We start from the raw sequence: 144,179 nt of genomic DNA, 5'->3' as shown, positions 1-144,179 counted from the left end.
GAAAGAGAACCCAGCTACTCATTAGGTGCTCTAGGGACCGGAGGCCGACCCTAAAACCTAGCATTACAGTTATAAGAGTCATGTCACTGTTTTCTGTTTCTTGATTTACTTAGTGTTATGCTGGATGTTTTTAGACCGACTTCTCGTTCTAAAGACACCAGCGACTGAGCGGGGTCCTTTTCTAGACCGGAAACAGAACACTTACGAAGGAACAGGGCATAAAAACTCGGCAGAACACCTTAACACATCTATTGTCTTAGTTCAATTCCCTTACAATATACATACAAAGATACACTGAATATGGATGGGGTAAAGTGACAGGTTAAGTAATATTAGCATAACGTATCACATGGGCACAGTGTTTACACCTGAGTTAATACACAGAATATCACACAGCCGTAGTGACACTGTTCATACAATCGGTCTCTTTGGACTGTACGTGGTAGGTTGGTCTCTTGGCCACACACTAGTATATTACTCTGGTTCTGGGGTGCTTAGACATACTGTACACACAGCACTCTGGATAAACTGGAGTCGAGACCTTTATGGGTAGTGTTTCTGTCTCACTGTTTCTCTATCACCTACAGTCACTGTCACTGTCAAGTCTTTTTTAGCACGACACTGGGGTCTGGAGGCGTCGTCACTGGGCTGCTGAGGTCTGGGCTTAACGGAGCTGGCGCCCTGGAGTGGGAGGGAGCCCTCCTGGGGGGCCCTCCTGCAGAAGACACGGGACAGCTCTCGGGGGCGTCACGGCCTGGGCGCATGTCTGGTCTGGGGTGCAGGGAGGCCCTTTTCTGCTCGGGCCTTGACCTGGTGAGGGGCCCTCGGGACTGGGACCAAACAGCATCAGGAGTCGGGCCTGCCGCTTCTTGCTCCTGGCAGAGAGCTGACGGTGAGTGAGGCCAGAGTGGTCCCGTCCTGGGGTCCGGGGACTGGCCCTGGAAGGAAGAGGACTACGGTCGCCGCTGGGTGGGGGTGCCATCAGGGGTTGACTGCGGCACCTCGCCCGCGGGGCGTTCGTCAGGATCCGGCGTCGTCCAGGGGCAGACTGAAGGGCGTGAACCCCACCCTCAGTGACAGGACCTCGCCACCACTTCTGGAACGGCAGCACCTCTGGGGAACCACACCTGGAGGGAGAGACAGAAGGGCATCCCGCGCAGCCAAGGGGTGGAGAGTGGGCTGCACAAGGGACCTTCTCTGGGAGAACCTTCGGGACTGTGGACGAAGGGCGTACAGTGGCCGTCCCTTCCCCGACGCGTACAGTGGCCGTCGTCGCGGTTCCACAGCCCCTTGGCGTAACAGCGGAAGGACGTACAGTGGCCGTTCCTTCCCCAACGCGTACAGTGGCCGTCGTCGCAGGGCTGCTCCCGAAAGAGGAAGAGGCAGATGAGGGACAAATAGTGGCCGTTCCCTCCCCGGTACGTACAGTGGCCGTTACCGCGGGTCTGCCTGCCCAACGAGAAGTAGCTGAGGAATATACAGTGGCTGTTCTCTCCCCGGTATGTACAGCGGCCGTTACCACGGGGCTACTCCCGTAGGAGGCGGAGGAGGTGGATGAGAGACGTACAGTGGCCGTTCCCTCCACGACGCGTACAGTGACCGTTGTCACGGCTCCACTCCTCCTGCCTTTGCCTGTCGGTGTGCGTACGGTGACCGTCACACCGAGGCGGGCTTCAGATGTGGCTGCAGCAGAAGGACATACAGTGACTGTTCCTTCCCTGATGCATACAGTGGCCGTCGTCGCGGAGCTGCAGGGGGAGACAGCTGAGGGACGTACAGTGGCTGTTACCGCGGCGCTGCCTGGGACTGTATCTGGAGCAGTCCCACCCCGATCCTGACGAGGGCTGGTCTGGCTGAGAAGTAGTGTCGCATTCCTGAGACGTCGTGGTTGGGCAGGTTGAGGGGAAGAGGGACACAAGGTTGGGACGCCCCGGCACCCGTCTTGCTCTGAGCCAGTGTCGCACTCAGCTGGCCTGCCATGGTGTCCTCCTGGGGTGCGGGTAGGTCTGTGGCTCCATAACGGGGTGGGGGGTCCAGCAGCGGGGGTGCACATATTACATAGGGTGGCAGAACACTGGCAGAGTTATAGGAGTGACACCGAGTGTCTGCCTCTCGCCTTACACAGAACAGATATGCACTGTTTCAGGTAATTTTCCTAATTTCACTGAATCACACTTACCACTTATACTGCACAGTCCTGGCCTTTCATTGTCAGACTGTAGGAGCCATATATCACTGTCACTATTAGGGAATGTCACTGATCGGGCAAAGGGGAAGGGGGTGGCCTGCGGGACTCACGGTCGTCGGCCTGGGGTAGGTGGAGCCCCTTCAGGAGTCCCTTCATCCCGTTGCCACGGGACCGCTCTTGGGGGTGTCGTCTCTCATTGAGGGTTTGGGCTGGGCGTGGTAAAGGGCCCCTCACTGTCGGGACTGGGGTCTGGTCCCTGGGGCTTGGGCAAAACAGATCCTGGAAACGTTCCCTCAGGTGCCTGGTGGAGGAAGGGCACTGCCTTCGTCGGGGAGGGGTGAGGTCTCCCCCTGGGGTCCTGGGGGTGCACTCAGAGGCCCATTGACCGCAGTCTCCTTCTCGTGGCATCACCATCAGGTTGGGGCTGCGGCGTCGCTTCCGGCTGGAGTCCGTCAGGTGGAGGTCCTCCTCAGGGGCCGACTGGATGAAGCAGAGCCCTGGAGATAACACCGGGCCTCTCCACCAGTCTTCGGGGCAGAAGTCCTCCTGGAGGTTGCCTCGGTCTGGGTGAACAGAAGGGCGGCCTGTGCTCCTGCAGGTAGGCAGGGCTGACCTCAGGTCACCCTCGCGTCGTGGAGTCACAGAGGGTGAGGGGCTTTGGTGTCCCTCCCCAGCGCGGCTATGGGCCGTCACTGGGTTCCCTTGGGCAACAGACGGAAGGCGGCTATGGGCCATCCTTTCACTGTCAGTGCAGCTTTGGACCGTCACCAGGGCCCGACTCTCTGACGGGATTTTTTTTTTTTTCTAATGCGAGGATGAAGGAACCAAAGGCCCCAAGCCCACGATTGTTGTTCCAAGAGAAAAACAAAATACAAGAGAGAGCCAGATTCAAGATTCGATTATTTCGAGATGCCTGGACACACTGCGTTTGAAAGACTGGAGATCATAGGAAGCAGGAAATATAGACAGAGGGAGACAGTTCCAGAGTTGACCTGTTGCATAAATGAAGGACTGGGAGTAACGGTTAACTCTTGCATTAGAGAGCTGGACAGAAAAGGGATGAGAGTTTGCTGCTAGACGGGTCCTATGCGCCCATCGTAGAGGTGGAGAAATGCATGCAGATAGTTCAGAGGAGCAGTGACCTTTGAAGTAGCGATAGAAAAGAGATAAAAATGCAACAGTGTGACGAAGAGACAGAGGTTGAAGAGAGTCAGTAACAGGAGGAGAGTTAATGAGACGAAAAGCCTTTGACTCCACCCTATTGAGAAGAGCTGTATGTGGGGAGCCTCCCCACACGTGAGAGTTGTACTCTACACAGGGGCGGATAAAACCCTTGTATAGAGTCAACAATTGTGCAGAGGTAAAGAAGGAACGGAGTCGGCTTCGCACACCTAATCTCTTGGAAGCAGATTTTACGAGATGTAATATGATTGAATGACTGGTTAGTAAGATTGTTGAATGTGTGCTTTGAGAAAGGTATGGTGCCAATTGACTGGGCAAGTGCTTGTGTGGTCCCGTTGTATAAAGGCAAGGGTGATAAGTATGAATGTACTAGCTTTAGGGGTATAAGTCTGTTGAGTGTTGTAGGTAAGGTGTATGGTAGAGTGTTAATTATGAGAGTTTGAGAGGGTAAAGAGGGAGTGATTGGTGATGAGCATTGTGGCTGTAGGAGAGGGAGGGGATGCGTTGATCAGGTGTTTGCTGTGAGACAAGTGTGTGAAAAGTATTTAGCAAAAGGCAAGGATATGTTTTGGGCATTTATGGATTTAGAGAAAGAGTATGATAGAATTGATAGGGAGGCTTTGTGGATTGTTTTAAGATTGTATGGACTGGATGGTAGGTTACTAAAAGGGGTGAAAAGTTTTTATGTAAATAGTAGAGCGTGTGTAAGAGTGGGAAATGCTGTGAGTGATTGGTTTCCCGTGAGAGTGGGGCTGTGACAGGGATGTGTGATGTCGCCTTGGTTGTTTAATATTTACATGGATGGTGTTGTAAGGGAGGTGAATGCAAGAGTTTTAGGTGGAGGTCTGAGTCTGGTGAATGTTGATGGTGGAGAGTGGAATCTGAAGCAGCTGCTGTTTGCAGATGATACTGCACTGGTGACTGATTCAGAGGAAAGATTGAGACAGTTGGTAGAGGAGTTTGGAAGGGTGTGTGAAAGAAGGAAATTGAAAGTAAATGAGAATAAGAGTAAAGTGATGAAGTGTACGAGGTTGATAGATGGTAGGGGGATGAATATAGTTTTGAATGGTGAGTTGCCTGAGGAGGTAGATTGTTTTAAATATCTAGGGTCACATGTTGCTGTGGATGGAAGAATAGATGCAGAAGTGAAGTTTAGAATAAATGAAGTAGGAAAGGTGCTGGGAGGAATGAAAAAAGTGTTTAAATGTCGTTCGCTTAGAATGGATGTAAAGAGAAGGCTGTATGAGGGTGTTGTGATACCGACTGCATTATATGGGTCTGAAACATGGAATATGGGTGTAGCAGAGAGGAAAAGTTTGAATGTAATGGAGATGAGGTGTCTGAGGAGTATGTGTGGAGTGACGCGTATGGATCAGGTTCGAAATGATGAAGTGCGAAGGAGAACTGGAGTTGTTTGGGAGATGGCTGGTAGAGTTGAGCAGAGGGTGTTGCGATGGTTTCGGCACATGGAGAGAATGGATAATGAGCGATTGGTGAAAAAGATAACTAGATCTGATGTGAGAGGTGTAAGGCTGAGAGGAAGACCACGAATAGGATGGATGGACAGTGTGAAGAGAGCGTTGGATGCGAGAGGGATGTCTGTTGAGCAAGGAAGAGTGGCTGTGCGTGACAGAAATAAATGGAGAGAAATTGTGAATGAATAAGTGATGACGCAGCCCTGAGGGGATATTCTCCCGCATTTGGTCTGATCAGCTAGTCAGGTCAGGTGCGGGTAAGGGGATGGGTCTGTTATGATGTGGCAGGGGTAAACCAGTTCTGCTGTCGGGCCCTGCTGCGGATGTCACTGATTGCATTGCGCAGTTGACCCTTGTGCGGTGTGGTGTGGTGAGGATCTGTCCGTTCTCCCCTTTGGGGTTAAAATGCGAATGAATGTGTTTGAATGGATGAGTAAATGGGGAGTGTGTCGTCCTGTCTCGGCTACCTCCCTTTCCTTGGGGGAAGCAGCCTAGGTATATAGATAGATAGATAGAATATGATCTCTCCAAGATAAGTCTTGAGTAAATGAAACCCCAAGCATATTCAAGGAGGATGCAGGATAAAGCTGAATATTATTAAACATTAGTGGGTATACTTGTGGAAGATTTTATTGGGTTGATAGGTGTAAAATCTGAGTCTTTGATGCATTAAAAACAACCAGATCATTTTTACCCCAGTCAGAGATACAAGCCAAGTCAGACATTAGGTGTGCCATAGTCTCATCCCTTGTTTGTTGAAGTAGGTGCTGAGATGGGCGTTGTGGGAACCGAATAGAAAGGTGAAGGGTGGAGTAATCAGCGTATGAGTGGATAGGGTTAGATGTACAGCTTAGAAGGTCATTGATGAATAAAACGAATAGAGTTGGTGATGGACAGAGCCCTGAGGAACACCACTGTTGACAGATCTAGGAGAAGAACGATGGCTGTCTACAACAGCGGCTATAGAACGACCAGAAAGGAAGCTAGAGATGAAGCCACAGACAGAAGGATAGAAACCGTAAGAGGGCAGTTTGGAAATTAAAGATTTATCCCAGACTCGATCGAAAGCCTTAGAGATGTCAAGTGCAAGGGCAGAGCTTTCGCCAAAGTCCCGAAAGGAGGATGACCAGGAGTCTGAAAGGTATAGGTGAGAAGACCGCCAGTGGAGCGTCCCTGACGGAACCCATACTGACGATCAGAAAGAAGGTTGTGACAGGAAAGATGCTTTAAAATTTTTGTATTAAGAAATTACTCGAAAACTTTTGAGGTACAGGATGTTAAAGCAATTGGACGATAGTCAGAGGGTTGGGAATGGTCACCCTTCTTTGGGACTGGCTGAATGAGAGCAAACTTCCAAGTAGAAGGAAAGGTACAAGTTGATAGACATAGGCGAAAGAGCTTGCCCAGGCAGGGTGTACGCACAGAAGCACAGTTCTTGAGAACAACCAGAGGAACTCCATCAGGCCCATATGCCTTATTAGTATTGAGGCCAGCAATGGCAGGAAATACATCAGCTGAAGAAATTTTAATGTCAGCCATGAGGAAGTCAGAGGGAGGAAGTGATGGAGGAACAGCACCGGAATCGTCAAAGGTGGAACTGGAGGAGAAAGTCTGTGCGAAGAGATCTGCTTTATCAGTAGAAGAAATAGCTAGAGAGCCATCAGAGTAGAAAAGAGGGAAGGATGATGAGGTAAAGTTGTTATAAAGGTTTTTGGCAAGGTGCCAGAAGGAGCGTGAAGAATTCGAGTTGAAGAGTTGAGAGCATTTAGTACGGATGACATTAATTTTAGCAGAGCGAAGAACAGACTTAGCACGATTCCGGGCAGAAATGTATAAAAGATGTGATTCAGGGTTGGGTTGGCTCCTTTTATATGCCCTCTCCTTGTTGCGCCGTACCGGACAGGACAGGTTAAGGTGATAAGGTTGTGATCGGAGGAGCCCAATGGAGAGAAAAGATTAACAGTGTAAGCAGAAGGATTAGTAGTAAGGAAGAGGTCAAGTATGTTGAAGCTCTCTCCAAGGCGGTCAGGGATATAGCTAGGGTGCTGTACAAGCTGCTCCAGGTCATTAAGGATAGAAAAGGTGTAGGCTAGCTCACCAGGTGGATCAGTGAAAAGAGAGGAGAGCCAAAGGTGGTGGTGAATATTGAAATCTCCTAGAATGGAGATTTCAGAGAAAGGAGAAATGGATAGAATGTGTTCCATCGTAGAAGTAAGATAGTCAAAGAATTTTTGATAGTCAGTAGAATTAGGAGATAAGTAAACAGAACAGATATATTAGTCAGAGCATAACAGGAAAGCCGAAGCCAGAGTGTAGAGAATTCAGAAGAATCAAGTTTAGGAACACGAGAACAAGATAGGTCTTTGCATACATATATGCAACATCCACCTTGTCTTTGAAATGAGTATAAAGTAGGAGGATACAGAAAAGGGTTTGTTGTCAGTTGCCTCAGACAGCTGAGTCTCATTTAGAAAAAGAAGGTGAGGTTTAGAGAAGGAGATGGTGCTCAACAGAGTGAAAGTTAGAGGAAAGGCTGCAAATGTTGCAGAGGTGAGGAAGAGAGTCAGACAGTGCTTCCAGGCAGCTCGAGCCATCACCTGGAGTGGGGTGGAAGGTGGGGACATTTATGGTCCCCCCCCTGGGGACTCCGAGGCCACGTGTAGGGGCCCGACTCCCTGACGGGAATGCAGACAATGCACAGCTATGGGTCGTCGTTTGCCTGTCGGCGCAGCAGTGGGCCATCGCCGAAGTCCCATATGGAGGGCAACGTGTAGACGAGGAGTGGGTGTGGGTCATCTCCTGTCTACGGGCATGGCTATGGGCCGTCACCTGTGTCGTGCCTTCCGAGGCAACTGCAGAAGGAAAGGGGCATACCTGTCTCTCCCCGGCGAGGCTATGGGACATCACTGGTTCTGCAAGGGGCGTAGGCAGCACCTGACAGAGCGGCTATGGGCCATCTCCTTAATGGCAGACCGGCTACAGGCCATAGCCTTTTTTTGTGTACGGCTCTTGACCATCACTGGGGCCTGGCTATAGGCCATGGCCCTTTGGTTGGAGTGGCTATGGGCCGTCTCCTTATTAGTAGAGTGGCTATGGGCTGTCTCTTGGTTTGCACGGCTTTGGGCCGTCGCTGGGGTGCTGCCTGGAGCTGTTGGGACAGCTCCACCCCAATCCTGGTGAGAGCTAGCTCGCCCAAGAGGTAGTGCGCTCAGACTGGGGTGGTCTCGTCGAGCGCCTTCCATGGAATAGGGGCATGCACCCCGGGTTAACTTATGTCTGTATAGACTGGACATGCCACATGCTCTGTCTACCCCTCTGTAGTCTCCTCCTGGGGGTGGCAACCTGGGTTGCCACGGCTGGTATTTCGCCACCATCATCGAAGGAAGAGTCACGTCCCCGTGGCTGGAGGTAGTAGATCTTCGTGATGCTGGTGATATGGGCAGGCATCAGGTGTTGCAGGAGGGTGTTCCATTTCTTTGTGGGCGGATTCTTGTCGAGGTGTGGGTTGTAGGTGAGGAAGAAGATGGAGGGTTTGGGAGCTGTGTGGAGGAGCTGGAAGAGTCCGACAACACCTGGGGCTGCAGGGACAGGACACCGGGCCTTGGGGACGTCATGCCCGCTCTGGTCTCTGGTGGGGTCCCTGGAAGGGAGCAGAAACAGCCCTCTCGTGTAGAGGGGTGGGGAGAGGGGCACCTTACTCTGCCACCGGAGTGGTGGACAGGGCAAGAGGTACCTTCCTCTACAGGAGCCTGGGGACGGGCGGAGGGAGAGCGGCCAAGGGCTGACTCTCCTACTTGGCGGGGCAGGGAGGCCCCGCCGGAGCTTCGGTCTGGACTAGATAGGGGAGGTCCAGGGGACTTTCCCTCCGTCAGGCAGCCCGGTCGGGCACTGCCTGGGCTCCTACGGGGTACAGGATGGCAAGAGGAGTCGGGGGAGGCTCCTCTGGGCACTACAGACCCTGGCGGCGAGGAGAAGGTGCCCGATGGATATGTCCGGCTATTGCCACAGCTCCGACGGAGGCTGTACTCCAACTGTGGTCCTGGCGGCAGGGAGAAGGTGCCCGATGAATACGCCCAGCTATTGCCACAGCTCCGACAGAGGCTGCACTCCAGCCGTAGGGTCTGGGATTCCTATCCCAGAGACAGCACCGGGGGACGGTGATGCATTTTCCCACATGGTACCTCTAGCAGAGAGTACCCCAGGGCCTGCATTCCTCCTTGGGGCTGCCGGCGAAGATTGTCTGGTGGACGTGCCAACATGCCTGCTCCCGAAGGTGGTTGGCGAACCAACGGTCCTTCCACCCACAGTATACCCGACAGGTGATACTGTGCTGCAGCTCCTTTGGGGGAATAGCAACCCTTGAGGCTCCTCCTGAGTCCTCTGTTAAAAAGGAGGCTGATCCAGGGGACTCGGTGTCCAAGGGTTTGCTTGGGATCTTGCCACTGTACAGTAAGTCCCACCCCGATTATAGCGAGTGTTCCCTCCGTTGAAGTGTGGTGTACTTTTACTGTACACTGCCTGGCGGCCTGGCTGCGGGGAAGAGGGGCGTAGGGTCTTGGGGGCGATACGCTGTTGATGCCCGGAAGGCTCAGCAGGTGAAAAGAGCCTCCCCGTCATCTCCTTGTTGGGTGGGGGTCATCTCACTGTACCCTCCTCCTAGCGAGGTGGTGTCTGGCTCGCCCTGCTGAGCCAGTATTTCAAGAAGAAAAACACCAATGTTACCAGGAAGACCAAGGAAACGAAGACAACGCAAAATATGATACCACCATGTAGTATTGTAAGCCTTTTCTAGATAAAAAAAATATAGCGATGACAGACTGGCGAAGGGAAAAGGCAGGACGGATAAAACGTTCCAGATGAAGGAGAGGATCTAAAGTGCTGCGAGCTTTGCGATATCCAAACTGTAGGGAGGAAAGAAGACAATGGGATTCAAGGTGCCACATAAGGCAATGACTGATCATATGTTCAAGCAGTTTACACAAACAACTGGTCAGGGCAATGGGACGGTAGTCTTGTGGAAGATGGCCTGTTTTACCAAGCTTAAGAAATGGTAGGATGACCACCAAACGCCAATCAGGAGGAAAGAAACCCTCAGACCAAATCCTGTTGTTAGGGCCAAAAGAAAAGACATGGCAGAGATGTTTCAGCATACTATAATGAATACCATCGAGACCCTCACTGAAATCTTTACACAACTGAAGTGTGGACGAAAACTCATGGAAAATGAAAGGAGCATTAATAGCTCCCTTGTCAGACAAAGTAAAGGAAATTGGGACAGATTCAGAAAGAGATTTAAGACTGAAAATCTGGAGGAATGTGGGACCCTGTGCTTACAAGACTAAAATAACTACCTAAAGCTTCAGCAACCACAGAAGCATCAGCTACAAAACAAGCATCTAAAGAAAGAACAGGATATGCTTACCAGAGATTCCACGGATATGAAACCAAAGTGCTGCAGCGGGAGTGTCAACGAAATGCTAGAAACAAAAGATATCCAACTATGATGTTTGGCTCAACGGATAGTGCGGCCGAAGGCAGCAGAGGCATGTTGAAATAGTAAGAGACTACGGGTACAGTCTGGTGTAGATCGTTGACGATGAAAGCTTTTCCAGGCAGCACGTTTAACTTGGACGGCACGCTTGCATTCAGGAGTCCATCACGGCATAATTTTGGCTGTAGGAGGTCTGGTATTTCTAGGGATAGCAGTGAGGGGAGCTCATAAAACCAAGACCATGAGGAAAGAAAGCAACTCTTTGGGAGAAGACAAGGAGGAAGAAGGTAAAGAGGGGACCGTAAGAGGAAAACTAAGCTCCAGTCAGCAGCACGAAACTGCCAACAGGGAGAACGAGGATCCAGACAGAAAGAAGTAAGAGAAAGCTTAATGGGAAAGTGATCACTGAAAATAGAGTTATCAAGAACAAACCAATGGAATTCAAGGGAAACAGAAAAACACAGAGACAGATCAATGCAAGAAAATGAATGGGTACGAAGCTCAAAGTGAGTAGGAGAGCCACTATTGAGCAGAAAGAGATCGGAAGTAGAAAGAAGCTGTTCAAAAAGGCGGCCTCTGAGGGTGACCACGGAGTCCCCCCAAAGCGTATGATGGCAATTGAAGTCTCCAAGGAGGAGAATCGAAGAAGAAAAGGAATGAAGTAAGGAGGAAAAGGCCGAAAAATCGAAGGGGAAAATAAGGAGAGAAATGGAGAGATCAGACAGTGACCCAAAATGGGAGAGCAGACACTGACCCAGCTACGAAGAAAGATGGGCGGAAGCATGAAGGATAGAGGAAAATACATTAAGGGGTTCAAAAGGAACAGTGTTGCAGATGAGAAGGGCAACAGAGGAAGGAAGAGGAGAACAGAGAAAAGTAAAACCTGGTATAGGAACAGGGGGAGCATGAAGAAAAGTTTCCTGGAGAGATATGATCAGAGGGTCATGAACGGATATGAGGTATCGTAAGGAAGGACGATGGGGCACAAAACTGCATGTGTTCCATTGTAGAAGGGCCATGAGAAGAAATAAGAATTACGGCCGGGAAGAAGGTGGTGGGTGCACATGACGGTCAGGGTAAAAATATCCAGGAGGCATAGGGAGACAGAGGACCAAAGGAATAGGAGAAGAGTATGAAGAAACATAAGTCACAGCGGGGGAGGTACCCGTGGGGAAGGAGGAACGGGACAAGGGGGGAGGGAGGAAGGTGGTGGATGTAGTGTACGTCCACAGAAACAAGGGAGGACACGGAGGAAGTACGGCGAATGTAGGCAACAATATCAAGAATTGTCTCTGTGTCTGAGTGAGAAGAGATAGGATGGGTGATGACTGTCGAGATGACTTTCGATTACTGAGAGGTGGACAAAGGAGGGGACGTGGTAGGGGGTGGGGAAGTTGAGCATGAGAGACGTTTGGAAGGTTGGACAGGAGTAGCTGAGGGGGAAGAGACCAGGGATGTGAGACGAGGAGGCAGTGCAGACAACTGGACGTTTGCCAACAGGATGAGAAGGGGACGAAGGAGAGGACTGAGAGCTTGCACCGGTAGAAGGAGGCGGGAATGAGGGGGTGAGGGATGTGGGACAAAGGAGGGAAGGAGAAGAATCAGGCAGAGAAACAAGAGCAGAGAAAGAATTAGAGACAGGGACAGAGGCTGAGACACAAGTGTTCTGGTGTCAACATCTTTTTCCATAAGAAGTTGTAGTATCACACATTTTACATAATAATTTTTAAAGCTGTTTAGTCATAATTAACAGTGTGTAATGAAGTGTGAATGATGAACAACCAAATATCATTTCGCTGTTAGCTGTGGTATAGAGAAGAAGGTGGATGGCAGACCACAAGTGCCACCCTGTTTCAATTATAAAATGAAGGTTAGGAGAAGTGAAAAGATATCTGAATAGTGCGTAAGTGTAAAGTCCTGGGGAACCATTTATTATGTTGGTATATGTGAATGTACTTAATACCATTTTATAGAGGTGTATAATGTGCTAGTAGAGTTGTCATTTATCTCTACTTTTTGCATAAGCCCAGAGTATATGTAAATGCTCGGCACCTCACTTTTAGCTGACCTCAGCACCGCGCCCTAGTCGGCTCGGTGAGTGTACAGCGTCAGAAGCCGTTTTACAGTTTTAAAGGGAGGTGGTATCGCTCTTACATATCTCTCGGGTCGCAGTTATATTATTCTGTACCCAATAAAGAGAGATTTAATCTGCTCATTTCTGTCACCTTACGCTACCACTTAATAACAGACCAGCTCCACCTTCTCGTGGCAGAGGACCTTTGGTGGGAAGTGTCGGGCAGTGACGGCGAGTAGCTGACGTGTACTACAGAGAGTGTCGTCGATCCAACACGGTGGTCTAGTTATACTAAACACAGAACACTTAATATGTAGTCAACTGCTACTCCATAACGGCTACATTAAATTGGTGGCCAGCAGTGCGACGATACATTTTATTGGTGCTAGCGGTGGCACGATATTTAGTGCTAGCCGTGTACCGATACATTAAATTGGTGTTCAGTGCTGGGATACGATACGTGCTAAAGGGATTTATGCTGTGAACCAGTAACCCTTGCAATCGCTCGTTCCTGAAGGTGAAACAGAAAATCTTACTCTACTGTTGTAAGGGGACTAATTACCAGTGAGTTAAGTGGAGCAGATAACCTGGAGTGGTGCATATTAATTCCTCCCATTATTCTGCCAGTGCGAGATTCCTATCTTAAGCACAAACTGGCAGTTATCTCGCCCTGTGGTGTGCGAGATATCTCCATCTTCAAACGCAAACTGGCAAGAATCTCGCTCTCGTGTGCGAGAGGCGAGATAAGGAGAGTTCAAGCCAGTGCGGTGAGGAGTGGGTCAACTAGCGACTTCTAGCAACTCCAGAGGCGCGGACGGCCGAAGCGAGCCGAGAGGGGGAGCCGAGAGCGGCCGAGAGGTGCCACGATTGTGTGTGGTGCGACTGTGGCATCTGCCTGGCGTGGTGCAGGGCGAACCAGTCGCTTGCTAACTCCCACAGCGAGCGGGCTGCCGTGTATGGTTGGAGGAGTCTGGTGGAGTGTGGAACGTGGAATGTGGAACATCATCCTGGACTTTCATATCTAGGTAGTGTCCATGCATTAGTAATCCACACACACACACATACACTTGAATCAACACACGTTAGTTAGTTAATGTGTGGAAATAAAGGTTTCCCAGAATTCCCTTGAAATAAATATACTTTCTGTGTATTTTATATGTGTCCCGTTCTGTCACTTACCATAACTATCCTTTTTTTTATGTCAGTTTATCTTCCTGTAACTGAGAGGGGAATATTACTGACAAGGTTGGATGGATACAGTGAAAAAAGTGGGGACGTAGAATTAGGGAAATAGAGATTAACCCCACTAGACTCAGAATTTTATGAGTGGGTTGATACATCAAATAAAAGTCAGCCATATTAAATGAGTGAAGGACATATTGAGGATCAAGGTGATGAGGATATTTCTGAAGGACAGGATGAGGATTTGAACGTTTTGCATTTGCGTTCTGGTCATACTTATTCAACGGTCCCAGAACAGTCAGTTAGATCCAAAATGGCCACTAGTCTTGCTAGAGGGTAATCCTAGTGAGGAGACTGTGGAAGCTGAGGCTGTAACAGTACCTTTGGTCACTCAAGATATGCAAAATCCAGTCATTAGTGATAGTACTACAACCACTCACATACCTGTTTATACTTCAGATGTTTTTAGTACACCACAAGGTTTTGGACAGAATTTATTTTCTGTTCCTTCTTCAAAGGCATGGGGTATAAACACAGATGGTATTGGCATGCGAACCCAGAATCCTAATCAATGGGGCATGAATACTAATATTGGCATGCAAACCCAGAATCCTAATCAATGGGGCATGAATACTAATATTGGCATGCAAACCCAAAATCCTAATCAATGGGGCATGAATACTAATATTGACATGCAAACCCAGAATCCTAATCAATGGGGCATGAATACTAATATTGGCATGCAAACCCAGGGCCCTTATCCAAATACCTGGGGCATGACTAACAATATGGGCGTGCAAAGTCAGACTAACCCTCCTCCTTTGTGGCAGATACCTGTACCTAATCTGGCTACTGATATAGTACAGCAGCATCCTAACTGTACTGAAAGTCAGGCTTTGGCGAAGGCAGGCATATGCTATGCAGAAGCTAGCAAAGCCTTGCAAACTTCAGGCTGGAGAGACACAGCTACTAGTTCTCCACAGCAAAGGACCAAGGCTGTTAAGCCAGAGGTGAAAGATGGTGTGTCATACATGGGCACTGTCCTCATGAAACGGACTGTTGCCCCTTTGTCATTGAAAAGAGGAAGAAACTAGGGAACCCAGCTAGTTCGGGGGAAGCTCGGGGCCGCGCGCAAACGTAATTAAAATAGTACAATCCACCGATGCGTGTGTGGCAGCTATTACTAAGGTGGACTTATTATCTATTCCTTGGATCATAGGGAAAGGCCAACTGTCCCTGATCGTAGATACAGGGTCATGTACAAACATTATTTCTAGTAAAGCGCTGGAAAGACTTAAAAGTTAAATGCCTCTAACAAACTGGATATTATCACCACCTGATGTAATGCTGACAGGTGTGACAGGGAGTAGAATGAAGATTGTAAGCCAGGTGCCGTTGACATTGAGGGCAGATAAACGATCTCCTGTGTTACGTGCTACGTTTTATGTGGTTGAGGATTTTCCTCTGCCAGCTGATGGGCTGTTAGGCTTTGAAACCATGGAGGAGTATGATATAGTAATACACCCTCAAAGACATTCCATTTCCTTTAATGGGAAAGAGTTTGTAGGCCTTAATCCCTCAGCAACACGAACTGGAACTGGCATCCAATCAGGAGCCGTCCAACCAGTTGTGACCCCGAGAAGTGAAGCGTCAAGGGAGTCCCCGGATGCACACGAAGCGGAGGGTATGGACTGGAAGAAAGTCAGGGCTATAGTGAGTGGTAATCACCATTTACCCAGTCGAACTGTCTGTAAAATTCCTGTCCGAGTACCTGACGTGTCGGTGGGAACTGATGTAGCATGCTTAACTGAGACTGTGAAACATAAGGCATTGTCGCTTGAATCGACTCTGACTGTTGGCCAAGACCAGAAGACGCCCCTCTTCATCGCAAATATGAGTGGTGGCGCAGTTAAGCTCAGAGATGGTTGTTATATAGGCGACTTGATGTGCTATGGTGCCCCCATAAAGGAAGTCGACGACGTGCCGGTGATCTCTCCTGTAGTTACATCTCAATCAACGACTCAGTCGGAACCCGTACGTCTGGCTAAGGAAAAACAGCTGGAGCAATATGTGAAGGTCACGGATAATGTAGACCATAAAACACGACTCCTAGCCCTTCTTAGAGAATTTTCCGACATAGTAGCACTTCCAGGAGAAGCGCTGGGTAGGACGGATAGGGTGAAGCATCATATTGGTTTGTGCCCTGGTACAAATCCAGTTTATGTGCCCGCATACCGTCTACCGCACAGCCAAAGGGAAGCAGTGGATGAGGAAGTTGAAAGGATGCTTCGTGATGACGTTATCCAGCCTTCCTCCTCGCCTTGGAATGCACCACTCTTTCTAGTGCCTAAGAAGGACGGTGGTGTGAGACCTGTTGTGGATTTTCGGCAAGTGAACAAGGTAACAGTACCGGATCGTTACCCGATTCCGCATCTGCGAGACTTACTTCAATCATTAGGTAAGGGAAATACTGTGTTTACTTGTCTGGATCTAGCGTCAGGGTATTGGCAGGTGGAGCTGACCGAAGAGTCGCGTCCCATTACTGCTTTTAGCACTCACCGTGGGCACTTTGAATTTCTCCGGATGCCTTTTGGACTGAGTAATGCTCCTTTAACATTTCAGCGGATGATAAACCAATTGTTTGGCGAGATGTTAGGGCAAGACGTCTTAACGTATCTAGATGACCTAATCATCGTGAGTAACAATGTTAACAGTCATTTTAACAAGTTAAAACGAGTGATGGAAACCTTGAGATCCGCAGGTCTGAAAATTAAGCTGTCTAAGTGTGATTTCTGAAATCCAGTATTAGATTTTTAGGACACCTAGTTGATGGTAATGGCATCAAGACTGCCGGACAAGGTAAGGCCAATGTTAAATTTTCCTACACCACAGAACAAGGATCAGATAAGATCGTTCCTAGGCCTCACTGGCTTTTATAGGAGTTTGGTCCACAGGTATGCCATCATAGCATCACCTTTAACGACGCTACTTAAGAAGGACGCTGCATGGAAATGGGGACCCTCGGAAGAGAAAAGCTTCAACGAGCTCAAACAAACCATGTCAGAAACACCGATATTAGCGTTTCCTAATTATACTCAACCTTTCTATCTGTGCACGGACGCCTCAGGTCTGGGTCTGGGAGCGGTGTTACAGCAGAAGGATGAACAAGGAAAGACACATACCATAGCGTATGCTAGTAGGGCACTAAGACCCCCAGAGAAGAACTATTCGACGACACATTTGGAGACGTTAGCAGTCGTGTGGGCGTTAGGACATTTCCGGGATATTATCTTTGGCTACCGGATAATTGTTTTAACTGACCATGCACCCATACGCAACTTGTTTAAAGGAAAAAACTTACACGGTAAGGTTGCGCGTTGGTTTGGCAAGGTAATGGAGTTTGATCCAGAGGTCAGATATTTACCAGGCCGTCAAAATGTTGTAGCCGACGCGTTGAGTAGAAACATTGCTGCTACCATAGCCGAGGATGTTGCTCTTGCTGAGTATTCCTCAGACACGGTAAAAGCGGAACAACGTAATGATGCAATGTGGTCTCAAGTCATCTGCCTTGGAGTCTGGCGACGAGACTTGTCTACCTGAACTCCCAGTACCAATGACTCACTTCCATCTTCAACAGGGTCTTTTGTATAAGCAACCCCCAGGGAAGGACACTGCATATCAGTTGGTTGTTCCTGCTACCTTACAGCAAGCCGTGCTACAGTTAGTTCATGACGTACCTCAAACGGGTCATCCCGGTCGCGATAGATGCATACGTGAGGCGAGAAAGAAATACTATTGGCCGACCATGAGGAAGGACATAGAAGCCCACGTCAGTCAATGTGTCAAATGCGCGGAAATACGAGGAACGACGGGACTTCCGACTCCCATCTTAGAGTATCCTCTACCGGAAAAACCCTGGGATACAGTCTCCATTGATCTCTTAGCGTTGCCGAAAAGTCGTCAAGGTTCAAGTTATGTACTGGTGGCAGTGGACCATTTCTCACGATTCACTGTTTTAGCACCTTTACAGACGAAAACTTCAGAGGAGGTGGCGCACGCTTTTGTGACTTCAGTGATTTGTTCATACTCTACACCCAAGGTATTGCTCAGCGAAAATGGCAGTGAATTTCGTAACCAGGTGTTACAAGAAATCTGTCGTATGTATGGAGTAAAGCAAGTTTTTGTAACGCCTTACAGTCCTAAGAGCAATGGCCTGGTGGAGAGAACAAACAGGAAGATACTGGAGGTCTTGAGACCAGTAATAACCTCAAATCAGGAGGATAACTGGGAAGACTGGTTACCACATGTAGCGGCGACCATCAACTCCTCAGAAAATGCATCAACTGGGAAGTCTCATCCTTTATGGAGAAGAGAAAGTGTTACCCTACGATTTGTTGGCTGGACCTCCTACTCCAGTATACAATGAAGAAGACTACGCAAAGGTACAGTTGTTGAAATTCCAACATATACACAGTGAAGTACGGAAAAGATTAAAAGCCTCAAGAGCGGAGATGATGGCGAAACAACACAAAGGTAGTCAAGAAAAGACGTTACAGGCAGGCCAGAAGGTCATGATCCACAACCCTGAGAGAATTTCCAAGCTCAGACCTAAGTTCCACGGACCATATACCGTTGTGGAACGAGTACGTGGAAATACTTATAGAATAAAGGATGAAGCTAATGGAACTCAGGAGGTAGTACATGCTGATAGGATCAAACTAGTAAGTCAAGAGCTAGGCCTATCGTCTGATGTGTTGTCCCCTCTGTCTTCGTCGCAGTCTATGTTGTCGTCCATACCTGTCCCTAACCAAGAGTACCGCAGCAAGCTACGATTCCACAACAAGAGTGATTAAGGGAGTATCTTCACTTGCAGAAAAAAAATGTGGCTGTGGCTCATACTCCTCGTCCGTTGCTGGGGGTGGACCTATGGAACGACATCGGACATGGACACGACTGCGTTAATGCCAGGAGCACTGAAGAGCCCACTTGGAGAAGTCGTAGTAGTGGAAGATGCAGTATGCGTCTACTATCCAATGGAAGGCTATCTCCAAACGCCAGATATTGTCAAGGAGGTCTCCAAGGGCTTGTCGAATCTCAGACAGCAACTATTGGAAGTGGGAAAGATGTTTAATCGAAACCCACGATTGACGAACTCTGACACTGAAGCTTTGGAACGAACCTTGCATGGAATTGTTGAGCTTCAGACTAGGCATATAGACAGGCTCACCGACAGGCTCACTAACTTGCATGTAGCTTTACCTAACGTACACTCTGATCTTTCCAAGCATGTCCATGCACGTACTAAGAGAGGACTTGTGGATTTTCTAGGAATCCTGTCTCAACAACTCTTTGGCACGGCATTAGATAAGGATGTAGTGCAATTGGGTAGACAGATGCATGACTTGACACTGGCCGCTAAAGCCAATAATAGATTAATCATGCATGTGTATAAACAGTTAGATGAGTTCACTAACAAAGCTAACGAGATAATTAGGACTACCAACCATCTAGTAGAGCTTGTGAACAACATCCAAATTAACCTACCAACCCTAGCTAATTTGGTGTTATTCGCTGAGTACTTACATGCTCTCGACGAGTCAACCACTGCTTTGGAGAAGCATGCAGCCAATATGGTGGACGGCTTAATCGATGCAAGTGAACAGGGTTAATGCTTTATTGCTGCCTACTAATATATTACCAAATGCACTTGATATAGCTATGTGGAAGCATGGACTTATGCCACTCTTTGATCTGAGTCAACTGGAATATTATTACCCATTGTTAGAGGCCCAGTTGACCCATGAAGGCATCCTGATATTGGTACCTATGAGGAATGCTGTAACATACCAGGCATGGCGGTTCATTTCCTTCCCTTTTGCTACTGCTAATAATACACTTGTTATTATTGAAGAGGGTCCAGAGGTGCTGGTTGTCTCAGATGACAAGAAATATGTAGCAGAAACGACTGTGGATGAATTTGAGAAGTGTAAGGCCTCATTTCTTGATCTCCATGTATGTCCTGCTTTCCATTTTGTCTTCGTACCATTAAAGGTAGAGGAGTGTAAGAGGGCCTTGTTGGACACAAATACTTCCTCTGCTCTGCAACGTTGCACCTTCCAACCCATTCAGTTGAAGTCAGTTTTCCATGCTCATATTCACGCGAAACAGTACTTTTACTTTCCTGAGACAGAGGATGTAACTGTGATTTGTGCCTCACAGAATCAATTCCTTACAGTAAAGGGGTACTATGTTGCACCAGATTTTTGTGAGTTACACAGTAAAGAGATAGCAGTTCTGCCTAGCAAGCATCATCTAGCTTTGACAGTGAACTTCTCATCCCAGTTACGACCCTTTTTACCTTCATTCAATGTTACTTCCTTGAATGTGAACAGGCTGTCTCATGTATTAAAGGAGCTTACCTTCCTCTCCCACCTGAACAGGACTGATTTAGAGCCTTATGTACTGTCCTATCTTCCTTCATACCTTTCTCCTTCCTATTTTGGTCCTGGCGTTGGTCTTCTACTTATTGTGGTCTTGTCCTGTTTGTGGTTTAGGCTACTATTTAAGGCGCCAATTAAGGAACCCACTGATACCACGTGTCCGTACTCGAGGATTGCAAGTGGATGTTCCTGAATAGTTAGCTACCCTACACTCTGGTTAGGCTACACGGTAGTTAGGACAACAATGTCGACGAGGACGTCAATGGTGTGGCCGAGCGATGTTCTGGTGTCAACATCTTTTTCCATAAGAAGTTGTAGTATCACACATTTTACATAGTAATTTTTAAAGCTGTTTAGTCATAATTAACAGTGTGTAATGAAGTGTGAATGATGAACAACCAAATATCATTTCGCTGTTAGCTGTGGTATAGAGAAGAAGGTGGATAGCAGACCACAAGTGCCACCCTGTTTCAATTATAAAATGAAGGTTAGGAGAAGTGAAAAGATATCTGAATAGTGCGTAAGTGTAAAGTCCTGGGGAACCATTTATTATGTTGGTATATGTGAATGTACTTAATACCATTTTATAGAGGTGTATAATGTGCTAGTAGAGTTGTCATTTATCTCTACTTTTTGCATAAGCCCAGAGTATATGTAAATGCTCGGCACCTCACTTTTTAGCTGACCTCAGCACCGCGCCCTAGTCGGCTCGGTGAGTGTACAGCGTCAGAAGCCGTTTTACAGTTTTAAAGGGAGGTGGTATCGCTCTTACATATCTCTCGGGTCGCAGTTATATTATTCTGTACCCAATAAAGAGAGATTTAATCTGCTCATTTCTGTCACCTTATGCTACCACTTAATAACAGACCAGCTCCACCTTCTCGTGGCAGAGGACCTTTGGTGGGAAGTGTCGGGCAGTGACGGCGAGTAGCTGACGTGTACTACAGAGAGTGTCGTCGATCCAACACGGTGGTCTAGTTATACTAAACAGCAGAACACTTAATATGTAGTCAACTGCTACTCCATAACGGCTACATTAAATTGGTGGCCAGCAGTGCGACGATACATTTTATTGGTGCTAGCGGTGGCACAATATTTAGTGCTAGCCGTGTACCGATACACAAGAGAGGGCAGAGGATGGAGGATGGGAAGGCCCGAAGGAGGGGAAAGATGAAGGGACAGAAGAGTCTTGGACGGAAAAGGAGGTGGAGAGAGGAAGGAAGAAGATGAAGTGGAGGGGACAGCAGGAGAGGGAGAGGGCAGGACTCCAGAGGGTCGAGAGACAATAAACACCTGAGAGACGAGGCGAGAGATTCGTAGACACTGAATAAGAGTTGGAGATGGAAAACCACGGAGACAAACCTCGCAACAGGCTTAACGTAAGGAAAGCCCCGGCTGTGCTTGCAGTTTAGCAACGTAGGATTCAAAACGGAAGGCTGGGCATCCCCAATACAAAGCTGAGTGTGGTTCATGGCAATTATGGTAACACTGTGTAGTCGTGGAACTAGCATCCCTGGCATGACCAGCCTGACCACACAGGGGACAGGTCAGAGAAGACTTGCAAACCATTGCAGGGTGCCCAAATGCCAACACGACTGACACTGGTGCGGAGAAGTAAAATGTTATTGCATAGCAAGACGGACACCCCCAATAACAAGAGTGGGAAATGTGCGACTATCAAAGAGTACACGGGCTATGTTCGCCGACAGTTTATGATGGGCAGTCACAGGGAGTGTGAACCATGAAACAGAGATGATAGAATGCTGTTGGAGCTCCAGGATGGTTTGAATATCAGTGTTACATTCAGAAAATGAACGGTCGCCAAACATAATTTTGGTAGGGACCAAGACTGAACCGTAGCTGGAATTGAGGCTAACATCCCACTCCGCAGGGATAGAAGCCCCCAGAGAATCTGTGAGACTTGCCATGAGAGCTGCCTGATCCTCAGATTAAACAGTAACTAGTCGGGAGCTACCAGACAGGGTGTGGAAAGAAACGTCCTGGCCTACATCAGAAAGCATGCGTAGGTGAAATTTCAGGTCATCACCCACAAGGGGAGCAGAAGCAGGAACATTAATAAATTTTGTCCAGGTAGGCAGACTAAAGAGGTCAGGTTACAATAGAGGGATGTGGTTGAGAAGAGGAAGACACTGAGATGGTATGGGGAGCAGAGGTATGGATTAGCACAGGCAAGGTAGCCATATGAGTGTATTAATACTTCATTCACCCCCCCCCCTTACACCCACCATTGAGTCCAACAAGGGGAGGTCAGATGCCAGGGATAATACCGCTGGTGACCCCAGAGGTAGGGAATGGGTATACACAGGTAACCACCAGGGGACTGGAACAAGAGTGACTCTAGGATGACAGGAGCCACCAGGCCCCTCAGTGCCTGCATGACTCTCTAGCCAAGTTAACGCATGACCAGCCGATTGACCTGGTTGGGCCCAACCAGATCGCCCATCTAGCTAGAATAAGGGACCAATGAGGTGTATTGCTAGCTGCAAGGTGCACCATGCAGCATCACTCAACCTCCAGGACTCCCGTCTCCCGGCATTACGGGACGCCACACGGCAAACACGTGGGGTGACAAAAAACAGGTTGGAAAATGGGCGAGGACAAGCAGCATCACCAGCAGGCCTCCTGTGCCAGTGATGTTCGGGGGGAGGGGGGGGGGTGCTTAGTCTACGAGGCTGACAAATCCCGAACCCTACAAAGGTAGGCACGCAACCGGAGTAGGTGGTACGGCCCATAGATTACGGCCTGCCATGCTTCAAGCCCCGCTACTGTGACCCCCCTCTGAGTGGGGGGGGGGGAAATGTTTTTATCAAAATTTTGATATCAGACACCTGATGTAGGCTAATATCACATTACCAGCTCCTTAGTATATGCTTTTCCAAGACTTCAAAACACATTGAAATTTTCATATGCATTCTCTACTATCCTTAAACTGTAACTGCATTTATTTTAATCACACCTCTATATTGTTTGGCGCATAAGGGGCCTATCAGAGATAGTTAAGGGGGGGGGGTCAATAGGGAGAATCTGGGAAGGTGGTTAACCATAAGCCATTGACCAATTGGTCATGCAATGGCTGCCTATTGTACTACATACAGTGAATAACCAAGGCAACACAACACATCCCTGCCTTACACCTACATTAACACCAGGTTTGCTATACTACTTCCCCACCTTCATTGATCCAAAACAAACTCCCTCCTACGCCAGATGTTCCAAACGTACTCCATAAAACTTATTCCACTTGGTCATTAGCCTTCTCCAAACCCCTGCATCCAACAGTTTTATATTCATTGTAATATATCAAATAACTTTGTTGTAACTGTCTACATACCCTTGCTACTGGTGGTGGCAACAATCATCCACTTACTCTCAGTGCAGCCTACTTCTTCCTTCCCCTTTTTCATTCTGTGCTGCCTGCTGTCTTCCTTCCTGTCACTCATTAAATTTTAGGTGGCTCTACACTACTAAGGATTTCAGGGGCAGTGTCCAACTGTTTTTTTTAAATAACGTCTCAACAAAGCGTCGGACAAGGATTTTACTTTGGCAGTGCATGTTTAAGACCCCGACCTAATTTGTAAAATTATGCTTTTGTACCAAATGTGTATGATTAAGGCATTTATAAGAGTAAATGTAGGGTAAACTTAGCTAAAATCGTCAGAGGCATGTAGCGAGGCTAGCTTCGGTCACGATACAAGCCCCGCCCACAATTCGGAACGTGACGTCAGTGTGACTTAGTAGTAATCACCGACGCACATAGGCGTACGGGACCCTTCTCATCTGGGAGGGCTGAACTCTCTCTGCCCGAAATATATTTTGCCTGTAAATCCAAGCAATTATATATATATATATATATATATATATATATATATATATGTGTGTGTGTGTGTGTGTGTAATTCACCGGGTCGGTCAGGATCACTTGATGGTCGTGATCGTCAGCATTTTACCCTCCCGGAAGGGAGCTGAGAGCTCATATAGTCCGATCTAAGGGCAAGGCTGTGACCTTCACACACCCACACACCCGTCCCCTTGCTCAAGGGGGACAGTAACCACCCGCTTCGTCAGTGAAACTTTTCGCAACCTAAGCGAGGCGCGAACTCCCGTCTACCAGATGGCAAGCGAGAACGTTACCACTGCACCAGCGAGCGGTGTGTGTGTGTGTGTGTGTGTATGTGTGAAGGAAGAAACCACACTTCATGAAGACATTCCACATTTATTCTACACACCATGTAAAAATGAAGGTTAAATGAACTGCTAAATTTCACCCACATTTATAAGTATTACATAAAACCTACAGTATAAAATTGAACTGAGTAATTAGTATGGGTTATACTTTTTAATGTAATATACTAAATAAATAATAGCTGTTACTGAAATAAATTGCAATGGTTGAATGGTATAAATATAGTAATTATTAAAAATTGAAGTAAATTATAGTTCACCTTCATACTAAATTAAAACATGATTAGAAGAATAAAGTTCTTCTTTTCCTATCCATAATAAAGTTAAGGTATACAGAAAAAATCAAGTTAGGAAAAATATTTTTCACGTCCCTTTCTTTTTCCAAAAACATCTATAATTTTGTCCATATCTTCTTCAATCACTCTAGTAGCATATTCTCTTTCTATGTTGATAAGTGCTAGGCAGCTAACTCTTGCTTGACCCATGGTGCTGCGAAGGTAGGATTTCAGCTTACGAAGTCCACTGAAAGACCTCTCTGCTGAACATGAAGTAGCAGGGATGACAGCCAAAAGAGATACAACTTTCATGAACTCGGGTACCATTTCTGACAGTTCATTTTCGTCTAGAAACTGGACAACATCTGATGCTGTCTTGAGGAAGACTCCTTGTCGCCTTTGCTTAAATTTAAAGAAAAGTCTCTGTTCTGCTTCCATCAGATCCTTGTCCAGGCCATAAAAGTTTGCAACTAGCTCATAGTCACTTTGTGATGGTGAATCACTTATTGCAATGGCACCAAGAGCACACAGAACATCTTGATCATTACCCTTGAAACGAACTTCCAGTTCTGACAGGACTTTGTCCATTGAATTGTAATAAGTGTTGACACGATGATGCTGTACTGGGTCAGTGGTTGGGCATCCATCCCTGTCAATTCTCCTACAAGGGCTTGCAATCGACGAGATGGGTTTTTTTTTTCGAGGTATCCGTGCATCACAGAAGTTGAATCTTGTGTTTTCAATCCAAGATTTTATGTTTTGGCTGATTTGGTCAGCCCTTTGCCAGATCTTGTCAAAGCTATCATCATTACGACATTCTCCCAATGTCCTGATGGTAAGATCTGCATTTCGGCGAGCAGTGATGACATCCATATTTTTGGACTGTAAGTATCTATTTGTCTGCGGCCACCCTTTGCGGGATTAGGGCGTCGGGCTATAGATAGATAGATAGATAGAAGTATCTGTTCAGACTGTTGGTGTTTGAAAGAATGACGTTGAGGATACAGAGTCCAAGAATGAACTCAAAGTCACAGATTGCAGAAAGAAATGCACGACTATCAGAGTATGTCTTGGGATCTTTATCATCTGCTAGCTGAATGAGAGCTTTTACAATTCTCTCAAATTGCTCGTGAACACTTTTCACGGCTTCCCACCTGCATGACCATCGTGTGATACTTAAGGATTTTAAAGAATAAGTCCGGGTATGTGTCACTGTGCAGCTTCCACTCAAGCCCTGAGCAAACTGGCGGGCGGGACTTGGGGACTCTGCCGACGCATAGTGTGTACTTGTTCTCCCGTCCTAGACACGTACAGTTTATGACTTATGAGCCTGTCCACTATTAAGTAATTTACGAACGGACGGTACGGACACGAGCATCCAGCTCAGCCTGTCAACACTGGCTGATAGTTTATTTATAAACAGTAAGAACTAAGAAATATTTTTAAAAAGTACAGAAATGGACCGTTATGGCATTTCGTTTTTTAAGGGAAAAGTACAATTTCATATATGAAAAGAAAAAACACTCAAGGGCAGGATTTAGCTCACGATCGGCCAGTTGAATAGCCCTGCTACATTGGCTACTCTGCCCGAAAAATTTGTGTCTGCCCAAATCTTGGGGGGGCTGCAGCCCCCCCAGCCCCCCTGGCTCGTACTCCTATGCCGACGCAAGTGGCAGTTCTGTCTTTATGCAAGCTGCTTCAGATTCAATGCCTCAGGGTTACTCATATTTTTTAGCTGAAGCTGATTTTTAGAGTGACTGTACATCCCTCCAGACTCCCTATTAGTACATAGTATATGCATCGCCCTCTTACACATATTGTGACGTCAATATGACTTATTCACTTCTGAAGAGTAGTAATCACTGCCTGAGCCGGCACCGCTGGGCGAGGTGATGTGGTGGCCGCCGACAGGCGAGACGTTACCAAACCGAAACTTCAGCGATGGCGAGCATTTCTTATTGTCCTAGAGGTTGCAAGACTGCTTTTGTAGTATTGTAAGGACGAGAGAGAGAGAGAGAGAGAGAGAGAGAGAGAGAGAGAGAGAAAGAGAGAGAGAGAGAGAGAGAGAGAGAGAGAGAGAGAGAGAGAGAGAGAGAGAGAAAGAAAGAAAGAGAGAGAGAGAGAGAGAGTACAGTATGTGGGGGGGGGTTAGAAAGATAGAAATGCCACTTGCGTCGGTGATTAATACTACGTCACACCGACGTCACGTTCCGAATTGTGGGCGGGGCTTGTATCGTGACCGAAGCTAGCCTCGCTACATGCCTCTGACAATTTTAGCTAAGTTTACCCTACATTTACTCTTATAAATGCCTTAATCATACACATTTGGTACAAAAGCATAATTTTACAAATTAGGTCGGGGTCTCAAACATGCACTGCCAAAGTTAAATCCTTGTCCGACGCTTTGTTGAGACGTTATTTTAAAAAAACAGTTGGACACTGCCCCTGAAATCCTTAGTGTCAAGCCTAATGGTTTCCCCTGACCCCCAAAACTTTTACAATGCTGTCCAATCCCCCCCCCTCCAAGGCCTCGCATTCAGGGATGCACTGCATATCCACCATTAAGTGGATACGAATATTTCTTCCTTTATTGCCCAGGTCTTGCTACCGTACAGCATTACACTCGCAACACATGTTGCGTACAAGGATCGCTTAGCACAGAGGGTGAGCCCTCTCATATGTCAGGGGACAACAGCTCCATTAGCCGGAGCTAGCTCCAGTCCCACCTCCATCACATAACATACCTCCCAAGTAACAAAAAGGTCACACACAGGAGAATCACCAACAATTTCAATCCATTTCATGCCTGACAAAATTTCACATGCTCTTCCAGTCATTACATATGAAATCTGCAGTATCTCACAGCCTACCTTTCTAAGACCACTACTGTACATCTCTTATATGTACCCAATCACAAACTGCACAAAATGGAATTACTTCCCACGCCCTTCCAAATGGGTACTCTCCCCCTTCTTTGACAGTACCACCAGCACCACTACATGGTATCTGCATTTACTCTCAAGTTCTCATACCTCATACCACGTATCCTTCATCTTCTTTTCATTCTCGGCTATCAACAACTTCAATCAGCATAGAACATCCCCCACAGGATTTCATCTCTTAAAGTCATGTGGGAGGGGCTTGAAGCACCAAGATAAACAATAAGCTCAACACTGACCCCTGACGCACAGCTGGAGCGCCGCGAAACGTGACGGCGCTTTCGAGAGCGAAAGTATGTGGGGTAAATGGGTGGTCGTCGCGGCCTCCGTCGCGGTTGGAACTATTTGGTGAGGTGGGTCTCTCTGGCGACATCTGACAGCTGTGAATGGTTTAGATCACAGTCGTGTAAAGGACAACAGAACTCTAAATACCAGGGTATTATTCTGTGCAATTTGAAAGAGTGAACGCATTTTGAATAACATGTCATAAATGAAAAGATTTGTTAAAATAGCCACTTCAATTCAATTAAGTATTGATTTTCGGCTTATTGAAAGTAAAGGCAATGCGGATCTAAAGAGTACAGACTGAGGATTTGTTTTCATTCATTCCCGGGAAAATCATACTTACATGAAGTACCTCCTCACCTCTACACAGTGATCATATCTTCCAAAGTCATCTTGTTTCACTGTAATCTTGCACGGCTGGGTTCATTTTGTCTTCAAAATCGGAGGAAATTAGAAGAGGAAGCAGCTGTGGCGAAGGCAGGATTTGTTATGGTTCTTCATTACGGCTTAAATATTTACAAAGTATTTCGGCAATATGCATTTACAATTATATTTTGCTGACAAATATTCATGTACTGTAACATTAATACTGTTGTCAGTATGATCAAAAATACATAACTGCTAAGTATTCTGAAAGAAGGATATCTAGAGTAAAAGCGAATTCGCGCTCCAAGTAATTTGGTGGTTTCACTGCTACCCCCACTACCCCTGGACCGCTCTGGGGCGCCAAGGCCTGTTGAAACGCAGACTGTATGTGCACACACACACAGCCATGACCAGTCCCTAATTTCAAGATTTCTCACTGCCTATTTCACCACCTCCCAACTGAGCCTGCCAGAGGCCTTCTCCGTTACTCCTTATCAAGTACAGATCCCTTTTTTTTCTTGTAAATTTTTCCAGCCGTCAATATGGCATCAGTAGTCCCTTTGCCTGGCATAAACCCAAACTACATCTCTTCAAGACTGATTTTCTAATCATACCATCTTTCTCTTTCCATTACCTTCATTATCTGGTTCAAAAGTTTTGTTTCTACAATTTCCTCTTTCCAGGGCATCACCCCTACCCTTGTACAAGTACAACCACTCTTCAGCCAATTATCTTGGACAACAAATTTTTATTCAATCAGGAGCTATCCCCACTAAAATGCCCGCCGAGCCCGCCACAGGACCTCCCACCTCACCACCCCTCACACCACCGCCGAGCCGCCACCCCACCACCACCCCAGGAGGACACACCGGTGAGGTTAGTGACCTCGGGCAAGAGGGTCATCGGGGCATCCCGACCCTGAGCCCCTATTCCCCGCAAGTGCCCCAACCCCAGGCGTTCAGGCAAACTGAACTACTGTGCGGGCGGGGTAGTGACCGTCAGACCAGGGGTGGGACTGAAAAGAGGTCAGTCCCAGGTAACACCGTCTTGACGGTCTTGTTACACCCTCTAGGGCAGGAAGAGGCCCAAGGGCAGGAAGAGGCCCAAGGCTACGGCCATAAGAGAGAAATAGACACAGGCTACGGCCTGACAAAGTGTGTAAAGGGGAAAGTGACCCCAGGCTCCGGCCTTAACACGCTGAGGAGAGAGAGTTGCCTGTGTGCATCCCTCTCCAGTTGTACTTTGGCTACGGCCAGAATACGGTCCAGGGTAGAGAGACCCTGCTACCGTACGTGTAGCGCTACCCAATTACGGAAGCGGCGACTCGGGGCCGGCCTCTCGACGGAGCAGACGGGTGTTCCCGTTTCTCCGTTAGTCGTTTCCCATACGAGCAGACACTCGGCTCCGGCCGGGGCACGTACCAGGGTGGAGAATTCCCTGACGGTAGGATCTGTCCGTATTGGAGAGAGTGCGGCTCCTGAGCCCCTCACTCCGGCTTGTCTCCTACTGCGGGAGGAACACCACGTCGACGGCCTCTTGCCTCGGCGAAAGGGCGACCTCGATCACCCTATAGGTGTCCCTCGCACGCCGGGCAAGTTCACGGCTCCAGCCAAAGTCCACACTAGGGGAAGTAGAGCCCCAACTCAGCCCTATGAACACACTCAGGGAACCACGAAGAGCGTGAGTCTCCCTCTAGCCTCTTTCCCTTCGGGGAGCCGTTCGTCGCCATCCAGGCTTCTTGGCCAAGAGGAGGCGTTAGAGTGGTGGCAAGGCCCGATAGCGGATCTACCGCCCACACCCGGACGCTCCTTAGCCCTGTCGGAGCCCTACAGGAGACGCTGCCACAGCCCAGCCCTGACGGCGCCTCTCCCCCTGAGCACCCGCAGTCCCAGGACGCCCAGGCCTTCCACCGCGGTCCACGACGACGGAGACCCAGGCTCCCTCACTCCCCGGAAGCAGAGGAAGCAGGCCTGAATCCTCCGACTGTTCGGCCCTAGTCCCGAGGGCCCCCGATCAGGTCGAGGCCCCCAGACCACAGGGCCTCCCTGCACCCCACCAGCGCGGCCCTAGGAAGGAGCCACCCCTCAGGTCGAGGCCCCAAACAAGGGAGCCTCCCTGACAGTAAGTACCAGTGACTTAACCACCCAAGAAACAAGGGTAAAGCAGTGACAGTGACAGTGACCCCGAATACAGTGACAGTGATCCAATGCACAGTGGCAGTGTCTAATAAAAGATATATTAAACAGTGATATCATAGAAAGTCGTGTGTAAGCGTTAAACAGTTCAGTCCCCCTCTATAGGAAAGAAACGGGGAGTTTTCTGTGGAACTAGAGGTAGGTGCGTGAGTGAGCCGAAAGGCAAGTGAAGTGCTCCCCCACGACTTGGTGACAGTGTCGGATGTCGCCATACGCACCCTACCTCTATTATAGTAATATCTCCGCCACAGACTCCCGATCACAGTGAACCAAAGTGAGACTCTCCCATTTATTATTATCCACCAGTGACACGACAATTAATCCAAACAGACAACCACAGTGAAGTGATATCTCCTCTAAGTAATAGTAACACATATCCACGACTGCCCTGTGCCCTGTGTTAATGTATATTGGATCAGATTATGTAACCGAGTGTAATATTGTATCTCTGTTCTATTATGTATCAAATATTGTTGTATGTCCAATGTAATGAGTAGAACTTAAGCAATAGATGTGATTCGGTGTACTGTCTCTTTTTATGCCCTGTTCCTTTGTTAGTGCATTACATCCGGTCTAGTAAAAGAACCCCGTTCCAGTGCTCGTGTTTTTACGACGAGAAGTCGCCTTAAAAACACAGCATTACACTGGTGGCAAGCGGTGGTTCTAGATCCGAGTAACGCACGGAGGAATACGAAAGGGAACTTACAATGGCAGCTAAACCGCACATCCAATTGCCGAGGTTCAACCCAGACCAGTGCGACATAGACGTATATTTGGACATGGTCAAACCCCTCCTGGACATAGGGTTTGACTCAGACAGAGAAAAGATCGCTGTCACTCTACCTAACTTGGGTAAAATAATCACTATAGTGTTCCTCCTCGTAACATAGGGTTTGGGTGGAGTCACCCCCTCCCTACACTATTGCCATGTTTCCTAACCCTACGATGTATAACGCCTGTGGTTTGTGTAGTAGGAATGATACATAAACATAACTCATACTAATATAACTGTAATGAAAGTGCTGACATGTATCAAGGAAGAATAAAACTATTCTGCATACTATATTATACGATAATAGAGAAACGTGGCATAAAAATTTGGCAGTGTTGCTCTAAAAATATTCTAATTATTATTTACTTCCCCAACACTTCTAACATTGCTAATTAATTTAGCAAGTATAATTGCAAGAAAATTGGAAGGGATAAAAGTGGGAAGAGGCGATCCTTTCATAATTAAAATAAATATATCAAACAGCTCTGGGGTGGCAGCACTCACGCGACACGTGTTTGTGTGTACGCTGTGGGAGGTCACCAACCCCCTACAGGATTTAGGCCTATTGGGGAAACCTCTATAAAAAAAAACGCGCCGTGACTTTTACCTCAAGGGTGGTGCGGAAATAAAGTCAAAATTATAATCCATACATAAAAATGGAAGTAAAAAACCATGGATGACACATAACAAAATCTAGCGAGAGAGAGAGAGAGAGAGAGAGAGAGAGAGAGAGAGAGAGAGAGAGAGAAATAATAATAATAATAATAATAATAATAAAACTTTATTTCCACTAAACAGTGGGTATTCTTATACATTATACAGTAGTACAGCATACAGTATGAAAGTTCTATACACAATATAATACAAGTTGATACATATGGTGGAGAATAGTGACAGAGAGGTAAATGGTTTAAAAGGTGTGGGGACACTTAGGTTAAAAATAGATCAATTAAGGGATTTAGGAACGAAGGCAGTGGGAAGGATTAAGACAGATGGGATTGTAAGATTAGGGAGTTTGAGCAATAGGGTAGAATGTATGCTCTCAATAAAAGTATAGCAATTATCAACGGCTAATTATTATACAGGTGTTGATGGTGGGGGTCTATATTTATAGGAGGTGTTGGTGGTGGAGGTATAGCGGGTGTTGTTGATGGGGGTGTTGTTGGGGGTAGGGGTATAGGGGGTGTTGGTGGCAGGGGTATAGGGGGTATTAGAAAAACGGAGATCACAAGAGGGAAACAGTGTCAAGGTCATCGCTGATGGAGAGGTCAGCTCGGAAACGTGGCAACAGTGCAGGGAGGGGGTGACTCCACCAAAACCCTACGTTTCGATCTGTCAGACTATAGTGTCGCACCAAAAATTGTCCCAGAACTGTCATGGGACCAATTCTCACAAATAGTGAGACAGGCTTTCACGCCCTCAATAGGCCGAGTTGTCGCTCTTTCTCAACTCGACGCCCTCACCTACGACGGAAACCTGGATGACACATTCACCCGGGCTAGGCGCCTCGTCAGCGCCGCCTATCCTGAGGCACCACCAAATGCCCGGGATATCCATACATTCTATGCACTATTGAGAATCCTCCCCAGCATAGTCAGGGAGCATTTCTCAATCTACGACCCGTCAGGGGACATGGAAAATGACCTACAACTCGTCCGACGTCTGCTCGCCGCCCGCCCCACACCTCAGCCACTCCACGCGGTGACACGTTTTCCTACAAGGCAACAACCCCCTTCCAAACCTAAACTGCCGCCGCATCAGCCAGCTACTGAGCCGCCTACAGTCCCTAGAGCTTACCCCCAAAAGAAGCGCTCAAACCCGAGGGAACAAGGAAACCTCATCACCATTAACCCCTGGGAATTCACGGCTTGCTGCCGCACCTGCCCTCTACACGACATTAGGGAACAGCTCAAAGCTAGCAGGCGCAGAAGCTTTCAACAAGGCCGCAAGAAAGTCTCCTCCTTAGACGCCGCCGCCCAGGAAGATGACACACCGACGCACGCCCTCTCGGGAACAGACGACGACGACCAAGAGGACACCACTCCACAGCAAATGGATTTTTAGGCCCGTCCCCGCACCTCCCCACGGTGGCAGGGGCCACCTCACACAACTACAGACCCCCTGTTTACGACAAAATCTGGCTAAACGGGGTCAAGGCACGTCTACTAGTGGATACGGGAGCAGCCAGATCGTGCCTCTACTCCCGCCACATGGGTGCATTCGGCCCCCTCTTCCCCACCTCAGCCAACCTTGTCGACGCAGGGGACGGCCCCCTGCCTATCCGTGGGGAAACTCAGGCCCTCCAGACCCACACCCATCAACAAATATCCACTAGCCACCCATTCATCATATTCGACTCAACATGCAGTCAATACGATGGATATTTAGGGCTGGACCTCCTCCAGAAATTACATGCCACCATTGACTGCCATCAACGCCGCCTCCACTTCAATCCAGCCCACCACAACCAACCAGCAGTCAAGACTAAGGAAGAAAAAAAACAAACAAACAAACATCGAAGGCACACCAAAAACCCCCACCCCCACACACTACCATCAGACACTCACCTGTCCCATACCACAGACACACCTAAACCCAACCCAGCCCCTCACACCACTAGACTCCCATCACCACCACCCACCACTCATCATCTGCATCCCTCCCCGTCTTTTCCAGCCACTGTCGCCTCCTCTATCACCATTCCACCACATCATGAAGCTTGGGTAAAACTTAACAAACCTTCCCATACCTCCGTTCTCTTCTCACCATCCATCCCCACCGGACCACTCTCCTCCTGTCTAGTAAGCCCTACCTTCTTTCCCCCACATGCCCAAGAAATCCGTGTCGCCAACCTCGCTACCACACCACTAACCTTACCAAGAGGACTCATCATCGGCGACACTGAAGAAGCCGAACCATGCCAAACGCCGCCCCCAGACCCACCCACTCTCCCCACCCTACCATCACACCTATCCCCAGCCCAAACCAACAGCCTCCGACAACTCATCCTGGATTTTCAAGATCTATTCTCCTCAGGCCCGACCGACCTTGGCCATACCACCTATCTCAGCCATGAGATACACACAACAGGACCTCCAATTCGCCAACCATCACGACGGAAAAATCCTAAGCAACGAGAGGAAGAAGACCGGCAGGTCCAGGACATGCTAGATGCCGGCGTTATCTCCAACTCTACTAGCCCATGGTCCTCTCCGGTGGTACTCGTAAGAAAAAAAGACGGGACAATGCGCTTCTGCGTTGACTACCGCCGAGTAAATGAAGTCACAATCAAAGACGTCACTCCCCTGCCACGCATCGACGACTCACTGGACTCCTTACATGGCTCGACATGGTTCTCCACCTTAGACCTGCAGTCGGGGTACTGGCAAGTCCCTGTGCATCCTGACGACAAACACAAAACCGCCTTCTCCACATCCAGTGGCAAACATTACGAGTTCAATGTCCTCCCTTTCGGACTCTGCAACGCCCCTGCCACATTCTCCCATTTAATGGAGTCAGTCCTTAGCGGTTTAACTTGGGAGACTTGCTTAGCATACCTCGACGACGTCATTGTTTTCAGTCGTACATGGACCGACCACCTTCACTGCCTCAAGCAAGTGTTTCACCGCATACGCCAAGCAGGACTTAAACTGAAACCTACGAAATGTGTATTAGCAGAGAGATCAGTTTCCTTTTTGGGACATCTAATTAATGCCGAGGGCATCTCACCAGACCCAGATAAGCTTCGAGCCATCGCAGACATCCCACTCCCCCGCGACGTGCACGAAGTCAGAGCATTCCTGGGGTTAACATCGTATTACAGGCAATTCGTCAAAGGATTCGCTGACATCGCAAAACCCCTTCACGAACTTACAAAAAAAGGTGAACCTTTTCTATGGACCGAGACAAGACAAACAGCCTTCACCACCCTCAAATCAAAATTGACCACCGCGCCAGTAGTCGCATTCCCAAACTACAATCTTCCCTTCCGCCTGTATACCGATGTGTCCCTCATCGCCATAGGAGCAGTCCTTGCGCAGGTACAAAATGGGAGAGAACACATCATCGCCTGTGCCAGTCGCACCCTTAACACGGCAGAGCAGAACTACGCGGCCACAAAGCGGGAGTGTCTAGGGATCATCTGGTCCCTAGATTATTTCAAATCCTACATCTCGGGCACCCACGTAGTAGTCATTACCGATCACCAATCCCTACAATGGCTACGACAGTCAAATACAAACAATGCCCAACTGATACGCTGGCGAGAAACCCTCGAAGAATATGACTTCGAAATTGCGTACCGACCAGGCAAGCTACACACCAACGCCGATGCCCTATCCCGTCTCCCAATCAACGCCATCAAAGAAGAACCCGACCTGGTTAAAATGTGGATTAACAAACAATGCCCAACTTGGATTCCACAGACCACATTCAACAAACTCCACCCACATGGCGAACATCTCTTTGACCCGAACGGACACATTGTCCTCAGCCCAGCCACGGCCCACGACACCATGCTCCACCTCCATGCCCACAACGGCATCCACCTAGGAACTAAGAAGCTGCTACAGATCTTTAACGATATGTACTGGACCCCCAACCCATCCACCATCGCAAAGAAGATCATACAATCATGCCGAGCATGCGCTCTTGGCAAAGACATCACCCGAACACCAGGCCCTAGAGGAAAAGTCACAGCACAAAAACCGTGGCAACTACTCTCCCTAGCCATCGTCGGCCCCCTTACACCAAAATCCGGCTACAAGTACATAATTACCTTCGTGGATGTGTACTCTAAGTTCATCATCGCCTGCCCCGCCAAGGACCACACCGCACCGTCAGTCGCCGACGCCCTCACCCGACATGTTTTCCCTTATTTCGGGATTCCACAGGCCATCCATTCGGACAATGCCCCAGAATTTACGGGGAAAATCTGGGAAGAACTAGCCAACATCTTTGGATACAACATCTCCCACTCATCTCCCTACTGGCCCCAAGGCAACAGCGTATGCGAAAGAAGCCACCGCTCCCTGATGAACCAAGTCCGCACGCGCATTACGCAAACGGGAAATGAAGACTGGCCTGCACACGTAAAGATCATACAATGGGGGTTAAATACGTGCCCAAGAGAAGATGGAATAACCCCGCACGAGAGTGTGTTCGGGGAACCACCCCTACTCCTACCCCTCCGCCACCACCTACAACCGCCCACTCCACCCTCCAACACCGACCCTCTCCAACACCGACCCTCTCCACCACCTCAAACGCTGCCTCCACCACCTACACTCAAAGCAAGACCTAGCACCTGACACAATCCACTCCAACCCATACACACCTGGCCAATCTGTGGTGGTTGCAAACCTCCCTACCCCACCAAAGACCTCCCCCCGATTCAATGGACCTTACAAAATTGTGCGAGTGCCTAATCCATATCAAGTCACCGTGGATCAACAGGGGCAACACCGCACATACAGAAACCGCCACGTGCGCCCCTTCAACCCACCCGATACCGCCCACCCCCGCACTAAGCCTACCTCCACCCAGGCCCGCACACCTGGCCACCCTGACCTTCCTCAACTTCACCCCCCAGACTCCTACTACTACTCCTTCTCACCCCCCTCCTCAAACTCTCCGCCTACCAGCCCTCCACCAAACACACCATCACCGCAACCACATACCACCACCCCTACTTCACAACCAGACACTCACCCACCGAACACCCATCCACCCACCACCCCTCAATCCACCCCACCCAGGCCGCCCTCGCCACCACAACCGCCCACCTCCCCCGAGAATCACGCCAACCCCACACCCACCACCGCCCTCCCCCATGACCACTCCCATTATACACGTCACACCGCACCACCAACCATCCCTCCACCTCACCACCGTACACCCTCACCGCCACCACGCACTCAACCAGCCTCACCGCCCACACCCACCATAACCACGACCACCACCAGATCGGGACGACTCTCACGCCCACCCACAAGATACACCCCGACACCTCCACCCAACACACACCTACCCCAAAATCCAACATCCCCACCCACCCCCAACACCTCCCCCTCCACCAAGCACGTTGGAACTTTCCAAACTCCCAATTCCCCAAAGGAAAACGCTCCTCCCACCACATTAGCCCAAATAAAAGCACCAACCTCCCATCACTCTCCAGCATTCAAATTTCATCTCCCCACCAGGCACCATTCCCCAAGATGAAGGTAACCAGGGTCCGATGGCAACCTCACCACCACCCACCAACCAGAATCAGAGGCACCGACCACCTGCTACGCCTCCTACGCCGGACCAACCAGCCGTCCTCCCTCCACTTCACGCTCTGCCCCCACCAGGAGCCCAACCAATTCACCACGCACTGGGTCAGCTTCACCCAACACCTTACCCCGGCCTTCCAGACAGCCACCTCCACCACCTACCACCTCCAGTCACGGGGCCGTGACTTCAACGACGCGGAGGGTGGTAAAATGCCCGCCGAGCCCGCCACAGGACCTCCCACCTCACCACCCCTCACACCACTGCCGAGCCGCCACCCCACCACCACCCCAGGACGACACACCGGTGAGGTTAGTGACCTCGGGCAAGAGGGTCATCGGGGCATCCCGACCCTGAGCCCCTATTCCCCGCAAGTGCCCCAACCCCAGGCGTTCAGGCAAACTGAACTACTGTGCGGGCGGGGTAGTGACCGTCAGACCAGGGGTGGGACTGAAAAGAGGTCAGTCCCAGGTAACACCGTCTTGACGGTCTTGTTACACCCTCTAGGGCAGGAAGAGGCCCAAGGGCAGGAAGAGGCCCAAGGCTACAGCCATAAGAGAGAAATAGACACAGGCTACGGCCTGACAAAGTGTGTAAAGGGGAAAGTGACCCCAGGCTCCGGCCTTAACACGCTGAGGAGAGTTGCCTGTGTGCATCCCTCTCCAGTTGTACTTTGGCTACAGCCAGAATACGGTCCAGGGTAGAGAGACCCTGCTACCGTATGTGTAGCGCTACCCAATTACGGAAGCGGCGACTCGGGGTCGGCCTCTCGCCGGAGCAGACGGGTGTTCCCGTTTCTCCGTTAGTCATTTCCCGTACGGGCAGACACTCGGCTCCGGCCGGGGCACGTACCAGGGTGGAGAATTCCCTGACGGTAGGATCTGTCCGTATTGGAGAGAGTGCGGCTCCTGAGCCCCTCACTCCGGCTTGTCTCCTACTGCGGGAGGAACACCACGTCGACGGCCTCTTGCCTCGGCGAAAGGGCGACCTCGATCACCCTATAGGTGTCCCTCGCACGCCGGGCAAGTTCACGGCTCCAGCCAAAGTCCACACTAGGGGAAGTAGAGCCCCAACTCAGCCCTATGAACACACTCAGGGAACCACGAAGAGCGTGAGTCTCCCTCTAGCCTCTTTCCCTTCAGGGAGCCCTTCGTCGCCATCCAGGCTTCTTGGCCGAGAGGAGGCGTTAGAGTGGTGGCAAGGCCCAATAGCGGATCTACCGCCCACACCCGGACGCTCCTTAGCCCTGTCGGAGCCCTACAGGAGACGCTGCCGCAGCCCAGCCCTGACGGCGCCTCTCCCCCTGAGCACCCGCAGTCCCAGGACGCCCAGGCCTTCCACCGCGGTCCACGACAACGGAGACCCAGGCTCCCTCACTCCCCAGAAGCAGAGGAAGCAGGCCTGAATCCTCCGACTGTTCGGCCCTAGTCCCGAGGGCCCCCGATCAGGTCGAGGCCCCCAGACCACAGGGCCTCCCTGCACCCCACCAGCGTGGCCCTAGGAAGGAGCTGCCCCTCAGGTCGAGGCCCCAAACAAGGGAGCCTCCCTGACAGTAAGTACCAGTGACTTAACCACCCAAGAAACAAGGGTAAAGCAGTGACAGTGACCCCGAATACAGTGACAGTGATCCAATGCACAGTGGCAGTGTCTAATAAAAGATATATTAAACAGTGATATCATAGAAAGTCGTGTGTAAGCGTTAAACAGTTCAGTCCCCCTCTATAGGAAAGAAACGGGGAGTTTTCTGTGGAACTAGAGGTAGGTGCGTGAGTGAGCCGAAAGGCAAGTGAAGTGCTCCCCTACGACTTGGTGACAGTGTCGGATGTCGCCATACGCACCCTACCTCTATTATAGTAATATCTCCGCCACAGACTCCCGATCACAGTGAACCAAAGTGAGACTCCCCCATTTATTATTATCCACCAGTGACACGACAATTAATCCAAACTGACAACCACAGTGAAGTGATATCTCCTCTAAGTAATAGTAACATATATCCACGACTGCCCTGTGCCCTGTGTTAATGTATATTGGATCAGATTATGTAACCGAGTGTAATATTGTGTCTCTGTTCTATTATGTATCAAATATTGTTGTATGTCCACTGTAATGAGTAGAACTTAAGCAATAGATGTGATTCGGTGTACTGTCTCTTTTTATGCCCTGTTCCTTTGTTAGTGCATTACATCCGGTCTAGTAAAAGAACCCCGTTCCAGTGCTCGTGTTTTTACGACGAGAAGTCGCCTTAAAAACACAGCATTAACCCACAGTAGTACTGCCCCTTCCATTTCAAGCATTGGCCAAATATGTATGTTAGGGACTAACCAATTAAATTTCCTTTTCAGTCTTTCCTTGTTTTGCACTTGAATATTTCCATGCCATTTTTTCCAGTGCGGTTTTTGTATCCACTTTTATAAGCACATAAATGCTAGTCCCTGAAGTCTCATTACTATACAGTAGGTAGAATGAGCATTTTTTTTTTTTTTTAAGTTTATTAAACATGTATCTTTATACTGCTTATGAACACAGAAACACATATGTGAATTATATGTGAAGCATATGGATGATGAAAATGTTCAAGTAATAGCAAGAATGATTCATACTGTCTTAATTACTAGGTTGCCATTTTGGATGGCACCTGTAAACTCCAAAAACAGGAAGGATGAGCAACTACATTCACATGCATATATTAAAATAATTTCTTTTATTCAACCGTTTCCTTCCTTTGTTCATTATATATATATATATATACACACACACACACACTCAAACCTCGATTTAAGGGACTAAATGGGGAATCAACTTGTCCCCTACTTGAAAATGTCCACTGGTTTACCACATATAAAGACAATCTTATTATGAAATGCAGTGATTGTTTCACTTATCTTATATCTATCTATCTATTGCCAGATGCCATAATCCCGTATGGGGTGGCCATTTGACTCTGAGTTATTTGTTTTACGGGAAGGGGCACCAACCCTCCAACCCACTTGTTGACACATAGGGAGCACGTATTGTTTTTAATTATGAATATTATTTTACGGGTACTGTATTGAGAAACATTAATGTGTATAACCTTGACATAACCTATCATTTTTGAATTGTTCTGCTCATTTGTCAGGTAGAATATGGTGTCCCTTAAATCCGAAATCCCTTAAATCGAGGTTTGAGTGAAATATAATCTCCATATCCATTTACTGACCATGAAGTTTGACACATAAACCAAACATTAAATACATACAGCATAATCTAGTATCTCTGACCTGTCAATACTGATTTTAGTTACAAGAAAAGTTCACAGAACCTGTTGTTTCTATGCTAAATTAAGATTACAGCTAACCCTTTAGTGCCCTTAAGACAACAAAATCAGGCTTCCATGACACAGCTTCAGGAGCTTGTGTAAACTGTCACTGGGTCTTGGTAGACAAAGATTTTAATTACATTTTGTATCTAAATCACAAATGCTAAAGCTTGTGACAGTTATTCAGCCAAATGCCTCATTCCACAGCTAATGCAAAGCAAGGTTGGAATGCCTTAGGATATGTAAAGTATTTCATCACATTCATTTATAGCAGCATGTGAGGTGGTGTGTGGGGTGAAGAGAAGAGCATGGTGGAATGAAGATGTGAGAGGGGCTGTGGCACAAAAGAAAAAAAAAAAGCATATGGTGAGTCAATGAGAAATGGACGTGAAAAAAGTTGAGAGACGGAAGAGAGTTATATGTAGAGGGGAGAGAGGTAAAAAGATTGAGAGAGAGCAAGAAGAGAGTGGATGAGGAATTTGGAAAGAACAAGTGTAACAGAGGAAATGTAAGAAAATGTTTTGGAAAGAGGTATGGAGAATCAGACAGGGTGCCAAAAAAAGTTAGTTGGGCAGTGAAAGATAAAAATGGTAGATTACTAGTGGAGAAGGGAGAAAACGTGAGCAGGTGGAGGGAACACTTTTAAGGAGTTGAACACAGAGAATGAAAGTAATGGAAGTTTAAGTGGCTGGGAGGTGGAGCGATGTGAGAAGAGAGGAAGAAATCAGTACGATGGAAGTTGTGGAAGCAATGAAGTCAAAATGGGGAAAATCCCCAGGAATTGATGGAGTGTGTGGTGAAATGCTGAAGCAAGGGGAAGTGATAGTAGAATGGATGTAGAAGATGTGCAGAGTGGCCTAGGAGGAAGGTTGAGTCCCAGAGGATTGGAAGTCAGGTATAATTATTCCCCTGTGTGAAGGAAATGGGGGAAAAAGAAGTGTGATAATCATGGGGTTTTTGTCTTCTTAGTGTAATAGGAAAAGTATATGGTAGGATACTTATTGACGGAGTGTGGGAAATAAAAGAGGCATTAGTTGGGAGAAAAAGGGAGGTTTTAGGACGGGAAGAGGTTGTGCATATCCGATATTCATTCACAGATCTTTAATGGAAAAGTTTCAAGAGAAGGGAAAGAAGTTGTAAGCGGCCTGCATGGATTTGGAGAAAGCATATGACAGGGTGGATGGACAAGGATTGTGGAAAATATTAAGAATATATGGAGTAGATGGGAAGTTGTTGACGGCTGTGAAGAGTATGTATGAGGGTGCTAAGGTTGTAGTGCATGTGGATAGTGAAATGAATTAATTTTTCTGTCTGAAGGTTGGATTGAAACAGAGATGTGTCATGTCTCCATGGTTATTCAGTTTGTATATGGATGGGGTTATAGAAGAGATACAAGGTAGGGCAGTGGATGTTGAAGCAGCCCAGTGAGTGAGGGCAGTGTGTGGAAACTCCCTGTACTGCTGTTTGCAGGTGATACTGTGTTGTTAAGTGAAGACGAAGGGGAGCAGCAAGACTTGGTGGGTGAGTCTGGGAGTGTGTGTGTGAAACTGAATCTAAAGGTGAATGTAGGGAAGAGTAAAGTTATGGTCTTCGAGAGAAATAATGTCAGTGAATGTACAGTGAGGCTGGAAGAGGAGGAAATGGAAAATGTGAGTGCATTTAAGTACTTCAGTAGGGTGATGAGCAAGGATGTTGGTTTAGAGGGTGAAGTGCTTGAATGGGTACAATAAGGAAGAAATGTTGATGGTTCCTTGAAAGCAGTGATCAGAAACAGGGAAGTGAAAAAGCTACTCCATGACAGTATTGTGATATCAACACAAGTTTTGGAAGTGAAGCTTGAACCTTGTTGGAGGGACACAAAGCAAGAGTGAGAGAACACACCAAGGTGGTTTGGCCATGTGGAGAGGACGGAGAGTTTGAGACTGACGAGGAGAGTGTATGTGAGTGAGGCAGAGGGAGGGGGAGGCCAAGGATGAGATGGAGGGATGGAGTGCAGAGGTACATGAAAGAAGGGAGTGTGACCTGGGAGCATGGAAATGAAATGGCAGAGGACAGGGTGACATGGAGATGATTTGTTTGTGGCCACCCTTTATGGGATTAAGGCATCTGGCAATAGACAGATAGATAGCCATTTATAGCAACACAAAAGCAGGGCAGACTATTCACCATTTGTGGTTAACAGCACCATCTGATTGATCAAATACCTCCCACCAACATCGTTTGCCACCTGAAAGTTGAGAAGCTTAGAATTAGATAGATATTCCCATTCAAGTTACAACATAACAGCTGGCACTGACTGTAAGGGCTTTAAAACAGCTACTGGTGACTAGCCAACAGCAATGTTTAATCCCACTATTTTCTACCACAGATGAACTCCAATTTGTCATTCAGCAAAATGGATGAAGAGCTGTGGAGAAAGTGCTTTCACCTGGTCAACAAAATATACGTCACTGAAAAACACAAGATTCCCAGCAAGCAACTCTCAGCCCAGATTTCAGATAGTGAAGAGTGGGAGCATACTTGGAAGAGTTATTTGAGAGCAGCGAAGCCTGAATCCCTACGTTTGTGAACACTGTTTTTATATGAGTTGGACAAAAAATGTGGAGGAGTTGGCCATCCTAGCTGACACTATTAAAGAATAGGTCAACGTTCAGTAACATAATTACCTTATTTACAAACTGTGAATTGGCACAAGATAAAGAAGGATATTGGAAGAAATGGCCAAGGTCTTGCAGGATTCAATTCAACCAAACTGAAGGATTAAGGGTCATGCAAGAATTATGTACACAGTGCAACTAGCAGAATCCAACACAAGGCAATAAATAACGGGGATGTGGGGGAAGATGAGAGGGCTGCCTGTTGGCAGAGAATTCAGACAGCTATCTTAAGTGGCACACGTTCATTAACCTGTTTGGTGCCACAACCTTTGTCAGATTGTCACTAGATAGCCAAGGGTCTGGGTGGCAGTTACCAAGAATGCTAGCCATTTTCAACCCCCCCCCCCCTCATGAATAGACCTGAAAAGTGATCAAAATAAGCCTAGTGATAGTACAAGTGCTCACTTCAGCTGTTTTCTGCCCCAAAACAGGTGTTTTGGTCCAGCACACCCAGATTTGCATCAGATGGCTTTTTTCAGGTACCACCAGTGACTGATGTGGATAGATAATCCAATTTGGTATGAGTGACTGGATTCATGTAGTACTTGTAGTAAGAAAACACAACCTGGTTTACATAATGTGGCCACAGCTGAAACCATCATGATGGAAAGTTTGGGTTCTGTGCTAATTTTAAGTATTTTCACATTCATTTTTTTTTTAAATATTATATTGGTATACAGCACTATAAACACTTGTACAAGGCACATTAAACACATGCTGCATAGTCATATCAGTTTGGTAAATCATAAGTTTCTAACGTTACTTCCTTGCATTAACTGATTATTTAAAAGTATCCGCTTAAATCCACCTATATTACCTTCATTATATACACTATTTATGTATCACCATCAGTTAGTTCATCACTTAGAAGCTCTCCAACTTCGACAGGATGTCAGGAGTAAGCACAATCCCTTTGGATGTGCGGCATGACCCAGATCTGTATCAGATGGATGCTTTCAGATACTGTCAGCGACTTATGTGGATAGACAGTCCATTCTGGTGTGGAATGGGTGTATGCAAGGAGTATTTGTAGCAAGGAAACACAACCTAATGTATGGAATGTGGCCACTGTCAAAACTATGATGATGGAAAGATGAGCTTCCATGCTAATTCCATGTATTATGGTGCAAGGTATGGGAAGGGAGGAGGGATGTCATCCCATTTTCTCACACAATAAGGGAAAACTCACCATTTCGCGCATGAGGAAAACAGTGTCCATATACATACGGACTTGGCAATTTAGGGTACTATGAATTAGTCCATATACTACACTGTCTGAACTCTGAAACTACTGTTTTGTCCATACACAGTAATGCCTCGTTTATCTGGACATGCAGTATCCAGACCTGTTCATTATCTGGATACTGGACCCTGGCTCCATTAAACCCACATCCGAACTTACTTACTATTATCTGGAAGTATAAGTCCCTGAGAACTTCAGCCGGCCAACCGACATGTTCAAACATTCAGTATCATGGCTGCTGGGCTTGAGCCGTGAATGGGAAATAAGCTGTAACCCACAATCAGTCTTTCCCAACTGCCACCATGCACTGAATACAGACCACAAGCCCCAAGTACATGTTTGGAGACAGCGACCATCTGCCTCTTTATCGAATGTCCCAAATCGCCCGGTCACCGGGAGTTTTGTTTCTGAATGGTCACCACACGTCTAACAGACCACAAGCCATGAGTAAATGTATGGTCAAATTGCTCGTCCGCCTCGTAACAGAAGGTTGAAAATTCTGCCCACAGCCTCACTTCTCCCCCCCCCACCTGGCTCCCCCTCACGTCCTTCGCACAGATAGCACCAACTCGTGACTTTTTAAATTTTTGACATTTGAATACTACTGGTTGTATCAAACTTCCAAAGTGACCATAACTTACGAAAGGACCTCGATATACAGTATTGTCCAAATGGTCTAAAACTTGGCAAATGGAATTTAATGTTGAAAAATGTAAAAGACTTACTGTAGGCAAGACCATTGGAGATACTAAATACAGCTTAGATAACAAAGAAATTAGCAAATCGGAATGCGAGAGAAATCTAGGAGTTACGGTTAGTAACTATCTCAAACCAAGGCAACAGTGTATTAATACGACAAAAAAAGCAAATAGGGTCCTAGGATTTATTTCGGGAAGTGTGAGCAATAGGTCATCAAAAGTAATACTGCAACTTTATCTAGCATTAGTAAGGCCACATTTAGACTACACAGTACAATTTTGGTGTCCTTACTATAGAATGGATATTAACTCGTTAGAAAATGTACAGAGAAGAATGTCAAAAATGATACATGATGTTCGGAACCTGTCTGCACTCACTTCAGTGGCATAGAATAGGGGGAGACTTAATTGAAGTGTTTAAGTGAATGAAAGGTATAAAGAAGGGAGAGAGCAAAGTACATGAAGTGAGCATACAAGATAGAGGTAGAAGTAATGGTTTCAAACTAGAAAAATTCCATTTCAGTAAGGAAATAGGTAGAAATTGGTTTGGTAATAGAGTAGAATAAGCTACCTTTTAAAGTAGTTGCTGCCTCTTCCATTGAGAATTTCACGCATAGGCTAAATAAGCATGACAAGTAAAGAATGGGTATAGGGAGAGAAAAAATAAATAAAATAAATAACCAATACTAATTCATACCTTTTCCTTTTTAAGGTACACTATGGTAGTCTCTATAAAATGTCCACACGTTTTTCTACGCTGCGTGGTGTTCTTTCTGACTTTCCTGCCGGCTTTGGCTGGAGAGTTTGAAGGGCAAGGGATAGTCGCCTTCTTTGCTATCCTTATCTCACTAGTAGTTCAGTTACTCTAGAAGCTGCCTAGCATGGGCCAACTGCAGTTATCCTCTCTTCTTATGTTCTCATGAGAAAGTTCATGAAATTCTGCTTCTATACATGGACAGTCATGTACAGAGAAGCCTGGACAGGTGAGGCAAAGCAAACGTCATATTTTCTCTTCTCCCCCAGCTTGTCCGTCACTCATCGTTCACGACTCCTTTCCCCCATCCCATTAATTCCTTCCCTCCTCTTCCCTAGGTTACTCCGCTATCGCTACACACACGCACCTGAGAAGCTCATCTTCGTTCTTCATAAATGCAGCTGCTGCTGCTGCTCTCTCTCTCAAGGTTCTGTAGGAGTGAATAATGATGTCAGTGCAAAGTATGCCTTTACTGTGATATAAGTATTATGAGAAAAATATAACATTTGGAATATATTTAAAGAGAACACCTGCAGTAGGCCTGCTGGCTCATGCAGAGCAACTCCTTTTAAGTTTGGGCCTGTATAAGAGAGAGAATAACCAGCCTTTCAGGGTCATATGGTTAGGACAGAGAAGGTGAGGGAAGGAAGGATATGGGGGGGGGGGTACAGTTCCTATGGACGAAGATTTAGTGGAAAAATCGGAGAGGAAAATGAAACTACTAGCTCAACCCCAGTGTCCAGCTTTCAATGTCCATGACTGTACTTGACTCTTGGAAGGTGCTGAAAAAATTTTGCACTAGGATGGTGGGATTTATATGAAGGTATGTTTACGCTTAATATTCTCATTGCATTTCTGTACCTTTACGCATCAGTTTTCTGTTTTTATTAGCTTATCTTATATAAACACCAGTGAAAATGATTGTATACCATTTATACCTATTTAACCAAATTTCAGTGGCATATTTAGCCATGGAATTTTTGTGTGACCTGGGAGTAATCACTGGTGTCTCATAACTGATTTTCAAACCGTCCTGAGGGTTTTTGTAGAAGCCTGTGGTTTATCCAGTTTCCTTGCTGTTTAGCATTAATATGGATAATCCTGTGTGTGTTTGGAAGATTGACCGGAAAGCAGTGCCAAAATTAGGAGGGGTACTGTACATACAGTAGTGTATAGGTAAGGTGTTTTTTTGTTTTCAATTTTTTTTTTCCATGGTTTTCTTGGTGTTTAGTATTACTCTGGATATTCCCATGTGTGTTTTAATGTCTAAATATGGCAGATTGCCCTGAAAACAGTGCCAAAATTAGGAGGGGTACTGTATATATAGTTGTGCATAGGCAGGGTGTTTTTGCATGTTTTTCTTGGTGTTTGGCATTCTTTGAATATTCCTATGTGTTTTGATCTCTATATATGCCTGAATGACCAGAAAACACTGCCAAAGCAAGCAGAAGTACTGTATAAATACTGTAGGTTGGGTATAGGTTGGAGGTTGGGTATAATACAGGGAATATTGTTCATAATCTGGACATTGCCCCTACCTGGACATGCCACTGGCTCTATTATGTAACACTTAATTGAGGAACTACTGTGTATACGGACATGGCACGGAACAGGTTGTCACATTTTAGTAACTCAGAAAATTACTGTCCACGGCTAATGGGAAAGCTTAAGACTAAAAACAATTTACAATTACATTACAGCAGCAGACAAAAGCAATAATTTACTTACCCATTTCTGGTTGAAAATAGCAGCTCAGCTGGCAATTTGAGTACTGAAAAATTAAAGTAACAATAATTAACAAATGTATAACCAGACAGTTGTGAACTTTAAAACAAAGTACTCAGATGGCCGTTCTTTTATCTTCAAAACTTTTACAGAACAGGTCTGTGAAGAACAATCATCATGTTCAACTGGTGGTATCAAACAACTAAACCAATGAAATATACTGTATTAATTTGTATTGTTTGAAGGCTAACATGCCTGTATGTGTCAGCCTTACCTAATGGCGGCTGTCAGCAGCTTTATCACGGAGGCCACACTAGGATCTTGTCCCAGGTCATTTTTGTTTTGCCTAAGGGGTGCTTTCAAAGCTAGTATTCCGGTAGATGTCACCACCACTGGGACAAACACATTCCCTGCTCTGTTTAAAAAGTACATTTTTCTTTGTTAAATACCTACACTGTTGTGTGAAACTGTGAATCAGAGTTATGTCATACCGTAATATAAATAATACCAATTGAACACATATATAACAGCGTGAATTGTTTACAATCATCATAAACAGAAATTAAAATATCAATGAAGGTAACCTGAGTGGTCCTATATAATTTCTGCTACATTTAGTAAAAGTTAGGTTCTTAAGTAGTTTGTTCAGACTGTAAATTACGCCTAGTGGGTATCTTGACTCATTCAGTCTATGTGGGCAGAAATTTAATGAAGAGTAAATACTGGGACTCAACATTTTGCTCACTCCCTTCATGCATACGCACAAGACAGTCCAGTGTTTAAGTTTTTTCACGAGAATTTGTTTTCAAAACAAACGCACGAGGACTAATGCTTAAAATAATACAATTTGGACTACTTGTGGTCTGGTTAGGTTAAAGTAAGGTAATTGGAGGGTCTGAGGGGGCAACACCCCGGCCTTCTCAAACCGTGGCAACACGGGTCTTGTGGTGTGCACAGGTGAAGGGAGTGAGCAAAATGTTGGAGTCCCAGTATTTACTCAACATTAAGTTTCTGCCCTCATAGAGACTGAATGAGTCAAGATACCTACTAGGCGTAATTTACAGTCTGAACAAACTATGTATTAACCTCTTCTTTATCGACCCCTCCCCCCAATGCAAACATTACGTTTACCCCCCATACCGACCTGATAGCTCCCCCTCCCGTAGTGTGAGGGGTAGTGTATATATTTTTTTGTTTGTATACTGATGATCACATAAACCCAGCATGATGTTGGTAATAAAAAATATTATAAAATAAATCATTACGGTATACAAGTTTACATAATGCTAAAGTATTGTTACCCAGGTAACTACTGTACAAACTGGCTTGAAAAAAATCTCCAGCACAGATGGATGGCTTATTTATTTACCTTGTAAGCTGAGCATAAAGTGTGTTGACACACGTGATGGTGATGGCGACCTTGACCCACTTGTTGCCGAGAGTGCAGCGTCACTAAGCTCGCTACTAGTTTCCTCCTCCTCCTCACTCACATCAACTTCACTATCATTTTCAGGATCACAGTCGTCTACTGACACATCAGACACTGCTGCATCATCTTCTGATACATCTAATTAAGTATCCTCATGAGGAATAAACTCGGCACTATCGGAATCTGCCAGAGACGCCATGAGAGAAAAATATCCTGTACACCCTCTCTCGTGGTCAAGTGCGTGGTAACTGACTCTCTCAGGCAGGCCAAGGGGTGTAAATTTTGCCGTATGTCAGCAGAAAATATAGTACGATATCTGTAGTAGAAATTATAAATAAAATAATGATTGGTCTAAAAGAGGTTACTTCACCGATGAGTGAGCAAGCCATTGGTGCCACTGCAACTCAGTCATGACGTATCTTATGATGTCAGAATTCGTCAGAACTTCGTCACAGTCTTTGTCGTCAAAACACAGAGCTGTTGCTAACACGAGGTCCTCAGAAACAGCCTTACCGAGCTACCCTGAGGCCCATAAGCTGCCATTCATTAGAGGGTGTACCAGCGTACCACGGTAGCGGTTCCGGCGTCTCACGGGTGTTTACTGGCGATGTACGGGGGTACATCAAAACACATTTTCGGTAAAGAAGGGGTTAAGAACCAAACTTGCACTTAATGGAGCAGAAATTAAATAATATAGGACCACTGAAATGGCGGGTTGCCATCATATTCCATCAATGATATTTTAATTTCCGTTTATGATAAATATAAATGATTCACACTACGTTATATATACAGTATGTGTTCTATTTGTATTATATTACAGTATATGACATTGCTATGATTCACAATTTCACACAACAGTGTAGATATTTAACAAAGAAAAATATGCTTTTTAAACACCGCAGGGACTGTCTGTCCCAATGGTGGCGACATCTACCGGAATACTAGGCTCATCAGAAGCACCCCACTGTAACTCTATCTGAAGTTCTCATCTCTCAACTTCTGCACTGAACCATCGCTTTCCGTCCACTCAACCTGCCTCCTCTTCCTTTACTGCCCAGTTCTTGCAACCACTGAGCATTACACTCCAAACACATGCTGCATACAATGATCCCGTGACATGGAGGCCAAAGCTCCCTAAACTTCCAAAAATCACTCCTTATCCAAGCCACAGAACTAACTCCAGCCCCTTGTCCAGCTTGTGCGTCCCCCTAATACTCTCCCACTCGCTCCAACAAGATCAATCTTGCCATGCCTATCAACTACTACATGCTCTCCCCAACATCCTGCACATGAAATCAGCATTAGTTATCCCTTTGTTATACAGGTTTTCATTATCATCCCTACTCTTTAAATTTGCTACGCAGTGACAAACAGCTGTGTTCTGGCGCGAAGTTCCGGCAACATCCGCTAGAGCACCCATGTATCCTCCCCACTTCCTGCCTACCTACCATCGTGACGCACAATGCAAAGGATTAAGTGCAGCGCAAGTAAGAAGAGAATGTGCGGTGTTAAAAAATTATAAATCATAGCACAAAGGATTAAGTACAGTGCAACACTAGATTATTGTACGTACTTCAAGTGCATCTTCACCACTGTCAGAGCCATAGAAGAGGTGGGTTAACCTTAGTGACGGCCACATACGTGTCGTAAGTACCCTGTACACTGCTAAATATTATCCTTACTTCTGATCCCCCTGTGGCGGGGGGAACACAACCTGGCCGCACTATGGGATGGTACAACTACTCTGCGGCCAGGTTGTGTTAGGAAGAATACGGCCACCGTATTCCCTGCATGTCGTAAAAGGCGACTAAAAGGGGCGGGGTGAGGGGACTAGGGACCCCCTCCTCTGTTTTTTAGTTCCTAAAAAGAGACAGGCCAGAGAAAGGGATGGGGGATGGAGTTATCCCCGTACCCTGAAGACTGGGTCTATGAATGTGCGTGGATGTAGTACGATTGAGGCAAAAAGGGAGGAGATTGGGAGAATGTTTGTGAGAAGAAAGTTGGACGTGTTAGCTTTGAGTGAAACGAAGATGAAAGGGAAGGGGGAATCTATGTTTGGAAGTGTGAATGGAAGATTGTCAGGTGCTGATAGAGGAAGGGCAAGAGGTGTGGCCTTGTTAGTGAGTCCGGAAGTACAGCAATGTGTGATTGAATGGAAGCAGGTGTCATCGAGACTGATGTGGGTGAAAGCGAAATTTGAACATGAGTTGTGGGTGTTTGTGAGTGCATATGGGCCTGGTAGTGAAAGGGATGAACAAGAGAGGGAGTCTTTCTGGAATGATGATGATGAGTGTCTGCAGAGTTTTGGAGCGAATGTGAATGTGGTAATTATGGGAGATCTGAATGCTAGAGTGGGAAATGTATAAGTTGAAGGCGTAGTTGGTATGCATGGTGTGCCTGGAAGAAATGAAAATGGGGAACGAATGATAGCGATGTGTGTTGAGCGAGAGATGGTGATTGGGAATACGCAGTTTGAGAAGAAAGATATTTATAAGTATACATGGGTGAGACAGGAGGGTGGAAGGGTTGTTGACAGAGCTTTGATGGACTATGTGGTTGTGTCTAGGAATGTAATAGGAAGATTGTTGGATGTGAGAGTTCTGAGAGGGGAGGGTGGAGGTATGTCTGACCACTACCTGGTGGAGGGAAAGTTAAGAGTAGGTAAGAGATGGGTGAGAGCTAGGAGGGTTAGGTGTGGCAGGGAGGTTTTGAAAGTGAGTGAGTTGGATAAAAGAGAGTACCAGGAGAAATTGAAAGATGAGTGGAACGCAGTGAAAGATCGGGAAAATGGCAACGTGGAGGAGGAATGGCAGTTGTTTAAGAGTGCTGTGGTGGGGCATGCAGAAGAGGTGTGTGGTGTGAGACGTGTGGGTGGTGGTGCGAGGAAGTAAGTATGGCTGTGGCTGAGAAGAGACGTGCATATGAAGTGTGGCTATAGAGGAAGGATGAGATGTCATATGATAGGTATAAGGAAAAGAGGAATAGAGCGAGAAGGCTGTGTGTGATGCTAAAGTGGCAGCAGATGAGAGGTGGGGTAGGCGGCTGACAGAGAATTTTCAACAGAATAAGAAAATGTTTTGGAAGGAGGTGAAAAGGGTGCGAAAGGGAGAGTCTGGGAAGGAAGAACGAGTAAAAGCAGAAGATGGAAGGATGTTAATTGAGATGGATGCAGTAAGGAAGAGATGGGCAGAGTATTTTGAAAGATTGTTAAATGTAGAGGAGGAAAGGGTGGCTGAGATTGTGGCGGATGGAAGGGTGCAAGGAATAAATGTGTTGGGAGAGTTGAATGATTCTTTGATCACGAAGGAGGAAGTGGAGAAGGCAGTAAAGGAGATGAAAACAGGGAAAGCTGCAGGTATGGATGGGTGTGCTGTGGAATACCTGAAGGGTGGTGGAGTGACTATTGTTGACTGGTTAGTAAGATTGTTGAATGTGTGCTTTGAGAAAGGTATGGTGCCAATTGACTGGGCAAGTGCTTGTGTGGTCCCGTTGTATAAAGGTAAGGGTGATAAGTATGAATGTACTAGCTTTAGGGGTATAAGTCTGTTGAGTGTTGTAGGTAAGGTGTATGGTAGAGTGTTAATTATGAGAGTTAGAGGGTACAGAGGGAGTGATTGGTGATGAGCAGTGTGGCTTTAGGAGAGGGAGGGGATGCGTTGATCAGGTGTTTGCTGTGAGACAAGTGTGTGAAAAGTATTTAGCGAAAGGCAAGGATGTGTTTTGGGCATTTATGGATTTAGAGAAAGCGTATGATAGAATTGATAGGGAGGCTTTGTGGACTGTTTTAAGATTGTATGAACTGGATGGTAGGTTACTAAAAGGGGTGAAAAGTTTTTATGTAAATAGTAGAGCGTGTGTAAGAGTGGGAAATGCTGTGAGTGATTGGTTTCCCGTGAGAGTGGGGCTGCGACAGGGATGTGTGATGTCGCCTTGGTTGTTTAATATTTACATGGATGGTGTTGTAAGGGAGGTGAATGCAAGAGTTTTAGGTGGTCTGAGTCTGGTGAATGTTGATGGTGGAGAGTGGAATCTGAAGCAGCTGCTGTTTGCAGATGGTACTGCACTGGTGACTGATTCAGAAGAGAGATTGAGACAGTTGGTAGAGGAGTATGGAAGGGTGTGTGAAAGGAGGAAATTGAAAGTAAATGAGAATAAGAGTAAAGTGATGAAGTGTACGAGGTTGATAGATGGTAGGGGGATGAATATAGTTTTGAATGGTGAGTTGCTTGAGGAGGTAGATTGTTTTAAATATCTAGGGTCACATGTTGCTATGGATGGAAGAATAGATGCAGAAGTGAAGTTTAGAATAAATGAAGTAGGAAAGGTGATGGGAGGAATGAAAAAAGTGTTTAAATGTCGTTCGCTTAGAATGGATGTAAAGAGAAGGCTGTATGAGGGTGTTGTGGTACAGACTGCATTATATGGGGCTGAAACATGGAATATGGGTGTAGCAGAGAGGAAAAGTTTGAATGTAACGGAGATGAGGTGTCTGAGGAGTATGTGTGGAGTGACACGTATGGATCGGGTGCGAAATGATGAAGTGCGAAGGAGAACTGGAGTTGTTTGGGAGATGGCTGGTAGAGTTGAGCAGAGGGTGTTGCAATGGTTTGGGCATATGGAGAGAATGGATAATGAGCGATTGGTGAAAAAGATAACTAGATCTGATGTGAGAGGTGTAAGGCTGAGAGGAAGACCACGAATAGGATGGATGGACAGTGTGAAGAGTGCGCTGGATGCAAGAGGGATGTCTGTTGAGCAAGGAAGAGTGGCTGTGCGTGACAGAAATAAATGGAGAGAAATTGTGAATGAATAAGTGATGATGCAGCCCTGAGGGGATATTCTCCCGCATTTGGTCTGATCAACTAGTCAGGTCAGGTGCGGGTAAGGGGATGGGTCTGTTATTATGTGGCAGGGGTAAACCAGTTCTGCTGTCGGGCCATGCTGCGGATGTCACTGATTGCATTGCGCAGTTGACCCTTGTGCGGTGTGGTGCAGTGAGGATCTGTCCGTTCTCCCCTTTGGGGCTAAGATGCGAATGAATGAGTTTGAATGGATGAGTAAATGGGGAGTGTGTCGTCCTGTCTCGGCTACCTCCCTTTCCCTGGGGGAAGCAGCCTAGGTATATAGATAGATAGACTTCTGATCCATATCACTAGCTCTGAGGATGACATAATGGGTTACAATGGAGTACCAGGAGAAAATGATAGTGGGAAGCAACTGAAGGAGATGTGTCAGGAATGGGGGTTGTGCATTTGTAACTAGTATTTCAAACACAAAGATGCACATCACATAAATATACACGTTATAGGGGGGAACATGGATCGTCCTGAAAGGAGCCTGACTGATTATGTGCTCGCAGAGAGGTTGATGCTGGGAATGGTTGCTGATACAAGGGCCATGAGAGGACGATGTGAAGATCTGTCAGATCTCATGACTGTGGTATGCAAGATCAAGCGGAGAGGAGTGAGGTGGACCAGGAGAGAGAGGAGCAGTCAGGAAGAAAGATTGAACGTCAAGAAGCTGGGGATCAAAGAAACGGCAGATGAATACAGGACCGAACTTGCGGAGAGTTAAAGGAGTGAATTGGAATTAAATGGATCTGGAGAGCCTATGGAATGCATATAGGGAGTACTTAGTTAGGAATGCTAAAACGGTGTGATGTGGCAAGAGTAACAACAAAAAAAGGTATGGCATGGTTAATAGAGCAGTGGAGGAAAAAATGAAGTGGCTAGAGTGGTTACAGAACAGGGGTTCAACTGAAATAAGAACTGAATATATTGACAGCAAGAAGCGGGAGACTAGTGAAAAAAAAAAAAAAAAAAAAAAAAAAAAAAAGAGGTAAGTGATGAGCTAGGAAGAAAAATGAATGCAAATTACTCTGAAAATAGGAAGTTATTCTGGAAAGAGGTGCAGAAATGCATAAGTCATGGGCATGACATAAGGACCACATGGAAATAAGATTTTGAAAGCCTGATAAATGGGAATACAGAGAGCAGAGCCACTGTAAACAGGACTGGTTTTGGGGGTCTGCAGAGAAGGAATGCAGTGCCAGAAAAAGTGACACACCTGAAGAACAATGTGAAGCGGCTAAAAAATGGGCAAACAGCTGGGGCTGAGGTGCATGCAGAGATAATTATGTGTAATGGAGCTAGCAGAATGAAATGCTTGTTGGAGATATGTAAGAAGGCATGGATGAGTAAAACTGTGCCAGCAGAGTGGAAAAAGGCTGTGATTGTACCCCTGTACAAAAAGGTGTGCGAAGTGAACGCAAGAATTATCGTGGCATAAGTTTATTAGTATGGTGGGGAAGGTATATGGAAGAATTATTATAAAGTATGAGACAGAAGTCCTAATGAGTGATGAACAGGGTGGTTTTATGAGTGGCAGAGGATGTGTTGATCAAATATTTGCAGTAAGACATAGTGAAGGCATGCGTGAAGGACTATGTGTTTATGCATTCACAGATCTGGAAAAAGTATACAACAAAGAAGACAGAGAAGGATTGTGGAAGGTTTTGCTCATGTATTGTGTAGATGGTAAGCTGCTAGGTCCTGTCAAGTTATTACGATGGTTGTGAAGCATGTGTAAGGATAAATGGGCGTCTAAGTGAATGGTTCACAATCGGTGTGGGTGTGCGACAAAGTTGTGTGATGTCCCCATGGTTGTTCAAAATCTACATGGGTGGGGTGATGCGAGATGTAAAAACACAAGTAATGGAGAGCGCGATGGCATTGGTAATGAATATCGGACATGAACTTGGCAGGCTAGTGCAGTTTTGCTGATGTCTCTGCATGTCGTGCCCTAAGGGTAAATGTAGAAAAGTGTAAAGTGATGGTTATTGAGAGAGAAGGCGAATCCCAGTGTGATGTTACAAAGAACTGAGAGACTGGAATTGGTTAGAGTTCAGATAACTGGGTACAGTGATAAAATGGAGGAAAATCTGCAAAGGAAGGAAAGTAGCTGGTGCTATGAAGGACTTGATAAGACACAGAAGCCCGAGTGTTGCATATGCATGAGGCTTACATGAAGGTGTGTTAGTGCCAAAACATAAGGATGCGAGACAATGGTGTGGCATGAAAATGAAAGGGCGGGAGTTAAAGCAGAGGAGATGAGACTGCTGAGGAATGCATGTGGATTACAGAGAGTGGATAGGATACAAAATAATGTGATTCATGAAAGACGTGGAATCAGGAAGTCTGTGGGCACCAGAATTGAAGACTGTACTGAGATGGTATGAACATATGGAAAGAACAGATAACAGAGTGGTGAAAAAGGTATATCTGAGCGAACTTGAAGGAGGGAGAAGGCGAGGTAGGCCAAGGAGAAGGTGGAGGGATATGGTGGATAAGTATGTGAGGAAGAGAGGTATGGAAGTCGATAAGGCTAGGGGACTGATAAGAGATCGAGTTGACTGCATGAATGTTGTGAGAGGTGGTGAATGATCAGGGATAATGCACCCCTTTATAATGTGACAGCGTCTGGACTGACGATCGTATAGGTTTATGAGAGGCTACAGAATGTGGTCAATGTTTCTGGCATATCAGATATGAGCCAGGATTCCGAGGGCTTGAATAATGAGTGAATGGAAGCATGGCCAATTAGATTGGGCAAACCTGGTCTATCTGGACACTGCTACTCCTCACCCTGCCCTTACGTGGGAAAGGAGGTCCAGGTGGTGCTGGTGATGAATTCAAAACTGCTTGCATAACATCACAAAATTGTCTACCACTGTTATTTAGTACAGTAAAAGTCCTCCAACCCAACCACCAAAAAATCCGAATATCCCAATACTCCGAATTTGTCAAGGCAAAAATTTTGGAAATTTTCAAAAGATTTCTAGGCTCTTGTCAGTGTGGTTTAGAGGGACTCCCTCTTTACTCCTTGGTGGCAAGACGAAATGGCAGCCTGTTCAAACAGTGGCGGAAAGGCACTTGTGTGTATAGCAGCTACCCCATAGCATACACATTACCCAACAGATGAGGGTTAAATAAATCTAGGGGACGTCATGATGGGATCCGTAATTAACTTTGTCATATTCAACACTAGCTGTGTTGCATGGTAACCACTCTTTCATAAGCATTCAATAAAGCACCTATAAAAATGGAAAATATCTTTAAAGCATACCTCATAGCAATGGAGATATTACTACAAAGTTATCATTAGGTGATGCAAGAGATCTTGAATGAATTTTGACCAAGCAGGCTCTTGCCATGTCCCAGAGGAATGATTCTCTATCCTTATCATCAAGTAAATCAGAAAATATCAGGGAATTGTCCATACTTTAAGGAAAATACAACAGACCAGTTCTGGTATATAACAGTTATCCAAAAATTCACTAAGAATTTTGATATACCCAACAGTTATTTTATCTATCATTTTCACTCAGTAAATCAGGATCCATGTGTAAAATAACTAACAAATTTCTCAGGAGGGAACAAAATAATGATTGATCCATGACACATTTGGATAAATACAGACTACCAAAAACTTCATATTTTACTCTGCACCTGAAAAGTAAAACAGTACCCTCTATGAATGAGTTAATAAATTTTCAATTTATGCACTCTGAATTAATTCATTGTTTTACTCAGCAGTATTTTGCTATGCACTGCATTTCATCCCACTGTACTCCACTTAGGATTTTTGTACTTTACTGTGGCGAGTGGAGTGCTGGGCAGTGTCAATGGTGGCACTTTAGTCCACTACATAAAGTACTCCAGGATGGGACTTGAGTCAAACCTAAATACTTAATTCTGCAGGTACAGGCCCAGATTTCATAAATCAAACCAAAAATGTTTAGATAATATCACCTTCAATTTCTATGCAACTATATGATTTTTCACACACAGTACTTAAGATTCCACATGGATTCAGTAATTTGTTGAACCCAAGTGAGAGTGGCCCTTACCAATTCAAGGCACAAGAGGGGGGAGGGTAAGGATGAAACCAAAGAACAGCAGGTTCAATGCACATCCATCACCTGAAGTCTTCTGAAAAAAGAAATGCATATAAGTCACTAGAATTTAACCATGAACAATATTTTTTTTCACAATTTTCATCAGTAAAAAGTTATCAACAGGTATTTCTGACATATGCTTGTCATGATTCATCCTCTCAGTTTTAAAAAGGCAATTCATAACTTATTACACAAGAATTCTCAGACAGATGGATGGCTATCACTAAACCTGGTAAGCACTACATGTTCAGTACCATGAAAGTGACATTGGCCACAAACTTGGCAACTAGCTCCATATGCCCATGTGACACTTAACTTTTGCCTCCTGACAATAGGATAATTCCAGATGCTGAGGCAATTAATTACGAAACAAAATCCATCTTTGCAATGATTTACCATATGCAGTATTAAAGGCCAAAGGCATCTATCAAATTCTGTAATGCTCGAATTTATGCATAGCAATTTACATTTTACTAATAGTTCTGAAAAAAAAAAAAAAAAAAAAAAAAAGGGGGGGGGGGGGGGGTTACTTTACACTGAATGCTATTATTATAACTTGTTAAAAAAAAAAAAAAAAAAAAAAAAAAAAAAAAAAAAAAAATGGCCTGCCCACCACCCAGCACACACTATCAACCTTCCAGACTTCATGGTGGTATAGGGTTTCATTTGTAAATATTTATAGGTCACCCCAACTAAGCTTGCTCCCCCTTCTTGCAAGCCCACAATTATTTTCAAATGGCATTATAAGTTCTTTTTTTACAATTATTAACATAATGAGAATAGCAGCAGTCTCATTTTTAACTTGTTTTTATTGCTGTTCTCACATGTATCACATGAACTTGAAAGGGAAGATGACAGTTTTTACTACCTGCATGGTGATATTTTTCTTGGCATGATTATCTGGAAGGAAGGACTTGTGTAATCAACCTATGAGTTTCACTGCTTTTTCAGCATCCCTTTAGACTGCCATTCCTCAAGAATGTCTGTGTGTAACTACAGCTTAAGGGCAAGGAACACTGCCACTTTATATTTCTTGGTATGTACCAAGGTTAAGTAAAGTAAACTGAAAATTATACCTGCGCAGGTGTTGGCACTGCTTTACAATACGTTCTCCAGTTCTGCAAAGTGCAGATTAAAAATGTTAGAAATAACCCTCATTAAAGTCATTACAATGCTAAGTATTCACTAATCATAAAGACTAATCTTAAAATCGTCATTACTAATCCACGATAGGGGCAAAAATTTGTAATCATGAAACTTTCAAAAACTATAAAGCATTAGAAGTTTTCTTACTCACCTTATCTCAAGAGCACACACCTAAAAAGGAAAGGAAAAAATTAGTACATCTTTATTAATTACTGCATTATGAACAGCTTGTGATTTTCAGAAGATCAATCATCAACATACATCGTCAGACTCTTCCGAAGATCATCACCAAATTCAATTGCATATAATATGAACGTAAGTGCTGCTTAACCCACCTTGACATGTCAGCAACAAAGCCTCCATAACAATCTGAAACAGATTATGGAAATTAACTCTTGCAATGAACAGTACAGAAAGTACCTGTTAAATAGTCAGTAACTATCTTAAAATATCTTGGGACATCCAAGAAGCACAGTAGCCATTACATTAATGTAATAAAACAAGAAGCACAGCAGCCATTACATTAATGCAATAAAACACCAACCTTCACTGAACTTACCAGTACTCTATGAAGCTACTCCAGCATCACATGTGACATCCTGTAGACAATGAGGTATTAAGTCTTCTCTGCTCTGAGAATAGCATTAACAACATTTGTTAAGTAATGAGTTCAGTAAAGTTTTGTCCACAGGTAAAATTGAGACAGGGATAACAAACATCATGCCAGATATAATATCCATCACAAAAATCTATAGTATTCTCAAAAGCTCCTCCCCCCCCCCTTTAAACAGATTCCCCAGACCATGAATTGCATTCTCAAATCCCTACAGAACAGAATGTGCCTACAGCTTAATCACCTAGTCAGACATTAGTATTCATTTTCCTAGTTTTAAAAGAAACAAATATTGTGCATACTAAACTGTGTTAACACAAAAGAGCCAACAAACAGCTTACCATACCTATTCAGAGGCTCAATGGGACAAAGGAGCACACCCGTAGAAGGACTTCTGCAACTTGTCCACCTGTTCGAAGATACATTTATTAAAAAATCTACAGTACTGTAAAACTTCAATCTTTTCTTCATACAAAATGTCAGAAACGAGGAATTCCAAACTACTGTATCCACATTGTTATTAAGAATATACTGTTCATCATGTAAACTATATTCTAAAGCCTCACTTAGTACATTTTAACTATAAGGGAGTGTTTTAGTGTCAAATCTGGCTTAGATCAGCATATGAACTAAAATCTACCATTATTCTGTTAGCATTAGCCTGATTCTCTTGTGCTCCGCCCCCTTGGCCCTGCCCACTCACCCGTCAGCCTGAGTAGGAGTTCTGAGCCAGCGTCAGGTAAACATGTCGGGCGTTCTAGCTAATAGAAGCAACTAAACTTTGACTTAACCCCTTAATTGCTATGATATCTTTTCCATTTAACTAAGAAATATGTTTGTAGCAAAGGATGTTGGAAAAAGTACCAAGGAACGTCATCGGCCTGAAAGGTTTGTGAAGTAACGAAAGTACCCTCTATGAAAATAAAAAGATACATTCTACAAAGAACTGTTTTGACTTTTTCCCTATATATAAGATGGAAAAGGAAAGTCATCATCATCATCATCCAGACCTCCTTTCCCACCTAAGAGCAGGGTGAGGAGTAGCAATGTCCAGACAGTACAAACTTGCCCAATCCAAATAGGCTAAACTTCCATTCACTCATCATTCAAGCCCCCGGAATCCTGGCTCTACCGGATACGCCAAAAAACATTCACCACATTCTGCAGCTTCACACAAACATATCCGATTGAGTCAATCTGGACGCTGCCATGCTCAAAAGGGGTGCCAAAATCCCTGATAATGCATTTCTCCTCAACATTCATCCAGCCAGCTCAATCTCTTATCAGTTCCCTAGCCTCACCAACTTCCAAACCTCTCTTCCTCAAACACTCATCCACCATATCTCTCCACCTTCTCCTTGGCATACCTCGCCTCCTTCAAATTCGTTCAGGTATACCTTTTTCACCACTCTATTGTTATCCATTCTTTCCTCATGACCATACCATCTCAGGACACTCTCTGCGATTCTAGTGTCCACAGACTTCCTCACTCCACACCCTTCACGAATCTCACTATTTCATATCCTATCCATCCTCTGTACTCCACATACATTCCTCAACAGTCCCATCTCCTCTGCTCTTACTCTTGACTTTTCATTTTCATGCCACACCATAGTCTCACACCCATATGTTAAGAGTTGGCACTAACACTCCCTCAGGTAAGCCTCATGCAGCTACAACACTCAAGCCTCTGCTTCTTATCAAGGCCTTCATTGCACCAGCTACTTTTCTTCCTTGTGTCACTCTGCTTTCAACTTCTTTTGCACATTTTCCTCTCTTTTCTATCACTGTACCCAAGAGTTTAAACTCTCTCACCAATTCCAGTCTCTCTCCATTCACTGTGACATCACATTGGGACCCTTCTCTCTCAATAACCATCACTTTACTCTTCTCTACATTTACTCTCAAGGCATGACGCTCACAGACATCAGCAAAACTCTGCATCAGTCTACCAAGTTCCTGTCCGGTACTTGCATGCAGTACTGCATCAACATACAACAAATTTGAGATATTTCATCTATCACCATTCATTACCAACACCATCCCTCTCTCCATTACTCGGATTTTCACTTCTCCCATCACCCCATCCATATATACATTGAACCATGGGGACATCACACAACCTTGTCGCACACCCACTCCAATTGTGAACCATTCCCTTTGATGCCCATTTACCCTTACACATGCTTCGCCACCACCATAAAACTCCTGACAGCACCTAGCAGCTTACCATCCACACCATGCATGTGCAGAACTTTCGACAATCCCCCTCTGTCTACTTTGTTGTATGCTTTTCCCAGATCCATGAATGCCATAAACACCTTACGGTCATTCTCACGAGCCTTCTCTGCCATCTGTCTCACTGCAAATACTTGATCCACGCATCCTCTGCCACTCCTAAAGCCACTCTGTTCATCACTCACTAGGACTTCTGGTATCTTTCTTACTTCCTCTATAATACCTTCCCTACCACACTCAAACTTATGCCAAGATAATTCATGCACTCATTTTGCTCACCTTTATTTTAGTACAGGGGTACAATCACAGCCTTTTTCCACTCTGCAGGCACAGTTTCACTCACCCATGCCTTCTTATATATCTCCAACAAGCACTTCATTCCTCTCTCCACTACACTTAAGCATCTCTGGATATACCTCATCAACCCCAGCTGCTTTCCCATTTTCACCCATTTCACAGCGCTCTTCACCTGCGCAAGTGTCACGTTTCCTGGCACTGCATTCCTTCTCTGCACACCCCCAAAACCAATCATGTTTACAGCCGCTCTGCTCTCTATTCCCATTCATCAGGCCTTAAAAGTAGTCTTTCCATCTGGTCCTTAATTCATCTCCATGGGTTAGTAACCTACCACCTGCATCCTTCACATTATCACATTTCAAGTTCGAGAAGGTGAAAGTGGCAGTGATTGTAGTGTATTCACCGTGTTAGAACAGGAGTGAGAGAGAGAGAGAAAGACAGGTTTTGGGATGAGCTGGGTGAAGCTGTGAGAGAAATGTCCAGGAGCTACAAAGTGATCATGATGGGGGATATGAACAGAAGAGTAGGCACTGGTCCAGAGGATGACAATGTGTTATGGAGTACCAAGTGAAAATGATAATGGGAATTGACTAAAGGATATGAGTCAGGAGAGGAGGTTGTGCATTTCTAATTCATATTTCAAACACAAAGATGCACATAAATATACATGGTATAGAGAAAACGGGGATAGTGTTGAAAGAAGCCTGATTGATTACGTGCTCGAAGAGGTCGATGATGGGAATGGTTGCTGATACGAGGGCTGTGAAAGGACGATGTGGAGGTCTGTCAGATCACATGACTGTGGTATGCAAGATCAAGCTGGGAGGAGTGAGGTGGATCAAGAGAGAGAAGAGCAGTCAGAGTGAAAGACAAAGTTAAGAAGCTGAGGATCAAAGAAGCGGCAGATCATTACAGGACCAAAGTAGAGGACGAGTTAGATTCAGTGAACTGGAATGAATTGGATCTAGACAGCCTGTGGAATGCAAATAGGGATTGCTTAATTAGGAATGCTAAAGAGGTGTGTGGTGTGGCAAGAGTATCAACAAAAAAGAAGGGTACAGCATGGTGGGATGAGGAGGTTAAGAGAGTGGTGGAGGAAAAAAGGAAGTGGCTAAAATTAGTACAGGATAGAGGGTTCAGTTGAAATAAGAACCGAGTACTGTATATCGAGAGCAAGAAGCATGTAAAGAGACTTGTGAAGAGGAAAATGGAGGTAAATGATGATCTGGGAAGAAAAATGAATGTGACCTACTATGAAAATAGGAAGTTATTCTGGAAAGAGGTGCGGAAATGTAGAAGTGGAAAAGACGATAAGAAATATAGGAAAAAAGTAATAGAGGAACAGGAGATGAATTTGAGGAGGAGGAGGACTGATGCATGCACACACACAGCACAACCCTTTTCCCTCTACTGTATAAGATTTTAATGACCACGTGTATAGAATCAAAATTCTTATACGGCATTGTTGGTATAAATAATTATACTGTATTGAGTAGGCGAAGCCAGTGACATTTTGTTATCCTACTTCTGAATTCGATCCCTCTAATTTTTATGATATTAAGAAAATAAGGAAAATTACAATATGGGTATGATACTGTGGTAATTTACCAGACATAACAAATGACAACCCTTTCATGCACAGACTCCAATAGAGTCATTAAATACCATCCTGTACAATGCACCATGATGCACATCATGTCAAACAAAGGAGGACACAAGTTTCCCGCCGATGTGTCTATGTTTTTTTTACCCGATTTGTGTCATGGTGCGCTTTACAGGTTGTTAAACAATCTAACGACTCAAACCACCTGCACCTGAGAGGGTTAATATGTTTAATAGCAACAGCGGCAAAGCTGTGATGTGTTATTGCCAAGCTCCGAGCTTCCTTGGCGCCAAAATTCAGCTGCAGTTGCGGGAGGAGGTGGGGTGGTTCTTTTCAAACTTATTTTGATTCAGTTAGCAAATTTTAGTGCTTCCTTAGTCAAACAAATGAATTCAAAGTAAAAGTAAATAATACGGTACTGTTTCGTGGTAAGGCTCATTATTCTATCAGTAAGAAGAATAATTATCTCAGCCAATCAGCAACGAGTAGAGCTGGAAGTGGGCAGGGCATCAGAAAAGGGGGGGGCACAAGAGAATCAGGCAAACGTGAACAGTATAGCTATTTAATATACCATTTTAAATAACATACCATTTAGTACTTGGCTGGGATTTCTGGCATCCATCTGAAAGTTATGATTAACTTCAGCCAAATTAAAATCTGATAAAAAATTCAAAACTTTTAATTACTCAGAATCCTTTTGACTTACTATCAGAGAAATCAAGTTAAAATATATTCATCACATAAATTTGGCCATGAACATTTATTTAACAATATTGTACTGGTTTACCATACTGCACTTTCAAAATTAATTAATGGAAGGCAACATACCATTATATTTCCAAGTGTCCTCAAACCAGCAGCCACAAATGTAACCTGTAATTAAATATTAAATGAGCAATTCACCAAGCAAATAAATTGACAGTATTCTACAATATGTTCAGTCCTGTTGAGCTTAAACCCTCAGGGGTCAGGAGTTAAATTATCATCAATGTAATGTACAGCTTTTGGTACTGGGAAAAATTCAACATTTGGCACTAACCTTCCCTTCCTCCGTATACATCTCCCAAAGACCTGCTGGGATCTGGAATAGAAAAGAAATGTCAAAAAAGAAATACAAACTAGCACAGGTGTGTGGAAGCTTGATCTTCAGATGAGTAGTTTAGACACATTTCCCATGATCCACAACAGTGGGTTCAACCATTGCTGGCGCTGCTGTGTAGTGACCATGGGATTAGTACGTAAGTTTTTCTCATCATGGATTTGTAAATACTGTACATGTAAAACATTTATTACACTTAAGATACAATGAAATAATAATGAAAGGCCAGTTCTATAATAGCCTACTGAAGTGTTCTGACTTGAGGCTCACTTAAGGAGAGCAGACACAACTGCTGTCTATTTGCAGCCAGCAATTAGAGCCCCTCCAAACTCCTGGAAGTTGCCAGTGTTCACCGGATCACTAAATAGCATAGGGTCACTACCTGCTCAGAGCTGGCGTACCTACCTTTAAAAAAATTCTTATTGGAATTACGTCTCATGCATAAAGCATTATACCATTATTATATTAATCTTAGATATTTTACTGATGCTCTAAATGAGATTTACGCCGAAAATTTATCCACAGTTTATTAAAAGCCATGAAAGCTTATTGTGCATTTTTGCATTCAGCACATTTTTACCAAATGTTATGAATCTCAGTTGTTCGGGAAATTTATCATACAGTTTCCACAGATTGTAATCTTTCATTTGGCAAATCCTGACATGATTCTATCCATTATACACTTAATAATAATAAGAACTGTACAGCCGAAATCTTATGTGGCCGAGATCAGCGACCAGTTTTAAAAGGCACGGTATTCCTCTTGCTTTGAGAAAACGTCTCTGTTCTGCTACAGTCTATTTTTCCACATATATTTTAGCTGCACTGTCAACCATGGCACTATATTTTCCGGACCTATCAGCCGATTTCAAAAGGCGCAGGCGTTAGGATTGGTGTATACATATCATCAGCGCCACCTTGGGCCCTTGGCAGCGGGTACACAAACTATGCGCCTCCGTGTCAACTCGGTAAGTTCATACAATCTTCGACTGTTTTAAGTACCATACATCCTTCATTTGTTATGTAAGATACAACAGTTATATTCATTTGCCATTTTTCCTTACAGATGTACATTCACCACCTAAAAACATGTGTGATCAATACTCAGGCAATATAATACTCGCATAGAGACTGTCCCTAAACTGAGAGGGACGCAACCTTCCGTTTCTATTATATTTTGAAAAAGAAACAATTTTTTCTCCAGTATTATACCTGTATAAATATCCTATTTTTAGTTCAGTAACAAAAAAATTGTATAACAGAGGGGAATTCAAGTTGACCCCACTTTTGCACTTTACATTAAGTAATCTGGCGAGTGGTGGCATTTTTTTCCAGTTTGTGGGAGCTCCTATTGGCCCAGGCAAGGCAGAATGGGTATTTTATGATTCATTTATGTACAACAGTATAATTAACACGATCATTCTTCAGTCCTACTTCATCCATAGTATACATATCTGATCAATGGTTATTCTGAACAAGTATTTTAGTTTGAATGCATGAGTAGCTGAATTATTTGTTCGCCATCTAATCCTGTGTTGCCCTATGAGGAGCATACAAGCCTGGGGCTATGCAAGTTGGTCTTGACACTTAAGAAGAGTGACCAGCCTCTCATCCCAGAGTGGCATTACGTGATCAGTAAACTCCAACCACCCCTTGGATATAAACCTACACAGGCTCAATCCAATCTGAATGCCTTAATTGCACACTAAACCACCAGGGGCCATAATTTGGTTATATGGTTACCGTCCAGCACAGTAAATGGTTTTCTGGTGTAAAGAAAACCATTTGGCTTGTCACTCAGTGTAGAGTCACTCAGACAGAAGGTTGAAGAAAGAATGAAGGAAAGAGAAGAGGAAGGATGTAATGAGGGAAGAGAGGAAAGGGCAGGCACCCGAGAGCAGCATTACATCACATGAGTGGATGGTGAGTGCCCCCAGCAACCATAGATCTAATTCCACTGAATAAACTTAAGTTACTCTAGCACAAATGAGGCAATATTAATCAACAAGTACAGCATAGCACAAATGAGGCAATATTAATCAACAGGTACAGCAAGGCATCAGGTTTTGCGTCTAACACGGACAGTGAAAATTGCCACCAAAGCTGCAGCACTGACCTTATGGGAAATAAGCTAACAGGAGCAGGGTCCGTAAGAAAACTCACCCCCTAGGGTGCAGTAGTCGCGATTAAAGAGAAAATGATGAAACTGTCGAACAATAATGTGAACATTAAATGTATCCTAATACTCTATAACCGCACTAATATCACTTAACTAGGCAAGACTCAAAATGGGTATGTTTAGTATCCACTTTCTATATGGCCATATTTGTGTGCGTTGTGCTTTCGTCTCTCGCTGCCACGGGTCTTTACAGTGTTGCCAATTCTTGCCAGACTGGGCAAAGTGTGTGTGTGTATTGGGTCAGTCATACCAAGGAAGAGTGGGGTCAGGTGAAGACACTTGACAAGGAGGTGATAACTGCAGTTAGGAGATAAGCAGAGGAGTGGAGACAATAATGGACTTTAATGTGGATGAGAGAGAGAGAGAGAGAGAGAGAGGGGGGGGAGGGGGATTACAAAGAAGTACAGTAGGTATGGCGTTGAAGGGGGATGGGGTATAGGGAAAGAACTTCAGTGACTCTACACTAAGTGACAGGCCAAATGGCTTCCTGTACACCACAAAACCATTCACTACGCTGGGTGGTAACCATATAAGCAAATTTTGGCGCCTCTGGCTTAGTGGGTAATTAAGGCGCTTCAATCAGATTAAGCCTGTGTAGGTTTATATCCAAGGGGTGGCTGGGGTTTATTGCCCACGTAATGCCAATCAGGGATGAGTGAGGCTGGTCACTCATCTTAATGTCAGGACCAACTTGCCTAGCCCCAGGCTCCTATGCTCTTCATGGGGCGACATAGGATTGGATGATGACTGAATGAATGATGATTGTTACTGATCTGTCATGTGTTTACAAATATATCCTTTATGACAAACATCTTAAAGCCTGAAACTGAGAAACTTCCCAAGCAAACTCATAAGCTTCAGTACAATTGTTAATAAAAACTAACATGAGAGGTTAACTTTCCACCCAATTCAATAATGCCACATATCTAACAACACTAATAATAACAGACTGTACAGTACCTCTTTTATTTGGTCCAGCTGACTCGAGTGATCATACATTCAGTATCCTGAAATACAGTAGCAAACATGTATCCATAATGCAGGTAATGCAATCACATATTTAAATAAATTAAAAACAATAATCAGAAAATAGTCCAATCATTACTGCAATCTAATATTACAGCATCATTAGGTGTCCTAAGTTTATTCATCATTCACAAGAACAAAGTAAGTCAAGTTGCTGACGAAGCTTAGGATGTCATACAAATACATAGCATTCCTCACCTCTCCCAAAAATTTCATACTCCACTCCAGTACCATACAAAACCTGAAATAAAGACTAATTAACTTAACATTGCCATCAAACTTGTAATGCAAAGTTTCAAGCAAGTCAGAGTACGAATACATAATCATTAGGCTTTTCATATGAGGTGTCAGAATTTCATCAGTTTCAACAATACCACATGTTCAAGAGCATTTATTTATTTACTTATTTTTACAAATTTCACACATACATCAAGAACCACCTACATGGGTGAAGTTTTTTGCAGCACACAAACACCCAACACTTTCACAACATGCACAATTTGCAAGACAAACTACTCCAGCAAGTTACTTCCTTCCCAAGAGGCCAACTAATCATTAGGCATGGCACACCCCAATCAAACAATGGTGAACCATAACATGAGTCGTTCCAACTATTATATTATGGGTACTGCCCATTCCTAGTCTTAGAGATAGTACAACAAACACTTGATCACCCGACTAGCCAAGATCAAGATCCACTCACCCATGTAGTGTTGCTTCATTCTTTTTCTGTTTGCTCTTTTCTCCCATCTTTCCTGCCATTATTTCAGGGAGCTTTACATTGAATGACAAGTCTGATGGATTCTTTTGAGCCAGGAAGCCATTTACAACACTGGGTGGTAACCATATAACAAACCCCTATGTGTTCCCTATGTGTCAAGTGGATTAGCGGCACTCCCAGTAAAGCACCTAACTCAAAGTCAAGTGGCTAGCTCTTACAGGATTATGGCATCTGGTTATAGATACATAGACAGACTTACCTAGTTTACAGTGGATTCCAGGAAGCAGATTGGCCTCAAACTGTAAAAGTGGAAACGCATATTACTGTAGACATAACAAATAAATTTACACCTACACTCACAAAAACATTTATCAGACACTACAGGCCATCATTGACTACAGCAGAAGCTGAAGCCATCTGGTGAAAACCGCGAATGATGAATACAGGCTTTTCATCATGTTCAAACAGGATATGAGAGAGAGAGAGGGAGGTATCATGGTTGTGGTGCTCTACTTCACAACAACTGATTTACATAATTTAGATTCAAAACGGTACTAATGTCAATATATAAGTGGAAAAATGCATGATGAGACTGTGCAATGTTATTCACAAAGGGAATATCATACCAATGTCACATCTCATCAGGTACCACAGCCAGTGGAATAAGCTCACCACAACTATGTATCTGACTTGCTAGCAATACTAGTCAGCTGCCCGAACAAAACATTTACCCAGTAGGCATTTCAGACCTTCACATACATTTCAGTTGAAAAATAGGTCAAAGCCACTTCATGTATTGTTAAATCTATCAAGTGACTAGCAATTCAGGCTCATTCTTGCCTGTAATTAGTTCATCAGTCTAGGCTTATTCAAGTTCAAAGTCTATCTAGGTAGGACTGGACAAGTTATTGAGGAAGGGTAAAAAGCTTATAACCTGAAAAGGTTCATACTAGGAACAGTGATGCGTAGGCAATACCTACGCATGTAAAATACAGTATAAAGTCATACACTTACCTGGTTTGCACTGAACTCCATGATGCACGATGATCTACCCTGTTCAGGAGAAAAATAAAAATCAGACACATTCAAAAAAATTCATACTTACATCAAGAAAGCAAACATCAGACACCACAGACCATCACAGACTAAAGCAGAAGCTAAAGCCATCTGTTGAAAACCGCGAATGAGGAACTCAGGCTTTTCATCACGAAGTACATGAAACCAATTACAAAACAAAAAAGAATGGGTGGAATGGGCCATGATGTTCAGGTAAGGCAGTAGGCTTGGCCTATATCCCCAAGACTAGCACTGACCCATGGCTGTTCTGGCGAATGTTTCAGAAAAAATCAGACCGGTATTAACTGGCCCTGCTCCAAAGCCAGGAGTGAGTTTACTAAGTCCTATGCACAAAGGATGCACATTAGCCCTGGGCAACAAGGACAGTCAGAAATGTTCCATGCCCAGGGTAAACAGCTGACACGGCAAAGATGGCCGACAAAAGTAAAAGCTAAATTACTGTATACTTTAAAAATACAATCTCACACAAGTAAGTCAGGAGTGACAGGATGGTGATATAAATGCAGTTCTATCTATCAATTGCCAGATGCCTTAATCCCATATGGGGTGGTCACAAACAAATTGCCTCCATGTCACCCTGTCCCCCACCATTTCACTACCCTGCTCCCAGCTCACCCCCCCCCCCATCTCTCATGTACCTATCCACTCCATTCCTCCATCTCATCCTTGGCCTCCCCCTCCCTCTCCCCCCTCCACCTCACTCACATACACTCTCCTTGTTAATCTCTCACTCTCCATCCTCTCCACATGGCCAAACCACCTCAATGTGTTTTTCCTAAGAATTCCTATCACACCAACACCACAATGCTCCTTTACTTCCTCATGTCAGTCTGCTCTCCATGTAACTACACATGCTCCTTTAAAGTAACTCATTTCCACTGCTCTCACTCCTGACTTGTATCCTTCCAACAAGGTCCAAGCTTCACTTCCATACATAACAGATGGTATCATAATGCTGTTATGCAGTAACTTCTTCACTTCCATGTTCACTTCCCTGTTTCTTACCATTGCTTTCAAAGAACCAGCAACCTTTCTTCCCTGTCTTACCCTTGAATGAATATTCCTTTAAACATGAACTACAAAAGATCAGTTATGGGTGAATTAGCAAGATAACAACTTCTGAAGAGGAATTCAAATTTTCTGAGTGAATCCATGGAATGTAAGAGGAGCGAATGATGAGGTGAAAGAGAGAGAGATTGTCCAGGTGCTTGAGGGTGCAAAAGTGGATGTATGTGGAATAACTGAAACAAAATGGAGGAGAAAGTGTGAGAGAATGGGAGTATGGATGGGGTATATGTGCAGGAGTAGGTGAGAATGAGAGGGCAAAGGAAGGAGTACGTATAGTTGTGAGTAAAAGATGGAAGAAGAGCATAAGACAGTATGGATCACTTGGGTCAAGGATTGTGTGGGTAAGGTTGAAAGTTGGAATACAAATGTGGGCAATTGTGTGTGTGTGTATGCGCCAACGCAAGATCGTGCTAGCAGAGTGAGAGAAGAGTTCTGGACAAATGTGGAAGTGTGCATGGAAAAGTTTGGAAGGAATGAGAGACTGTTTTTGACTGGTGATATGAATGGTAAAGTAGGGAATGTGAAGGTGGATGGAATAGTTGGTGAGTGGGGTGTGCCTGCTGAGATAGATGAAAATGGCAGTGTATTAGTGGACATTTGTGCTGGGAGGGGGTTGGTGATAGCCAATACCCTCTTCAGGCATAAAATGATCCACAGATATACATGGCGAGTGATGAGAAGGGTGGGTGGTGAACTGAATGAAAGGAAGGCAATGACTGATTATGTGTGTGTGGATGAAAGGGTGCGAAGATGTGTAATGGATGCAAGAGCTTATAGAGGTTGGGGGAGTGGACTTTCTGACCACTACTTGGAGGAGGCCAGAATTAGGATCCAAGTAAGATGGAGAAATAGAAGAAGGGAAAGGCAAGAGGAAGTAGTTGCAAGGAGAGTGGAAAGGTTACAAGAGATAAAGGCATAGTATAAGAGAGAAGTGGAGGAATGATTGGGCAAATATGAATTGGAGCAGATGGGGGATGTGGAAGGTGTGTACATGATATTTACAGAAGAATTATGTGCAGCTGTGCAGCATGTGATATGGTGTGTGGGAGGAAGAGAAGATGGAGGGGGATGCAAGGAACAGCGTGGTGGACTGAAGAGGTGAGACAGGCTGTGGCACAAAAGAAGAAAGCATACAATGAATGGATGAGAAATAGGGGCGTGGAAGAAGTTGAGAGGCAGAAGAGAGAGTTATATGTAGAAAGAAAGAGAGGTGAAAAGATTAGTAAGAGAGAGTAAGAAGAGAGTGGATGAGGAATTTGAGTGTAAAGTGGAGGGACTAAGAAAATGTTCTGGAAAGAGGTGAAGAGAGTAAGACAGGGTGGAAGTGAGTTAGCAGGGGAGTGAAAGATAAAAATGGTAGGTTACTATTGGAGAGAGGAGAAAAAGTGAGCAGATGGAGAGAACACTAAGGAATTGTTGAACATACAGGATGGAAGTAATGTGAGTTTAAGTGGCTGGGGAATGGCTGGGAGGAGGAGGGAGGTGAGAAGACAGGAAGAAATCAGTAGGATAGAAGTTGTGGAAGCAATGAAGAAAGTTAAATTGGGGAAAGCCCCAGGAATTGATGGAGTGTGTGGTGAAATGCTGAAGCATGGGGGAGATTGTAATAGAATGGATGAGGAAGATGTGTAGATTGGCCTGGGAGGAAGGTAGAGTCCCGGAGGATTGGAAGTCAGGTATAATTATTCCCTTGTACAAAGGGAAAGGGGAAAAGGAAGTGTGTGGTAATCATAGGGACATTTGTCTTCTCAGTATAATAGGAATAGTGTATGGTAGGATACTTATTGACAGTTAGAGAAAGAACAGAGGAATTAGTTGGAGAACACATTCACTGCAACAGCATGGCAGCTGTCCAGTCTCGTTCTATAGGATCTCTAGGTGGCTCTCCACCCTGCTAGATCTCCGGCAGCCTCTTTATTCAGTCTTTTAATCCTGTGGTCACACTGTAGTACCTTCTGGTATCAAGATAGTAGTAGTCATTGATTTACTGCCTCTCAAAGAGGCAATTCTTAAAGAGCAACCCCCCCCCAGGTGAGGTTTCATGACAGCCATATATTTAAATTCACCTCAAATTGTAATAGTACAGGTACAGAAAGTGGGCAGAAATTTAGTCAATCCAGCTATTACCAAATTATCCAGTAACAAAATATAAAATCCAACCTTGCCCCTTACTGCTCTCCAAATGGCTTCAGCTTGTCCAGTCCACAAGAAAACAACAAGTGTAGCTAGCTCAATTCATAATTTCAGTTTTACGTGAAACTAGAAGCCCTCCATGGGTAGGTAATTCATCACTACCTTCCATGAACTATAATAAAGCTATGAAATTTAACTTGGCATACATAAATGTGCTTCCATAATTTTTTTGGAAATTCTACTAATAGTTTTACTCACGGAGCCACTCCTCACCCCAGTATTAACATTACACATCTAGTTTACTACCGACGATGCATATTCCTGCCCAGAAATGTTGGGTGCCAGGCTGCCTTAAAAAGACAAACTATCTGGGCTTGGAAAATATATGCTGTGGTACCTCAAGCAGCCAGGTCAAGTTGTTGCTATTCTTATTTCTAGCATGGGTCAACAAGCCTACTGCAGTAATCATCATGTTCTTGTATAGGGGTCCTATTCACAGGAAGGACTATTTCAAGCCCAACAAGCTTTAGTTCAGTGTTGCCACCAAACAATTTGAAAACTCTGAAACTGCATGCCAAAAAAATCTGTAGAATCCCCAGGTGACCATTCCATGAAACCACTAAAGAATCTGGAATAAAGGGTGGAAATGGGAGAACTACCCAGTCCTATATTTTCCACAGCCTCCCTCATGAACCCCCTTGAATTCTCCCCTGACTGACCAGAAGTCACATACCATACCACAAGTTGAAAATAGAATTTGATCATAATGTAACAGCACCATTATATAGCAGTTTAAGATATTGCATTTTTTTTTTTTCTGAAAAACAGTGGACTATACTGTATAGCCAGTCTGTTATCTGACGGAACTGGGTCTGTCACAACTTGAACACAAAACAGTGGTTGCATGAATTTTTGTGGGCCTTCCTTATGAGATCCAGTCTGAGTAGGCTTCCTCATGAGTTAAGATGGAAAGGGGTTAAGTACAGTATCTTTAAGTGATAAACAGAATTCATTCGCATATTACCTCAATATAGCACTGGCCCCAACTCAGATTATAGTAAATACAAAGTATTTCCAGGCAAGATTGTGTTGCATCTCCCCGATATACAAAAAAACACTAGTAGAGGTGGCAGATCACACACCACGTGAAATATTGTCATATTTTGGAACTTGAAGATACTTCTCATAGGGCTGAAGGAACAATATTTATATTTTTTTCTTATCCATGAAGAACGTGATGTTTGTTTATATTGAAAACATCTTCCAATATGAAAATCTGTAGATTAACAATGAATAATGAAAAGCAGAGTCCAGATGCACTGGTTTTCAAGGTCTGCTAAAACCATGTGGTCAGCAATTTATATAAATTATCAAAATCCCTTGATCAAATAAATTATTTAATACTTCAAGAGTAAAGATTTACGGGTAAAGGTACACTTCATTTGAAGCGGTAGAAGCAACTTATGAAATCTGTTCCTGATAGTCTCCTATCAGGCTGGGGTCCGAGTACATGTACTCGTACTTAAGTACAATATACTGTAATGTACTTGTACTTGGGTTTAAAATTTCCATAGGACTTTCACTTGTACTCGGATTCAAAGTACTCGACAATTTTACAAGTACTTTCGAGTACAACCATGATATATAAAAGTGGTGAGGGTAACAATGGTGTCCTTGGACAAGCCAGGTAGCCTGGGTTGGTGAGTCACTGAGGTCAAGTGGTGTACAGCCACGCCCACTAACTCCTGCTAAGCTGCTTTTACCATGTTAGCACCTTGGTACTAATTGCAAGGAGTGAAAAACAGCTGCCTGGACAGCATGCTGTGTCACTGAGAGGCAGAGCGACCCAAACCTATCAAGGGAGATTCGCCCCAAACTCCTCGCAAATAAAGTCGAACATTGAGTTCAACTCCGGAAACATTTTGACCTTTATGGTCGCTGTTACTCTGATGAAGGGGGAGGGAGGGGAAGGCGATAATCAAAACCAGGCCAAGTCAGGACGCAGGGATGGAAATTGTTCGAAAATTATCTTATTACATGTACTATAATTCCAGTGCTGTGCGTGATGTACTGTAATGACATCTGAAAGTACTATAATTTTATGTTTAGGTGGTGACATGGGCTTGGGCCCGAGCCCTAGAACAGATCATTATGAGATTAGGATTATGACCTGACAGGGTGGTGTGAAGTATGGCGGCGATAGGAGAGAGAGACTGGTCACTCTCTAGGTCTCCTCAGTACTACTATAGCATTCAGTGGATATTATATATATATATATATATATATATATATATATATATATATATATACCTACATACACACAAACTGCTGAAAGCAATTGAGGTTAAATCAGTAAAATGTACTCATACTTGGATTCGAGTACAGCACAAATGTACTCGTACTTGGACTCGAGTTCAGCTATAAAACGGAGTACTTGTACTAGTATTTGTGATACCGTAATGTTATTGTACTTGAACTCTAGTACAGAAAAATGTACTCGAACCCAAGCCTGTCTCCTATACATCAAGACCTCACTATAACAGACTAATTGGGGCCCCAAGCCATTCCGAAAAATGTGAAATTAAGATGAAAGCGACATCTGGACTTCCTCCTGATAACCTGGACTTTTTCCAACATATCAGACATTAGTCCAGATCACATTAACAGTTTTTAAACTGTTTTGACTACCATTGCAGTACTGTACTGTGTTATAGCTTCACTCCACTAATCAAATGGTATAATATATATAACACTGTCCTGTACACTGATAAATATATCTTTTATTTACTTTATTGTGGTGAACGTAGCTGAAGTGGTCAGGCAGTCCAGACTGCTTCTGGCTTTATTGGACTTTTTCCGATACTGTACACAGAAATTTAGTCCGGAAGGTCCTCAAGTCCGATAAAAGCGAAGTCCGGTCAACTGAAGTCCATTATATCGAGGTTTTACTGTATTCTTCCAATTATTTCATTTTTAGCTAAGTTCCACTGTAATAACTAGTTTGATTTGCCAAGCTTGATGGCAGAAGGGGTGGAAGGGGCTGTCCTAACTTAAGTGTTTTAACGAAACCTATCCTAACTTGTAGTCCTTCCAAAATATCCAGATCGTTTAGGCGTTGTCCCTCATGGGAATTCCCCTTCGTGCAACACTGCCGAATCTGTACCAAAGAACACCTCTCTGTCTCATGTCAGCTATTTACCACTTCTAAATGAAATTTATTTACAGTATATGTATATATAATTCTCTAATAAGGCTATATAGTGTACGACAATGCCTACTGTTTTTAATAATAACAATGACTTTTTATAAATATCACAAAACTTGGCAACGTTGCTTTCCAACACTGTCATGCTTGTAGGCGAGTCAGTAAGGGTAGGTCAGGTGTCAATCTGCAAGTCACTTCCTCTCTGACCACCATCAAAGATGGAAGCTTTTCCTCAAACTATAATAATTCATAAAACCGTATAGACTTTTTATATAAATCTCCATAAACTGTAGATTTTATATGCATAGAGAGAGAGAGAAGTAGTGAGCTGGGAGCAAGGGTTAACCCTTGTCTCTAATCCGATAATTGGCCTAGTAGAGGAACACACTGAGGTGGTTTGGCCATGTGGAGAGGCTGGAGGGTGAAAGACTGACGACAGGAGTGTATGTGAGTGAGGTTGAGGCCGAGGATGAGATGGAGGAATGGGGTGGAGAGGTATATGAGAGTTGGGAGCACGGCAGTGAAATGGCCGGGGGACAGGGCTACAGGAGACGCTTTGTCTGTGGCCACCCCGTACGGGATTGAGGCGTCTGGGAATAGACAGATAGACAGAAACTGTGGCAACGTCGCACGTAGAGGAACTCTCGTGAGGGACAACGCCTAAACAGTCTGGATATTTTGGAAGGACTATAGCATAATTGTACCTAATAATTTAGTCTAACCAAACTTAACCTAGCATCCAGTTGGAAAGTTAGGAAACAAAATCCACATTTCAGTACATTAAGATTCTTCCACTACGCTGTCAGCAAACAACTGTAGGAACTTAGGGAATGCATTAATTGTGAAGCTTTTCAACATGAAAAGGTAAATTACCAACCTGAAAAGCCAGACATACAGAATATGAACTGGAGGAATATGAATTTGGTTAAGTTCCTCCTACTACTTCAAGTAAAGTGTACCTTTGATTTACATTTCAATTTACAACTCTACTGGGGGGGGGGGGAGCAATTCTTTACCAAATGGGTGCATCAATTCCACCTATGACACACTATCTCAAGGTAACAAATTTTGGTACATATGTAACGGTTAACTGCAGAATTGTGACTGCAGGAAGTGATTGGGAAAAGACAAAATATATCTTTTTTGGTATTTAGGCAGCTAGGTCTCCCACGTCATGAGGTCAACGATCTCTCCAAGTGGACGTGTCAGTGTATCATACTCAAATATGTGCAAAACAAAGCAGTGTCCACGCTATGGGAAATTTTGCGATTTAACAAAACCTAACCTTATCGAATTTGACATATGCTAACTGGGGGGAACTGCCCCATATTTTTGGCCTAACCTAATCCATCCTAACCAAACCTAACTCCCCTAAAATTGGGACTGCCACAAAATTTTACACTGAAGATCCAAAACCCATTAGGGCAAAATTCAACTCAATTAGAACCTGAGTAAATAAATTTACCAGAGATGCAGCCTTTCCTTATATTGTTCTGAAATGTCTTCCACAGGTTACTTATTATTCCTTTATTACCACAGCTACTACGGATTTTTATAAACTTACCTATGAAAACTGAGAATTTAAAATGCGTAAAGATTCTGCCAATGTCTGCCAGAAGCTGGCCATATTTAATGTTCCTAATGTGCATTTTTAAATTTGAAAGCTGGCTGTCAAACGCAAGTGAGGTTAGGTTGGATCAGGTAGGGTTTGGTTATATCATTAAGTTTCCCATTGCTTTGATATTTGTCTATCTATCTATCTATTGCCAGACGCCTCAATCCCGTTTGGGGTGGCCACAAACAAATCGCCTCCAAGTCGCCCTGTCCCCCGCCATTTCACTGCCCTGCTCCCAACTCTCACCCCCCTCTCTCATATACCTCTCCACCCCATCCCTCCATCTCATCCTCGGCCTCCCCCCTCCGTCTTCCTCCCTCCACCTTACTCACATACACTCTCTTCGTCAGTCTTTCACCATCCATCCTCTCCACATGGCCAAACCACCTCAGTGTGTTCCTCATAACGCTTCCTATCACATCCACATCAACACCACAACGCTCCTTTATATCCTCATTCGTCAGCCTGTCTTTCCATGTGACTCCACAGGCTCCTCTTAAATAACTCATTTCCACTGCTCTCACTCTTGACTTGTGTCCTTCCAACAACGTCCAAGCTTCACTTCCGTACGTTAGAGTTGGTATCACAATACTGTCATGTAGTAAATTTTTCACTTCCATGCTCAATTCCCTGTTTCTTATCACTGCTTTCAAAGCACCAGCAACCTTTCTTCCCTGCTGTACCCTTTCAAGCACTTCACCCTCCAAACCTCCATCCTTACTCATCACACTACCCAAGTACTTAAATGTACTCACATTTTCCAATTCCTCACCATCCAACCTCGCTGTACATTCACTGACTTTAACTCTCTCAAAGACCATCACTTTACTCTTCCCTACATTCACCTTTAGATTCCGTTTCTTACACACTCTCTCAAACTCATCCACCAAGTCTTGCAGCTCCCCTTCGTCTTCACTCAACAACACAGTATCATCTGCAAACAACAGTACAGGGAGTTTCCAAACACTATCCTCTCTCACCAGGGCCACTCCAACATCCACTACCCTACCTTGTACCTCTTTTATTACCCCATCCATGTACAGATTGAACAACCATGGAGACATGACACATCCCTGTTTCAAACCAACTTTCAAAGAGAAAAATTCACTTAGTTCACCATCCACACGCACTGCAGCCTTCGCACCATCGTACATACTCTTCACAGCATTCAACAACTTCCCATCTACTCCATATATTCTTAACACTTTCCACAATCCTTGTCTATCCACCCTGTCATATGCTTTCTCCAAATCCATGAAAGCCGCATACAACTTCTTTCCCTTCTCTAGAAACTTTTCCACCAAAGATCTAAGAATGAATATCTGATCTACACAGCCTCTTCCCTTCCTAAAGCCTCCCTGTTCTTCTCCAACTAACTTCTCTGTTCTTTCTCTAACTCTGTCAATAAGTATCCTACCATATACTTTTCCTATTATACTAAGAAGACAAATGCCCTTATGATTACCATACACTTCTTTTTCCCCTTTTCCTTTGTACAAGGGAATAATTATACCTGACTTCCAATCCTCCGGGACTCTACCTTCCTCCCAGGCCAATCTGCACATCTTCCACATCCATTCTACTACTATCTCTCTCCCATGCTTCAGCATTTCACCACACACTCCATCAATTCCTGGGGCTTTCCCCGATTTAACTTTCTTCATTGCTTCCACAACTTCTATCCTACTGATTTCTTCCTGTCTTCTCACCTCCCTCCTTCTCCCAGCCACTTATACTCGCATTACTTCCATCCTCTACGTTCAACAATTCCTTAAAGTGTTCTCTCCATCTGCTCACTTTTTCTCCTCTCTCCACTAGTAATCTACCATTTTTATATTTCACTCCCCTGCTAACTTCACTTCCACCATGTCTTACTCTTTTCACCTCTCTCCAGAACATTTTCTTACAGTCCCTCCACTTTACACTCAAATTCCTTCCAAATTCCTCATCCACTCTCTTCTTACTCTCTCTTGCTAATCTTTTCACCTCTCTCTTTCTTTCTACATATAACTCTCTCTTCCGCCTCTCAACTTCTTCCACGCCCCTATTTCTCATCCATTCATTGTATGCTTTCTTCTTTTGTGCCACAGCCTGTTTCACCTCTTCAGTCCACCACGCTGTTCCTTGCACCCCCCTCCGTCTTCTCTTCCTTCCACACACCACATCACATGCTGCACATATTTCTTCTGTAAATATCCTACACACACCTTCCACATCTCCCATCTGCTCCAATTCATATTTGCCAAATTGTTCCTCCACTTCTCTCTTATACTCTGCCTTTTTCTCATCCTCTTGTAACCTTTCCACTCTCCTTGCAACTACTCATTCCTCTCATCTTTCCCTTCTATTCCTCCATCTTACTTGAATTTTAATTCTGGCCACCACCAAGTAGTGGTCAGAAAGTCCACTCCCCCAACCTCTATAAACTCTTGCATCCATTACACATCTTCGCATCCTTTCATCCACACACACACAATCAATCATTGCCTTCCTTTCATTCAGTTCACCACCCACCCTTCTCATCACTCGCCATGTATACCTGTGGATCATTTTGTGCCTGAAGAGGGTATTGGCTATCACCAACCCCCTCCCAGCACAAATGTCCATTAACGCACTCCCATTCTCATCTACCTCAGCAGGCACACCCCACTCACCAACTATTCCATCCACCTTCACATTCCCAACTTTACCATTCATATCACCAATTTGTCATATATATAAATGACCTGCCAGATGTAGTTGAGGCAATGCTTAAGGTATTTGCAAATGTTATAAAGTTGTATGGTATGGTGAAAACAGACTCAAATCCTATCTATCTATCTATCTATAGCCCGACGCCCTAATCCCGCAAAGGGTGGCCGCAGACAAAACGCCTCCAAGTCACTCTGTCACCCACCATTTGACTCCCCTCCCCCCAACTCACCCCCCCCTCCCTCATATACCTCTCAACTCCATCCCTCCACCTCATCCTCGGTCTACCCCTCCCTCTCCCTCCCTCCACCTCACCTACATACACCCTCTTAGTCAGTCTTTCATTCTCCATTCTCTCCACATGTCCAAACCACCTCAGTGTATTTCTCCTAATCTTTTCAACCACATCCACATCTACCCCACAACGTTCCTTCACTTCTTCATTCGTCAACCTGTCCCTCCACGTCACTCCACATGCTCCTCTCAAGCAACTCATTTCCACTGCTCTCACTCTTGACTTGTTCCCCTCTTGCAATGTCCACGCCTCGCTTCCATACGTCAGGGTAGGGATCACAATACCATCATGCAGTGACTTCTTAACTTCCATACTCACCTCCCTATTTCTCATCACTGCTTTCAGTGTACCAACAACCTTTCTTCCCTGCTGTACCCTTTCACGTACTTCATCCCCCAAAGTTCCATTCTTACTCATCACACTACCCAAGTACTTGAATGCACTCACATTCTCCATATCCTCACCATCCAACCTCACTGCACACTCTGTGACTTCATTCCTCTCAAACACCATAACTTTACTTTTGTTTACATTAACTTTCAGCTTCCTCCTCCTACACACTGTCCCAAATTCATTCACCAAACCTTGCAACTCCCATTCATCTTCACTCAACAATACTGTATCATCAGCAAACAGCAACACCGGAAGCTTCCAAATCTCACCCTCATTCATTAGGGCCACCCCCACATCCACTGCCCTACCTTGTACCTCCTTTACAACCCCATCCATATATATATTAAACAGCCATGGAGACATTACACACCCCTGTTTCGGGGCGCGGACAAAAACTCACCGGACATAAACTCACTGGACAAAAACTCACCAGACAGAAACTCACCGGACAGAAACTCACCGGACAAAAACTCACCGAAAAATATCTAAGGAGGACAAAAACTCACCGAGCAATATCTAATGAGAATAAAAACGAGTAATGATTTGAAACATGTTACGACACTTTAAAAAGACCTTCTTTTGAAACATTTGAAACATGCTTTGACACTATGAATAGGATAAAGAGGATACAACGCTTTAGAAACAGCTTTTCTTGAAACATTTGAAACATGCTTCAACACACATGTTTGAATTATCCTTTATTGTATTGGTGTTCAGGTTTCTCACATCAATATCAGTAGCAATGGAGATCATCAAAAACAACAAGGGTGGCCAAAAGCTGTGCGTTCATGGATATATGTACGTGAAGAAGATATCGAAGAATGAGTGGATACGATGGCAGTGCTGTCAACAATCAAGCCTGAAATGTAAAGGAGCCCTAACTACGGATGTAAATGTAAGGAGTTTCATTAAGGTTGTGTTTCCCTAATATAAGGAATATTTAAGGAGGTGCGAGGTTGTTTGAAAGGAATGAAGCGACTGAGTGTGGAGTGAGGCTAGATGGGGAGGAAATGGAAAATGTGAGGGTATTTAAATATTTGGGTAGTGTGTTGAGTAAGGATGGAAGTTGGAAGATGAAGTGCGTGTAGTGTAGTCAGTGTAGACGGCGGCAATAGATAGATAGATAGAACTAACACTGAATTCATATTTTTTTTTTTTCGTTTTTAGATGCAGAATCCGCGCTCCTTTGTTGATCACAACCATGAAGCAGATGAAGCCTTAGTTTCTGTCACAAAATTAAGAGCAACCCTAAAACAACAGGCAAGAGAAACTAAAGGTCGCCCAAACCAGCTGCTTGCTCAGGGATTGGAATCTGCAAGTGACGAGGTTCGTGCCCACATTGGTCAGCTGGATACATGCAGACGTGATCTTCGTCGGCAGAGGCGAGGTGCATTACCTAAAGAACCTGCAAATGTACGTGAACTAAATATTACAGATGACCGGAAACGTACATCTGGTGAACAGCCACGACGATTCCTGTTGCATGACAGTGGTGCGGATGCCTGCAACAGAGTGGTTGTATATGCTACTGATGAGTGCTTACGATTACTGTGCCGGGCCCGTACGTGGTTCATGGACGGGAACTATGCAATGGCTCCAGAAATTTTCCAGCAACTTTATGTTATTAGAGCCCCATTAGGCGAAACAGCAGTTTCTTGCGTGTATGCATTCCTGTCAGGAAAGTCACAAAATATATATGAAGAACTGCTTCAAAGTGTTGTAGATGGGTGTGAAAGGCTAGGGTTTACACCAGATCCCACAGAAATTGTACCAGATTTTGAGAAAGCTGCCATGCAAGCTGTCAGTACCATTTTAGGTCCTCATGTAGCCACTAAAGGATGTTTCTTCCACTTGACGCAAAGGACGTGGCGTAAGATACAGGAATTAGGGCTTGTGAATTGCTACCATGAAAATGATGATTGCAGACTGTTCTGTGGAATGATGGATGGGTTAGCATTTCTTCCATTAGAGAAGGTGCAGGAAGGTATGCAGTTTTTGAAGAACAACACCCCTGAAGAATTTGAAGACCTCCTTGCATACTTCGACAGGACATATGTTACAGGTACATTCCGTCATGTACGACTTCCTGGAAATAATGAAGGCCCAGAATCACTACAAGCCAATATTCGACGACTTCCACCTCCTTTTCTGCCAGGTATATGGAACGTGCACAGTAATACCCTAAATGATGCAGCTCAAACAAACAATATGAGTGAAACCTGGAATTCATCATTCAAGCAGCTTGTTGGTCATTCCCATCCATCTTTTTACACTGTTATTGATAACATTAGGAAGGATGAAGCCTTAGTCAAAACCATGATGCTGCTGGATGACAGAGGGGAGCCTCCAAAGAAGAGAACCAAGAGAAACTATGTTCGTCTTCAGAAACGTTTAAAGAGTTTATGTGAAGATATAGTTGCCGGTAGGAAATCGACAGAGGAATTCCTTTGAGCTGTTGGGCAGTGTGTCCGTTTTTAAACCTAGGAGTTCACTTTGTTTTGAATAACTCATTTAATGGACCAGGTTTTCAGTATTATAGTTCAAATAATCTTCTGTTTTAAAGTTTTTAATACATAAATATACCATTTTTAAACATATCTGACATATAAAAAACTTTCTTTTATTTCGGTGAGTTTTTGTCCTCCTTAGATATTTGCTGGTGAGTTTTTGTCCGGTGAATTATTGTCCAGTGAATTATTGTCCGGTGAGTTTTTGTCCGGTGAGTTTTTGTCCTACCCCCCCCTGTTTCAGTCCCACATTGAGATCAAAGAACTCACTCAGCTCACCATCCACTCGCACCGTAGCCCTAGCTCCCTCGTACATACCCTTCACAGCACTCAACATTTCCCCTCCACTCCATATATTCTTAATACCTTCCACATACCTTGCCTATCTATTCTGTCCAAGCCCTACAAAATGATTTCATGTGCACCTGGACATTAGACTGGCAGCTGAGTTTAATGTAGATAAATGTAAGGGGACTCATTTTGGAATAAATAACCCAAGAAGCAGACATACTATGGCAACTCACAATGGTGAAAAGGAGATATCAGAAACCATGATGGAGGACTAGGGGATTCTACATTTCAAGAAAGCCAACAATGTTTTGGGAGTAACAAAGACATTTACACATCTGGATGGTACTCGTTTGGGAGTAATAAAGAGAACATTTACACATCAGGATGGTGCTCAATTGTTAGACCAATCTCGGAGTATGGTACTACAGTGTTGTCGGTGAGGTTTAAGATGGGTATGGGCAGTTTGGAGGTGATACACAGGAGAGCACCTCAACTAATTCCTGAAATTAGTGGACTGGATTATCAAGGAAGACTTAAAGCGTTGGGATTGTTCTCACTGTACTACAGGAAGAAAAGGAATGACGTGATGGAGGTGTATATTATGAAGTCAAATAAGAATTGAGAAAAATATTTTTAGAGCTCCACGGCTCCAGCACAGGAGGACATCATCTGAAGTTGAACAGCTCTCAAGGCTTGATGTAAGAAAACATTCTCAAGGAGGATAGTTGATCGGAACTCTTTACCAGAATATGTTGTGTCAGCCCCAAGTATTGTTTTAAAAAGAAGCTTATTGGAAAGAGCATTTTTGAATCATCATATTTCTAAAGATATATACCGCAGTCCTGACGCGCCGCCACGTTATGTATTAACGTAAAGGAATCTGGCAAACTAGCGCAAGTCTTCATCCAGACTACTTGGTATGAAGGTATGACAAGGGATACACTGACACGGCCAGTCGGAGCGATGGTTAATAAACACGGCCAAAGTCGACTGAACGCGGCCAGTCGGAGATCGTCGGTAAACATTGCCTGGCCGCTTCCTATAGGCTGTAGGCAAATTTTGTCTTTTTCCAATCACTTCTTGCACTCTCAGTGGAACAGTTAACCGTGTTGTTAATATACCAAAATTACTTTCCTCTGAAATCGTGAGATTATAAGTGGAATCGCCGAGCCCATTTGGTAAATCACACACACAAAACGGGAAGTTACCTAAATATGCAGCAAGGTAAAGAGCAGCTGCAGCCACAGATAACTCGTGAATGTCATTTCTTGCAGTTTGTTGTGTCCTTGATAAGCAAATGGCTGCGTATTAAAGGAAGCAGTTGATGCCACTACAAATACCACACAACTCCACCTACGTAACCGTACATCCTGGACCCGCCATTTGGAACTCGCGCCAAATTGCATTACACGTCCAGCCATGGATATGGCGTTGTCGAAGTATTTACTAATTCAAAATCCTAATTAACAGCCTACAGAGGTTTTAGTTTTAAAAAACTCACAGTAGGTATGGTAATCCAGGCGCCAATTACTGAGACTCTTTTGAATAGAAAATATGAAAAGACCACACGTTTGGTAATCAGAAAAAAAAAAAAATGGATTACACGTGTCGTCTCGCCACCTTCATGGTTTTCTTATCACAATTTATTTTTAAAATCAAATTCTCTCAACATTAACCGCATTCACACTAGCATAAGAGAATACTTTTAAGTAATTTTCGTTACTAAACCGCCATTTATCTTGTGTAAAATGCAAAGAGATTCTTACCAGACGCACCGCACCCTTCACGTCATAAGCGTAGCTGAGAGAGTGGCCGAGCTTCAGCCGAGCGTCGCCCAGGCTCGTCCTCTTCCACAGAAAAGCCGGTGCGGTAGGGTGATGCCATTTATTAAAATAAATTAGGATTACTTATTCTTTATAAAGTCATGTGGCACAAATATTTATAATCAGCGCTATACCAATTTTTAGTATATTTAACGTTGCAGAATTACAATATTTATAAAATACCTTGGGATCCGCAATTTGTTTGCAGACACTGCGGTCAGTTTTTATAAGCAATTTTTGCATTTCACGTCTTTGTTAGAAACCCTGACAGCTTTCATATTACCTTTTTAAATATTGATGATTTTTTTTTTTACATTATCTCCTCTTCACTATCAATTTATCAATATATCCATTTAGAATTTAACGGATCAGGAACAGAAAAGTTGCCCCAGTACGATAATTACTATTTTTAAAAATTACATGAAGAGCATCTACTGAGAATATTATACATTTGTACGTTTACACGGTAAAATGTAATTTGATTTTACATTATTAATTTGTGGGCAATTATTCAAGAAAATTTCCCCTGCAGAAAGCAGTACGTCCGTGAGTCAGCTGATCAGGTCGGTCTAGTGCCTGTTTTGCCATAAATACGGTATATTTTATAATCTACTCCCATTTTAGTTAGTTTTCAGGGTTTTTTTTTTTTTAGATTACAATAATATGCTGGAGTGTTCGTTGCATGACTGGGAAGTTGATGGCCCTTTAAAGTTTTGTGTTTTCACTAATCACTTTTCTTTTTCGTCACTCCTAAGATAAAATATATGTATACACATGTGCAGTAGTACTTGAAGTGACTTGTTAATGATGCAGCTTAAATGACGGCTAGAATGTATGATTGATTGTATTCTATTCTGGTTTCAGGCTGCTATTGAGCCATATGGCAGACACGTGTTGTCAGAGATTAGCTTTGCATATAGGTCTAATAATTGTATCTCTTGGTAATATAACAAGAATGATAGTATTGTCAGAAAAGAAGGTAATTGTGTATTTTCAACTAATGCTCCAAAAACGATAAATCTATGTATTTTCCTTTTTATGAGTCATTCAGTATTCACATTCATTTCCGTTGGAAATTACCTTTTTTTTTTTAAGATACGGCCTCTCCCCGAAATGAGTAAATTACAAACCATTTTAGGCAGTTAGCAATCCTGACCCCCCCCCTTAACCTAAATCAGACGTGGAACAATTCATTCCTAAGTAAAACAAATTCCATCCACACCATGAGGCCACATTTAATGCACACTAGGAGCAAACCATGGCAAAATCCAGGCAACCAATAGGGTACCGTATATTATAAGAACATTCGAACATTCAAGGTAAGAGACCTGTATGTTAACACTATGGAAAGGCATAATTTTACCCCATATTGATTATTGCTCCCAACTTTGGGCTCTACATAAACATATTGATACTAAAGGGCCTCCAGTGAACAATCACCTACTGTATCAAAAGTAACCAAAAACAAGAAGAAATGGGAAATTTTATTACTGGCAGAGACTAATATGATACTATATTCTGTAGAGAGGAGAATGGGTATAACTTTAGAAATAACCAACATTACCAATTTTCATTATATTACGACTAAGAAACGGACAAAGGACATTCTGAGGATGGGAACATGGAATGTGAGAGGAGTGAATGATGAAGTGAAAGAGAGAGAGATTGTCCAGGTGCTTGAGGATGCAAAAGTGGATATATGTGGATTGACTGAAACTAAATGGAAAGGTGAAAGGATGAGAGAATGGGAATATGGTGTAGGTATATGTGCGGGAGTCAGTGAGAATGAGAGGGCAAGAGAGGGAGTATGTCTGATGATAAGCAAGAAGTGGAAGGAGAATATAAGAGAGTATGGAACAGTGGGTGCAAGGATTGTATGGGTGAGGATGAAAGTAGGTATACAAGCATAGGCGATTGTATGTGTATGCTTCAACAGAGGATCGAGTGGCAAGAGTGAAAGATGAGTTTTGGGCGAGAGTAGAAGCATGTATGGACAAGTTTGAGAGGAGCGAGAGAGTGCTGTTGATTGGAGACATGAATGGCAAAGTTGGGAATGTACGAGTGGTTGGTCAGTGGGGTGTGCCAGCTGAAGTAGATGGGAATGGTAGTGCTTTGGTGGACATCTGTGCTGGTAAGGGGTTGGCAATAGCCAACACCTACTTTCGTCATAAGATGATCCACCGGTATACATGGAGAGTAATGAGGAGGATGGATGGTGAACTTGTTGAACGAAAGGCAATGATAGACTACGTGTGTGTGGATGAGCGAATGAGAAGACAAGTGTTGGATGCAAGAGTGTGGAGAGGGTGGGGGAATGGAGTCTCGGACCATCACTTGGTGATGGCCAAGGTAGAGCTGCAAAGAAAGTGGTTGAGGAGACGAAGGGGAAGACAAGAGGAAGCAGCTCCTGTGAGAAGAGTGGAGAAATTGCAAGATAGTGAGAAAATGACAGAGTATAAGAGCATAGTAGAAGAAAGATTGGGAAGGTATGAGCTAGAGCAGATGGAAGGGGTGGAAGACGTATGTAAGATATTCACGGAAGAGATAAGCGCAGCGTGTGAGGCGGTTTGTGGAGTGAGGAGGAGATGCAAGGGTGTGCAAGGGACAGCATGGTGGAATGATGAGGTGAAACGAGCTGTGGAACAAAAGAAGAAGGCATATGGTGAATGGTTGGCGAGTAGAGGGAGGGGAGAAGATGAGAGAGAGAAGAGAGAGGTATATGTGAGCAGGAGAAGGGAGGTTAAGAGACTGGCGAAGGAGAGTAAGAAGAAAGTGGATGAAGAGTTTGGGAGGAATCTGAGTGTGAAATGGAGGGAGAGTAAGAAATTGTTTTGGAAGGAGGTAAAGAAAGTAAGGCAGTGTGAAAGGGGAAATAATAGGGGAGTGAAAGATAGGAATAATAGATTGTTGGTGGAGAAGAGAGAGAAATTGAGGAGATGGAAGGAGCACTTTGAGGATTTGTTGAATGTAGAGAGTGAGAGCAGTGTGAGTATAAGTGGTTGGGGAATGGCTGGGAGAAGAAACGATGAGAGGAGGGAGGAAGAGATCAGTAGGTCGGAAGTAGTGGAAGCGATGAAGAAGATTAAGCTGGGAAAGGCCCCAGGAATTGATGGAGTGTGTGGTGAAATGCTTAGGTATGGGGGTGAGATTGTTGTGGAGTGGATATGGAAGTTGTGTAGATTGGCCTGGGAAGAGGGAAGGGTTCCAGAGGACTGGAAATCAGGTATAGTTGTTCCTCTGTACAAAGGAAAAGGGGAGAGAGAAGTATGTGGTAACCATAGGGGTATTTGCCTTCTTAGTGTGACTGGTAAAATATATGGTAGAATACTCATTGATAGGGTTAGGCATATGACAGAGGAGCTAGGTGGAGAAGAACAAGGGGGATTTAGGAAGGGAAAAGGGTGTGTAGATCAGATATTTGTTCTAAGATGTTTAGTGGAGAAGTATCTAGAGAAGGGAAGGAAAGTGTATGCTGCCTTCATGGACTTGGAGAAAGCTTATGACAGAATAGATAGGCAAGTTATGTGGAAGGTATTAAGAATATATGGAGTGGAGGGGAAATTGTTGAGTGCTGTGAAGAGTATGTACGAGGGAGCTAGGGATACGGTGCGAGTGGATGGTGAGCTGAGTGAGTTCTTTGATCTCAATGTGGGACTGAAACAGGGGTGTGTGATGTCTCCATGGCTGTTTAATATATATATGGATGGGGTTGTAAAGGAGGTGCAAGATAGGGCAGTGGATGTGGGGGTGGCCCTAATGAATGAGGGTGAGATTTGGAAGCTTCCGGTGTTGCTGTTTTGCTGATGATACAGTATTGTTGAGTGAAGATGAATGGGAGTTGCAAGGTTTGGTGAATGAATTTGGAACAGTGTGTAGGAGGAGGAAGCTGAAAGTTAATGTAAACAAAAGTAAAGTTATGGTGTTTGAGAGGAATGAAGTCACAGAGTGTGCAGTGAGGTTGGATGGTGAGGATATGGAGAATGTGAGTGCATTCAAGTACTTGGGTAGTGTGATGAGTAAGGATGGAACTTTGGGGGATGAAGTTCGCGAAAGGGTACAGCAGGGAAGAAAGATTGTTGGTACACTGAAAGCAGTGATGAGAAATACGGAGGTGAGTATCGAAGTTAAGAAGTCACTGCATGATGGTATTGTGATCCCTACCCTGACATATGGAAGCGAGGCGTGGACCTTGCAAGAGGGGAACAAGTCAAGAGTGAGAGCAGTGGAAATGAGTTACTTGAGAGGAGCATGTGGAGTGACGCGGAGGGACAGGTTGACGAATGAAGAAGTGAAGGAACGTTGTGGGGTAGATGTGGATGTGGTTGAAAAGATTAGGAGAAATACACTGAGGTGGTTTGGACATGTGGAGAGAATGGAGAATGAAAGACCGACTAAGAGGGTGTATGTAGGTGAGGTGGAGGGAGGGGTAGACCGAGGATGAGGTGGAGGGATGGAATTGAGAGGTATATGAGGGAGGGGGGGGTGAGTTGGGGGGAGGGTAGTCGAATGGTGGGTGACAGAGTGACTTGGAGGCGTTTTGTCTGCGGCCACCCTTTGCGGGATTAGGGCATCGGGCTATAGATAGAAAGACGTCCCTGAACTATGCTAAGACTTACCTTTTAAACCTAGTTTCAGTTGGGGGAGCAAATTTTGTAGAGGTAGTCATATAGTGGCTTAGGTTAGGCTGTCGCTCAGTAACGGATGAATGTTGCGCCATATTAGCTGGTGCAGGCATGTGCATTCCATCTGTGTCAGGCCCTAGGTTAGGTTAGGTTAGGTTAGTTTGGGTTAGTTTAATGCAAAATAGTGTGTTTTTAATTACCGTAATCTTGATCTTGATTTTGGGGGATAAACCCACTTTTGGAAATCTTACTCAAAATTCCAAAAGGGGGATTTTCCCCCCAAAATGAGGGTCAAAACTAATTAAAGCACAGTATTTTGCATTGGAAACCATAATAATAATAATAAAAGGAAACGTTGGTTACTTCTAAAAATTTATCGGAGAATGAAGAGATACATTATTATATATACACAAAAATTTTGAAAATCTAATACACCTCCCAAGGTAGAGCCCTCCTACCATCAAAACCACAAGAGGAAGCAAGAACATGGAAAAAACCTAACCAAACTTACCATCCATCGGTATACCCTGTTAGAATCTAGATCCTCCAGTATAACAGCTAATCAAAAAAGGGGGCAAGACTCTTTAAGTGCCTTCCTAAACAGTTAAGAAACATCAGGGTGTGACAATAGAGGTACTGGTATTCAGGAAAGAAACCAGACAAGTTTTTGGCTACCATCTCTGACCAACCAGGAGTTCTGGGATACACCTCATCAGGCCCAGAAACCTGCAACTTCATTGTGGCCCAGCTGGAGTACCTGCAGCAAAATGAAGGATGATGGTGATGCCATGGCCTTCCCTCAAGAATAAATGAGGGATCAACATCCCTTTAAGGCAGAAGTGCATCAAGGTAAATATGGTAGATATAAACCTTGGATTCCTGGAAAGTAAGAGCAAGAATGGGAATGCACTTGTTACAGAGTCCTTAGTGGAACAAAATTACCTGAAGGCAACTCAGTCGGTGATTGGCTAGAGAAAATTACGTGGCTTGTCCTGGCCGGCAGGTAAATTTTTAGAAGTAACGAACGTTTTTTTTTTTTTACAATTATTCTTTTGGTTTCCAGTGCAAAATAGTGTATTCTAATTAATTTTGACCTTTATTTTGGGGGGAAAATCCCCCTTTTGGAAGTTTGAGTGAGATTTCCAAAAGTGGGTTTATCCCCCAAAATCAAGATCAAAATTAATTTAAAACACACTATTTTGCATTAAACTAACCTAACCTGACCCAACCTAACCTAACCTAACCTAGGGCCTGACATAGACCGAGTGCACACGCCTGCACCAGCCTATATGGCGCGACATTCATCTGCTGTGAGCGATAGCCTAACCTAAGCCACTATATGACTACCCCTACAAAATTCGCTCCCCCAACTCAAACCAGGCTTAAAAGGTAAGTCTTAGTTAGAATAGTTCAGGGACGTAATATAATGAAAATCGGTAACGTTGGTTACTTCTAAAGTTATACCAGCCGGCAATCTTTGAGATATAAGAGAATGTCTTATGAAAAAAAAAAAAACTTTGAATTGATGGTAATCCTCAAGGAGATAATAAGATTACCTTATTTTGCAATTTCCTCTTTTTTTTTTTTTTTTTTTTTTTTTTTTTTAGCTCGATTCAAGACAAGGACTGTGGAAAGTATTAATATATGGAGTAGATGGGAAGTTGTTCAATGCCATGAAGAGTGTGTATAAGGGTGCAAAAGCTGCAGTGCGTGTGGATAGTGAACTGAGTGAATTTTTCTGTTTGAAGGTTGGATTGAAACATGGATGTGTCATGTCTCCCTGGTTGTTCAGTCTGTATATGGATGGCGTTATAAAAGAGATACTGTACAAGGTAGGGCAGTGGATGTTGGTGCAGCCCTAATGAGAGAGGGCAGTGTTTGGAAACTCCCTGTTCTGTTGTTTGCAGATGATACTGTGTTATTAAGTGAAGACGAAGGGGAGCTGCAAGGCTTGGTGGATGAGTTTGGGTGAGTATGTAAGAAACGAACACCAGATGCTGTTGGCATAACGTTCTCGCTACGTGTCAAGTGGGGTTGGTGGAGGATTAGTGCCCCTCCCTGTAAAACAATTAACTCTAAGCCCTTGGCCACCCCATTTGGGATACATGGCATCTGGCAATGAATGAATGAATGAAAATGTAAGAAACGGAATCTAAAAGTGAATGTAGGGAAAAGTAAAATTATGGTCTTCGAGAGAAGTGTAGTCACTGAATGTACAGTGAGGTTGAATGAGGAGGAACTGGAAAATGTGAGTGCATTCAAGCACTTGGGTTGTGTGATGAATAAGGATGGTAGCTTAGAGGGTGAAGTGCTTTAAAGGATACAACAAGGAAGAAAGGTTGCTGGTTCTTTGAGAGCAGTGATAAGAAACAGGGAAGTGAGCATGGAAGTGAGAAGTTACTACATGACAATACTGTACTGTGATACCAACTCTAACATATGGAAGTGAAGCTTGGACCTTGTTGGAGGAACAGAAGTCAAGAGTGAGAGCAGTGGAAATGAGTTATTTGAGAGGAGCATGTGGAGTCACATGGAGAGACAGACAAATGAGGAAGAGAAGGATCGTTGTGGTGTGGATGTGGATGTGATAGGAAGCATTAGGAGAAACACATTGAGGTCGTTTGGCCATATGGAGAGGATGGAGAGTGAGAGACTAATGAGGAGAGTGTGTGTGAGTGAGGTGGAGGGGGGGAGAGGGAGGGGGAGGCCAAGGATGAGATGGAGGGATGGAGTGGAGAGAAGGGGGTGTGAGCTGGGAGCAGGGCAGTGAAATGCCGGGGGACAGGGTGACATGGAGGAAATTTGTTTGTGGCCACCCCTTACGGGATTAAGGCGTCTGGCAATAAATAGATAGCTCTTCAAGGGATTCCTTTAGTATTTTCAGATTGTGTGTTCAAGAAAGAAATAATGCAGGACAGTGAGCAAGGAATTGAAAAAGTTGTTGCATGACAGTACAGTAAGACCTCACTATAACGGACTAATTGGGGCCCAAGCCATTCCGAAAAATGCGAAATTCCGATAAAAGCGACATCTGGACTTCCCCCTGCTAAGCTGGACTTTTTCCAATATATCAGACATTAGTCCAGATCGCACGAACGGTTTTTAAACTGTTTTGACTACCATTGTGGTACTGTACTGTGTTATAACTTCACTACATTAATCAAATGGTATAATATATATATAATAATACTGTACTGTACACTGATAAATATGTCTTTTATTTACTTTATTGTGGTGAACGTAGCTGAAGTGGTCAGGCAGTCTGGACTGCTTCTGGCTTTATCGGACTTTTTCCGATATACTGTATAGGAATTTAGTCCGGTAGCTCCTTGATTCCGATAAAAGTGAATTCCAGTCTATTGAAGTCCGTTATATTGAGGTTTTACTGTACAGTATTGTGATCCCCAATCAAACGTATGGAAGCGAAGCTTGGACATTGTTGGCAGGACAGAAATCAAGAGCGTGAGCAGTGGAAATGAGTTATTGGAGAGAAGCATGTGGAGCTCCATGGGGAGACAGATGGACAAATGGGGAAGTGAAAGAGAATTGTGGTGTGGATGTGGATGTAATAAAAAGCATTAAGAGAAATACATTGAGGTGGTTTGGTCATGCGGATAGGATGGAGGATAAGAGATTAACGAGGAGAGTGTATGCGAGTGAGGTGGAGGGGGGGAGAGGGAGGGGGAGGCCAAAGATGAGATGGAGACATGGACTAGTGACATATATAATAGAGGGGGATGGAAGTTTGGGGGGGGGGGGAGTGCAATGAAATGACAGGGGACAGGGCACCATGGAGACAATTTGTTTGTGTCCACCCATTATGGGATTAAAGTGGCTGGCAATAGATAGGTAGAGTTTTGAAGCTTTAATGTTTTTAACATCTTTTAAAAGTGGTCAAAAGCACTAGAAAGTGTTTGTTTACAATCTGAAGACAGATGGGCATCATCTTGTGGTGTGCATAGACAGGTGGACCCCATCCTAGAATGCCATTTTTTAATTGAATTACCCTTATCATTGCCTGTTTATCCAAACCTGACCTAAATTTTCATACCAGTAACAACTCAATCTTTCTCCTAACCTATCCCATCCCATACCGGTATGTAATCATATTTTCCTTGTTGATTGATGGATTCAGTTCATACTCAAAAATACACTTCAGTACACTTTTATAAAGCCACTGAATCAGTTTGAAGGCAGGTAAATTTTTTTTTGAGGGCAGGTAAATTTTTCTTTAATATTTAAGAAGTGGTCTCATGTCTCTTGAGGCAGAACTTACAATAGACCTGGTGCTTCATGGTCAACTAGATATCCTACTTATGTTTCAGCCACTACAAATTCCTTCCTTGCCAAAATTGCAACTCCACCTCCAGGGCCATTTTGATTTCTTCTGTCTTTTCTTATAACTGAGTAGTGACTCACATTTGAATAGACTGGTGTCCATCATGTCATGGTTGTACTTTCTTTCAGTAAGGAAGATTGAGTCCAATTTTTCCTCATTTATAAGTGCTTCAAATTCGGCAGTCAAGTGGCTTTGAGGAATATGTGTATTTTCTTTGAAAAAATGGCATCTGCCACTGGTTTTTGCTTAGCACTGATTGCCTCATATTTCTTGTAGTCCACAGTCCATTTGAAATGTTTGTTGCCTTCTTCCTCATTCCTTGCTGCTGCCAAGTTTATTAGCTGCTTTTGTTCTTCCAGTTCCCTCTTCGTTCTACCCCTTAACATTTTGGCAGCTGGATCTGATGAAGATTCAAGGTGTGGTATTGCTCTTCCTACTGTTCCAGCCATTTCTTCTGTTCCAAATCTTACCCTAAACAGTCTTGGCTTCTCCTGGTAATTGTGCACCTCTGGCTGATGGGTTTCTTGTTTGGTGTCTGTGCCTCTATATACTCTCAAGGTGTCTGTGATTTTGTGGTTCTTTCTGTTTATTTTCACATGATTGGTAAAAAGGTTGGAAACAAACCCTGCATTCCTTGTTTCCAGATCACCTGTGTCTGGTACTGGAACCCCAGCCAAGATTAAATTTCTGGCTATGAACATTCTGTCCTTTTCACTGTCTAGTACTGCTCTTACTTTGTCCTTCACTTTATATTCAACAGTTCTGGTAACTGGAGCGTCCTTCTGGTCAGGTACTGTTTTCGCTTCAGTTTTGATCATCTTTTCCCACTTCTATAACTTTATTCACTTCATCCATGACTGCTAACCCCTTGTTGCATATCTTTCTTAATGTAATCCTCTTGTGCTGCAAGTTTTGCCTCTGGTGGTTTAATCATTCTTTTCGTATTACTGTTGCGTGATCCTTTAGAGGACTAATATTATTAAGCTGATTAGCTATTGGTTCACAATTTTTTATTGAATAGAATTTTGTGTGTTGCCCTAACTTGTTTCATATGTTGACCTCATTCTCTGTTAGTCATTTTCATTTAAAGTGCACCTAAAATTTTGCAGCAGTCACATTTAATACCATCATTGACTTGGGTATAGCAGTGACCACAGATGTCCATGTTTCTTTTTCTTCGTACCTTTATTTGCATCCGCAGTGTCATTTACCATGATCAGTCGTCAGTTGACAAGAAAAGTTTTTATATCCCTTACAAGCACAATTAGCTGTTTGTCTGAGTCTTACGTATACTCCCCACTGTCTTTTACCGGTACTTAGGTGGTGGCAACAAAAAGTTTTTATATCCCTTACAAGCACAATTAGCTGTTTGTCTGAGTCTTACGTATACTTCCCACTGTCTTTTACTGGTACTTAGGTGGTGGCAACAATCATCCACTCACGATATAACGGTACGAGTAGTTGTTCCCTAGGCAGTTTGGCTGAACAACCCGGAGTCCCTAAGGAAGGCCACGGTCAAGACCAGGCTTTCCCACATAGCATTCAAGGAGTCTATATTGTAATGTTGGCACAAGCGATTGTTTGCAGTGCAGTCTTCCATCTTCCATAATGTGCATAATAGTGTTGGGTGCTGTGTTGCATCCTGGATAGGCATCAGCGACTGAGTCACCCAGCCTCTTCTGATAAGAGGGCTGGATGATGCCCACATCTCAGCCTGGCCAGGTGAACCCTGTCCTCATGAGGGAGGTAGGATTTAGAATGGTGGCTATCAAGAGGCCATGCATGCAGCTGTGTGTTGGCTTTGAGTGACTGAATGAAGCGACGAGTGATTTGAGCTTGGATATGCTTCTGGAAGCTGATTTGAGGTGGGGGGAGAAAATACAATACAGTATCTGGGTATGATATCGTGTGCTGGGTGTTGTTCTGATGTTCCTTGGTTGTGTGGATGAGCTGCCATGTAGTGTAGTGGATGATGTGGGCTTGTGGAGGCTGCAGCATGAATTTTTGTGCCTCTCATGTCTAGATGATCCTTGACTTTGGGAACTTTGGTTTCTTGGTGTAGGTGGTTTGTAGGTGTAGTAGCTGTGCAGCCTGTGATTATTTTTAGAGCCTTGTTCTGTATTGTCTGTAGATTGTTGTAGTGTGTTTTAGTGAGGTTAGAAGCCCAAGCTGGGCCTGCATAATTCATCACTGAAAGAATACAGGTATATTGTTTGTATACTGTGGTGGTGGTTTCTTTGTTGTGTCCGAATGTTGTATGGGCAAGTGACCTTAGGGCATTGAGTCTTGGTGTTAATTTATTTTTAATGTTTGTGGTGTGGTTTAAATGATACTGATGTATGTTACACCAAGGATTTTGTGTGTGTGTGTGTGTGTGTGTGTGTGGTAGAGGGTGTTATTTATGGTGAGGTGTGGAATGTGACTTTGTTCTGCTGTCCAGTTTGTGAGAAAGGTCACAGTAGATTTGGCTGGGGCTGTATTGAATACGTACTGGTATTTGGTGAAACATTCCTGTAGTGTGTTGAGGTAAGGTTGAAGGATGTGTGCAGCTGTGTTTGTGTTTTGGTGTGTACATGTGTTATGTCGTCTACATAGGAAGCTATGTGTATCTGTGGTGTGTGAGGTGTGGGTATGTCATGCATATATAGGTTAAAGAGTGTAGAGGTCAAAACAGAGGGATGCTGTTTGTGAAGTTTCTGATGTTCAGTGACTGACCGGCAAATGTTACATGTGCACATATACCTGCTAAGTAGTTTGCCAGCCATCTTTTTGTGCTATTGTGGATGTTTGTGTTGAATACTGTACCATACAGTACAGTATTTTGTTTGTGAGCTTATGGCGGGGGATGACATCAAAAGCTTTGCTAACGTCTAACGGAGCAGTGGCATCTTTGTCGTGGGTCCACCCCCTAGCGGCTGTCAAAGCGGAGGAAGAGAACAGCATGGGGTCCAAACCACTGCAAACCCCCCCGGACCCCTCACGGGGTGTGAGAACCTGGGAGTGGCATTGGTCGCCTGGGCAAGCACCACTCACTTGATGTAGTGTTGCCTGCTTCTTCCTTCACCTTTATCCGTCATTTTTCTGTGTCTGCCCTTCTCTCTTCCTGTTTCTCCCATCTTTCCTGTCTCCTTTTATTTCTCTTCTTTCCTTTTCAGGTGGCATTACATTGAGTGACAAGCCTAATGGTTTCCTGTATGCCAGGAAACCATTTACAACACTGGGTGGTAACCATATAACCAACCCTTTATGTGTTCCTTACATGTCAGCAAGTGGGTTCATGGAGGGTTAGTGCCCCTTCCCCTAAAACAACTAACTGAAAGACAAATGACCACCTCTTACAGGATTATGGTGTGGCTATAGATTGGATTTACTGATGGGCTTGGCGTGGTGCAGTCACTCGATGTTTCACGTTCAGTCGCTCGATGCTTGATGTGTGTGCATACCTAACCCACAGAATGTTCTGTTTACTGTTTATTTACAATAATACACACACACACATCTAAGTCTGCATTATTGAAACCTTAACACTTGGTAAGACCATTGATTGATTTGCATCTGACTATTGTTTGCCTTTGTACCAATCACCTTAACCCATAGCCCTTGCCTCCCCTCCCCTCCACTCTTTTTAGCACTATTTTTGCGGAAAAACTACGCATTATATGATGGGGGAAATATGGTAGATTGGACTAAGTTACAAAAATTTAGGTTTAAATGAATCAGGGCCTGGATCTACTAAACATCTGTAGCCAAGATATGAACAGAATTTTTCGGTATCATCCAAATGTGGAAACTTTTATTATGATGGGATTTACTAGACACTCTTCAGGCAGTTAAGGTGATCATGCACATGGAGGGTTGGAGGCCTCCATATGTTCATTTGTAACTCTGAAAAGAGTAATATTTCATAGTGTCTATTTAAAACTGTGCTTTAAAAATAATGTACTTGCATATAGTACAGCATTGTTATATTTAACCACTATTATCATTTGAGGTTTTATGTAGAAATGTAGATACAGTTTTGTGAACCTGCAGATGATATGCAGAACCTGGTATTCTCCTTGATGATCGCTTGTGTTGTGAATTTGCGTTCATGTTTACTCAACATATACAGTATTTGAAAGGAATGATGAACACTTTTGGGATGCTAACAGTTTGGGCAGAATTGAATACTACAGGAGGTCCATGTCCAATATCATTAAAAACAGTAAATATAGAAAATTTAAGCTTGGGTAATGTTCAAAGAAACATATGACCACATCTTAAAAGTTTAGGAAAAAATGCCTACCTTCTAGTGGTAGATGGGGGCACTCATTATCCACTCACCCAGTGTAGTGCTGCTCTTGGGTGACTGCCCTTTCCTCTTTTCCTTCCTTCTTTCCTTCTTTTCTCCTCTATCTATCTTTCCTTCATTCTTTCCTCTTCCTTCTGTTTGCGGGCAGCTCTACACTGAGTGACAAGCCAAATAGTTTCCTGTACACCAGGAAACCATTTACTACACTGTGTTGTAACCATAAAACCAAATTATGGTGCCTGGTGGTTTAGTGGGTAATTAAGGCGCTCCAGTCAGATTGAGCCTGTGCAGGCTTATATCCAAGGGTTGGTTGGGGTTTATTGTTCACATAATGCCACTCAGGGATGAGTGAGGCTGGTTACTTACTTAAATGTCTGGACCAACTTTCCTAACCCCAGGCTCCCACTTTTCTCATGGGACAACACAGGATTGGATGATGACAGTGATGGTGGTGAATTGATTCAGTGACTTGATATAAATGTACAGAAGTGCATTTTTGAGAATGAAGAGTATCCATCAGTAAGCAAGAAAATACTGTACAGTTATATAAGTGATAGGTTACGTTAGGGTGTTTAGTTTGGTTAACATAAAATAAGTTAGTTTAGGTTAGGCTAAGATGTATTAGGTTGGGTTAAGTTTTGAAATTTTTGTTTTTTTGAAAAAGTCAGCTCAGATATGGGCAATTTTGTGCAAAAATGGTATTCCAAGATGGTGTCTGTCTGTATTCAGTGTTGTTTGGAATTGTAAACAAAAAAAATAAATTCATTCATTCATCAAATCTTCCATTCATCATCTAATCATGTGTTGCCCCATGAGAAGCGTTGGAGCTCGGGGGTTGGCAAGTTGGTCCTGACATTCAAGATGAGAGTGACCAGCCTCACTCATCCCTGAGTAGCATTATGTGAGCAATAAACCCCAACCACCCCTTGGATATAAACCTACAGAGGCTCAATCAGATTGGAGTGCCTTAATTACCCACTGTAGCAATAAAAAACATCAAAACTTGAAAATGCACACAGAAAATACTCATGAAGGACTTTGGTAAAGGAAAAAATTATGAAAACTGCACAATATGGTGGCTCCATATCTCCTTGAAGGTTACTCATACTTGAAATACCCCCCTCCCCCTCCCCCAGATTCTGATTAACCACTTAATTCTTACATAAATTTGTTACTGATATTCAAGTTTTACTCAGATTTCTTTGAGAGGAAATATTCAGACTGTGTGTTGAACTACATCTGGTAAATTGAAACAAGTGAAGAGAAGCGTAGCTTGGTCGGAGACAGATGCAGGGATTTATGGGCTGCTCACAGCTTCCCTGAAGCCACTATCACATGGGGACATTGGGCGCAATGTGCAGAACAGAATGGACGTCCAAAATCAGCATTCTCTATCACACAGTGTGTGTGTGTGTGTGTGTGTGTGTGCGTGCATCGACGGCTACCTTCTTTATCGAGTTTACCCCATGTGGCTGGCCACAGCCAAGGTCACTTGTCTACACCCCACATCAGACGACATGTGTATCAACAACAGAAATGAATGTGAACCAACTACAGTCATCCCTCGATTATCTGATGTAATAGAGCCAAAGGCATTCCCAGGTAATGCCTCCATCTGGATACTGGATTTATCCTCTGGCCCCCCTTTGTACATATCCCAACTTCGAAAGCCAGTGTAAGAGGCCACTACAGTACATTGTACAACACTTGTTCCAGCTGTTTCACATTGCTCTATCTGGTCATGCAGACCCATAAGCCACAGCCAAGCCATTACCATGATCAAGCAGACCCATCAACCACAGAGAAGTAATCACCATTGCAAGGGCATACCCTGCAGTGATATGAAAAAAACAGCTACACAAGAAAAATGCCGTTGGCACACAAAACATAATGATAGAATAGAATAAAATCATGGTACAGTACAGTAAGCTAAAATAAAATGAAATTCAACACTCATGATTCGACCATCCTGCATCAATCTTACTCAGGATCTCCAACTTCACCAGAGTCATTACCCTCCTCCATTTCCCTGGTGAAGGGTTCATCATCACACATCCTAGGAAGAGGCTTGCAAGGGATAGCAATGCCTGAAGCAGGTAGGAAACAACCACAAAAACCACCAAGTGCACTGCCATGATAACTATCCGAGAGGAGATGTTTACTACTCTGTCCCCGTGTGGGAGCTGAGAATGACCGAGGGGGTCTATAGCGGTAGACAGGGCGGCCCAACCAGGCTATTCATGCCCGGCCTGGCACGAAAACGTTCGTGGATCAATAATCTTCGCTCGGATGCAAATATTTTGTCCGGATATTATGAAAACGTACAAATAATAGTTTCGAACAGCCAGATCACAGCATGTGGGTAATGGCTGTTTGGATAATGGAGGGATTGCTCTCATGACATTTGCATTGGATATTACAGTCCTCATCCTATAGGAAGAAGAAGAAGCATCTGCAAAAAGCCACAGAAGGAGTCAAGATAGCAGCTTCTGCACACTAGGGATAAAATCTGTAGGGAAGAAAGAGATTATGGAGTTTAGGACATTGGCTGTAAGCACGGACATCCACGAATGGGTCTGGTAGCACTGTGTGCTGAGATATCCACGGCACTTGTGTGGCAGCAAATTTGAATGTCCACGGGTCCCGATGTGATAGTGGCTTTGCTAACCTATAGTACACACTTCTCAACATGATTGTTGTCTCTTGAAAAGGAAGGCCATCCAGAGTTGGGATCGTCTTCGGTGGCTATTCTTACCGATTTGAACCACTGGAACCACTTGCAACCTTGTATAGCTCATACAGTCCTCCCCATAAGCCTGTTGCAACATCTGAAAGGTCTCTGTAAAGATTGTTCCCAATTTGAAACAGAATTTCATGCAAACATGCTGACCTTCAAGATCCTTCTTTGTTCAACATACAACAAATTGCCAAGTGTGCTAAACACACATTCACTCAAGCGCATGAACCTCAGTGACTAAGTGATGTGACGTGATGTGGTTAGTGTCAGACTAAAGTTCAATATTGCTGCTGTACATTGGCTATGCCGGCTAGTAGGTGCTGTGTTTAAAAAGTTTGGTTTCTTGGTTTCTTTTTGGGCAGACTTCATACATTTACCTGCTACCTCTCCTTCATACTGTCTGTTGTAAGAAATCCCAGGGTACCACATATTATCATCATCAATGAGTTCTTGGTAAGTTGCCCTGAAATTCCCATGACAAAGCCTCAAGGGCCGTAATATAGTAAAAAGAAGTGGACTTAACCCGTTAACTACTCTATACAGCCTGGGCTGTTCCGAGTGCGTCTGCTTAGTACAGCCCTAGGTGCACAGGTGAATTTCGAATATACTGAAGTGCCATGGTGACCAAGGCCGACCCATGCAAGCATGTTTGAGCCTTCAAAACTGAAAACGAAACCGAAAACGAAAACCATACATTCCAATAGGGAATCAGATACTTCGATGTTCATCCATGGCTTTACCAAGGTAAATATTGAGCTAATATTTCGTTACTATATACTGTACTTTGGCATGTGTTCTCTCAATTCCTAAGACAAAATTTTCCCTTTGGGAAATTTCATTTTTACCCCTATGTCTGTGCACCACGGACACCTCCAAAAAACTGCCATGCGCAGTTAACAGGTTAAAACTGAACATGATTTGCACCTGTGCTGTATAAGTTCACCAGCAACCTGTCTTCACATTGTTTATTTTGCACTCGCTCTGATTCTTGAGCCTGCTACGCATACAAGGTCTGTTCATAAAGTGTCCGACCTTAGGCCCTAAAAAAGATAAATAGCCAATCTGTTGACTGTTGAACTAGGACACAAATCTCCCTCAAAGTAGACCCCTTCTGACTTGACACATGTAGCCCAGCATGCTTTCCACTGCCTGAAACATTTTTCAGAGTCAGTTTTTGGTATCTCCTGCTTCGTCACATTCGTCGTGATCTCTTTGCTCGTCTCAGATCGGGAACTCTCCTACAGAGTTTTGAGCTCGGGGAATAATCAAGAGTCACATGGAGCCATATCCAGTGAGTAGGAAGCCTGCCGGACCTGTGGGATATTGTGCTTGGCCAAAAATTCCTGAATCAGTTGAGAAGAATGGGTAAAAACATTGTCAATGTGCAGCTTCGAACTTGCTGCTTTCCAGAGGTCTGGTCTTTTCTGCTGAATTGCATCACAAAGACGACGGATAATGTCAAGGTAGTAATGTTTGTTGACAGCCTGACCTTTTGGTGCTTGATGGTGATTCACAACACCATGGTAATTGAAAAAATATATATCAACATGCAAGTGCGTTTCACCTTGCTGTATACCTGTCGTGCTTCATTTTTGGCTGAGGCGACCCTGCATGCTTCCACTGGGACGACTGTGCTTTGGTTTCTGGGTCACACCTGTACATCCAAGTCTCATCTCCAGTGATAACAGTCTTCAGACAATCTGGATCGCAATATGCACACTCCAACTGTCTTGAACAATGTTCATTCGAGAGAAGAGATCATGACGAATGCGATGAAACACCTGCAGGAGATACCAAAAACCGATTTGGAAATTGTTTCATACAGTGGAAAGAACACTGGGCTACTTGTGTCAATTCAAAAGGGGCCTATTTTTGGGGAGATTATTGTCCTAGCTCAACAGGTTAGCTATATATTATTTTAGAGCCCAAGGTCAGATGCTTTCTGAACAGACCTCATGCCGTTACATTGAGATGATAATCCTAACCAGCCACTCTTCAGTGAACAGCTTTCTGATAACCATCAGAGGCCAGAGGCAGCTTAGTAAACTTCTCCCAGTTTATGAAAGTGTAGTTGTCTTCTTTGTCACTGGTACTTTTTCTGCAGTTCTTTAACACTCAAGCTTTTATGACAGTTTGATTATATTATTTGGCAGTTGCTGGGAAGATGTGACTGTAAGATGGTTAATGGTGATATTAACACACTGGCTTGTATAATTCACTCAGCTGAATCAGATTGTTTGAAGTTAGCTATAATAAATACTGTACTTGGAAGACACAACTATGAGAGGGCTAACACAGACAAGTTTGTTGACATTAGATATGATAAATACTGTACAGTACTAGGAAGACTCAACTATGAGAGGTTTGACTCTAACAGACAAATTTGTTGATGGTATATTTGAGTCATGCATGCATAATCATGAAGTTGCTTAACCTTCAAAAGAACAACAGTCCAAATTGACCATTCTTATCATATAATACCTTCATTAAATTGCAGTGAAATTGTCCTGTGGTCAGTTCATATCATCTCATGTTAATACAGATGTTTAGGCTCTGCACATCTTTCTGATCCAGGCCAGTCAGCTCAAGTTCATGCATGTCACTAGCTGCTTTTACATAAAATCTTTTAGTTCATCAGTAATAATTAGACCCAGTCAGAGCGATTCATGCTTATTTCTATATCCTGACAGTTCCAGTTTTTATTCATTAAGGTCAGTGTAGGTCAATAAAAGAATCAATTTGTGAAATACACAAGTTAGGTCAGTTCAAGACTGGTCATGTATCCTAGTAGCTGTAAAGTATGCCCCTTCAGGCCATTCACGGTCAGTTTGCTAGTCAGATTAGTTCAGGTCCATTTAGAATTGGTTAGGTCATTTCAGGTCTTAAGATTATTGTGGTTACATTAGGCTTGTCCAGGCCGTTTGTATTCATGTTAGCCCAGTTAGGTTTATTCAGGACCATGTAGGTCCATTCAGGTGTAGTTAGGTCCAGTCAGGTTTATTAGTATTAGTGAATGTCCAGTCAAGCCCTAATAGGTTCATTCAGGTTCTTCACATCCATTCAAACTCAGATGTATGCAGATCGAATAAGATTAATTAGGCTTGTTCAGTTAGACTTTCGTTTCCAATTATATTTTCATATGTCTAATTAGGTCCCTTCAAGCAGCTGAAAGTCCATTCATTCAACTTCGTAGCCATTCAAGGAACTTTATCTGCACTCACATGCCCTTAGGTTAATTAGATTCATTCTTAATTCATTCCAGCCATGCTCAAACCATAGCAGATCAGTTAAGGCCTGTTTCAGTTTGTTTAGGTCTTTCAGGTCACTCAGGTACACTCACTCGCCACTTCACACCGCTGTATATAAGACAACTGCTAATGAAGGTGAATTCACACACACCACAAAGCCAGTCAGGAGACAGGACGTGTGTGCTGGGCATTCCCCAGGTCCTGTCCTCCCCACTTACTCTTTTTTAATCAGCCCATACACCACTGACCGGGCTAATGTATGGCCCGGCCTGCACTATATGTGCAGGGAATCTTTTAACGAACGAACGAAGGTGAAGCCAGTCACTCACTGACCAGGTAACTGTGTGTGAGAGAGTTAGAGTTATGGGAGGAGGGAAGTTAGGAGAACCAATGACTCTTACCCCACCTTCTTGCATCCCCACCCTTCTTAAGCACAATTACCAGATTGGTGGGTATCTGGCTACAGCATCACTAGCACTTGTCTCGCATACAGTGGTTCAAAGTTATGAGCAAATGTATAATGCAGATCTTCCCTTGCATGTGTATCACATCACTTTAGGACAATATTCATCATTTTAGGTCATGTTTGTGAAAGATATGTGCCAAAAATCTGCTTTGTGAATACTGTAAGTTATGAAATAGCACTCTCCAGATCTAGCAAGTCCCTTTCAGGTCCATCACTTTGATGTATTATTCATATCTTTGAAGGCATTTGTCAAAATTCAGCCCAGTTGTTATGCATTAATGGTGTGCTGCACACTAGTATGTTGTTTTAGGTCAGGTTTGGGTACAGTGAGTGGGATGGGTTGAAATAGTAGTGGGTATTGGAGCATGACAGAAAGTGCCAGCTTTATGCTTAATGGACATGAGTGCTGCACAGTAGGTCAGGTAGCAGCTGTTGCAATAAAGCACATCAGGGTCTGATTTAGAGTGTTAAGAAGAAAATTATGATAGGCAAATCGCGATATACGATACCCCTATATGCAATACCATGGATTAGTTGATGGGGTAGAAATACCACCTTACCCCGCCTAACGATGGCCAAGCCCCAGTTTACCAATGGGTCCTCTGATGTTTTGACTGGGAGTAATGGGCCAAAAGTTTGAATCACGCACTATTCCTTGGCCAGCTGAGCCCACCTGCCTGCCAGGATGCGCAGAAATGCTTGGCCTGCCCCCACACCCAATGCTAGCCCTGCGCGCATCCATATCGATCTTCCCACACCGGCCATCTCTGAGTGAGGAACTCTCTTATGTTCGCGTACCCCACAACATGTTGCATCATCAACATTATGCAAGCTGTAATCGTAGTGCACTGTAACTGTTTCCAAGCAGTGCCGTGAGTAGGGCAGTGATGGTAATCGTGTGTGGAGTGTGATTTTGTGTGAATTTTGGCCTAAGTGTGATCATGTTTGATAAGGGTGTTGCACATGCATGTTGCGGCTAGTGAGTTATTTACTGCTGTTAGGCTTAGGTCAGCTTCTTTTACAGCTATTAGGCCATTTAGATTGGCTTTAAACTTTTTTTGGACTCATTTGGGTGGGTCTAGGACTTGGTTGAAGAGGAAACCCAAGGCTTAAAAATGCGTCCCTATACTGTACTTTACATATTAAATTGGTCCCGATATATGGTACTGTGCTAAGCGATGGGTTTTTAGTTAACCAACTGCATCGTTAAACCAGGGTTTGCCTGCGCTAGGTTTTGCTGAGAGACTTGGAATAATACATTTCCTGGTCACTAAGGGTGATCTTTTAAAAATGAGTGTCTGTTAATATATAAATAATCGTACAGTGCACCCCCACACAGTGCGAACACACACTTTTGAATCACCTGCAGTGCAAGGTCAACTCAGAAGATGCTTATTTATATCGAATGCGAAATCTGCGAATGGAACTTCCCAACATACGAATCGGCTGTAAGATTCTAAGGCAAATATGGACTTCCCACCATAACTATGAGTGTCAGACTGAATGATGCAAGTCAGTCACACAAAGGCAGGTCGCTGGCAATGAGCCAGATTCAAAATGGCGGGCGGCCAGCAATCTGCATGCCATCTACTGACTTTCCCGGTTAAACAGACACTCCTCCTCCATATTGCCTCGAGAACACATGTTTCACCTTGCATCCTGTGGTCCGTTTTAACATCATAGCTGTACCCACCTGTTCATCATGGTCTCAGCTGTCGACTTTGAAGGCTTTATCGCATCTCCAGGAGACCTCAGGAGTGACAGTGAGAGTAACAGCAGGGCACCCCACCCCTCAGGGCGAGAGTAGATGCCTCAGCCTTGGATACCGACCCCCCTCCCTTCTTAACAAGCCCAGAAGTCACTTAAATAAAGGTACATGGTATTCTATTGTTTTATTTGTTGGTCCAACCAGAAGTACTGTTAGACAAAGTATTAGCAGGGCACAGTAGGCTGGAAGAGGACCCGAAGACCAAGCCCTGGGTGGGCTTTCCACCTTATACCATTTTTCCGATAAGTTCTTTGGTTCACACAATGCAAAACTGTAGAATGCAAGGGTTTCTGCCGCCCATAAACTCGGATTGTGTGAGGGTGCACTGTACCTAGTATTCACGTTCAGTACCGGTAAGTTCTGTGTAGTGGTCCCTTACGTTTAGCATGTTTCAAGTTAACGATTTTCGCATTGGCGATAGGTTAGAAAAGGTACCAATCCCACTCATTTAGCGATTGTCTTACGTGTTTAGTGATGTGGGGCGTGAAATGCCTTGCATCTGCCACCAGACCACCATTGTTATCATTGTTGAGAGTTTTTGGTGACCTTGGGTGCTTTTTTTTTTCTCTCACGGCGCCAAGCATTTGGCGTTTTTAGCTGGTGAGTAGGTGTATAACGATACAGTACTGTATCTGTATAATGTATTGCTCATATGCTGTGTTTCATTTTCAACACTTAAAGTAGGAAATCGGGAGTCAAAAGGGTGACTTGGAGGATGGGCATAGACTAATTGATATTTTTCCCTTGTAAAATACACTTCATATTTAGCGATGGTTTCGCCAGATTAATTAAATCGCTGAATGCGAGTGACCACTGTATGTCACCATGTTTTTATTATTCATTTGTTTATCTTTTGTATTATAGTTAAATCCACATTTATAGACAGTACTGTATTATGGAAGTCCCATCGCTATCACTTAACCCCCCAAACTTGGGGGTCAGTCTGACTCAGCCCTATCTGTATTTGGGCATTTTTTTTCCTCTGATCATATCTTGGTACTTACACCACCAAGAACATTCAGTGAAAGATCAAAATGCTCACCAATCCGTTGTTTCTCCACTGCAGGGTCCCTAGGTCTCTAGCTGGAGGCATCGTGGAACAAGGTGAAGAATAGGGGTAAGTTTTGGATCGTGACAGAGCTGCATATGGATGAGTGCAAAAGTTGGTGGTTAGGGTGGGCTGGACAGGGCTGCCTCACCCTCACTCTCCTTTACTCCACTAGACTTCCCACTCCAGGGCTCTTGCTAACTGCTGATGGTTGTGAGCCATTTGGCTCCTAAGGTTTCAGATTTACGAGTTTCAGATTTACGAGCCAAATAAATTTTTAGTAGCCAAACTGACTACGAACCGAAATATTTTATGAGCAATATTTATTTACACATTATGATTAGAATAAGGTTGTAAACATTCACTGTGGCCACAAGTGAAAACTTAATAATCGATCACAACGTGCTTTTTTGTTCATTTAAGTGAGATTTAATTATTTTGTAGTTTACTGGGTTTTGAAGTGGATGTATTTTCTCCTCACCAAAAGGCAACTTGCATGTAAAATTTGTTCGCAGAAGGGAAAAAATACTTGCATTTGCGAGCTGTGGCTCGCCAAACAACAGCCCTGCGCTCATACCCCTGCCACTGCTGTATGAATGACTCCTAACACCCTGTAGCTATATGTGGCTCTTCATTTTATTCATCCAATTCTTCCGGCAGTTCCAGAGTGGCACTGTGCCCTTTGTGTAGGATGGGAGATTACCTGGGTCTGTACACTGTGATACACAGTACCGTACTTGACACAAAAGATCACTTTCACTTTATGGGTATGTTTTCTAGAGTTGTGTTGTGAAAGGTCACATAAGTCACTTAGTGTACTTGCTAAGTTCACATTTCATGACAGAAGTGGCACTAAATTCTAAATTGTTTTTTGTCACAACACATATTTTTACATATATTGCAAGGTCATCTTTTCACTTGAGCACTCCCCCCCCCCCCCCATGGCTTTCCTTTTCTTCTAACATCTCAGGTGTGAAAGGATTGAACTTGCTGGTGAATCTCTTGAGTGTGTGGAAGAGTTTTGTTATTTGGGAGACATGTTGTGTGCTGGAGGTGGGGCTGGAGCTAGCTCTGTGGCTAGGGTGAGAAGTGGTTGGAAGAAGTTCAGAGAGCTGTTGCCTCTTCTGACATTGAGAGGACTTTCCTTACGTGCTAAGGGGTCTTTGTATGCAGCATGTGTTAGGAGTGTAATGCTGTATGGTAGTGAGACCTGGGCAGTATAGGAGGAGGATATTCGCCAGCTCAGACATACAGAAATGACAATGATTTGGTGGATGTGTAATGCATCCCTGCGTGCAAGGTCCGGGGGGCTGGATTTATGATGGAAGAGTTGAGAGGTAGGATGGGACTGGAGTGTATTGGTGTTGTGATGAGGAGAGGTAGATTGAGATGTTTTCGACATGTGGAGAGGATGGGGGATGATAATTGGGTGAGGAGGGTGAGAAGTGTTAATATTGGGGGTGGGGTTATGAGAGGTAGACCGAGAAAGACATGGGACGAGGTCATTGAGTGTGACTTCAAGGTTAAGGGACTGAACAGGGAGGCTGCAATGGATCGTGCAGCGTGGAAAGCCACCATTAGGTGACCAAGGCTGACGCATGCAAGCATTTTGGAGCCTTTAAAAATGAAAACGAAAACATCTCATGTATAAAGAACTTACTTGGCTGTTCTTACTTCATTCCAGTAATGACACTAAATTCTAAATTGTTTTTTGTCACATCACATTTTTACATCCCAGTATATTGCAGTCACTTTCATTTTCATTTGGGCTTTTTTTTTTTTTTCCATAGTTTTCCTTATCTTCAAACATCGTGCAGGAATGACACTTGTTTCTTTGTGGTTCTTTTGATCATAACACCTATTTTCAGCAAAGTATAACAGGTTGGGATTACGTGGGCGATGGCGAGACAGTGGTGACGCTCAAGAGCCATGAAGAAGGCTGGTGGGAGCATAATGCGGCATTTATGTCTCATTCCAAAGCCAAAGGTGGCTGTTATTTATATGTATGGAGTGACTTATCTTGCCCTCGTGTTCCAGAACTTGAATCTTCTGAACTCTCTACTGTCTGGCATCGGCTTTCCTGTCATTCTCTGACTAAATATATCTGCTCTGTTTACTTATCCCCTGGAGCAGTGGCGTCTTCATCGTGGGTCTACCCCCCAGAGGCTGTCGAAGAGAAGAGGAGGACAGCTTGGGGGCCAAACCACCGCAAACCCCCCTGGCCCCTCACGGGGCCCGAATACCTGGGAGTGGCTTCGGTCACCCGGGCAAGTGCCACATCTCCCAACACAACACACACAACAACACCATTTTTTCTACATCGAGAAATGACTCCCCAGCTGTCATTTCTCGACGACTTCTTCTAGCCGGGAACAGTGAGAGCAATCCAGGACCCACCAACAAATACATATGTCCAACATGCTCAAAACCTATCATGTCGAGCTGACAGACAAAGGGTTCAGTTCAGTGCAATTCTTGTTCAGTGCAATTCTTGCAAGAACTGGACCCATTACATCTGCACAACACTTGCATCCAGAAAACATTTCACAAACACCTGGACCTGCTCCTTCCCTCCACCCACCAACCCCCCTACCAATCCTACTCCTACTTCCTTTACACCTCCACAGCCAAACCCACCGATCCTTCCCACACCATCCAGTCCCCCAACTCCTTCCATTCCAACCCATGCTAAACCACCTCAACCCTTACCTCCATCACAACCTTCTCCTACCCCTTCCCCTCCACCCACACCACCTCCCCTCCATGCTGCAGCAGCCAACACACATCGCGCACACAGCATAAACATTCTTCAGTTAAACATAGATGGCATAAACACCAAAAACCAAGAACTCACACAATTCATCAAACAACAGAACATACACATTGCCATCTTACAAGAAACAAAACTAAACAGAGCACAGAAAACACCGACATTTCATAACTTCACCACCATTTGACAAGACCGGGCCGACGGCGGTGACAGTGGACTCATAACCCTGGTACACAAATCCGTCAAGTTTGCAGATACCAGTGCACACACAAAGTCACACACACATAAAGTACAGGGATGCTTTTTGGAGCCTTGGGTTTCCCCCCAACCAGATCCTAAGCCCACCCAAATGAGTCCAAAAACAAGTTTCTCGCTAACCTAAACCCCCAGTAGCTTTATAACAAGCTAAACTGAGCCTAAAAGCAGTTTATAACTCACCTAAACCCAAAAATAAAATCTGAAAATTATCAAAAATAAGTATGGAAAAAATCAAACTTAGTAAACTGTACCTCAACATGACAGTGTTCACCCAACCTATGACTAAAACACATTAATCTAAGTCTAAAAGCAGTTTATACATCAATCTAAGCAGTCTAAAGTATTATCAAGATTGGTAAAAAAAAAAAAAAAAAAAAACATACCAGGGTTTGGCCATCATTCGACGGGGTAGGGTGGTATTTCTACCCTCATTGCTATGCTGAGGTATCGCATCTAGGGGTATCTTATCTTGGGGTCTGCCTGTATCTCTCACTCTCAACTCAGTGCAGCCATCTCCATAAATCAAGACTTATCAAAGATCACTGAATGGGGACAAAATAACCTTGTCACATTTAATGCTAGTAAAACCAAATATATACAGTTTACTAATAGACAGACATTGCCAGATTCGTATATTACCTTCAGTGCTACTAATATTCCAATCTCCAAAAGTATTGAAATTCTCGGTGTTTCACATAACAGTGCCCTTAGCTGGACCTCTCATGTCAGATCACTTGCTAAAACTGCCTCAAAGACACTTGGATTATTGTACAGTTCGTAACTTCGTCACTGATGAGCAGTTAGCTATAATTTATAAGAGTCATGTGCGCTCTCAGCTTGAATATTGCTCATCCTTATGGAGTGGATGTGGAGAGGTTGCATTAACCCTTTAAATGCGGAGCGTCGCTTTTGCGACGATCGCCAAAAAGGACATAACGGCGGATCGTCACGTTTGCGATTTGAGTTAATTTTGAATAAACGCGGGCAAGGATGTTCCAGCTGGTATTGTCTATCAGTACCGCCACCCTTTAGCTACAATTAGCATACTTGACCTTTGTACTACTGACCTCCGTTGTTGCCAAGTATCGCATTCCCCACCCACCCCCACGGCCCGGCCAGCCTGGCTGTGATATATGGCAGCGCGCTGACTGCTCAGAACTGTAAATCTGCGCTCTCCTCTCACAAGCAGTTTATGCTAATAGGAAACGCTTCTTTCCCCAGTTGTCACACTAGCTTTTTTTCGCGCGGTTTTCCCCTGTTTAGCGTCAGTTTACTGCAGGCTTTCAAAGTGACATTATGGCGAGTTCTAGCTCTTCCGAGTCAGTGCGAGCGGCTGACAGGAACGAGAATAAAGTGACGGGCGTAAGGCAGAATAAAAGCGCGCCGCGGTGGTCTTTTGGGAAGTACTATGATTGAAAATAATGTAATATACGTGTTTTTAGCTGTGAAAATGGAAATGTTTGCTGAGTGACGAGAAGACCGCTACCTCGCTGCATGTCGGCCGTACGCTCCGTTGATTTTAGCCTTATTTTCAGTGCTTATTGTACAAATACGGATTCCAAACTACCTGTATGTTGTAGTATAAAGTTTACTGTGACAGAATGAGACTGTAGTAGAGGGGAAACCGGGTTGCTGGAGGTGTGAAAGTGAAAATTTTGTTACCCAACTTTGCAAGTCTCCACAAGTCCTTGGGTAGTCCACGAAGACTCAACACCTGTCTCTGGAGAAAGCTGAATGTAAGTGCTATCTGCCATACCAAGTATAATGTTCTAGGGTTAATCTCTGATTTTTGGCAAATATTTTCCTACAGGTACTCAGACCGCGATCCAACCCCACCACACGGGGGGGGGGGGTCGGCTGTCCATGGCCACTTTTTAGGGGTTAAAACAACTAGACAAATTTCAGAATAAAGCTGTTTGAATTGTTAACAACCCTGCCATTACAAATGAACCACCTCCCTAGCAAGTAAGAAGGAATGTTGCCTCCCTTGCATTATTTTACAGATATTTTTTTTGGCAAATGCTCAGACAAAGTTGCGTCCAAGGTGCCACCTCTCCATGCCTTCCCTCGTGCTACACTGGCATCTGGTAGCTCTCATGACTGGAATGTCACTCAGCCATATTGCAGAACTTCTGCCTATCAGAATTCTTTCATTCTGCGAACTGCATCTCTCTGGAACTCACTTCTCCAGAGTTGTTTCCCTCCAAATTTCAACCTACAGCTGTTCAAGTCTAACTGTTACAGATATTTTATGAACAGAGGACACCAGTAATCTGATTTATGGGTTATTTTTTTTATTAATTTGTTTTTCCTTCCTCCATTGTCATTAAAAAAAAAAAAAGTTAGTTGTAATTTATGAGTCATGTGCACTTTTCGCTAGAATATTGCTTACCCTTGTGGAATTGATATGGAGAGGTTGCACTAAAATAACTAGACAAAATTTTGAATAAAGCTTTTGAAATTATTAATAACCCTGCTATTACAAATAAACTACCTCCCCTACAAGTAAGTAGGAATGTTGCCTCCCTTGCAATATTTTACAGATACTTTTATGACAAATGCTCAGATGAAGTTGCGTCCATTGTGTTACCTCTCCATGCCTTCCCTTGTGCTACGTGGGCATCTGGTGACACTCATGACTGGAATGTCACACAGCCATATTGCAGAACTTCTGCCTATCAGAATTCTTTTATTCCCCGAACTGTTTCTCTCTGGCACTTGCTTCCCTAGAGTTGTTTCCCCCCAAACTTCAACCTGCAGCTGTTCAAGTCTAACTGTTACAGATTTTTTATGAATGGAGGGTGCCAGTAATCTGGTGTATGGATAATTTTTTTACCTATTTATTCCTTTTTCTTCCTCTTTCCTATTTTTAGAAAGAAAGAAAAAAGGGATAAGGCAGGGGAGAGCGGCCTGGGCATGTCACTCTGCATAGTAACTTCCATTCATGATGTCGTCTCCCCACTCGACAATGATAATACTGTCACTTCCACTTCCCTCCCAAATGCACTTTCACTCAACCCCTTCCTTGCATGAGTAGGAGGCATGGCAGGGGCGGTGGCAGGGATTGGGCAGCTGCCAGTGCCGGCAGGCGAATTGAATAATGCAGAATTGGAAATCTTTGCTTTCCCGACAGGGCTCTTGTTTGGCGAGCCACAGCTTGCAAATGCAAGTATGTTGTCCCTTTGGCGAACAAATTTTTACATGCAAGTCACCTTTTGGCGAGGAAAAAATACATCCACTTCAAAACCTAGTAAACAACAAAATAAGTAAATCTCACTTAAATGAACAAAAAAGCACGATATGATCGATTATTAAGTCTTGTGGCATTATTATATGATTCTAATCATCACAATGTGTAAATAAATAAATATGTTATTGCTCGTAAAATATTTTGGCTCGTAGTCAGTTTGGCTACTAAAAATTGATTTGGCTCGTAAATCTGAAACCATAGGAACCAAATGGCTCGCAACCATCGACAGTTGGCAAGAGCCCTGCCCGAGGAAGACTGGCATTGTCGTTCATCTGCCTCCTATATACTGTACGTGCATCATGCACTGGGCACCGCACCATAGAAAATGGGAATGACTTCAAACGCTGGCAGGAAATGCTAAATGTTTATGGCCGTCACCTAAGGCACCCTGAGCACATGTTTTTGGATGGCATTGTCCATTACCTGAGCTTTAAGGAATAAATTGATTTACCAGTTTCCTCCAATTTACAGTAGCTCCCAGTTGTTACATGTGAAAAATCTAATATAATAAGAGTTATCTATGTAGTTTAAGTCTTGATTTTGTGCTACCTGGTTCTTTTTTTTTTTCCAGGTATCATAATGGTGCAGGATAGTCATGTGGAAGCAATCGGAGGGATACTGGCTGATCCAGCCCGACCGCTAAAGGAACGCTTCCGCGCACTCTTCACTCTGAGGAACCTTGGAGGTACCTCTGCCATCACTGCTATTGCACACTGCTTCAATGACCCTTCTGCTCTTCTAAAACATGAACTTGCTTACTGTCTTGGGCAAATGGGAGACACAGAAGCCATTCCAATTCTTGTGGATGTGTTGAAAGATGAAAAACAGGAGCCTATGGTGCGACATGAGGCAGGCGAAGCACTTGGTGCCATCGGGGACCCCTCAGTATTGGACATCTTACGGAAATACAGCTCAGACCCTGTGGTGGAGGTAGCTGAAACCTGTCAGTTGGCAGTGGGAAGAATAGAGTGGCTACAGAACAAGACAGCTAATGATGACAAGGTAACAGGTACCAAGTTCCTCTCTGTGGACCCTGCTCCTCCTTCTACTGAGACTGATATAGACAAACTAAAAAGCAGGCTGCTTGATGAGTCCCTCTCTCTTTTTGACCGCTACTGTGCAATGTTTGCACTGCGTAATGCTAACACCAAAGAGAGTGCTAAAGCACTTGTTGCAGGATTTAAATGTTCCAGTGCACTTTTCCGCCATGAAATCGGGTACGTGTTGGGTCAGATGTCTAATGACTGTGTCGTGGAGGACCTGGCAGAAGTGGTGAGGAATAAAAATGAAAATGAAATGGTGCGTCATGAGGCAGCAGAAGCTCTAGGGGCCATTGCATCAGATTCTGCATTGGTGGTATTGAAGGAGTACCTAGGGGACAGTGCCAGGGTGGTACGAGAAAGCTGTGAGGTGGCATTAGACATGAGTGAATATGAACACAGTGGCCAGTTTCAGTATGCTGACAGTCTGGTGAAATTACAGGAACAAGAGAAGGTCGCATCATGAGTAGATGCGTAAGTTAAGGCACAAGAGGTACTGGTATATATTTATCATTTTTATGATGAGGAAATGGAAACTGTGAGTGCATCTAAGTGCTTGGGTAGTGTGATGAGTAAGAATGAAGTTTGGAGGATGAAGTGTTTGAAAGGGTACAGCAAGGAAGAAAGGTTGCTGGTTCTTTGAAAGCAGTGATAAACAATAGGGATTTGAGCAAAGAAATAAAGAAGTCACTGCATGATAGTATTATGATATCACATTACTATCATGCAGTGAAGCATGGACCTTATTAGAAGGACACAAGTCAAGATTGAGAGAAGTAGAAATGAGTTATTTGAGAGGAGCATGTGGAGTTACATGGAGAGACGACTGACAATTGAGGAAGTAAAGGAGCGTTGTGGTTTGGATGTGGATGTGATAGAAAGCATTAGGAGAAATACATTGAGGTTGTTTTTCCATGTGGAGAGGATGGAGAGTAAGAGACTAATGAGGAGAGTGTATGTGAGTGAGATGGAGGGGGGGAGGAAAGGAAGAGGGATACCAAGGATATGATAGAGGGGTGGAGTGGAGAGGTACATGAGAGAGGGGAGTGTGAGCTTGGGGGAGGGCAGTGAAATGGAGGAGGACAAGGCGACATGGAAGCGATTTGTTTGTGGCCACTCCTTACGGGATTAAGGCATCTGGCAATAGATAGATAGATCTTTTTTTTTTATTTCTGATATTACCTACTGATGATTGTGTCCAAGAATATACATTATTGAACATATTATCTTTGTTATTACTGCCTGGAAGTGAGGGTTAATTTGTATGATATGCCAGTCTGCTTATTGTGTAATGTACAGTATTACTGTATTGTGGTGCAGCAAGGTGGGGTGTTATGGAAAAGTGAGTTAGTACCAAACATTATCAAACTGATAGAACATGTTTGCTGTACTTTTTCTAATATTTAATTACAGTACAGAGTATAGATATGTAATAGTAATATCAGTTTTTACTGTTGACAGATTTTTATTGATTTTGGGGGGTAGAATAACAAAATTGTAATGCATTGTAATGTTCTGTATCATCAGTCTTTGATACAGTAATGCGGGAAACATCATAACATTTCTTGAAAAGATTGAATCATAGCAGTTTTGATGTGAAGGTTTGTGGTGAATAATTATCAGCAGACATTTCTGTTTTCTCTGTGGCTGTATCGTCGGCTTGTTTTTCTCGAGTTGCCTGATGATAGTTTTCCATCATTATATCCTCTACAGTGGTTGCTTCTGTAGTGATTATATCTCTAATATCTTGGTCATTTGTGTCGTGAAACCCTGAACCAGGCACCAGACGAGCATGCTGTGCAGCTTATTACACAGCGTCCTCAACAGACTGCAGCTGGCCTCATACACTACCGCGGCAGTCTGTTAGTAAGCCAGTCAAAAGTTTCCACCAAGCATGATGGCTTGTTGCCTCACTAACTTCTCTCCATGATTTAACCACCATATCAACAGCTGTCTTTGTTAAATTTGTTTCTCCAAAAATCATTCACAGCCCTGTCAGCCTCTGCAGTGGCATTATTACCCTCTACATCATCATTATCATTATCATCATCATCATCATCATCATCATCATCATCATCGGTGGTATCACGTTCAAGGCTGTGAAGTTCATCCCTTGTGTCCGTGGCCATAAACATAAGTCGGTATTTCCTCTTTTCAAAAGTGGTTTTCACATTATTTATCACTTCCTGATCAAGTTGTTGAAGGAGTGGAGATGTCTTTGGAGGCAGAAACACAAATGTTAGGGTGACAACCTAATAGTAAAGATGAGTCTAAGAATAATAGAATGTTAAAATTAATGTTGTTGTGTTCACAGAATAATTTTACTTCATTTTCAGACAATTCCTTGAACCACTTAAGTGACAGTTAAGAAGACATCCGTCCCTTAGCACTCAACCAAGAAACATTTAAGGAATCCATATTACATTTCTTGTAAGCTCTTGGTTGTTTAGCAGTGTGCACAATTGTTGGTTTTGCACAAACCATCCACATTCACTGCAGAAAGAACTGTCAGACAATCTTTCATCTTCCTTCCATGCATTTGTTTGCATCTTGAAGTTATAAAAGTTCTTGATGGTAACTTCTTCCAGTATAATGAAGCTTTGTCCATGGACGATAGTTCCCAGCTTGAATGATCTGTTTTAATTCTTCTGGATAGTCTGCTGCACCTTCATGATCAGCACTTGCAGGTTCTCCATGGACACCAATATTCTTGATCTTGTTGCAAATCTTAAATGAATGAAGCCACCCTTGTGATGCAATGAACTTCACTGGTTTCTCGATCCTCATCCTGACGACTGCTTCATAGAACAGGTGTTGTGTTGATAATCGTTTTCGTTTTCATTTTGTAGGCTCCAACATGCTTGTATGCATCGGCCTTGGTCAGCTAATGGTGGCTCTCCATGCTGCTCAATCTGTGACAGCCTTCCTGTTCAGTCCCTGAACCCTGAGGTCACACGTAATGACCTTGTCCCACGTCTTTCTTGGTCTACCCCTCGCAACCCCACCCCTAATATTAACACTTCCTACCTTCCTCACCCCATTATCATCCCCCATCCTCTCCACATCCCCAAACCATCTCAATCTACCTCTCCTCATCACAACACCAATACACTCCAGTCCCATCCTACCTCTCAACTCTTCCATCGTAAACCCAGGCCTTGCACGTAGGGACGCACTACACATCCACCTAATCATTGTCATTTCTGTACGTTTGAGCCTGCAAATATCTTCTTCCTTTACTGCCCAGGTCACACTACCATACATCATACTCCTAACAGATGCTGCATACAAAGACCCCTTAGCACATAGGGAGAGTCATCTCAATGTCAGGAGAGGCAACAGCTCCTGAACTTCTCACCGTAGCCACAGAGCTAGCCCTAGCCCCACCTCAAGCACATAACATGTCTCCCAAATAAGAGAACTCTTCCACACACTTAAGAGACTCACCAGCAAGTTCAATCCTTTCACGCCTGACAATCTCCACATGCTCTCCCCAACACGCCATGCACATAAAATTAGCATTATCTCGCAGTCTACCTCTAATACCACTACACCTCTTGTGCACCCATTTATCACAAACACTGCACAAGATGGAATTACTTCCCACATCCTTGTGGCAAACTGCACATGGCCACTCTCCTTTTTCTTTGACTGTACCACCCCCAACCCTAGATATCATCACTTTTGTTTTATTTGCATTTACTCTTAAGCCCTTGTGCCCCATACCATCTCTCCACTTCCTAAATCTTTCCTCCGCCTCCCTTTCGTTCTCTGCAATCAACACCAAATCATCAGCAAACAACATCTCCAACGGGAGTCTGTTTCTGAAGTCACGTGAGAGGGCTTCAGGTACCATGATGAACAACATGGGACTCAAAACTGACTCCTGATGCTCACCAACATGCACAGAAAACTCATCACTCAAATCTCCATTCACTCATACCTGGGTGCTCGAACATAGCCATAACCATCCTAACCAGCTACTCCTCCAAGCCAAGCTTTCTCATTGCCCACTTCACCACCTCTTAGGGACTATGTCAAAAGCCTTTTCCAAATCAACAAAAACAAAATACAGATCCCATTTTTTTCCAATATACTGTATTTTTCCTGAAGCTGTTGAACAATGAATATGGCATCAGTGGTCCCCCTGCCTGGCATCAACCCAAACTGCATCTCATCAATATTCACTCTTTCTCTCATCATACCTTCTAGAACTCTCTCCATTACCTTCATTATCTGATCTAAAAGCTTTATACCTCCATAATTTCCTTTTTTCCAGGGCATCACCCTTCCCTTTATACACATTTACAATTACACTCTTCAACCAATCATCTGGGACAACAAACTCATATAAAATCATATTTATCAAGTCAGTGACTAACCTCACCCCTATATCTCCTGAGTCCTTCAACATTTCGGCAGTCAGCCCAGACACATCTGTCTTCCCCACCTGCATCCTGCCTGTTGTTTCATTCACAGTGGCAGCGTCAATTAAAGGCCAAGGGCCAAACACTGGATTTGCTGGCTCCAAACCTTCCCTGTCCTAGTCAAACTCCTCATTCAACAACCAGCTATAATGCTCTCTCCCTGCGCTTTAATATCCCCACTGTTCACCACTACCCTTCCTTCATCATTCTTCACACACTGCTCACCTATAATATCCCGATTATCCCTCTTCATCTGATTTGCCACCTTAAATATCACATTTTTCCTTTCCTCATAATTTAGGTTATCAATTAAAAGTTTGTGACTCAGACTTCGACCTGTATGCCTCTCTTCTATCCCAGCGCTTGACAGCCAAGTATTCTTCCTTGTTATCACCCTTCTTCCATTCACGGAGGAACTTTCTTTCTCCATAACTGCAGCTACTACACCCTTATCCTACCACCAGGTTACTTTATGTCTTGGTGGGCGTCCTATCCAACCGCATATTACATCATTAACTCTCAAGAGGTTGTTCTTGAGGGCTCTGTACTGTTCATTAATGCCTCTGTCCACGGCTCCCTGTTCAGCCACTGTTTTCCTCACCTCGCTGTAGAAGGCATCCCGTACTGGAATTCACTGGTAAATTTCTCTTCGCTTGTCTTTCTATATGGGGGCACGGTGGCTCAGTGGTAGAGCATCAAACTCGTTATCGGGGGATTGCGAGTTCCAGAGTTGGGAAATGTGCACCCGGGACCACACACCTAGGGCCGAGATTGCCCCTCAAACCACTCCAGGGTTAATTCACTCCCCAGAGTGATCAGTGGGGGGGACCATCCGTGGGCGAGAAAGAGGAACAGACACTTACTGTTCCAAACTAACAGTGAAGGGAGGTAACTGAGTACTAGCTAATCCTAGACGTCACAAGAAGGGTGAAAAAAAAAAAAAAAAAACTAATACCGGTGAGGCAACCCTACAGAGCTGTGGAGAGAGCAGAGAGAAACACGTCTACACCCTCTGCGACCATGCATGAAAGTCCTGTTGGTGGTCAGCTCACCCGGAAGGTAGTCTCTTATTCCTGCAATGGTGGCGGCGGGCGAGCTCCGGGTCATAGGGGCGTGCGGCCCCGGCGGACTTATGTCCATGTCGCCCGGAGTCCGGGCGCGCTGTATATGCTCCTCGGTGGGCTCCTTCTGGGGGTGTTAGGTTGCCCTCCGTGACATTATACTGCATTTTAGCGTCACACTGTAATACCATACAAACAAAATCAGATAGATACAAGCAGAATATGTTGTAGAGTTAGACTGCGCATGACTGATTTTACAGTACTTCGTGTGTATGTGTGTGTAATGAATTCACCGGGTCGGTCAGGATCACTTGATGGTCGTGATAGTCAGCTTTTACCCTCCCGGAAGGGAGCTGAGAGCTCATATAGTCAGATCTAAGGGCAAGGCTGTGACCTTCACACAAGCACACACCCATCCCCTTGCTCAAGGACAGTAACCACCCACTTCGTCAGTGAAACTTTTCACAGCCTGAGCGAGGCGCGAACTCCCGTCTACCAGTTGGCAAGCGAGAACGTTACCACTGCACCAGCGAGTGTGTGTGTGTGTGCTGATATTGTGTAAAGCATGCGATTTTTTTTTCCTATCGACCATTGAGGCCGGAGCCCCTGGTCATTAAGGCAATATATATATATATATATATATATATATATATATATATATATATATATATATATATATATATATATATATATGAACATACACACTTTCATGCACACGTACATATATATAGATAATAATTTTATTTTATTATTTTTTTGTATTTTTATTTTTTTTTATTTTTTTTTTTTTAACCTTATATTACTTTTAAACAAAAATACTCAATCTAAAGACCCTAAAACTAACCACCTAACAGACAAATCGCTAACCTATACTAAAACCTAAGAGACAAATAACTAGACCTACACGAATGGTAAAAAAGCCTCGACCAAGAGAACACCATCGACTGCAGATATGAAATTCCTTTCTACATTACATACCTGCACTCATCACCTGGTGACTGTCAGTCTAGGCACAACCTAATATAGGCATGCGATTTGAGGATCAACTGTATTTCAACTTTTACTGGGCATTATTGGTACTGAAACAAACAAAAGGACATATCTTAGTTCAGTTCATATTTTTCAGTATTACCTATATATATATATATATACAGTATATATATATATATATATATATATATATATATATATATATATATATATATATATATATATATATATATATATATATAATGCCCATGATCAGCATGCTAGAATTCTCCATCATCATCATCATCACTCATATTCTTAAGGAAAATTCACAGCGGGCCCATATTTACGGAAAAAATTCATCCCACTTGCACCTCCACGACTAGAGAGAGGAAGAGAGAGAGCAAATGCCAGCTGCATAGAAGCCAAAATCACCTGCATTGGCCAAGGTAAAAATGGAGTTCGTCACTGATAAGGGGACGCAAATGGCATTGTTCCCCTTCTGTATATTTTCTTTCTGTTGCTTTCCTTTATATTGTCTGGGTGTAATGAGATAATGATCAAATTATCTTTTGCAGTAAGTTAGCTGGAGAGAGAGAGAGTGAGAGAGCAAATTAACCCTTACATGAAGTTAGACGGAGAGAGAGAGAGAGAGAATGAATGAATGGATTATTTATGTATCTAGCCAGATGGAACAATCCCATAAAGGATGGCCGTTTGTATTTGAGTTAGTTTTACGGGGAGGGACACTAACCCTTCGCCAACCCACTTGTTGGCATGTAGGGAACACTTGTGGGTTGGTTACATAGTTACCACCCAGCGTTGTAAGCGGTTTCCTGGTTTACAGGAAACCATTTGGCTTGTCACTCTATGTAAAGCCACCTGAAAAGGAAAGAAGTGTTATGCTGGTGCATGCTTAGTTCCTTTGGGTTCATCTAAACAGGGAGGAATACACAAAACACGCTTCCATTACAGTTTAACAGTACAAGGTAGACAAACTCAGGATGGCTATACTACAGATTTATCATTCTTAACTCCTGATACAACCCTGATAGGCGAAGTTGATGGTATAAGACAAAGGGAGATAAATGGTTGACTTGTGTTTGGGGTCTCAATCTGAGGGTCTGGAGGAAACCTCTCCCTTCTATCGTACTGGAGGTCACCACCAGGACTATGCACTGGAAAGCGAGGAGGCCTGGGTGGTGAGGCTACATCTGTACATGCGGGTGTTGTGGTGTGTGGAGTAAGGTAGGAATAAGGTCGGTAGGGGGAGACTACGACTCTGGTTCTGAAGGTGAGGAACCCAATGTTCTCTCTATGGACCTTGTGGGGGCAGACGTGAGTGTATTTTGTTCCCTGAGTGGGTACGTGGGGAATCTAGAAGGGACCTGAGAAAGCCTGGACAGCAGGGTCATATACTGTTGTCCCTGGGATCTCCTTTCCAGGTGTTGGGGGAAGGGACTGATAGGGTGTGAGAGGGGGAGCACAAGAAGGGGATTCACTCCGAGGGTTGGGGAATCTGGCTGTAGTCGGTCCGGATCAGGGATATGTCGTGGCCTCTCCAGAGCTGAACCGCCTCTAGCAAGTTCAGATGTCAAGGAGGGATACCGGAACCCTCCATGCCTGAACTGCATTCATCAAGCTCAGCAAAGGCACGTTGGGACCCCTTAACATAATCATGTCTAGCAAGTTCAGAGGTCAAGAAGGCACGTCGAGATTTCTTCTTAGCTGAACCATGTCTAACAAGCTCAGAGGCTGAAGAGGGACGTCGTGACTCCTGTGTGGCTGAACCATGTCTAGCAAATTCAGAGGCCGAAGAGGGACAGCGGAACCCCGTTGCTGAACTGCATCTAGCAAGTTCAGTGGGTACATCACATCTAGCCAACATATAAGGATCGTGTCTAGCCAACCCAATATCTGAGAAGCATCTACCCTTCCCTGTAGGGGAGGCGCGGTAGCACAGTGGTAGCGCGCTGGACCTGTGATCGGGGGATTGCAAGTTCGAGCCTCGCCCGGGCTGCCGTGCCGGGAGGGGTAGCTCCCTTCTGTAACCCTAGCGGGGCTATATAGTCCAATACAGGGCTTAGCTCGGGGGAATCCATTTCTCCCATACCCTTCCCTGTAGTGCCATCTCTAGCAAGCACTGGATTGAAGAACTCCGGTCGCTGGCAGTACTTGGGGCTCGGGCTGCAACTCATGATTAGAGGGTCTGCCAGTGACTGCGCGCACGTGCACCCTATTCCCCTCTTGCTCAGACGATTGGATTGTAGCTATTCTGTCCATACGACCTGACTGCTGGTGATGGTTTTCTGTGGCACGCTGGTTTTCTGTAGTCATAGCTGGAGCGGGGACTGAGGTAAGTGACCTCATCCCGGGCACGTTACCACCCTCACTGTTTTTTTCTCATTGGTGACTGTGGATGGTTTGATTTTTTCAGGGCGTGGTAACAGGACATTGATTAGTTGTTTGGCTTCCTTGTTGGGTCCTTGACGAGGATAAGAGACTGGTGAGGGTAGGTTGCCAGTACACGCAGTAGGTGATGGGGATTTTGGATTCTCTTCGTGTGTTACGTATGAATCTGGGGGAAATAGCAGTCAGATAGATTATTTTTTTGGTTAGGAGGACTGATAGGAGGTTATTGAAGGATGTTAAAGTTATAGGAAGTGAGGAGTGTGTGCAGCAGCTCAAACTATTGATTTGTGATAAGGTGCTTAAAGAACGAGTGATGAAAAAGAGGACTTAAGTACCTAGGAGGAAAATATGGAAGCTGAAAAACCAAGTAGTCATAGCTGGAGCGGAGACTGAGGTAAGTGACCTCATCCCGGGCACGTTGAATAGGGAGCTGTAAACAGAGGCGTTAATGAACAGTACAGAGCCCTCAAGAACAACTCTTGAGAGTTACTGATGTAACATGCGGTTGGACAAGAGGGCCACCAAGACGCAAAGTAACTTGGTGGTGGGATGAGGGTGAAGAAGCTGCAGTTAAGGAGAAAAGAAGGCTTTTCCGAGAATGGAAGAAGGGTGGTAGCAAGGAGGAATAATTGGCTGCAAAGCATAGGGCTAGAAGAGAGGTATACAGGGCTAAGTCTGAGTCACAGAGACTTTTACTTGATAACCTAAATCATGAAGAAAGGAAAAATATGATATTCAAGGTGGCAAATCAGATGAAGAGAGAGAATTATAGGTGAGCAGTGTGTGAAGAATGATGAAGGAAGGGTAGCGGTGAACAGTGAGGACATTAAAGATGCATGGAGAGAGCATTATAGCCGGTTGTTGAATGAGGAGTTTGGCTGGGACAGGGAAGGTTTGGAGCCAGTACATTCAGTGTTTGGCTCTTGGCCTTTGATTGATGCTGCTACTGTGAGTGAGGCAATAGGCAGGATGAAGGTGGGGAAGGCAGCAGGTGTGTCTGGGTTGACTGCCGAAATGTTGAAGGACTCAGGAGATATAGGGGTGAGGTTAGTCACTGACCTGATAAATATGATTATTTATGAGTGTGTTGTCCCAGATGATTGGCTGAAGAGTGTAATTGTAAATGTGTATAAAGGGAAGGGTGATGCCCAGGAAAGAGGAAATTATAGAGGTATAAAGCTTTTAGATGAGATAATGAAGATAATGGAGAGAGTTTTAGAAGGACGATTAGAGAAAGAGTGAATATTGATGAGATACAGTTTGGGTTTATGCCAGGTAGGGGGACCACTAATGCCATATTCATTGTTCAACAGCTTCAGGAAAAATATATTGGTGGGAGAAGGGATCTGTATTTTGTTTTTGTTGATTTCGAAAAGGCCTTTGACAGAGTCCCTAGAGAGGTGGTGAAGTGGGCAATGAGAAAGCTTGGCTTGGAGCAGTGGCTGGTTAGGGTGGTTATGGTTATGTATGTGGGTGCTCGCACCCAGGTAAGAGTAAATGGAGATTTGAGTGATGAGTTTTCCGTGAATGTTGGTGTGCATCTGGGGTCAGTTTTGAATCTCATGTTGTTTATCATGGTACTTGAACCCTCTCACGTGACTTTAGAAATGGACTCCCGTGGGAGATGTTGTATGCTGATGATTTGGTGTTGATTGCAGAGAACGAAAGGGAGGCGGAGGAAAGGTTTAGGAAGTGGAGAGATGGTATGGGGCACAAGGGCTTAAGGGTAAATGCAGATAAAACGAAAGTGATGATATCTAGAGTTGGTGGCGGTACTATCAAAGACGAGGGAGAGTGGCTATGTGCAGTTTGGCACAAGGGCGTGGGAAGTAATTCTATCATGTGCGGTGTTTGTGATAAATGGGTGCACAAGAGATGTAGTGGTATCAGAGGTAGACTGCGAGATAATTCTGATTTTATGTGTACGGCGTGTTGGGGAGAGCAGGTGGAGACTGTCTGTCGTGAAAGGATTGAAAACTTGCTGGTGAATCTCTTGAGTGTGTGGAAGAGTTTTGTTATTTGGGAGACATGTTGTGTGGTGGAGGTGGGGCTGGAGCTAGCTCTGTGGCTAGGGTGAGAAATGGTTGGAAGAAGTTCAGGGAGCTCTTGCCTCTTCTGACACTGAGAGGGCTCTCCCTGCATGCTAAGGGGTCTTTGTATGCAGCATGTGTTAGGAGTGTAATGCTGTATGGTCGTGAGACCTAGGCAGTAAAGGAGGAGGACATTCGCCGGCACAGACATACAGAAATGACAATGATTAGGTGGATGTGTAGTGCGTCCCTGCGTGCAAGGTCCGGGGGGGCTGGGTCTACGATGGAAGAGTTGAGAGGTAGGATGGGACTGGAGTGTATTGGTGTTATGATGAGGAGAGGTAGATTGAGATGGTTTCGACATGTGGAGAGGATGGGGTATGATAATGGGGTGAGGAAGGTGAGAAGTGTTAATATTGGGGGTCGGGTTATGAGTGGTAGACCGAGAAAGACAAGGGACGAGGTCAATAAGTGTGACCTCAGGGTTAAGGGACTGAACAGGGAGGCTGCAATGGATCGTGCAGCGTGGAAAGCCACCATTAGCTGACCAAAGCCGATGCATGCAAGCATGTTGGAGCCTTAAAAACGAAACGAACGAAACGTGTCCAGTGTAGGAGACCCAGATGGCGTAACAGATGAACATGGCGGCGTGGGTTGGATGTGGTTGGAGAGAGAGATGGTGGTGATGGTTGTGGCTGAAAGGGTGGCAAGAAGGCGAATGGTGACCTTTGACCCAGGGTGGACGGGCTGGATGGTGATGAGGTGGGTGATGGGTGCCGGACAGGAAACTGTGGAGTAAATGGGCTGGGTCGTGACGATGTGGGGGACTGACTCCGGTCAGGGGGTTGTGGGGTGGATGGACTGGGTGGTGACAATGAGGGTAAGGTTTGTGGAGATGAGGATGGCTGACTTGTTGCAGTACTGGGTGGAATTGAGAGGGGAGAGAAGTCCAAGGGGGAGGGGGAAGACTGGATAATGTGTTTGGGAATAGCTGAGCAACTGTGGCTGTGGGCAATTGGGAGTGATGGAAGATGGGGTTTTGGTTTCCTTGATATCTGTGTTGGTTTGGTTGGTCTCGAGGGAATTGTATTGTCTGACATGTCAATTGTGGTATACCCTGGCTTCGCCATGAAAATTAATGATGACCTGGCAACAATTTGGCATGTGCGCGATTTTGAAAGGACCTAGAAACTTTGTCAGGAGTTTATGGTCAAGGGACAATCTAGCAACCATGACTTGCTGGCCCACTTGGTACAGATTGTCGGGGGTGGTTTCGTCCTTCTGCAAGTCTTGGCAGTTTTGCATGTGACTAAATCGGTTCTTGAGGTGAGAGAGTGGGTCAGGTGTGGGTGGCCTGGTCAGTGGTGCCTGGGCCAAGTTCCTTAATGGAATTAGCAGTGGGGGCTCCCCCAAAATGCGTTAGTGGGGCGTGAGGCCATTTTCCTAGGGCAGATTTTCATGCCCCATCATAGGATCTTCACTTGGGAAGGCCAGTCTTCTGTGTTGAGCACGACCAGCCTGGTTCTGAGTTAATTGGCGAGGCTTCAGTGGTTACTTTCACACACACAGTTCCCCAGAGGAAGGTAAGGGGATGAGTGGGAGATGTGATATCCCAATAGCTTGGATAATTGTTCCCAAACTTGCCCAGAGAGATCAGGGGCATTGACAGAATGGAGCGCTTTCAGAAGGCCGAAGTAGGGGAAGATGTTGGTAATTAGGGCCTCAGCGATGGCTGTGGCAGAGTGAGCCTTAGTTGGACAGGTGATTATGAACTTGGAGTAGGTGTCTACAAATGTGATGATGAATGGGATCTCTGATTTGGACAGGATAGGCCTCATCACGTCCACTGCCAGCAGCTGCCATGGTTTGGTGGCTGTAAGGTGCCCGATACTGGGGTCCTAGAGATGTCTTTTGGTAAGGTGCAGCCCCTGCAGGCTTCGACTACTCACCTTTCGACAGTCGATGGCTGGAGTGTCCAGTAGACATCCCTGAAAACCTGAAGTAGCTTTTACTGGCCGAATTGGGGTATAGAGGTGACCCTCTATACGTTCTAAATTTGTGAAGATGGGAGGCATCCACTCTGATTAGTATCCCACCACTGCCACCAGTGTTTGTGCTGGTGCAAACCTAGTTACTTTTTCTTCTAATCAGGGAGGAATACACAAAACACACTTCCAGGACACTCAAGCAGTACAAGGTAAACAGACAAACTCAGGTTGGCTATTCTACATATTTGCTATTATTCTTAACTCCTGATATAACCCTGATAGGTGAAGTTGATGGCATAAGACAAAGGGAGGTAAATAGTCGATTGGTGTGTGGGGTCTTAATCTCAGGGTCTGGGGAAAAGCTGTCTCTTCCATCATAATTGAGGTTGCCACTAGGACTAAGCACTGGAAAGCAAGGAGGCTTATGGGGGGTGAGGCTACATCTGTATGTGTGGGTGTTGTGGTGCGTGGAGTAAGGTAGGGATAAGGCCAGCAGGGGGAGACTATGCCTCTGGTTCCCTGTGGGAACAGACGTGAGTGTATTTTGTTCCCAGAGTGGGTACGTTGGGAATCTAGAAGGGACCCAAGAAAGCCTGAACAGCAAGGTCATATACTGTATTGTTATCCCTGGGATCTTTCCAGGTGTAGGGGGAAGGGGACTGATAGGGTATGAGAGGAGGAGTACAGGAAGGGGATTCACTTCGAGGGTTGGGGTATCTGGCGGTAGTTGGTCCGGGTCAGGGATACATTACGGCTTTGGAGAGCCACCTCCAGCAAGTTCAGATGTCAAGGAGGGATGTTGGGATCCCTCCAAGCCTGAACCGCGTCCAGCAAGTTCAGCAGAGGCACGTCGGGACTTCTTCATAGCTGAACCTGCTAGCAAGTTCAGAGGTCGAAGAGGGACGTCGGGACTCTTGCATGGCTGAACCACGTCTAGTGAGTTCAGAGGCCAAGGAGGGATGGCGGAACTCCTTCATAACTGAACCGCGTCTGGCATTTTCAGAGGCCCAACCGCATCTAGCAAGTTAAGTGGGTACGTTGTGTCCAGCAACCTGGCATCAGAGAAGCATCTAGCCTTTCCTGTAGTGCTGCCCCTAGCAAGCACTGGATTGAAGAGGTCTGTCTCCGGCAGTACTTGGGGCTTGGGCTGCGATGGCGGGTGGGCTGTGACTCAGGGCTAGAGGGTTTGGCAGTGACTGCGTGTGTGCTCCCTGTGCCTCTCTTGCTTGGATGTTCGTATTGTAGCTATTCCGGCCATAGGACCTGACTGCCAGTGGTAGTTTTCTGTGTAGGGCTGGTTTTCTGCGGTCGTAGCAGGAGCAGAGACTGAGGTAAGTGACCTCGTTCCAGACGCTTTCATAAGTGACAGGAAAGATGGGAGATACAGGAAGAGAGGAGGGCAGTCACAGAAAAAGAATGTTGAAGGTGGAGGAAAAGTAGACAGCACTACATCAAGTGAGTGGATGATGGCCGCCACCACCTACCACCATCGGCACCATTCCCTTAACATTAATTTACCCACAGAGAGCATATACTATAATGCTTACGTCAGGTGTGTAGAGGCCAAAATCGCCTGTGTCGGCTTAGGTATAAATAAAAGTTTCGTACTGATGCAAGTTTTTCTCTTTTTATTTATTTTCCATCAGTTACTTTCTGTTATTATTGTAATGCTAGGTGTTTTAGGCTTGGCTTCCCGTTCTGTAAACGCCTATCGTATAGCGGGGCTCTCTTTCGAGACCGGGGCTTAGTCAAATAAGAGAGGCAGGACACAAAAACTCCAGGCAACAACCTTATAATTGTATTGCTTAGTTAGACAGGGGAATCAGTAGATGTTACAAAAACAAGTATACTGGGCGATTATGAACTCTTATATCTAGATATGGTTAATAGTATCTCACAGGATAATGTTTTATGTCACAGTGAAATAGCACTTAAGGCAGAGTGTTCTCAACTAGGGAAATACAGGGTTTCTATATGTGTGGAGTGGCTAAGGTTAATTCACTCTGGGGAGGGTGTGTAAGGCACTGGGGTCTGGTTTTGATTATCGTAGTATAAGACAGTTTCTGATGGTAGAGTGTTCACTTCATTACCCTGCACTCGTATCCTGCTTTTGACTAATTATCATCACTTTCTATACCACTTTGATCTTGTCACTGTATTATTCGGTACCCTGTTGCCTGTATCTATTATGCTCTCCAACGCTGGGTATTGTCACTGATAAGGTCAATTCACTGCTCTACCTAGGCACTGTTTGGTCACTAATATTTCACAGTTAGTGTCACTCTATTACACGTCAGGTGCCAGGGGCACGGGCAGAGGGGCGGCACCGCTCTGTTATTGATGGAGCTGGGCACCACTACGGGCCTCCATACTCAGAGGGCACGGGACCACATGCAGGGGCGTCTGTTCTCGTCCAGAGCTGTGGGTGGCGAAGAGCCCAGCGCTATCAGGGCTGGGGATAGGAGTGTGGCCCTCAGGACTGGGGCCGAATAATTGTCTGAAACGGTCGTTCAGGCTCCTGATGGAGGATGGGGAGTTCCCGCCTGGGAGTTCTGGGGGTGGCTTGGGGTTTCCGAGAGCTGTGGTCCCTGGGGCTTGGTGGCGCGGAGAGGAAGGGGCTGCAGCACCGGTCTGCATCAGGGTCCGTCAGGTGGGTCTCCTCCAGAGCCAGTCGTAGGGATCAAAGGCCAGGCGAGATTACAGGGCCTCTCCAATGCTCCTCTATGCCTGAGACTCCCTCTGAGTCAGGGGTCGGGGAACAGGCATCTGCTACAGGTGGCGGAGTGGCTACAGGCTGTCTCTCGCCGTAGGGCCTGGCTACTGGACGTGGCTTCCTAGGGGCGTGGCTACAGGGCGGCGCCAAGGCCCGGCTACTGGCCATGGCCTGAGAGGGTGGGTGGCTGCCAGCAAACCCAGGGGCACCTTTGGAGTGGCTACAGGCCATCTGACGAAGGTGGGAGCGGCTACAGGCCGTCTCAGGAAACACCTTCGGAACGGCTACAGGCCGTCTCAGGGAACACCTTTGGAGCGGCTACAGGCCGTCTGATGAAGGCGGGAGTGGCTACAGGCCGTCTCCTTCAAGAGGGGGTTGGAGCTGCTACAGGCCATCTCAGGGGGAACACCTTTGGAGTGGCTACAGGGCATCTCAGGGGGAACACCTTTGGAGCAGCTACAGGCCATCTCAGGGGGAACACCTTTGGAGCGGCTACAGGCCATCTCAGGGGGAACACCTTTGGAGCAGCTACAGGCCGTCTCCTCATTACTCTCAGAGCGGCTACAGGCCGTCTCCTTAGCGAGGGGCAAGTGGCTACAGGCCGTCTCAGGGGAAACACCTTCGGAGCAGCTACAGGCCGTCTGATGAAGGCAGGAGCGGCTACAGGCCGTCTCAGGAAGAACACCTTCAGAGTGGCTGCAGGGCATCTCCTGACAAAGGCGGGAGCAGCTACAGGCCGTCTCCTTAGCGAGGGGCAAGCGGCTACAGGCCGTCTCAAGGAAGACACCTTCAGAGTGGCTACAGGCCGTCTCCTGACAAAGGCGGGAGTGGCTACAGGCTGTCTCCTTAAAACCCTCAGAGCGGCTATAGGCCATCTCCTTAAAGAGGGGTGAGCAGCTACAGTCTGTCTCTGGGGTGCTGGCAGGAGCTGGATAGGCAGCTCCACCCCTTAGCAGGTTGGTGAAGGCTCACCCGGAGGGTAGTGCAGTATTCCTGCTGTAGTGATGGCGGGCGGGCTCCGGGTCATAGGGGTGCGCGGCCTGGGCTGACTTAGGCCGTTGTCGCACTGAGTCCCGGCGCACTGCTGCTGCTCCTCTGTGGGCTCCTTGTGAGGGTGTCCGGGTGTTCACGGGGGCACTATGCTGTATTCCTTGTGGGGGTGTCTGGGTGTTCAAGGGGGCACTATGCTGCATTTTAATTATCTTTTGACACGATTAGAGAGAGTTATCCCCTACAATAAGGTAGTTGGGAAGAGAGAGAGAGATTACAGTATACATTACAGGTGCATAGACGCCAAAAGCACTTGCATTGGCTGAGATAAACATAATCTGTTACAGCTGATACAGGGATACAAGTTGTAGTTTTCCCCTTGTATTTATTTTCTCTCTGTTGCGTTCTGTTATAATTCATGGATGTGATGAAAGAAAGGATGTTTGTGCCCCTTCCTTAAAATTTGGTGGAGGAACGGAGAGAACAAACGGATGTGGCAAACGCTTGTGCCAGCTGCAAAGAGGCCAGTTTTGCCCGCGTCGGCTTAGGTAATCAGTCTCCATTATTGATAGAGGAGCATAAGTTGTAATTTTCCCTTTTTATTTATTCTCCCTGTTGCTTGTGGGCTTCTGTAAACACGTCTGCTAAGTAGTTGGGATGTAGTGGGGGTTGCACATTGTATTTTTCCCCTTTCTAATTTTTTCTCTTTCTATTGCTTTCTTTTATAACGAGTGGATGTAGCTTGAAACTGAATAAGCGAGAGGGATAGAAGTAACAGGAGGAGGAAAGGAAAGAAAAGGAAATGAGAGAATGAAGACTGGAGAAAAGAGGAAGAGGAAAAGTGGGAGAAAAATGGAGAGGATGGGAAAGAGGAGAGATGGGTTATGTCGTGTCTGTCAGTGTGCGCTTTTATAATCAAAGCATATTCTTACGTACGGTGGCCAGACGTTTTGGCCACGGAAGGTAGGACATTTGGACCACGGGACAAAAAATGAAAAAAGGAACGTTCTTTACAATAGTATTTTATTTCATTTCACAGTTTACTATTTACATATATTTAAAAATTTGATCCAAGTAAAAAATAGCATTTTCGTTTCACTGTTTACTGTTTACATGTATTGAAAAAGTTGATTCAGGTAAAAAATAGCACAGGTGAAATCGATTTTATGGCTACACGTTGGGCTGTCCACCTCGAAAGTTGTGGCTGATGCCACGAAGGAACTCTGGGATTGTCGTCTTGCCTTCCTTCAGGTCGACCACAAGGTTGTGGAGGCGCGTCTGGAGTTCCTGGTAAACCTTTCCACTCTTGGCAGGGCGAATCACACGTTCCTCCTGGGGCAGGATTCCATCCACGGTGGCAGTGTCTGCTTGCAGACACACGATGAGTTTCCTCACAGTGGAGTTGGCGTGTCCCACCAGGCGGAAAAACTTGTTGTTCCACCCTTCACAGATGTTGTTGGTTCTGGGCTGGTTGCTGAGGATGACGTGGTGCATATTCCATTTCTCGGGTGGGAACATGGGTGGCGTTCAACGTAGATGAACCGGCTTTATGCATCTTGGCCTGGAGTTGACATCCCGGCGATGATGGAGTTGGCCTGAAATGTAGAAGTCGAAGTACTCCAAGAGTGCGGCAGCCTCCTCAGACATGGTAGAACGAAGGTGCGCCATGCCATCTTTGACATCCTCCGGGGACAGGAAGGCGAGCGCACCCACCTAACAACTGTAAACCGAAGCTTCTCTCCTCTCAGTCCTACTCAGCCACATAAGCAGTATAAAATATATGCAAAAGGACATTAAAAAAAAAAAAATTACGAAGTATAAGCCAAATGACATTAAAAAAAACAGAATTAATTTTCGTGACCCAAACGTCCGCTTTTGGTGGCCCCCGTGGCCAAAACGTCCTAGGTTGGTGGCCCATGGCCAAAACGTCAGTGGACCAAACATCCGTGGCCGAAACGTCCTCCATTCCCTACGTACACGTATGTACACAGGACCAGTTTGCATGATACCCATTGTTTAACAAATGAGTGTGTAACAGTGCAGCCTCTTTATACAATACCTCATTATGTGATAAATAGCTGCAACGGTAATTCAGAAGTTATATCCTGTCTTGGTACAACGTGAAAAAATAATTCGTGATTACAATAATATTTTCGACAGCCGCCTCCAAGATTCTCGTGTGGATGCAGTGATGCACGCAAGCCAAGATGGCCACCCGGTGCTTACATTGGCTGTGATCTTTGCCCTTTGTTTTATTTTGTGCATGAAAGGTCACTGAAACACTACTGTTATCGCAAAATAATAGGCCAAGTGCTTAACAAATAGTGCACTGTGCAATATTAAGCGAAGTGATACTGCATCTTTTTGTGTGATCATCCAGGCTCCCCAACTGTATCCCAGCCTTAGGGGTGGGGGGACCCTTGATGTTGACTCGTACCGACATTAGGTGGGTGGCAGTGTAATTCACCGGGTCGGTCAGGATCACTTGATGGTCGTGATCGTCAGCTTTTACCCTCCCGGAAGGGAGCTGAGAGCTCATATAGTCCGATCTAAGGGCAAGGCTGTGACCTTCACACATGCACACACCCGTCCCCTTGCTCAAGGGGGACAGTAACCACCCACTTCGTCAGTGAAACTTTTCGCAACCTGAGCGAGGCGCGAACTCCCGTCCACCAGTTGGCAAGCGAGAGCGTTACCCACTGCACCAGCGAGCGGTGTGTGTGTGTGTGTGTGTGTGTGTGTGTTCTTACCTATTTGTTACCTAATTGTATCTTTACAGGAATGAGTCAAGCTCGTACTGTCCCGTGTTTTAAACCATTTTTATCATACATCTTGAATTTGCGAATTGTTTTGGCACATTATTTCATTAGGTAGTGCAATTGCACTATTTGGGAAACTAAATTTCCTTACATCTTTATCACCTCTCTTTTTTATGCAGTTTTTTTTTTTTGCAGTGTCCTCTTGCTGATGCATCCCCATAGGTTAAGTAATCATTTATGTCTATTTTCTCCTTTCCTGATATGCATTTTATATAGCATAATCATGTCACCTCTTTTCCTTCTCTCCTGTAGTGTTGGTAGATTCAGTTTTTTTTAGTCTTTCTTCGTAGCTTAGATCCCTTAAGCTTGGTACCCATCTTGTAGCGGCCCTTTGAACTTTTTCAATCTTGTCTATGTGTTTTTTGAGATGAGGACTCCAAACTACTGATGCATACTCCAGGGTTGGTATGATGAATGATGTTATTATCTTTCTTAGCATGTCTTCATTTATGTATTTGAACGCTATTCTCATATTTGCAAGCAGTGTATACATGTTCCGTACCTTCTCACTGATGTGGTCAGCCGGAGATTGTCTGTTATTGATAAGCACACCTAGGTCCTTCTCTCTTTGTGATGTGTGTAGGGTTTTATTTCCTAATTTATAATCCCAATCATGTCTTTTTCCATTTTTACCAAACTTGATTACATGACACTTGTCCAAATTGAATTCCATTTGCCATGTATTACTCCATTCATGTAGTTTATTTAATTCTTCTTGTAGCTCTTTACAAGAGTCTGGTAGTAATTCTCCTTTGTATTTTTGCATCATCTGGAAACATATTTAGATAGCTTTCATTTCCAGTGTTACTGTCTATATCATTTATGTACACTAAAAACATGATTGGTGCCAGCACTGAGCCCTGTGGAACTCCGCTAGTCACTTCTCTCCATGATGAGTAATTTCCCCTTAATACTGTTCTCAGTTCTCTTTTTATGAGAAAATCTTGCATCCAACATTACAGTTTGCCTCGAATTCCTCCTTGATGGTACAGTTTCCATAAAAGTCTTTGGTGTGGTACTGTGTCAAATGCTTTCTTGAAATCTAAATAGATACTGTCCACCCATCCTTCTCTTTCCTGTAATGTGTCTCTTACTCTGTCATAGTAGCTAAACAGATTAGTAACACATGATTTTCCTTTTCTGAAACCAAACTGTCTTTCTGCTATCATATTGTGTTCTAGATGATTTACCCAAGCTTTTCTTATAAGCTTTTCTAATACCTTGCTTACAACACTGGTTAGTGATACTGGTCGGTAGTTGAGTGGATTTTGTCTATTCCCTTTCTTGAATAAGGGAACAATGTTTGCTTTCTTCCAAATATCAGGTAGTTTACCTTGTCTCAAGGATTTCTTGAAAATTATAGATAATGGTTTACTTAACTCCTTTGCACATTCATGTAACACCCAACATGAAATTTCATCAGGACCATTTGCTTTTCCTTTGTCTAATTTACTTAACTCCTCTTGTATTACTTTTTCTGATATTTGTATATCTGGTAGTATGTGTGGGCATGCATGTTCCACATAGTCTCTCTCAAAATTTTTATCTTCTGTAAAAACTGATTGGAAATTCTTATTTAGTCCTTCACAAATATCCTTCTCTTGTGTATAGTGATTCCCTCGTCCGTAATGGATTGTGTTTTATCTTTTACTTTGGTTTTACTTCTGATGTAGCTGTAAAATAACTTCGGCTGATTACTGCTTTTATTTATGATATCCTCCTCAAACTATTTTTGTCCTTCCTTCCTTATTCTTGTATAATCGTTTTTTGCCTGTTTATAGTTGTTATGCGCCCTTTCACTATTGTGTCTTCTGTATCTATTCCACAACAAATCTATTTTTTCTTTTGATTTTTTACATTCTGCATTGAACCATTTCTTTATTTTCTTTTCTGCTTCTTTGTGCTGTGGGATGTACTTCTGGACTCCTATTTCATAAAGTTCACAGAATTTTTCATATATAGCATTTAAATCTTGTCCTCTAAGCTCCTTTTCCCAATCAGTTTCTAAGAAGTACTTCTTTAGGTCATGATAGTTTCCCTTTCTATAGTTTAGGCTCTTTTTATAACTTTCATTGCTGTTAACTATGTCACATGCAATCCTGAAGTTGCAATTTAGTACTGCATGGTCGCTTTTGCCGAATGGAGGGTGATATATAAACTGTTATATGTAGAAAGAAAGAGAGAGGTGAAAAGATTAGTAAGAGAGAGTCAGAAGAGAGTGGATGAGGAATTTGGAAGGAATTTGAGTGTAAAGTGGAGGGACTGTAAGAAGATGTTCTGGAAGGAGGTGAAGAGAGTAAGACAGGGTGGAAGTGAGGTTAGCAGGGGAGTGAAAGATAAAAATGGTAGATTACTAGTGGAGAAGGGAGAAAAAGTGAGCAGATGGAGAGAACACTTTAAGGAATTGTTGAACATACAGGATGGAAGTAATGCGATTATAAGTGGCTGGGGAATGGCTGGGAGAAGGAGGGAGGTGAGAAGACAGGAAGAAATCAGTAGGATAGAAGTTGTGGAAGCAATGAAGAAAGTTAAATTGGGGAAAGCCCCAGGAATTGATGGAGTGTGTGGTAAAATGCTGAAGCATGGGGGAGAGATACTAGTAGAATGGATGTGGAAGATGTGCAGATTGGCCTGGGAGGAAGGTAGAGTCCCGGAGGGTTGGAAGTCAGGTATAATTATTCCCTTGTACAAAGGAAAAGGGGAAAAAGAAGTGTGTGGTAATCATAGGGGCCTTTGTCTTCTTAGTATAATAGGAAAAGTGTATGGTAGGATACTTATTGACAGAGTTAGAGAAAGAACAGAGGAATTAGTTGGAGAAGAACAGGGAGGCTTTAGGAAGGGAAGAGGTTGTGTAGATCAGATATTCATTCTTAGATCTTTAGTGGAAAAGTTTCTAGAGAAGGGAAAGAAGTTGTATGCAGCTTTCATGGATTTGGAGAAAGCATATGACAGGGTGGATAGACAAGGATTGTGGAAAGTATTAAGAATATATGGAGTAGATGGAATGTTGTTGAATGCTGTGAAGAGTACTGGTATGTATGATGGTGCTAAGGCTGCAGTGCGTGTGGATGGTGAACTAAGTGAATTTTTCTCTTTGGAGGTTGGGTTGAAACAGGGATGTGTCATGTCTCCATGGTTCTTCAATCTGTTCATGGATGAGGTAATAAAAGAGGTACAAGGTAGGGTAGTGGATGTTGGAGTGGCCCTGGTGAGAGAGGATAGTGTTTAGAAACTCCCTGTACTGTTGTTTGCAGATGATACTGTGTTGTTGAGTGAAGACGAAGGGGAGCTGCAAGGCTTGGTGGATGCGTTTGGGAGAGTGTGCAAGAAACGGAATCTAAAGGTGAATGTAGGGAAGAGTAAAGTGATGATCTTTGAGAGAGGTGATGTCAGTGAATGTACAGCGAGGTTGGATGGTGAGGAATTGGAAAATGTGAGTACGTTTAAGTACTTGGGTAGTGTGATGAGTAAGGATGGAGGTTTGGAGGGTGAAATGCTTGAAAGGGTACAGCAGGGAAGAAAGGTTGCTGGTTCTTTGAAAGCAGTGATAAGAAACAGGGAAGTGAGCATGGAAGTGAAAAAGTTACTACATGACAGTATTGTGATATCGGTACCAACTCTAACGTATGGAAGTGAAGCTTGGACACTGTTGGAAGGACACAAGTCAAGAGTAAGAGCAGTGGAAATGAGTTATTTAAGAGGAGCCTGTGGTCACATGGAGAGACAGGCTGACGAATGAGGATATAAAGGTGCGCTGTGGTGTGGATGTGGATGTGATAGGAAGTGTTATGAGGAACACACTGAGGTGGTTTGGCCATGTGGAGAGGATGGAGGGTGAAAGACTGACGAAGAGAGTGTATGTGAGTGAGGTGGAGGGGGGAAGAGGGAGGGGGAGGCCGAGGATGAGATGGAGGGATGGGGTGGAGAGGTACCGGTATATGAGAGAGGGGGGTGTGAGTTGGGAGCAGGGCAGTGAAATGGCGGGGGACAGGACAACGTGGAGGCGATTTGTTTGTGGCCACTCCAAACGGGATTGAGGCGTCTGGCAATAGATAGATAGATAGTTTTCTTGCCTAGTAAATATAAGATCTAGCACTGATGTGTGTGTGTGTGTGTGTGTGTGTGTGTGTGTGTGTGTGTGTGTGTGTGTTTTGGTCATTTAAGGCTTCGCAGTCGACGTTACCCTCCTTAACCTCATTGAACCCACGTTGACCTCGTTATGCAATAATTTGTTAAGCAATAGGTTTTCACTTGTCACAGCCCTGTCGCATAATATACACCCGGAAATATATAAATTCTTTGACATTCTCAACATTCTCGAAATGATAAGTTGCAGTTCCTGTCCTTGTACGATGCATGTGTTGTTGCATAATTCCTTTAACTCAAAATTTACACAAAAACAAATAGCATATTCGGAATGTACGCATTGACATTGATCAGAAATAGCGTAATAATCAACATAAGCAAAAAACTGGTTTAAGTTTGTTACACAGTATATATAATGAGACTGGACTGTATTGTACTGTACAAACACATACCGTCTAGGCAAGGAGGGCTTACTGTATGTGTTTTAGATGTAACCAACCTTTAATTTTGTTTAAAATTGCCTTTCATAACACCATAGGTATGAGATGGTGGTGGTCAATCACTGAACCTTCTCTTTTCCCCTTATTTTATACTGTATACTCCGTAACTACTTGTAACATCGGGACCCCACTGTACAGTACAATGTCATTTTATAATGCTTCTACAGTATTTAAGGATCCTTTTCTATATCTGAACAGTTATACAGTACAGTATAGGGTTTTAAAGGTTAAACCTCCTTTGGGGGGGTTGTGGGGGTACCACGTCACCATCCGTCACATCAACTTCTGGCATGCCCTTGGCCACTGTATGCCGGGTAATTGAGAGATTACTGTGTGTGTGTGTGTGTGTGTGTGTGTGTGTGTGTGTGTGTGTGTGTGCAGTCAGCTTGGGTAAGTCGCGGTTATTTTAGTTTTAATACCTACCATGACTTAGAACTTCCGTGAAATATAAAATAACGAAACTTACGGGGAAAATTACTTGAGTTTAACCTCTCGGCAAACCCCTAACACCATGCTTACACCCAACTAGTCACCAGCAAACACTATAACCCTTTCAAAACAGCATGTAATGGTTGTATTGAAAGGGAATGAACAATAATGTAAGGTTCTCACGATAATGCTTAAGTGGACCAGGGGAAGGAGTTCCCATACTTGAGGCACACTGCGGACTCTGCACGAGGCGACTGTGTTAGTAGGGAGGACAACAGTAGTGCGCCTGCTTGCTGCTAGGCATGAGTGGGAAGCATTGTGATTGCTTGTCATGCCAGAATATGAATAGCTTCCGGTCGCAACTAGTATAAACAATGCCACGACCTGGAAAACTCCTCGGAAATGAGTCACTTTGGACAGCAACAGCAGCTATCAAATTGATCAAACTATATATTTTTTTTTTTTTTTGTCCAACTCTGGGCCAAGGCTTCAGGGCCTATCCCCAAGGCCCAGTAGTCCTCCTACATCTCCACGTGTCACCGCTTTGGTACTAACATCCACTGTCCATATTGAGTACATGCTAGGGCTGTCTCATACAGGACTGGTGTATTGGTATTAGCGGGGGTGTTTTTACATCTCGGCAGGTCTTGTGGTAGATCAGTAAAGTCTACTTTTTATGAAATTCAAATCCATAAGCTGTTCCCTGCCCCGGCGGGGATTTGAACCGGGGTCCGTTAGGACAGCAGGCCACCTCTCTACCGATTGAGCCACCGCCTCCCACATACGCGACCTATGAAACGATCACAGTTTGGCTGGAAACTGTGACTAACAAACCTGCGATATATCCGAGTTGACTATATATATATATATATATATATATATATATATATATATATATATATATATATATATATATATATATATATATATATATATATATATTAGGGTGCCCATCAAAAATGAATTTCTGAATTTCTTCTGCAGTACCCTCCCATTTTGTTGTCATTAATGACAGAATTTCTGTGATTTTTTTTTTTTTTTTAAAGAGTTTTTGATGCATATTTCAAGGTTATTCAAGAGGTATGAAGTTAGAAGGTTTTTATCTGATGGCAGGCTATCTTTGTGCTTCATTACTCAAATGTTTCTGAGACCATGTCAGTACAATTCTGCCACGCATTTATTGCTGCATATTTTCAACAATCAAAACAGTAAGTATAACTGCCTTGAAAACACTAATGCAAAATATTATCCCCGATAAGCAGTGACTTTCTAGCTGCTGGGTACTTGACTCTGCGACTTGAAACAACTTGCAGCAAGTAAGCCCCGGTCACACACAAGTGACTCAAGGTCCGACCGCCGTGAGAGTCATGATCGTAACACATTTTTTCATTGATCGTCCCTTGATTCGCCGGCAAAGCCCGGACTCTTTCGGGCACCTGTGAGCCGCTGGGACGATTCGTCAGGCCTCAGAACTTGCTAAAAGTCGTGTCACAGTTGTGTCGCAGTCAGGAGTGTCCTATGTCGGTCGTGAAGCAGTCTTAGCTCAATTGGATGCATCGTGAAGCTGTCGCCAACGAAAAAACCGTTACACTGCGTGTCCCTCATCAACTGACTAGACACAAGAGAGGTCCATGGTGATGCTCTGGGTGTCATCGGTGGTCCAGGTGTGATGCCCCTCCCCACGCTGGGTGTTGTTGCTGGTCCAGGTGTGATGCCCTGCCCCATGCTGGGTGTCATTGCTGGTCCAGGTGATGCCCTGCCATATGGGTCGGTCGTGGGGGGTCGGGGTGCATTCCCCAAACTCGTCACTCAGTCTTGTTGCTTTCGTGGGCGGTCGTGTCACGGTCATGGCAGACAAAAATTCATTAAATTTAAAATTTGAAGACTCGTAGCTCCGTCACCTCGTGGTCACCTCGTGATCTTGTCACGTTCTTGAGGACATCACGACCGGTTGTGAGGCAGTCATGACGCGGTCGTTAGGCAGTCGTGAGCAAAGCAGACTTGGAGCCAGTCGGGAGGCGTGGGAGCCAACTAAGACACGACCTTGAGTCGCGCTGCGGTCAGACCTTGAGTCGCTAGTGTGTGACTGGGGCTGTACTGCTTCTGTTAACTGCTTCTGTTCTTCACTTATTGTGATGGAGGTATTGAAGTCCTGCATCAATTTCACAGCTCGCTGTGCACGGTCATTCACCACAGCCAGATTGTTGACGAATTTCCTCGTTTGCAGAAAATCTTCAAGTGACTGCCAACTGTCTGGATCCGCTTGTGTGAGGAAGTCTGCATTCAACTCAAGTGTGCCAGAGAATGACATGGTACTGCCTGTGACAAAGTCATGATGTTCCTTTTCAGAAATTCTGCTTGGCTTCATCTGGATTCATTTGGGTGGTTCATCAGAACCATCTGAAGTGCTGATCATCTTTCTTTTAGTGTTGTTGTCTACAGCATCATCGAAAAATACAAGGGCAATTAGCTCCTTACTCAGGTACCATAGGTGTCTGAGGAATGCCTTAACCGCAGCAAACAAAATGCTTTTGTTGATAACCTCGTAGTTTTTCACCAGTTTCAGAAAGGCAAGATCACTGGTCGGGGCAGATTCTGCAGTTGGGCACAATGTCTAATCCTTTGTGTACAGTGGGCATCCAAAGAGGTTCATTTCACTCACTGCAGTTTCTTCACTTGTCTTTAACTTGAACTGCTGTTTGAACATCCAAATTTTTACGCACTACAGCAGCATGGCCATCTGTCTAGCTTTATGTATCACTCCAGGGGCCACAGATCTTATAAAGGCTGGTGGAGTATCATCCAGAAAAAGTACCGTTAGTTCTAACTATTCACGTAGTCATCAAGAGCCTGCTGACTAGAATGAAGTGCTTGCTTTGTGAAAACTATAACATTGTCCTTGAAGCCTGTACATTTCTTCAGGACTTCAATGCAGACTGGAACATCGTTTACTATCTGAAACTGACTCACGTCAATTTGTGGCCAAAATTGAGGAAACGCTTGAACAATTTGATGTCAGGGCTATTTGATAGATCAAGACAGCATGTGAATACATTTCCGATCACAGTTTCTTGTACGATACATGGTGTTGACATTCCAGGTACAACAGGTTTTTTCCAAAGCTGTTCTCTATTGCACCTCAAGCCCCACTTAGTCTGCCAGTATTTGAGGGTGTGGTGTCAAAGCGCATGGCCTTCACCTGATCTTCTATATCCTACTCTCTCAGTATTTTAACAATAGCATTGCTAGTTGTTTCACCCATACCATTTGGAAGTTTTGGGACGCCGAGAAGCTGCTCCACTTGAAATCCTGATACTAAGACTGGTAACCTGTCAACTTTATCCCTACCTGTAATATCCGGGAACATTTTACCGTCCCAGTGCACTACTAGAGGTACGGATGCATCAAAATTGGTTATTCCAGCTTAGACCGTCTGTTCACGAGACCTCAGTCTTGCTCTTCTGGTTGACTCAGAATTGACAGCCAAACTAGAGATATGTCCAAGACTTTTTTCAGTCTCAGCCATGAGGAGAAAAGTTGCATTTCGGTTGCTGACATTGGCTCTTATCAAGTGCAGCGCTTAATGCTTTTGTAACAACAGACACAGGCCGCTGTATGGTACTTCTTTTAGAGCAAGATGGTTCAAAATTAGCCTCAAAGTCATCGTCTGCTAGTGTGGGCAAATCGTCTTCTGAAGTCAGTTCATGTGCCTCAGCTGTGAAATTCTCTCTCCTTCTTCCCTCTTCTTTACGTCCGAGATATTCCTCTCGGTTCAGTTTTTACCTTCCTGTCTTCT

The 144,179-nt window shown here is 44.3% G+C and overlaps 1 protein-coding gene, 2 long non-coding RNA genes and 1 pseudogene across 4 annotated transcripts; 1 reads left to right on the top strand and 3 right to left on the bottom strand.

Annotated features, from left to right (window-relative positions):
* Positions 1–39,848: 39,848 nt before the first annotated feature.
* On the bottom strand, positions 39,849–59,618 carry LOC145402120 (uncharacterized). Of its 2 annotated transcripts, none has more exons than XR_013897708.1 (7): positions 59,584–59,618; positions 59,400–59,419; positions 59,179–59,220; positions 58,055–58,136; positions 47,718–47,760; positions 45,933–46,419; positions 39,849–42,864 (listed from the first exon to the last, which is right to left on the bottom strand). It is a non-coding gene; the product is annotated as an uncharacterized LOC145402120 (long non-coding RNA). The 2 variants fall into 2 exon arrangements; XR_013897709.1 differs by having other exon boundaries at positions 46,357–46,419.
* A 136-nt stretch (positions 59,619–59,754) lies between these two features.
* Positions 59,755–86,119, bottom strand: LOC145402319 (uncharacterized). The gene is made up of 8 exons (XR_013897714.1): positions 86,066–86,119; positions 70,039–70,077; positions 69,284–69,323; positions 65,039–65,080; positions 64,828–64,872; positions 64,588–64,621; positions 60,208–60,270; positions 59,755–59,847 (listed from the first exon to the last, which is right to left on the bottom strand). It is a non-coding gene; the product is annotated as an uncharacterized LOC145402319 (long non-coding RNA).
* Positions 86,120–86,631: 512 nt separating this feature from the next.
* nero (deoxyhypusine hydroxylase nero) lies at positions 86,632–117,140 on the top strand. The gene is made up of 3 exons (XM_080274459.1): positions 86,632–86,685; positions 108,660–108,710; positions 115,491–117,140. Exon 3 carries the CDS (start codon positions 115,499–115,501, stop codon positions 116,423–116,425), a length of 927 nt encoding a protein of 308 aa, XP_080130585.1. The 5' UTR covers positions 86,632–86,685; positions 108,660–108,710; positions 115,491–115,498; the 3' UTR covers positions 116,426–117,140.
* A 16,443-nt stretch (positions 117,141–133,583) lies between these two features.
* LOC145401946 (uncharacterized) lies at positions 133,584–134,562 on the bottom strand (annotated as a pseudogene).
* Between the last annotated feature and the right edge of the window lie 9,617 nt (positions 134,563–144,179).

Source organism: Coenobita brevimanus, chromosome 57 (genome assembly GCF_032717465.1).
Source record: "Coenobita brevimanus isolate Jiangsu-jjx chromosome 57, ASM3271746v2, whole genome shotgun sequence".
Lineage (NCBI taxonomy): Eukaryota > Metazoa > Arthropoda > Malacostraca > Decapoda > Coenobitidae > Coenobita > Coenobita brevimanus.
The sequence above is the reverse complement of the archived record's forward strand: the minus strand, read 5'-3'. Positions and strand labels throughout refer to the sequence as shown.

Bases quoted from the DNA above. Each gene is read 5' to 3' on its own strand.
- nero (XM_080274459.1), top strand. From the start codon at position 115,499: ATGGTGCAGGATAGTCATGTGGAAGCAATCGGAGGGATACTGGCTGAT.